Source organism: Ctenopharyngodon idella, chromosome 22 (assembly GCF_019924925.1).
Source record: "Ctenopharyngodon idella isolate HZGC_01 chromosome 22, HZGC01, whole genome shotgun sequence".
NCBI lineage: Eukaryota > Metazoa > Chordata > Actinopteri > Cypriniformes > Xenocyprididae > Ctenopharyngodon > Ctenopharyngodon idella.
Window position 1 is genome coordinate 816,584 of NC_067241.1, and position 144,179 is coordinate 960,762.

Here is a 144,179-nt window from a genome sequence, read left to right on the forward strand (position 1 = left end):
GTAATAATTTCCCAAAATTTCATTTGTGTATTTACGAAGTCTGTAAACAAGACTTTAACACAGGCACACGCTGAACACGGACACAAAGAGGAGAACAGACGCGCCAGCAGAGAAAATACTGCACCATGCACAAGCTCACTGTTCACGAAATATAGGAAGAATAATATAAATATTACAGTGGGATTGATATGAATGTATCTCTGAAGGGAACTGTCTTCAGAAAAGTTTTGATGGCTTTTCCTCTTATCTCCGTATAAAGTAGTAGTATTAGCCTACATTTATCGAAAAGCGCTGCTTTGTGTATAGCAGTAACCATGGAAACGCTGTATCACTGCTGTTCCATTTTCATTCAGTCCGTCTGCTGATTTTGTTTTGTTATGTAGCATAATTTCACAAAGCTAAAGTCAGACCAGACCTAGTTTTTGCTGTTAATCTTGAAATTATTCAGTAATTTAAATTAAAAACAACTGCTCATGCTCATGTGCATAACATCTTTGTTGGGATTATGATAAAAATGCAGTGTGTTTGCCTCTAATATCAAAGAGCTATACATATTTTTTTTTGTTTGTTTAATACGGTGACCGGGAGGGGACATGTTCAGTTCACTTCGTTTTGTCGTGGCCACGACATATAAACTTGTGGGAACGTGATAATATGTCAAGATATTAATTCGTGGGAACGTAATAATAAGTCTTGGCCACGAGATCGTTTTGTCGAGGTAACGACATCTATTTCTCTTGGCTACGAGTTAAATGAGTAAACAACCTGCGCTACCATAGCAACCTGGAATTATCAGATATGGATTTTAATTAAGAATGATAAAATAAGGGCGGAATTAAGAAATTATTATATTAATATATTTGATTGCTGTCTATAGTCAACATCGCGCGCAATGTAATAAGCTATAAATAGCCTATTTCGGGCGATGTTGCCACTATAGCATTAAAATGAAGTTCATTATCAATTTGATAACAAACTTCATTTAATGATAAAAGAATGTAAAAACATTAAATAATAAAGGCCTAGAAGAAAACATTTATCCATTATGTCGTAATAACGAGATAAGTTTTAATTTTTTTTTCCTCTCCACCATTTTTTTTTTTTTTTTCACCATGCGGTTAAGGGCTTCCGTAGAAAACATGTACTGTAGATCTTGATACATTTGAGCAATTTATAATTAATTAAAACCACTGATGTTTCTGCTAATATTTAAGTAAAGGGTTTTCACGTATGCTCTTTGTCTTAGAGACATGCACATACTTCAAAGGTTATATGTGGCCACTTCTGAAAAGCACATTTCAATCCAAAGTGGTTGTTGAAATACGAGGAATCTGCATATAATATGTTGTACACAGAGAGTGCATTTCTGTAGCTACAGTATGTACACCATGCATGGTGCTAGCAACACCAAGATATTGGGTTTTAGTCCCAGGGAATGCATGAACTGATATATGCATTTAATGCAACATAAGTGACTTTGGATAAATGTGTAAATGTTAATCACATTCAATTAAGTGACAACACTGTTAAAAAATAAAATCCACCATTTAAACTTAAAAACTTAAGTTCAGTTGCTGCTTTAAATTTAAAGTATAATCAAATAAAAACGTTAAAATTGTTTAAATTACTTTGAATCAGACCATAAGTTGCCATGACTTACTGATCATATCTTTTTTTTTTTTTTTTTTTTTTTTTTACAGTGATCCATAATCCATGTCACTGTAATTGCATATAAAACTTTTTCTATTTCAGAATCTGTTATTCTTTACTAAGGAGCATGCCCTAGCCCCCTCATTAGCTCAAGAGGTTTTCATTAACATACAAGCTTAAACTTAATTGTCTTTCTGATTATTGTAATAATATTTTGTTTAGTCTAAATAGGTCCTTCATTAAGCAAATTGTGTTTGCTTATATGAAGGTATCAGCAGTGATTTGGCTGTGTATGATGATCAGTGGAGCCATCCAGCTACACACTGAAGGATTATGATCAAAATCCACCTTTTGTAGAGAGTCAAACTTTAAGATGGTCTGGACATATGCTGGGAGGTTTGAGGAAATATTCTGTGCAGTGCTAGTATATCTAAAAACATACCTTGTTCTACACAAATTTTATTATGTTTTCTGCTTGCTAAATTAATATATTTGAATAGGGCTGTCAATGTTAATTTAATACATTTCATCATGTCCTCTGACCCATACAGTATGACAGGCAATGCATCATCAAACCACATTTACCTATTTTCAATGATATAGAAATAAAACAACCAATTTATTGACTTAAAGCGACTACAGTAATGCTGTATTCATCCATCACAGCAGAAAGCAGCGCATTATCCTCATGACTGGAGGAAACTTTGAAAAAAATTGATTTAATTCATAAATAAATTACTGTGTTTGTTATTCAAGTCGTCTTGAATATTGGCAGGCACATGTCTGTCAGTGTTCTGTCAAGCTTGTTTACTGGCATTTCAAGTGTTCAACATAAGCAATGTATAAAAAGTTTGTGTTTCTCAGCCTAAGAACTGATAAGAGACTGATAAATTCTTCAGTCTCTCCCACAACAATTTAAATAGTCATTTGTAACTCAGAGATAAAATCTATTTTAATAACCATCATTTAGTATAATGGCATCAACTGCATTTTGCCATGTAGATAATCAAATCATGGTGAGGAAGGCTCTGAAAATGAGGCCAGTGGTTAAAATTCACTCATCAGACTCAGGGTTCCATAATTTACCCTTAAAACAGAATCAAAAAAGGAAAAAGTATTTCTAACCCTTCATTTTAACTCTTTAGTGTTGTGTAATGTAGAAATAATAAGCACGATAAGCCACAATGGGTGGGTGTTTAGTAGGCGGTAGGGTAAACTGGTGTGGTTTACTCTCTGATTGCTGGTGGAGGACTTACCACATGAAAGCAGGCTTCTCCCTCAGGGGAAGGAATTTCTGCCTACTTAGCAATGAAAAAAGACAAAGAAGAGAAAAAGACCCCTCAACCCCTCCACCTGTGTGGCCCCACGCATTTACCCACTTGAGAAGATGATTCTTTCGGTGCCCATATCAGTTATGACAATTTTAGCTTTATTAGGGTAATCTTTTTAAGTAGTCTCTTTTTAGGTATAGTCTTTTTATTAAGTTCTGACTAGTTCTGCGGCATAATGCTAATCCAGTATGGCTCATCAAAGTGGCTGCTTTGAAGAAATTTACAGGCAAGTGTGTAAAAAAAAAAAAAAAAAAAAAAAAAATGAGGGCCCTTGCTGGTGAGTATGTTCAGCTCTTTTGGCGATATTCAGTGCCTTCAGCTGGATGACATCTCTGGTTATGGGCAGCCCCTCATTTCTTATTTCAGCTATGTACTGACAAACTTGACTGTCAATTTCTTCAAAGCGGCCGCTTTTAGGACCGTGGTAAGCTTTTTTATTTATTTATTTATTTATTTGTTTTTAAACTATTACCATTGTAATGATAGCGGTTGGTTTTATTGAGTAGTGGCAACCCTGTCTAGTATATGTTTGCACATGTGCAGAGAGTGAACAGGTATGGGCCTAGTGGAGTTGGCCTAGTGTGTGTGGTGGCAGCACGCCGCTATGAAAATAAATTGTAAACTTTATTCTTCAGTTGATCTGCAGTGTTGTGTTTATTGACACCCCGACCAAAATATGGTGTCAGAAGTGGCTTCAAAAGTGAAAGATTGTGGAATACGTGCACACGTGTAACGAGAAAACACAGAGCAGGATGGAAGGATTAGAGCCGCCTTCGAAGCTTCAACTGACCGGTAATGTTGCTGAAAACTGGAGACGATTTAAGCAAAGATTTCTTCTGTATTTGTCTGCAATTGATGGAGATCGTAAGGCAGAAAAAATGAAAGCATCATTATTTCTTCATGTGGGTGGCGATGAAGCTTTGGAAGTATATAATAATTTCACTTTTGAAGAAGGAGAGAGTTTGAAGTTGCAGCCGATAATGACAAGTTTGAAGCCTTTTGTATACCGAAGAGAAATGTTACTTATGAAAGGCATCGATTTTTCATGTGCATGCAGAAAAGTGGAGAAACAATTGACCAGTATGTGACGGAGCTCAGACATCATAAAACGTGCGAGTTTGGAGAGTTAACAGATTCCCTGATAAAAGACAGAATTGTGTGTGGAATACCTGACAATGGATTGAGGGAACGATTGCTTAGAGAACAAGATTTGGACTTAGAGAAGGCTCTTTCTCTTTGTAGAGCGGCAGAGACTGTAAAGATACAACCGCAATCAGAACAAAGCAGAACGGTAATTGATAAGTAGCAAAAAACATGTGATCGTTGTGGGATGCAACATCCACCGAGAAAATGTCCAGCTTATGGTAAAAGTTGCAACAATTGTGGTAAAAATAATCATTATGCACGTTGTTGTAAAGGTAAATGAACATCAAGTCAAGTAAATGCAGTTACTGAGTGTGAAGTTGAAAAATTCTATGTGGATGCAGTAGCAGAAGGTGGAGGAAGTAAACAGAAAGAGTGGACTGTACAACTTCAAATAAACAATAGTACAGTAGCATTTAAGCTTGACACTGGAGCTCAAGTTAATATAATTTCTGAAACTGAATTCAACAAACTAAAGCCTAGACCAAAGTTGCATGCTGCTAAATTAAAAGTAACTGGATACTCTGGAGCGAATATACTAGTGAAAGGAAAATGTGCTGCAAAAATACGATATAAGGATAAAGAACACAGTCTGTCATTTGTAGTGGTGCCAAAGGATTTTCAAGCTATTTTAGGCTTGTCTGCTTGTGAGAAGCTGCATCTGGTGAAAAGCATGCTGGTCGTAGAAGAGTCAAAAGAGTCTGAACCTGAGTATGACTCAATCCTAAGAGAGTATGAGGATGTGTTTAAAGGTTTAGGCTGTCTGTCAGGTGAGCATGCCATCCAAGTTGATGAAACCGTGCCTCCAGTTATACATCCATGCCGAAAGGTACCGTTTGCACTTCAAAGACAATTTAAAAAAGGAGCTGGATAGAATGGAGAGTTTAGGAGTGATTCAAAAAATTGATAAGCCCACAGAATGGGTTAGTTCATTGGTGATTGTCAACAAGAAGAATGGAAAACTTCGAGTTTGTCTCGATCCTAGAGATTTGAACAGAGCAATTAAGAGAGAACATTTTAAGCTTCCTACACGTGAAGAGATTATGGCACAGTTTGCAAATGCCAAATATTTTAGCAAGCTAGATGCATCATCAGGATTTTGGCAGTTAAAATTGGATGCTGCCAGCTCAAACCTTTGCACGTTTAATACACCATATGAAAGATATTGTTTCTTAAGGCTTCCTTTTGGAATTGCTTCAGCTCCTGAGGTTTATCATAAAACAGTGCATATGATATATGGACACATGGAAGGTATTGATACATCGATGGATAATATAATTGTCTGGGGAGCTTCGAAAGAAGAATATGATGCAAGGTTAAGAAGGTGTAGTGTCTGGACAGGATCAGATTAGCCAACCAACTTTAGAATTTTGAGAATGCTTTTAGCTTCTTGAACTTTTCATGTAAATCACGAATCGGCCCCGGCAGGTCTGGGTTGGATTGCTCCATTGGCATCTTTGTTGCCTCATAGAAGCTAAGCAGAAGACATTCTCACCAGCTCCAGGGACTTCAAAAGAGTCACCTAAATCACCCCATGTTGGGCTAATGGCCATGTGGCCCACAGACACTGGCCAAAACCCCAATACACATCACACCAATACACATAAAAAAAAAAAAAAAAATTGCAATAATCGCAGGGAGACGTCACTTCCTGTTTGTTGCTGCCACGCTGTTCGAGTTAGAGCTCCGTCGAGTTGATTCCTAATTGCTTGTTTTTTTCTCTTAAAATCAAATTTATAACCTATCATTCTCTCTTTTACGGCGGGGGAACACATCCCCGACATTATTTTATATAAAAAACACTCGGATTGCCTTGATATCGCTAGTTTTATCCGACTTCCCGAACATTCGCTACTAGCTTTAGCCCTTTAGCAATAGCGGCGTGGTCACACTAGCGTTTGTACTCTTCTCACTCACAATATTATTGTTCATCTATACTAATGGCGAGTGTATCGAATGTGTCTCTATCTTTGAGTGCAGGTGAGGACACGTTCGAGCTGCATGCGGTGCAGTTGGAGCTGGAGGCCGTGGAACGACAGATTCGGACCCTTCTGGAGAAGCAGGCCGAGCTACGGGAGCGGCGAACAGCGCTGGAAACATCCCGTGCTGACGCTCACCAATCCTCGGTAAGTTTGCAGCGCGATATTAACATTCCTGCTTCCTCTACGCCGTGTGCTTCTCTGCACAGGGCCCGAGCACCCAGAACGCTTTCATCCCAGCCCTCGTTCACTCCGGCGCCGTCACACCAGGGACCTTGGGTTCTTCAGCAACGGAAGGCGCGAGCCAGGCCTCGGACCAGGACCTCTCCCCCTCTGCCGCCCCCGGTCTTCGAGGTCTCGACGAGGAACCGCTTCTCCCCTCTTCGCGAGGCAGAACGCGACGCCGTGGTCATCGGAGACTCTATCGTCCGTCACGTCCACGCTACCACAACCAAAGGTAAGGTGCGCAGTCACTGTTTTCCTGGTGCTCGTGTTCTCGATGTCTCTGCGCAGGTTCCCGCGATCCTGAATGGCGCTGAGAGCATCGGAGCTGTTGTTCTGCACGTGGGGGTGAATGACACCAGGCTGCGGCAGACGGAGGTGCTGAAGCAGGACTTCAGGAGCCTGATCGAGACTGTACGAGCCACATCGCCCGCGACGAGGATCATCGTGTCCGGACCGCTTCCGACGTACCGACGTGGACATGAAAGGTTCAGTAGATTATTTGCTTTAAATGAATGGTTAATGTCTTGGTGTACTGAACAGAAGCTGCTCTTTATAAATAATTGGAATCTTTTCTGGGAGCGACCTAGGCTCTTCCGTGCTGATGGCCTGCACCCCAGCAGAATCGGAGCTGATCTTCTGTCGGAGAACATCTCCAAGACGCTTCGCACCGTATGACTAGTAAGTCAAACCTCAAATCACAGTCTGTGTTCTACCCACTTAATTAATAGAAATGTGAGTGTAGTACAGTCTATAGAAACTGTGTCTATTCCCCGAATAGTGAGGTTTAACAATGAAAATAAAGGATCTAGAAAAAATCTGATCGTGATCAAACCAGAAATTCGCAAAATTACTGAACAAAAACAATTTCTAAAGCTAGGGCTACTAAACATTAGATCGCTGACACCTAAGGCGGTTATTATAAATGAAATGATCACAGATAATAGTCTTGATGTAATTTGCCTTACTGAAACATGGCTTAAACCAAATGATTATTTCGGTCTTAATTAGTCTTGTCCACCTGGCTACTGTTATAAAAATAAATGCCGTCCGGTTGGCCGTGGCGGTGGTGTTGCAACAATCTATAGAGAGATTCTTAACGTTACCCAGAAAACAAACTACAGGTTTAATTCATTTGAAATTCTCGTGCTAACCGTTACACTCTCAGATATAAGTAAAAAGTCGCTACTATCTCTTGCTTTGGCTACCGTTTATAGACCTCCAGGGCCTTATGTTGATTTCCTAAAAGAGTTTGCAGACTTTCTCTCAGACCTATTGGTCAACGTTGATAAAGCGCTGATTGTTGGAGATTTTAACATTCATGTAGACAATACAAATGATGCGTTAGGGGCTGCGTTTACAGATTTACTAAACTCGTTTGGGGTCAAACAAAACGTCACTGGACCCACTCACCGTCTTAATCATACACTAGATTTAATTATATCACATGGAATCAATCCTACTGATATAGAAATTCTACCACAAAGTGATGATATCACTGATCATTACCTTGTAACATGCGTACTGCATACTGCAGATATTTGTCAAATTGCACCACGATATCGACTAGGTAGAACAATTCTTCCGACAACTAAAGATAAATTCACAAATAAACTGCCTGATCTGTCTCAGTTGCTCATTGTACCCAAACACACAAATGATCTCGAGAAAATTACTAGCAGTATGTGCACCACTTTCACTAGTACATTAGATACTGTTGCACCGATGAGATTAAAAAAGGTTAGAGAGAAAAATACTGTACCATGGTACAACAGTATTACTCACGCTATCAAAAGAGAAACTCGTAATCTAGAACGCAAATGGAGACAAACTCGTTTAGAGGTCTTCAGAATCGCGTGGAAAGACAGCTCGTCCCGTTATAGAAAGACTCTAAAAGCAGCCAGGGCCGAGCATCTCCGCAAACTCATAGAAAATAACCAAAACAATCCAAGGTTCTTGTTTAGTACAGTGGCTAGATTAACAAATAAACAGACATCACCAGAACAAAACATTTCATTACAGTTTAGTAGCGATGACTTTATGAATTTCTTTACTGAAAAAAATCGAAAGCATCAGAAATACAATTGTAAATGTACAACCCTTGACAGAGTTTTATGATTCAGCCTCAATTATCGTCCCTCAAGAACAGTTGCAGTGCTTTACAACTATGGGACAGGAAGAGCTAAATAAACTTATCACAGCGTCTAAACCAACAACATGTTTATTAGATCCAATACCCACTAAACTACTGAAAGAATTGTTACCTGTAGCAGAAGAGCCTCTTCTCAATATTATTAACTCGTCTTTATCTCTAGGTCATGTTCCAAGACCGTTCAAGTTAGCAGTTATTAAGCCTCTCATTAAGAAACCACAATTAGATCCAAATGTATTGGCAAATTACAGACCCATTTCAAATCTTTCATTTATATCTAAAGTACTAGAAAAAGTGGTGTCGGTCCAATTGTGCTCCTTCTTGCAAAAAAATGCTATCTATGAAAAATTTCAGTCAGGATTCAGGCCTCATCATAGCACAGAAACTGCGCTCGTTAAAATTACAAATGACTTACTTCTAGCTTCTGACCAAGGCTGTATCTCAATACTAGTGTTACTTGATCTCAGTGCTGCGTTCGACACTATAGATCATAAAATACTCCTAGATCGACTACAGAATTACACTGGTATCCAGGGACATTACGGTGGTTTAGGTCGTATCTATCAGACCGTCACAATTTTGTTTATTTAAACGGGGAAAAATCTAAGATAACGATAGTAAATTATGGAGTGCCTCAAGGATCTGTGTTAGGCCCTCTGCTATTTTCAATATACATGCTGCCTCTTGGTAATATTATAAGAAGACATGGAATTAGTTTCCACTACTATGCCGATGATACTCAGTTATATATTTCAACACAACCAGATGAAAACTCTAAATTATCCAATCTGACAGAGTGTGTTAAAGAAGTAAAACATTGGATGACTAGTAATTTTCTTCTATTAAATTCAGATAAGACTGAAGTATTACTTATTGGGCCAAAAACCTGTACACAGAATCTCTCAGACTTCAAATTTGCATTTAGAAGGATGTACTGTTACTCCATCCTCGACAGTTAAAGACCTGGGTGTTATATTAGACAGCAACTTGTCCTTTGAAAATCATATTTCATATGTTACAAAAAAACAGCCTTCTTCCACCTCAGAAACATTGCTAAGATACGGAATAGGTTATCTGTTTCTGATGCAGAAAAGTTAGTTCATGCTTTCATGATGTCTAGACTAGATTACTGTAATGCATTACTAGCTGGTTGCCCTGCTTCCTCAATAAACAAGCTACAATTAGTACAAAATGCAGCTGCTAGAGTTCTTACCAGGTCAAGAAAATATGATCATATAACACCAATTTTATCATCTCTACACTGGTTACCTATTAAGTTCCGTATTGATTATAAAGTACTGCTAATGACCTATAAGGCTCTAAATGGTTTAGCTCCTGTGTACTTAACCGATCTTCTATCGCCCTACAATCCTTCACGCTCTTTAAGATCACAAAACTCTGGACTTCTGGTTGTACCTAGGATAGCTAAGTCCTCTAAAGGAGGGAGAGCGTTTTCACATTTGGCTCCTAAACTCTGGAATAGCCTTCCTGATAATGTTCGGGGCTCAGACTCGCTCACCCAGTTTAAATCTAGATTAAAGACACATCTCTTTAGCCAAGCATTCACATAATCCATCTCATATCAGATCAATTGCACATGACTATCTTTGCTTAATGTTATGAACAGCAGCTATGCTAATTATTCTCCATTTGCTTTTCCGTTTTACCTCGGGATGCCCGTCCCGAGGTGACTAGAGAGTACATCAGTTTCAGTTTGGATCCAGCCTCTTATGAAGACCTCAGATGACTAAAACTTTGGAAGAGACGGCGCCAACTGCTGCGAGGACTTCAGAAGATGCAACGTCTGGATCAACACGCACATTCGCAAATTTCTATATATCCTAATTATTGTTAATATGTAATTAATTTTTCCAGGAGCTCTTTGCTTCTACCTTCAATTAAATTGCTAACAGTGATTGTATATTAATTGCCTAAATTATTACATTATTAGCTAACTGCATTCTCCAAATTGTAATGTTGACATGCATTCTCTGTAAAGCTGCTTTGAAACGATATGTATTGTGAAAAGCGCTATACAAATAAATGTGAATTGAATTGAATTGAATTGATCATCACACAAACACACACACACACACACGCATGGAGACTGTATTTACATTTAGCCTCAAAATATGGCTATGCCAAAGTGTACCCCTTTTTGTATTCAGTGTGTATGCATGTATCCATATTATATAAGCTTAGTTACGACTGTAGTTGTGTTAGTTTTACTCCAAATGTTTATATTCAAGTATAAGACTATAAGTATATCTCTCTCTTATTGTCTTTTATTTTTAATAGTTGTAATGATGGGTCGACAGAACGTGGATCCATTTGCAGCTAATTTATTTAAAAGGACTTACAGAGCAGACAGGGCAAAGGCAGAGGCATAAACAGGAACAGGCAATGGTCGAGGCAGGCGGCAGACAAACAGAATCAGGGTACAGGCAAGGATCAGGGCAGGCAGCAAACAATCACAGTCCAGGAAACAGGCAAAGATCAGGGTAGGCAGCAAAGGGTCGCAGGGAATAAACAATCCAATCGGTAACAGGTAAACAGTCCACAGAAAAACGCTCAGAAATGATCACCACGGCAAATCAAGACTTCGCGATGTGTGTGTGTGTGTGTCTTAAATAGTGTGAGTGTGAAGCGGTGCAGGTGTGTGTGCAATCAGTCCCAGGAATGAGGGCCCATGGGAAACGTAGTCCGAATGAGAACTGATCAGTATTCCAGTGATGGCTCCCTCCGGCGGGTCGGAGGAAGAGCCGAGGGAGCCACATTCGTGACAATAGTACTTTGAAGAAAATGTACTCAGACACTCCATATACTATGCAAATTAGGCTGTAAATGGAGACAAAGAAAAAAGTTTGCCCGCTAAAAATGCACACTCGCCATTGGCTGGTGCATCCAAGGAGGTGTTTTGGCTTGTTTGTCCTTAAAAGACAACAACGCCTCTCAAGTCTCTCATCGTCTCACAATCGTCTATCGATTGTCTCTTGCCATCTCACGCACGTCTCTCCCAGATGTCTCCCGGCGACCGCGCTCACATCACGTGCTCCTCTCTCTGAGACGACCATCCTTTGGCAAAACTTACACCCAGGTTACCTCAGTTCAAACGGTGAGTCTACACCTCTCTATCTGAAACTCAGCACTCAAACTCATGCACGTACCCATCTATTTTAGATGCGCTAAGTATACCTGATCTAACAAGATGATTTGATTCTTTGCTGGCTCCCAAGGTACTATCTGTAAGTTTTGCCATTCTTTTGTTTTCTCTCTTTTCCTGTTTTTACTTTCGTTTCTGTATATATGTATTCTTTGTTTATATCGAGTCGTATATGCATTTGTAGTTTCATATATTAAATCCATTAAATATTCACGCTTGATTTGTCTCTGTTGATGCTCCAGAAAGAAAACCAAGTCCCTTTAACGTTTCTGATTTCATTGCTATATGCTTCGTACAATTGGTGCTAGGATATAAGATTATTCCTCTAGGCCAGAAGAGCAATTTCCTCTTTAGAGCTGATGAAAGATCAGACTGATACATTTTGGTGGACAGAATATATTGGTCTTTCTAAATTAATTCTAAAACTAGAACTAATTCTAGACCATATATGCATAATTGGTTATAATCCGTTATAAGTAATTATCCATATACATAATTCCCTTTTTGGTCGATTTATATTATAATTGATCATAACGCGTTATGATTTAATTATATATATTTCATCCATAATTTGAGCTAATTCGTTAAATCGTTACAGTTTATTTGGTGGAGAATGCGGGCAATGTTTTAAACTTGGTTTTTGTTTGTGAGCAACTCAGTTTCAATATATGTGTAAGTATTAATGTTATGCGCGCTCCATTCAGTGAGACGAGTCGCAAAAAGTGCACGTCCCTGAGAACTAAAAGCAGAAGCCGATCAGTTCAGTACGTTAACTAACTGCTATTTGTGTCTAACATTTTAGCCAATTGTTAACCATTTAAAATAAACTGCAGTTCATTAATATTAAACTTGTTCCTGCAAAGGATGATAATCTTTTTGCAGCACATTTTAATATTAATAATTACCACCTGATAGAAAGAAAGGAATCTTCTGTCAGTGTGATAAAAGATAGGTTCGAGCGAAGTTCCTCTTACCTCTCTCTCTGAAGGCCTCGGTATAATTTGTATCGCTAGATTTGAGATATTGTGTATGTCTGATTTCCAAATAGCGATCGCATTCCCTAAACAGTTAAACAGTGGCTTAGCTAACCACTGCGCACCTAATGCAAATCTAATCAGGAAAAACACTGTTTATATCAATGATGTGTAGAATTGGGAGTTGTTTTTATTAACACCTTGATCCAGTGTTAATTTGTAACGCAGCGAAGAAATCCTGCAAAGTTACATATTCGTGTGCACTAAACTGGCACAAAAAGGATCCAAAATTTTGTACGCATGATAAGTTGCAGTTAAATCAGCCATAAAAGAGAGTCAATCTCCACAAACACGCTAAAGATTTAAAATCACAAGTTTTAGAGTAGGTTGATGCAGTACCTCTGGCTAAACACCAAAGAGCAGTCTGTTTAGGTGTGTAACACACCTCCCTACGTCATTGTTGTGTGGGCTCATTAACGCCACCTTGTGGGCATTCTGCGTTAGGTCTGTTTTATCTTCCTCCTTCCTTGTTTGCATTATTTCAATTTCTCCGTTGGCTATTTTAATTTTGTTTGCTGTTATAATTATTTTCATCTCTTTTATTTTATTGTTTGCTATTATTTGGAATTTGGTATACTAAAATTTAATTAAACAGAGTTTTAATTTAAATTTAAATTAAGTTCCCTTTCCAACACGGGGAATTCACTTATGGTAAGCACGCCATCTTGTGGCCATTCCCAGATAAGTCAATTTTCTCCATCCCTCTCCTGTTATTTCATCTTGAAATATTTCACCTTGAATTTCTTTCCTTATTTTATACACTTATTTAAATTTAATTAAACAGAGTTTAATTTGGATTTAAATCAAGTTCTCTGAAATTTTGCTTTATCGCTTATTTCCACTTTGTTTTTCTCTCTTTTATTCCAATTCCCTTATTTTATACACTTATTTATATTTTAATTAAACAGTTTTAATTTGAATTTAAATCAAGTGCCTCTGAACTGTTTTTTTTTTTTTTTTCTTTGCTTTATTGCTTATTTCTATTCTGCTTTAGCTAGTTTGTTAGGGCCCAAGCCACTAAGGCGCAGGGCCCTATTGATCCCCTAAGGATTATTATTAGGGCCCAAGCCCTGTAAAGGGCAAAGTCCCTATTGTTTTCTTTAGGATTATTAGGGCCAAAGCCCTGTAAAGGGCGAAGGCCCTATTGTTTTCTTTAGGATTATTATTGGGGCCCAGCCGAAGGCAAAGGCCCTATTGTTTTTTTTAGGATCATTATTTTTTTTCGACTATTCGGGCATTTTTGGGGCCCTTAACATGCTTAAAAACTTTTGAATCTTTGCACACACATCGGAATCGTCGGCCATCAGGACCGGGCAGAAGCTGGTACCCGGGCATGCCAGGGGAGCTCGACAGCGCCCCCTTGAACGGTGTCTAAAATCTTGGTCCATATATCAAACACGCTTGCACGTATTTGTATGAAACTCGCTACACATATAGACCTCATCGGGCTGAATAACTTTCGTGCTCTAAGTTATATGCCAGCTCAACAGGAAGTCAGTTATTATGGGTTGTTTGAAAAACGCATGCTCTGGAATTTGATACACTCCTCCTAGGCGATTAATCCGATCACCACCAAACTCGGTCAGCATGAAGTCAAGACATTGATGATGAAAAATTGCCAGAGGATATTTGATATCTCAAATGGTTTGGCCGTGGCGAGGCAACGAATTTATGGCAAGAAAAGGGAGACAGGAAATTTGTTATAACTTTATCATCCATTGATTGATTTTTATAAAACTTAAGCTGTGTGTTCATTGTACGAGGCTGATCACATGGATGTGACTATTGTGAGTCAAAGTTATAGCGCCACCAACTGGCAGCTGGAAGTATGTCGCTTTCAAAATGCTTTTAGATCACCCTCTAATTTTTATCCGATTTGCTTCAAACTTCACCAGAATAATGTCAAGACATGGTGAATATAGACCTTTGAAAAGAATTGTGATATCTCAAACACTGTTGCCATGGCAACGCATCAAACTTTAATTTTCATTTTGGAAGCTTTTGAGACTCTTAACATGCTTCAAATTGCATGAAACTCAAAACACACATCAGAGACGTCAACCAGTAGACATGGGCAAAACCGTAGAAACGGGCGGGGAGCATGGCCTCTATAGCGCCACCTTTTGACAAAAGTGGGGGGTTAGTTTTACCTATAGTCACCAAACTCAGTACACATATTGGTCTCATTATGCCAGACAACTTTGTAATTTACAGTCATTAGCTCCGACCAAAAGGAAGTCAGATATTTTGGATTGAATGTGGATTTTTTTGAATAAACAAGCTCTGAATGTTAAACTATTACTTCTAGGGGGTTTATTCGATTCAGACCAAACATTTTTTTACTATGGTGCTAAGACATTAACCCTCTGGGGTCTGAGGATTTTTGGGGCCCTGGAGACGTTTTGACATGTCCTGATATTTGTGCTTTTTTCAGTTGTTCATAAACATATTAATGACAAAAGTGTCATTACACTGTATTCAGCATGAACTAGGCTACAATAATATGTGAGGAACATGTATGTACATGTTTGTGTTTTTGAAGGAATAACGTTTATGCGTGGTTATTGAAAAAACAAAAAATTTAAGTCACTGAAATAAGGACAAAAAAATATATTAAATCTGTGTTCACAAGACTTCTGGGTATTGGAGGTTGTAGACTAGAGTTTTTGCTTCAAAATGATGTAAAAATTATCCTGCCTACTCGTTCATATAAAAAAATAGAGAGATTTACATTTTCTAAGACTTTTTTTGTCAAGAGAAACAGTATGCGTGGAGGCGTGAATCTTCATGAATAATGCCGTGATTCACACCTGAGAAGACAAAAGATTCGCATAATGAGCTGCATAATGAGCTCTTTCAGTCAGGTAGGCTGTGAAAAAACCCTCTGTGATCATGCTGATAAGAGGATTAATGTCCCCCCTAAAAAAAAAAAAAAAACATGATTTTTGTGATCTCATGCATGCACGTATTATTGCACATCATGTGAAGAAAATTTTGTATAGGCCTATGTTAAATTACAGTACCAGTCAAAAGATTGGACACATTTTTTTAAAAGAAGTCCTAAGTCTTTAACCAAATAATGGTTTTCTATTTTAATATACTTTAAAATATAATGTATTTCTGTGATGCAAAGCGTCTGAACATTCCTACCTCTATGGCATTTCATATAGGCTAATATATTTGTTATATTATATAGCCTAAATGATAATGTGCAGTTGACAATCTATACATCATTAAAAAGATCTAAGACTCAAGCTTCACATTTTGACTCTTAAAATCTTATTTTGTCCGTAATTTCTTAATATGCTTAAAAGCATGCACATTTGGAGAAATATTGATGGATTCTCATATGGTTATGTCAATTTTCTATACAGAGGAGTAATATTTATTCAATAGTTATTGTCGTCACTGTGAGCGCTGGATACTGTGTTTTCAATTCACCTTTAGTCCACAGATATCTCAGTAAAAGAAGAGGCATATCATGTGACATTCCAGGAACTAACAGAGGCTTCCAGAGATCGTTATAACATGCAGATAAACACTTTTCAAGATAATAAATACATGAGTGCGACGATGTATACATGTATTGCCTCAGAATTTGCGTCTGAATAGCGCTCGCTCCATGGGCATGGCCGCATTAGTGGATAATGAGCTGAATCACGGGCGTCTGACGTGTCTTTTTTCATTCAGATTACATAAACAGAGAATTTTTGACTTACACGATTTAAAACGTGACATTTCAACGTTTTCTTTAGACATAAGTCTCATAGTCTAATTTTTTTGTGATTAGTATTTACTAAGTTACAGTTCATTTTCTGAGAACTATCAGATTGGACTTCGTTCAGAGGGAGACGACAGATCACGCATCATGTTAGTTTTCTTTATTTTACAAAAAGCACAACATTTTGTTTTTACTGTGAGTGTACAAAAATAAAAGAAGATATTTCACAGATTAAAATGGTGTATAACTCTTAACTGTATGTGCAACATTGACAAAGTATTTTGAGTCTGTTTCATACTGATAAGAAAAAAGCACGGTGGTATTGCCGGCGCGACCAGCCGACCCCTGAGTGTTAAAGATGTTAAATTGCAAATGGATATTGGATATCTCGAACGGTATTACCATGGTGAGAGATGAAAGTAATGTCAAAAAAGGGAAACGGAATGACTCATATTTTCTATAAAAAAAACACTATACACAATTAATTTATATATAGAATAATACAAATGTTTGAAATAAACACATTTTATTCATTTTTTCAATTCAAAAAGCATGTGTAAGTTAAAAATAGGCAGATTAATTATATCTGATTGAAAAATAGATAAATGTCATACTTAGAGTAACAACTAGAGGACAGCATTTACCTATTTTTAAACAGAGCTGGATAAATCCAGCAATAGAGCAATAGTTTAGATTGATAGAGCAATGATTTCTTTTCTTTTTTTTTATACTGTATGTGCAGGTATATTTAAGCATTTATCAAAGACTACTTTCTGCCACAATTTAGATGTCTTTTTTTTTTTTTGTTTAAAATGATCTTAGTCTGTCTCTGTCTCTCTCTGTCTCCCTCCCCTCCCCCTTGCTCCCTCAGGTTCACTTGGGTGTGTGTGTGTGTGTGTCAGTTTCTCTCTTGATCAGTTCTTTAACCCTTTTCTTGCAGACTCACTGTGCTTCAGAGTTTAGTGCCAACCCTAATCAAACACACCTGAAGCAGCTAATCAAGCCAGTGTATTCGTAGGCCACTGACAACATAGTATTATTGTCACGGAGACGAGCTCCGTGGTTCCCTCCTCTGGCCACCGGAGGGAGCCGTCTCCTGAGTACTGACACACACTCGCATACACACTACATTTCCCACAACCCCGTACCTTGGACTGATCACCACGTCAGCTGATCCTCATTACCCGGACTATAAAGCTCTCCCACTTACCATAGTTCATTGCGAAGACTTGTTTTGCTTTTGTGAACATTTCTGAGCGTTGTTACCCTGTCTGATTACCTGTAGCTGATCCTGTTTGTTACCCGTCCAAGACTCTCTGCTGCCTGCCTTTGACCCCTGCCTTGTGTTCTGTTCTGTGAGTGATATCTGCCTGTCCCGTATCCCTGCCTGTTTCCCGACCTCGATTCTGCCTGTCCCTTTGGTACCTGTCTGCTCCTGTTTGACCCTGCCTGTACGACCACGCTCTTATTCAATAAAGCATGCAAATGGATCCCAGCCTGTGTGACGATTCGTTACAATTATATTATAAGTTTGATAATTAGGTTAATTAAAATATAAAAACACACAGCAAATGATAACTTCACACTCATTTGAAATTGAACTATGACACTATATCACTATTTGGACAGGACTACTTTTAGAAATTACACTTGAGTTACAATTCTTATTACCTGTCAACTGTGATTTCATGTATTCATTCAGACAAGACTACCTTTTTTTTTTTTTTTTTTTTACAAAGGAGAGTGTGTGTTTTGTAGATATGGGCATTACAGAAGGTCATGTGCTGTGTTTGCGAGTATTACAAATGACGCGTTAGTTATTTATATAATTCTATTTTCTTCAAAACCCATATTTACATACATTTCACATGATTTTATAAAAGAGGCTGTTTATAACAAACTTGTATAAGTCAGCAGAAAAATCTAGACACATACCTTACTTTTACCCAAGACAGATATTCAAGTCATCTTTGCAAGTTCCGTGATTTGGCTCTATTTATTAATTTTATATTATTATTATTTTTTTTTTTACATCAAAAACCATACTGAAATCAAATTAAATTTTACCCAATTTGCTTCAAACTTTATAACAATAATGTCAAAACATGGCAGATGTAGACCTGTGAATGTATTTGTGATATCTTAAATATTGTTGCCATGGCAACATGTCAAACTTTAATAATATTCTTTAGTGTTTTTGAGGCTCTTACCATGCTTCAAATTGCATGAAACTCGACACACACATCAATTTTGTCGACCAGTAGACATGGACAAAGCCTGTGGTGGTGGGGCTCAGTAGCGCCATCTTTTGACAAAAGTGGGGTGGTTATTTTTACCTACAGTCACCAAGCTTGGTATACATATTGTTCTCATTAAGCTGGACAACTTTCTAATTTACAGTCATTAGCTCCGACCAACAGGAAGTCAGATATTTTGGTTTGAATGTGGATTTTTCACACTCTCTCTCTCTCTGTCCTACCCCCCTCCCCCCTCAGTCTCACTCTTTCTCTTTCTCTCTCTCTCTCTCTCTCTCTCTGTGTGTGTGTGTGTGTGTGTGTGTGTGTGTTTGTGTGTGTGTGTGTGTGTGTGTGTGTGATCATATGGGCACCAACTGCTGCAGTAAATGTGGTGTATTCAAATGGATTTGAAATAGTCCTTTTATGTTTAACTGTTTTAAATGCCTATTGCCCACCGTGCACAGTTGCCATGAAGCCATCGGGGTGGCGGTGCCACCGGGCCTAGGCCCGCCATCGCTGCTTGCAGCTGTATTTATTATTCTTTTCCGAAAAGAAGCGCATTCTTGAGGGCCTAAACATGCTCGAAAATTCACGAAACTTTGCACACGCATCAGGACTGGCGAAAATTGACATCTGATATAGGTTTCAGAATTGGGTGGGGCAAATTGGCTCGATAGCGCCACCTATAAAACTTCAACGGTGTGCGCCTCCGGCTACGTTTGACGTACGTGTACGAAATTCGGTACATATATGTAAAGTCCCATTACCTATAAAAAAGTCTCTTGGAGCGAAGTCCTAAACGCAACAGGAAGTCAGCCATTTTGAATTTCCTCTGCGATTTTTGTGCAGTTTTTGGCATTTTCAGACCTCGTACTTTAACAAACTCCTCCTACACTTTTAATCCGATCATCTTCAAATTTGGATTGTGTAATCATAAGGCTTGTGCGACACTAAATTGCAAAGATCTTGAGTTTTCTTCAAAGGGCGTGTCCCTGGCGGCCTGACAAAGTTCGATGTTTCGCCATGAAACAGGAAGTTGTTGTAACTAAGGCAAACAATGTCCAATCTGCCCCAAACTTCACACGCTTGATAAAACTCTTGTCCTGAACACATGTCCTTGCCCATATTCAGTTATAGTCATAGCGTCACCTGCTGGCAACAGGAAGTGATATCTTTGACACTGTTATGGACTCCTAACAGCATATCAAAATGTGCCAGCAAGTGCTAAACAACCTAGCAACATGCTTGAAAAATGTTAGCAAAACACTTAGTTAAGTGCTGAAGCATGCTATTAATTCAATAAATAAGGAAGTTGCTGTAACTCAGGCATGCAATGTCCAATCTACCCCAAACTTTACATGTTTGACAAGAGTCCTGCCCTGAACACATCTACATGACGATATTCAGTTATAGTAATAGCGCCACCTGCTGGCAACAGGAAGTGACGTTTTTAACAATGTGATGCACTATTACCAAAATACTAAAATATGAAATTGAGCACCAGTCATGCTAGAAACATTCTAAGTCATGCTAGCAACACCTAGCTGTGTGCTAAAGCATGCTATTATCATCATGAAACAGGAAGTTGTTGTAACTCAAGCATACAATGTCCGATCTGCCCCAAACTTCACATGTTTGATAAGAGTCCTCGCCTCAAGACATCTACATGCTAATATTCAATTAGTCATAGCACCACCTGCTGGCAACAAGAAATGGCATGCTTTACACTGTAATTCACTCCCAGAAACACTTTTCAATATGCCACGAAGTATCCAACATTTCAGAAACATGTTAAATCATGCTACACTTGGCTAAGTGTTAATGTATGCCATTAACGCCATGAAACAGGAATAGCGGCTTACCAACAGTAAGCCGCTATGTCCCGATCATCCAGCCCTGCCACCCACTGGGATCATCTCGAGACTTTACCAACAGCGGCTTACCAACAGTAAGCCGCTATGTCCCGATCATCCAGCCCTGCCACCCACTGGGATCATCTCGAGACCTGGTTGTGCACCATGACCCACACGTTCTTGCCCTACGCCACTGGTGACCTCCAGCACCCGAGAATAAAGCAGCTGGATGACGACTTGGACAGGTTGATGGCCCACGAGCCGACTCGGAGCTACAACAACAAAGAATGGGCCAAGATCATCGGTGGCCTCGCCCACAACCTTATCGCCCAGACAAGGCTTAGCGAACAGAGCAACATCAACCTGGAGCAAGAAGCAGCAGCGCTCAAGCTCCAGGCCGAGGAGGCCCGGAGGAACCAGGCCCACACTCAACATTGCCTTGATCAGCTACTCCTCGAGACCCAGGACCAGCGCGGGACAGTGAATGAATCCAAACCCGAGCTACAGGAGGAGGTAAAGAGACTCCAAAAAGCCCTTGCAGAGCTCCATCTGGAGACGGAGCGTAGAGAGCAGTTGGGAAAAGAATCCAGAGAGGAACTTACTGGAAAACTCCAACAAGGTGACGCTCTCCTAGCAAGAGCAGAGATCAAACTGAAAGAAAGGGATGCTAAAGCCAGGGCCTGTGAAAATCATCTTAAACAGGCCCGAAATGAAATCCTTGCTCTAAAACAACAGAGAGACTATTTAAAAGATGAGCTTGACACTGTTCACAGAGAACTAAAACATTCTTATAAACTGCAAAGTGACTTGGGAGGGGAAACACACATCACACAGTTTCCCCTGGCCAGTGGGCCCAGGTCCCCCAGTCAAGAATCCCTAGATCAAAAGGGGGGTGAGAGCCCACTGCCCAAGACATCCACCATCCAAGAACCTTCATCAGCAGCAAAGGGGGGTGGGAGCCTCTCCAGAAAGCCCGTGCCACTAGTCACGGCATGGCTCCCAAAGAGCTAGACAAGCTAGCGAGGAATATTCCCACTTACCCCAAATACCCCAAACCCTGCAGGATGAAATCTGCATCCTACGGTGAGTCATCATCTAGGAGTCTTGGCCTGCCCAAGTATGTCTACTCAACAGCTGTGAGACTTAGTCCACAGAGCTTATGCTAAGCAAAAGGCTGCATCTGAAAAAAACTGTTAAAAATCCAACCATTTACCCGGTCTCTGATCACTGTCCAGAACTGGCCCTAGAGGGCACACACCACAGTGACAGACCATTTAACAGAGATTTAAGACCATTCCCAGCCAGTAGAGGGCAGCCTCACTATGAGGGTGCATGCCCCGAGCACCAGACCGGGCGCTCTGAAAGATTCTGGGACAAGCCACGACCATCCAACAGCCCAAAGGGTGATGCCACGTTGGATGCCAGCCGAGGGCCCAGAAATGGCCAACCCTCACACCCAGAGAAAACCAACCCACCTCCTCACACTGTCAACCAAGATTCCAAGGTACCAGAAAGTGCTGTTTTGGTTGTCTGCCTCCCTAATGAACCACATGAGACTGGCCCCAACTGCCTATCGGTCAGCACACAAGCCCCAGTACCAAGACTCCTGGGGAATCTAATCGAAAAGGGGGTCGCCCAAAAACTCTACCTTGCCATCACTGTGGAAAATGACGTGAGAATTGAAGCCCTGGTGGACACCGGAGCAGATCTCACTCTGATGTCATCTGACCTCTTTGAAAGACTCAGAGCTGAAGCTAAGAGATAAAACCAAACTTTTGAATCACAAAGATGTGAGCTAAATGTGCAGTTGTACAGCCAAAATGAGGTCCAACTTGAACAAATAGCTCCCATTCACCTAACGATCGGTCCGGTGAGCTTGGTACACCTCGTGTACATATCACAAATGGACACGTTTCCCCTTCTCATGGGCAAAGACTTGCTAGACTCCTCTGAGCCCTTATTGGACTCCAGACAGCTGAAAATTTGGGCTCAAGTGCGAGACCTATGCCTCTCCAGTCACCCAGATCACCTGGCCCAGACTGTCAGGTCACAGAGGTCACGGGAAATCTCGCAGCTAGCCACGGGAACACTGTCTCAGCACCAGAGCAAAGTTCAAGTTCGCTACTCTGCACTCTTCAACTCACCAGAGACTCTGACTCCTCCTGCCCCAAGGTCATGGCAGACTTGCAGCTGAATGATGTAACAACAACAGCCATTATTTTCGTACTGTGGGCAGACAACTCAGCCATCAAGCACGCACTGTTCAAAGCTCTCATTGAAGGCATACCGGACCTCCCATTTGCCAACAAGCGCACACGTTTCCCATCAGACTCTCGTCTGTCAACCATGACGACTGTCAAGGGCATCTGCGCTTTTAACTTGAAATGGAACGACTGGTGTCTAACCCATTACTTCCTGGTCCTTCCCGACCCACTGCATGTCTGCATTGGAGCAGACCACATGATTCGCCTCAAGGCTCATGTGGACATTATAAATGAGGTGGTGTGGGACCCCGTGACTTTACAGTCCTCCTATCAGGCCAGACCATTCCAGAGGTCTGCACCCTGGTCAACGAACAGGAAGCTGTAGTAACAGCTTACACAAAAGGGGTCGCTGTTCGATTCAGCATGCGGTGTGGTCAAACCCTAAACCACACGCTGGGCTTCTTACAAACTTGAATGCGTGGAACTTGGACTCACTCTGGAAGCCAGACCCCTCACTGAAGTGTCATCCAGTGTAGTCTACATCTTGTTCAACAACTGCACGACCACAGATATCAGAGTTCCAAAGGCGTACCGCCTAGGATGGCTACTGAGTCATGACTTCCATGACTTTGAACTCACGTTACCAATCATTGGTTCAATCCCATCTGCAATGATCCCAGAAGGGAGCTCAGACAACACAGTGTTCACAGCACCCTTCAAGATCATCTCCATAACTTCCGTCATGCCGGTAGCCACAGAACAGGTGTGCAGAACGGAGCTGATGGAGGACCAACACCTGGCAGTGTACACAGTCTCTAACCAGCCTGCCTGCGAGACTGATGAAAGTGCTGCACCTCTGACTGCCAATGCGACAAATGACACAACAATGGAGGAGCCATTTCCAGGATTTGAGACTCAAGTCCAACAAATTCTGAACGATACAGACCGTCAAAAACTCAGACAGGTCCTGTACAAATTCAGAGCATCAGTTGCAAAAGACTCTTTAGACTGTGGCCTCACTAACCTCCACACGGTGTGTACCACAACACACCCAAATGCTCCTTCCACTTTCGTCAGGCAGTACAAGATCCCCATCGCCTCGCACGAACTAGTGCTGGAGAAAGGCGTCATCCGTCCATGCAATGACACCAACACTCAAACCCACCTCACCTACTCTCTGGGTAGTGCCATCCTACTACACGTCGACCCAGAGCAGAGTGAGGTGACCTTCCTCCTAAATCTACCCATCATTGAATTAGATAATGTCTACAGAATCAAAGACATTGTCAGTGTCGGGTTTTGGCAAGGTAATACCTATATCAAGATATACACACCAGATGTGGTGGCCTACCACAACAGCAACCCACAGCTGTAACTGGCTCCCAATTTGCGCATGTGTATTTTGACCAAAGACATTCACTACCTCTGCCCTAGCAAGCCTCTGACACTCCATATACTATGCAAATTAGGTTGTAAATGGAGACAAAGAAAAAAGATTTGCCTGCTAAAAATGTACACTCGCCATTGGCTGGCACATCCAAGGAGGCGTTTTGGCTTGTTTGTCCTTAAAAGACAACAACACGCCTGTTCTTTTGTCTCTCAAGTCTCTCAAGTCTCTCATCGTCTCTCAATCGTCTATCGATTGTCTCTCGCCATCTCACGCACGTCTTTCCCAGACGTCTTCTGGCGACCGCGCTCACATCACGCGCTCCTCTCCTCTCTGAGACGACCATCCTTCGGCGAAACTTACACCCAGGTTACCTCAATTCAAACTTCCCACGAAGACATGGAAAAAACCAACGAACTTCAGCCATGGGCACTGAATCTCTTGTTGTGAACAACAGTAAAGATGGCATTCCAGGGACCAATTTACGACAGGGCCCCTCTCTAACTGCTGGTGTGTAAAAAGATGTGCCACACTGTGATTGGATATTTGGTGAATGAACATTAACAAATGCTCAGCAACATCAGATAAGATGTTAGGACAACTGCCAGACACCTCTTCAAGAGCAGGAAGGGGGACCTTCTGCACCCACCAAAACCAAGGAGAGGACTCCTCATTGGACGACACATTGACTCCAACCACCAAACTCATTTCTAAGGTTTAGGCAAAGACTGCCATAAAAATTCCTTCAGGACCTCCTGGATGGAGCAGCAGTGACTGAAATAAAGAGAGGCCACAGAGATCTATCTAAATCCATTCATACCTATGTTTGGAGGCTTTAACTTGATTTAAACTGCATCACATCCACTGTTAATGGTTACTGACTGTTAAAACAACAGGTCATGGGACAGACCTGTTAACAGATAAACAAATGCATGGACGATGACTTAACCATTTCATATCGTGTTTGGTGTCTATCTGTTCCCTACAATCCCTTTAATAATTTGAAAGAGGTTTGGTATAGAAATAATGCATGGGTAAAATGTTAAAGACACTATTTTAACACTGTACTTTATACTATGCAAATGAGTTCCACATTAGGGTGGGCAACACTGGGGCTGCTTCAGATAACAGTGGCCAATCACACTCCAGGATCGACAAGGCACCACATTTCAATCTCCTCCTCATCGGAAAGGGATAAATATGTCCCCCGGGTAGACACACCCTTGTTCTGCGTTTCCAGCTCGACGGGGAAGGAGACATTAACAGACACTCCACGTCCTGAGTTTCTGACCTGACGAGGAAAGAGACTACATGACAGTTAAGGTTAAGCTTTTGCGAGCAAAACCTTTTACATTGCTTCCAGCTGCACTCTAGCTGCAAAAAGAACCCCAGCAGTGAGGGACTTCATCTGACCCTTACGGCTCCAATAGCAGCGCAGCCCAGTCCGCAAAAGAACCTCTGCATCGGCAGACATTGCCTGTACCACACAGCTCCTCAGCGACACAGCCAGCCTGCAAAGGAATCTGTGAAGATTCATCTGACCCCGTATTACAAAAGGGGGGAGGGGTCATCTGATACACTCATAACCACACCTTAAGTGACACGTGATCAAAAATCACTACGTCACCGGTGAATGAAGTAAAAATCACTACACTCTACACCTCTCTATCACTCAAACTCATGCAAGTACCAATCTATTTGAGATGTGCTAAGTATACCTGACCTAACAAGGTGATTTGATTCTTTGCTGGCTCCCAAGGTACTATCTGTAAGTTTTGTCATTCTTTTGTTTTCTCTCTTTTCCTGTTTTTACTTTCGTTTCTGTATATATATATATATTCTTTGTCTATATTTAGTCGTCTATGCATTTGTAGTTTAATATATTAAATCCATTAAATATTCACGCTTGATTTGTCTCTGTTGATGCTCCAGAAAGAAAACCATGTCCCTTTAACGTTTCTGTTTTCATTGCTATATTCTTCGTACAATTGGTGCTAGGATAGAAGATTATTCCTCTAGGTCAGAAGAGTAATTTCCTCTTTAGAGTTGATGAAAGATCGGTCTGATAAATTTTGGTGGACAGAATAGATCAGTCTTTCTAAATTACTTCTAAAACTAGAACTAATTCTAGACCATATATGCATAAATTAGTTACAATCCGTTATAAGTAATTATCCATATACATAATTCCCTTTTTGGTCGATTTATATTATAATTGATCATAACGTGTAATATTTCATCCATAATTTGAGCTAATTCGTTGCTTCCAGGCATGCAAATTTGAGGTTGAATAGAGAAAAGTGACTGAATTAATGTTTTTGGGTGACATCATCAGTAGTGCTGAAGTGCGACTATATCCCATGAAGATATATGCTATTGAACATATGCCAAGACCACAATGTGTAAAAGACGTACAAAGATTCATGGGTATGTTGAACTATATGAGTAAATTCATACCTAATCTGTCTGAGAAGATAGCTCCATTGAGATGGTTAACTGAGAAAAAGAACGAATGGAATTGGAATCATGAACAGGAGTCTGCTTGGCAACATTTGAAAGTGATATTAACTAAAGAGCCAATCCTGAAATTTTATGACCACAAACGTTCCATTAAAATTTCGGCTAATGCTTCACAAACAGGATTGGGAGCAGTCCTACTTCAGGATTATGATGGAACCTGGCAACCAGTTGCATATGCCTCAGGCTCGATGACTGATGCAGAGTGCAGGTATGCTCAAATTGAAAAAGAATTGCTTAGCATTACTTTTGTGAGAGATTTCATCAATTTGTGGCAGGACAATTTGTTGATGTTGAAACTGACCATAAACCATTGATTGCATTGTTAAAAAAATCTCTTAATGACTGTCCATTGAGAATTCAAAGAATGATGATCAGATTGCAACGTTATGCACTAACTGTGTTCTTTACACCAGGTAAATTAATGTTTATGGCAGACGCCTTGTCCAGAGCAGTAGACAGATACCAGTTCAATAATCCAAGAGAGCCACTAAAGTCGCATCCAGTACCTGAAAGACCATAGCAAAAAGTAGGTGTAGACATTTTTACATGTCATGGGAAAAATTACCTCCTGGTTACTGATTATTATCCATTTTATCCCGAAGTGTGTATGTTAAGCACAACTACTGCAGAAAATGTTATTTCATGCCTGAAATCTGTTTTTGCTCGACATGGAGTACCAACAGAAGTTTTTACAGATAATGGCCCTCAATTTGTTAATGCTTGTTTCCAGAGTTTTTCAAAAGACTGGGATTTCCAACATACGATGTCGAGTCCATATTTTCCTCAATCTAATGGACTTGTGGAAAAATCAGTTGGAGTTGTGAAAAGGTTGATGCAAAAGGCAAGAGATGATGGAAGTAGTTTTTATATGGGACTGTTTGCTTATTGTGGCATACCTCTTGAGTGTGGACATTCCCCGGCATATCTTTTGATGGGACGACGTCTTTGTTCTAATTTACCTATATCTGAGGATCTTCTCTTCACAGAGGGCAGCAAGAAAGTTAAAAAATTCAAAGAACAACAAAAGGCTAAACAAAAGATCTATTATGATAAAGGAACTCATCATTTGCCTGAACTTTGTGCTGGTGAGGAGGTTAGATTTAATGATAAAACTGATACCTGGAATCAGAAAGGCATTGTACTTGAACAAATTCAACCAAGGTCCTATATCATTGAAACAACAGGTGGTGTTGTGTTAAGGAGGAATCGTCAGCATCTATTTTCATCAGCTGAATTAGAACAACCAGAGAAAACTGAAAAGACTTCATTGAGAAAATCTGTTCGTGTACGAAAGTGCCCTAAAAGACTTATTGAATACATGCTGAAATCTGAAATCTGAAATGTTGAAAGACTGTTGCAAAAGACTGAGATTTACAGATAATTGCAATCATGTGTGTATTTTGCTTATAATTTTTAATGTTGATATTTAATGGAATGTTGAGTGTAATGCAAAGTAGTGTGAAAGTAGTGTGAAAAAAAAAGGAAGATGCAATGATAGCGGTTGGTTTTATTGAGTAGTGGCAACCCTGTCTAATATATGTTTGCGCTTGTGCAGAGAGTGATGAGGTGTGGGCCTAACAGAGTTGGCCTAGTGTGCGTGGTGGGAGCACACCGCTATGAAAATAAATGGTCAACTTTATTCTTCAGTTGATCTGCAGTGTTGTTTATTGACACCCCGACCAAAACAAGCATTTTTAAGACTGTTAACACTCTGACACACCGTATTTCTTGGCTGCTTAATACAAATTGATTGATGGCTCCTCTGCGTTTATTGAGCTAAAAGTTTGCATCATAACCTTACCTCAGTTGTTGGTTCACTTGCCAGACTTTTGAACCGCTCTGTTCTAGATATTCATTCGCCATCATGACATCCCATGGCACTGTAAACTACCGGTAGTTTACAGGTGCGGGTTGCTTCAGTCCTGGGGGGGCACACTTGTATTACAGGTATTTGGTGCTCCTATTGTTGCGGGTGTATTATTGACTTGTAAAACTCTAGACCTTCAATGTAAGACAACAAAATTTTTTCAGATATATTTCCATGAAAAAACACTGTCTTATATTCGGAACAATACGGTAATAGCCCTAGTGACGGAGTCAACTCTAGCACAGGAATCAACTCTCGTTGTCGACTCTGTTGCTGTGTCTGAAATCGCTCACTCATGCGTCAAAGAGCTGGAGCTGTCGCAGAAACAATGTCACAATCACATAGTTTTATCCTACTTGTAGCTTACTTTACAATAAATTAATAGCCAGTTACATTGTAATTGTATACATACTTCCTTGCCATCTTTGTATGGAATTTTTTGTGCCAATTAAAATGAATGTCATGTTTTAAGAAACTAATGAAAATATAAATTGAAAATGAATGAAATGTCTTTGAAACTGAGAAAAAAAAAATCGTAGGCAAAATGTTTGACTTTGTTTTTAATATACTGCATGTTTTGCTAACTGTTTTAAAGCAAAACACTGCATGTTTTGCTTTAAAACTCGCTTACGATCCCTGAGTTTTCTGGCACAAATCTCTCACAGGGGTGGGGCTAGAAGTGGTGTGTTCTCATTAGCTGCTGAGTTTTTGTCAGTGTTGTGTTTACATGTATAGTGTCATGATCACCGTCTGTTCTTTGACTTTAATTCCCATAATCCTCCCTACCAGTCACACATTCCACACCAATCACCAATTGCCACACACACCTGTAGATCATCACCTGGACTATAAAAGACTCACACACACACACCACCTCATGGCGAAGTCTTGTTTCACATTGTGTACAATTCTGAGCGTTCATATCCTGTCTGCCTGTCTATTGTTACCGTTCCTGCCTGTTACCCGTTATCGACCCATTGCTGCCTGTCCTGACCCTTGCCTTGTCTGCTGTTCTGTGTATGATATCTGCCTGTCCTGATCCTTGCCTGTATCCTGACCACGATTCTGCCTGTCCCCTGCTATTCCTGTTTGCTCCCGTTTGACCCTGCCTGTACGACCACGCTCACCTTTAATAAAAGCTTGCAATTGGATCCCTGCCTGAGTCCAGCTTCGTTACATATAGCGTACTATTATTAATTTCGGCTTAATTTCATTTTAGTGATATAAAGATAGGAGTTTTGTTTTTGAATTTTATCTGTATTTATCTGCTGCTACTACTTTGTCGACATAAGCTTTTAGGAGCGCGAGAGAAAATGAAAGTCTTGAGGTTTAATTGTACATTAACGTACAATATAGTACTGAAAATATTGCATAATGTTCAATGTTTTCTGAGAATATTTGTTTAGTCCTGATGATTCTTCTCTATTGTTGGGTCTGATTAGGTTGTGCTGTTACAATTTAAAGAGAATACTAGTATCATTTACATGTATGTGATATATGCACCTGTCAAGATAGTCTCACTCCAGCCAGGTAATCAAGGTTGGCAACCCTGGCCATCACACTTATTCAACTGTGAGTTTTATAAAACAAGTTGTCGAATAAATGTAACTAAAAATATAAATCAATTCAAATAAATTTACATTCTTTATTTTTACTACAGCATATTAATACATATGAAAGTGAATGCTGTTATGTTGTGACATGAAAGACCAAAATCCACAAAACAATAACTGCATAGTATTAATGTAATGCACAGTATTCGCATGATATACATTACTATACAAAATGCACAAGTACATACAGAACACATGTAAAATTCATATATATTTTAAATGAAACAATGATCCTTTGAACAGTTCCTGTTACAGTATAAAGTTACAAAACAGTGACTGTGTGGGTATATTATGTGGTAATGGAGTGCAATATCAGTCACAGGGAAAATTACAGGGATAATCCACCCAAAAACATTTAAATTCTCTCATCATTTACTCACCTGCATGCTGTCCCAGATGTATATGACTTTCTTTCTTTAAACACAAACAAAGATTTTTAAGAAAATAATCCATCTCTCTGAGTCCAGTCAAGTGGATTGTAACCCATGCACGTATGACAGTGGGTCGTAAGTGATTGTTAATTGTTATTAGTTAAAACAGTTTAAATTATTAGTATTTTTCTTATCTATTGTTTCCCTTCAGAAGACATTGATTCATCCACTGGGGTTGCATGGATTAACATTCCAGTCACTGTGTGGTTTTTAAAGTGTCTTTAGGACTCTAAGGGATTACAAAGGTGATGTGTCTGAACAAAATAAGATTCTTGTCTGATGGGGACAGTGGATCTCTGGTACTATCACTCCATCCATGGTCTGCATCAGAATTTTGTTTATGGGAAAGTTGCTCCACTCCCTGGAAAATGAAAACCTGTCTTAAAATCTAACAATACAAACTTCTTTGAACTCCCACATAACAAATTGCAGACTTAAAACATTTAATTCAAATAAATTTTGTATATATATATATATATATATATATAATGCACAATACTCAACTCAAACAGTCCTATTATTCTTGTAAAATGAATTTAACAGACTGCTGATCTCAACAAATCCGCTAACACTTTACAATAAGATTCATTAGTTAACTACATGAACTAATAATGAACTGCTTTTCTACAGCATTTATTAATCTTTGTTAATGTTTACTAATACATAATTAAAATAAAGTTGTATTTGTTAACATTAGTTAATGCACTATGAAGTAACTTACAAACTATGAACAAAACAGCTGTATTTTTATTAACTAAGGTTAACAAAGATGAACAAATACAGTAACAGATGTATGTGTTGCTCATGGTTAGTTCATGTTAATTAATACAATAACTAATGCTAACAAATGAACCTTTTTGTAAAGTGTTACCACAAATTTAACACAAATAAGATGCTTGAGCACGCATGTCCAGATCCAGACAGGTGAAACAGAATATTTTTGTAAGTTGGATTCATAAAGTCTTCACTTGTTTCTGAAAGAACGATTCAGTGATATATACATTTTTAACAGTAATTTGTTGCCATCTAGTGTCGTAAAATTGCAATTGATACAGTCGTTATTTGAAGCACCCAGTTACTTTCAAAAGGTGATTTATTCTATTTTGATCGCTAACACATCAGCATTTATATCTGAATGATACACTTTTGTATACGTTTGTGATAACTGGAGTAGCCTAATGATACTTTTGAAAAGAGTTTGAGTTTGAAAAGATTGTTTGTGAAGCCGTTTATATCTATATATAATTACAGTCATAATTTTTTGCATGCATTAGGTTTTGCATTTGGACATATAATTATTATTTTTTAAGACTACTTCTTTTCCCTTTAAATATGATCTGATCGAAGACTGTAACTGTATGTACATAACCAGGATCTGTAATGATTGGGCTAAATGAAGACAACCCTGCTGTATAATGTTGTGGGCTCTAAATGAGCTATAAAATACCTCTCCACCTGAAAAAGCAAGTACTTATATAGATTTTTTTTAACTTAAAAAATACTGACTTACCGTGAATATCCAGTATCTTGATAACGACGATGATTGATGATGATGATTGTCATTTGTCTGTGCTATTCCTAAGAAATTATCTCAACATAGTGTAGCAGCAGATAAATACAGATAAAACACCTATCTTTATATCACTAAAATGAAATAGGAGGCCACTTACAGACAATCACAATAATAATACGCTATACATGTAAACACAACACTGATATTTCATTTCCAGATCAAGAAGCTGCCAATCAAAAACTCCGCAGCCAACGAGAACACACCGCTTCTAGCCCGACCCCTGTGAGAGATTTGTAGAAATGCATTTGTAAGTACAGATCAGCGAAAGAAAGAGGAGAACAGTTAGCAAAACATGCAGTGTATTAAAAACAAAGTCAAACATTTTGCCTGTGATTTTTTTTTTTTTTTTTTTTCAGTTTCTGTCCTGTTCAAGCAGTTTTTTGTGGCATTACAAAATGTGAAAATGTGTTTATTGCCCTCACCCAACCGTTTAGATAAATAAGATGAATTAATTAAAGAATAGAGTACATTACCTTTCTTTTCTGTTTAACTCTAAAATAATATTCGGCCAAGGCTTTTTCTCGTGACTTTTCCCTCTTTAAAATTAGGCATTATTGGCAACAATTATAGGAAACGATGGTGACGCATTATTTCAAGGTAATGTAATCTCTAAATTGGATTAATTTTGCCAGTCACGCTAGAAGTGTGTTGTTTTAATAAAGGTAGTTTTAGGCTTTGTGTCAGAAAAAAGAATAGACTCTGACTCTGGACATGGATGATGTTAGAATTTATTTGATACCTGCACACAGAGCAGTAAAAGGAAAGGTGGCAAGTTCGATCACATTACAGATCCACCCACAGCAGTTCTCCATAGCTCTGCTGGTCTTAATATAACAGTAAACATTACTTATCCAAATTATGTTGTAATGAATCTGAAACGTAAGAATTTATAATTTGTAAATTACACAGACTTTAAAATAATTTACTGTTGTCTTTTCCTTCTTTAACTACCAAGAAACCTTTGTGATAGTATAAAACATTTTTAATCAACTAATGCCAAGTTTACACTACAGGATTTTAAGCCTGATTTAAGCCTGATAAGAGACCACAAACATGAGGACAAAAAAAAAAATCCTAGATTTAACCGTTTTGCTCCTATAGTGTGTGGTGTGCCGTGATGTGACAAAGACAGCACACCATACACGAACAGATTTTCAACTAGAGTCCCGACTGTGAACAAGGGAAATCTCGTTAAATCTCTCGAGAACTTCAGAGTAAACATGACGGACGATAGGCAGGAAGAAATTGTGTTGATAGTGTTTGGAATGATTTTGGTATGTTTAACTGGACTCGTTGTATAAACACTCGTGCTGTTGCCACAAATCAACAAACTGATCCTCCATCTCTGCTGTACAAATCCATTTAACGTTGTGCTGCGCCATGACTGGGTTTGTTATGCTTCTGTCTTCTGTCAGCTCGCTTTCTGATTGGATATTGTTTCGTTTCACATGATAATCTGAAGAGCATGCGCACGTTTGTCCTCGGGGTTCCTCCCACACATCAGGATTTCTGATTGTATATATTTAACGTGTTGAATATTTACGATTCACAATCGGAGCGCCTCCAACGTGGTTCCGCAGATTCAGACACTCTTACCATACCTCACACCACAGGAAAATCTGATAAAATAATCTGTAGAACCATCAGGATAATCGGGACATTACCTAGGATTTTTGTAAGGGGAGAAATCGGCCCAAAATCAGTCCGATTATCTTGGTGTGTACCCAGCATTAACGAGCTCCGACAGGTCAGGCTGTGATTGGTGGAAAATCAGCGGGTGATCGGTGCTCGCCAATCTTTATGTGTGAACTACTCAACGACGCATCAAAGAGGCTCGCTGACATGTCCCCAACACCTCACTGATGCCAGACAAATATCTAGCATGCTAAATATCTGGAGCTGTCGGCCGACTCGATATCCTGTGGTGTCACGTGTCGCGACGCAACAGCCAATGAAATATACACTTATGTCTATGGAAGCAACAATAACAATCCATTCAAATAGTTTATAATTTGCCGACGTTTATTCATATCAGATACACATTGTGTAAGTAACTATAAAGCTCACTGTATTCTTCTCCCAGTTCACCAGCAACATGTATTTCGGTACAAATGGATGAATTCACATGCTGTAGCCTATAAATCCGACTGATTCTGAACTAAAGCGCAAACAAACAAGGCGGCGCCCATCTCGCATTATAGATTAAGATCAAAATCATGATGTAGGTTTTTAAATGACAAAACACTCACATGCAAATATATGAGAATCAGAATATCAGATAGTTGATGACATGGTGAAAAAAGCGATACATCTGTCATACAGTGTGGCCGCGGTGTGTCACATGACAATCATGACGCGTCATCATGGAAACAATAGAGAAAACATTCTAATGGTGGCCTTAACTCTGGGAGGTCAGCCAGAATATTTTAAACTTGTGTGTGAAAGAGTTTATTTAATTTTAATTTAATTTAATTAAAAATTTAATCTAATTTCTTCCCAATGTCCATTTTTAAATAAAGTCGTTGGGTGACAGAGTTGTTGTCAGCTCATGCAGTGTGTAACCCCTTGTTGCAGATCATTTACGTAGTGTCACATAGTGTGAACACCACAACGACTTAAAGACTCCACAGCAAGTCATGTAGTCTGAACAGCACAGCGATCTGCTGATGTTTAAAGTCCTGTAGTTTAAACTTGGCATTAGAATGACATGAATAAATATAGCAAGTATAAAATAATAGACTGAATATGAGATACATAGATTACACCATCCATTTTATGGGACTCTATATGTATGTGAACTTAACGGAAATATCAATTGATTTTTAATAAAACCATGAATTAAGTGTTACATGTAACATAATGCATGTACAGTGCTCAGCGTAAATGAGTACACCCCCTTTGAAAAGTAACATTTTAAACAATATCTCAATGAACACAAAAACAATTTCCAAAACGTTGACAAGACTGAGTTTAAGATAACATCTGTTTAACTTATAACATGAAAGTAAGGTTAATAAAATAACTTAGATTACACATTTTTCAGTTTTACTCAAATTAAGGTGATGCAAAAATGAGTACACCCCACAACAAAAACTGCATTTGACACTATTGATCACAATATTCTTTTAAATAGACTCGAAAATTATGTTGGCATTAGTGGAATTGCACTGTCATGGTTCAAATCATACTTATCTGACCGTTATCAGTTTGTAGTAGTAAACGAAGAGATGTCATATCGATCACAAATTCAATATGGAGTATCGCAAGGCTCAGTACTAGGACCGTTGCTTTTCACTCTGTACATGCTACCCTTGGGAGATATCATAAGGAAGCATGGCGTTATTGTTTTTCTAAGGATTATTATTATTATTATTATTAGGTCCCAAGCCACTGGTGGTGCAGGGCCTTCTTGATCCCCTAAGGATTATTAGGGCCTGAGCACCGATGGTGTGAGGACCCTATTGGAATTGCTCCGTTTATTAGTATTAATAATATTATAATATTATTATTATTAGGGCCAAAGCCCAAAGGGCTGAAGGTCCTAATGTTTTCTTTAGGATTATTATTTTAATGGCTCTAACACTGATACCTTTAAAGGTTGTGTTTTTCTGCGCCACTTGGGACATTTTACACCAACACAAAGAACTAGTGGATTTTATATGTCAAAGAGAGGAGGATTCATTTTTGCATCAAGTTTGACTTGCTTATGTCAACTTTGGATAACCACTAATTGAACATTGATTTCCTAAAGTGTTGACTTTTGCATGGACATCACGATTTTAGCCATTACCAAACATCGTTGGCTTCATCATCATTTACCATTCTTATTTTTGGTTCATACCACCCAAACATTGAAACTTTGTTGAATATTTCTTTTTTTTTCTTTTTTTTAATTTCTTTTCATATTTGGTGTTTTGTTGTGTTTTGTGCAATGTAAATGTTTGTGGTGATGGATAGTGGTGTTGAATATAATATACGTGCAATTCATCGCCAGTTTTGGGTTTTGTTGCTTCAAATGCTTTGTTTGATGAACCAAAGAAGGTCAACATTCATCTAATGGTACCTAGTTTAAAGCTTTCTGTCCTCACTCTATGTAACTTAAACTCAAAAATAAGGGTAGCGGTTATATTATTATTAGGGCCCGAGCACCGATGGTGTGAGGACCCTATTTGCTCCGTTTATTATTATTATTATTATTATTATTATTCTCCAAAGTAAATCGCATTTTTGAAGGCCTGAACATGTTCGAAAACTCATGAAACTTTTCACACGCATCAGAAGTGGTGAAAATTTACGTCTGTTATGGGTTTCAGAATTGGGTGGGGCAAAATGGCTCAGTAGCGGCACCTAATGAAGTGCCCCTCGCGCTACATTTCACGTAGATTTTGAAATTCGGTACACACGTTTAACAGCCCAATACCTACAAAAAAGTCTCTTGGAGCAAAATCCGAAACTGAACAGGAAGTTAGATATTTTGAATTAACTTACCATTTTTTGCCATTTCCAGACGTTGTACTTTAACGAACTCCTCCTAGAGCTTTAATCAGATCAATGTCATATTTGGTCAGTCTAATCTAAAGGCCTTTGCGACGTTAAATTGCAAAGATCTAGATTTTTCACTGAAGGGCGTGTCCGTGGTGGCCTGACAAAGTTCGATGTTTCACCATGAAACAGGAAGTTTTTGTAACTCGGGTATACAATGTCGTATCTGCACCAAACTTCACATGTTTTATTAGAGTAGTGACCTGAAGACATCTTCATGACAATATACAGTTACAGTCATAGCGCCACCTGTGGGCAACAGGAAATGACATGTTTTACACTGTGATTAACTCCTCATAGAGATTTAACCAGATCAACATCATATGTTGTCAGTCTAATCCTAAGACCTTAGTGATGATAAATATCACAGATATTGAGTTTTCGTTGGAGGGTGTATCCGTGGCAGCCTGACAAAGTCTGATGTTTCGCCATGAAAGAGGAAGCTGTTGTAACTCAGGCATACTATGTCTGATGCGTCTCAAACTTTACATGTGTGATAAGAGTCCTGGCCTAAAGACATCTATATGACAATATTCAGTTAGTCATAGCGCCACCTGCTGGCAACAGGAAATGGCATGCTTCACACTGTAATTCAATCACAGGAACTCATTTCAATATGCCACGAAGTACCAAACACGTTAAATCATGCAACACTTAGCTAAGTGCTAATGTATGCGATTAACGCCACGAAACAGGAAGTTGTTGTAACTCAGGCATACAATGTCTGATCTGCTCCAAACTTCACGTTTGATAATAGTCCTGGCCTGTTGACATCTACATTGCAATATTCAGTTATGGTCAAAGCACCACCTGTTGGCAGTAGGAAGTGTGGCACTTTTAAATGATCTTACCATAATTCTCCTGTATTTACTCGCTTGCATGCATGTCGCCCACTTTTCACTGTTTTCCTAAGGCCAATGGGTGGCGGTGAGCCCAGGTGCGAGGGCCCTTTCATCGCTGCTTGGTGCTTGGGCCCTAATTAAAGCTGCAAAGTGCGAGGACCCTGTTGGATTTCCTCCGTTTACCGTCCCATTACCTACAAAAAAAGTCTCTTGGAGCTAAGTCCTAAACGCAACAGGAAGTCAGCTATTTTGAATTTCCTGTGTGGGTTTTTTTTTTTTTTTTTTTTTTTTCCATCATTCGGGGCTTTTTGGGGGCCTTAACATGCTCAAAAACTCTTAAAAATTGGCACACACATTGGAATCTACGGCCATTAGGACACCGCAGAGGCTGGTACCCGGGCGTGGAAGGGGGGCTCGACAGCACCCCCTCGAAGAAAGTCCGAGAACTTGGTCCATATATCAAACATGCTTGCACGTATTAGTATGAAACTCGGTACACGTATAGACCTCATCGGGCCTAACAACTTTCTTGCTCTAAGTTATACGCCACCCCAACAGGAAGTCGGCTATTATGGGTTGTTTGAAAAACGTATGCTCTGGAATTTGATATACTCCTCCTAGGCGATTAATCCAATCAACACCAAACTCAGTCAGCATGAAGACAAGACATTGAGGATGTAAAATTGCCAGTGGATTTCTGATATCTCTAATGGTTTGGTCGTGGCGAGGCAACGAATTTATGGCGAGAAAAGGTTTACAGAAAGTGTGTTATAAATTAAGCATACATTGATTGATTTTTATGAAACTTCAGCTGTGTGTTCGTTGTAGGAGTCTGATCACATGGATGTGACTATTGTAAGTCAAAGTTATAGCGCCACCAACTGGCAGCAGGAAGTGTCACTTTCAAAATGCTTTGAGATCACCCTCCTTTTTTTTTTTTTTTTTTTTTTACCTGATTTGCTTCAAACTTTATCACAATAATGTCAAAACATGGCAGATGTAGACCTGTGAATGTATTTGTGATATCTTAAATATTGTTGCCATGGCAACATGTCAAACTTTAATAATATTCTTGAGTGTTTTTGAGGCTCTTAACATGCTTCAAATTGCATGAAACTTGACACACCCATCAATATTGCAGACCTGTAGACATGGACAAAGCCTTAAAAATGGCTGTGGTGGAGGGGCTCAGTAGCGCCACCTTTTGACAAAAGTGGGGGGGTTATTTTTACCTACAGTCACCAAACTCGGTACACATATTGTTCTCATTAAGCCAGACAACTTTCTAATTTACAGTCATTAGGTCTGATCAACAGGAATGTGGAATGTGGATTTTTCACACTCCCTCTCTCTCTCTGTCCTACCCCCCCTCAGTCTCTCTCTCTCTCTCTCCGACCCCCCCTCAGTCTCTCTCTCTCTCTCTCTCTCTCTCTCTGTCTCTCTCTGTCTCTGTGTGTGTGTGATCATATGGGCACCAACTGCTGCAGCAAATCTGTGTCCATTAGGACGCTGCAGAGGCTGGTACCCGGGCGTGGCAGGGGGGCTCGACAGCGCCCCCTTGAATGGAGTATGAAATCTTGGTCCATACATCAAACACGCTTACATGCATTAGTATGAAACTCGGTACACATATAGATCTCATCGGGCCAAACAACTTTCGTGCTCTAAGTTATACGCCGGCTCAACAGGAAGTCGGCTATTACGGGTTGTTTGAAAAACGCATGCTTTGGAATTTGATATACTCCTCCTAGGCGATTAATCCGATCACCCCCAAACTCGGTCAGCATGAAGTCAAGACATTGATGATGCTAAATTGCCAGTGGATTGTTGATATCTCAAACGGTTTGGCTGTGGCGAGGCAGCTAATTTATGGCGAGAAAAGGGAAACAGGAAGTGTTATAACTTCTGCATACATTAATTGATTTTGATGAAACTTTTGGCAGTGTGTTCATTGTACAAGGCCGATCACGTGGATGTGACTACTGTGAGTCAAAGTTATAGCGCCACCAACTGGCAGCAGGAAGTGTATCACTTTCAACATGCTTTGAGATTACCCTCTTATTTTTACCCGATTTGCTTTAAACTTCATCAGAATAATGTCAAAACATGGCAGATGTAAACCTTTCAAAAGAATCGTGATATCTCAAACACTGTTGCCATGGCAATGCATCAAACTTTAATATTCATTTTGGATCCTTTTCAGACTCTTAGAATGCTTCAAATTCTATTAAACTCTACACACACATCAAGATTGTTATCTAGTAGACATGGGCAAAGCCTTAGAAATGGGCGGGGAGGAGGGGCTCTATAGCACCACCTTTTAGTGCAGTAAATGTAGAGTGAATTTGACATAGTCCTTTGATGTTTAACCATTTTAAATGCCTATTGCCCGCTGTACACAGTTGCCCTCAAGCCACCGGGGTGGCGGTGCCACCGGGCTTGGGCCTGCCATTGCTGCTTGCAGCTATATTTAGGGCCACAGCCAAAAGGCTGAAGGCCCTATTGTTTTCTTTAGGATTATTAGGGCCCAAGCCACTAATGGCGCAGGGCCCTCTTGATCCCCTATGGATTATTATTAGGGCCAAAGCTCAAAGGGCTGAAGGCCCTATTGTTTTCTTTAGGATTATTAGGGCCCAAGCACCAATGGTGTGAGGACCCTATTGGAATTGCTCCGTTTATTATTCTTCTTTTTCTTCTTCTCCCAAATGAATCGCTTTTTTGAGGGCCTAAACATGCTCGAAAACTCATGAAACTTTACACACACATCAGAAGTGGTGAAAGACGTAAATTGTTATGGATTTCAGAATTAGGCGTGGCAAAATGGCTCGATAGCCCCACTTACAAAATTTCAACTATGTACCCCTCACGCTGCGTTTCACGTACAGTTGTGAAATTTGGTACACACATGTAACATCCCAATACCTACAAAAAAGTCTCCCGGTACGAAATCTGAAAACCAACAGGAAGTGAGATATTTAAAATTTTCTCTGCAAAATTTGTGCAGTTTTTGCCATTTCCACACGTTGTACTTTTCACAAACTCCTCCTAGAGCTTTAATTAGATCAATATAATATTTGGTCAGTCTAATCTAAAGGCCTTTGCGACATTAAATTGCGAAGATCTAGAGTGTTCCCTGAAGGGCGTGTCTGTGGGGGCCTGACAAAGTTCGATGTTTCGACATGAAACAGGAAGTTGTTGTAACTCGGGCAAACAATGTCCAATCTGCCCAAAACTTCACATGTTTCATTAGAGTCCTGGCCCGAAGACATCTACATGACAATATTCAGTTACAGTCATAGCGCCACCTGCGGGCAACAGGAAATGACATGTTTTACACTGTGATTAACTCCTCATAGAGATTTAACCAGATCAACATCATATGTTATCAGTCTAATCTTAAGACCTTAGCGATGATAAATATCAAAGATCTTGAATTTTCGCTGAAGGGTGTGTCCGTGGCGGCCTGACAAAATCTGATGTTTCGCCATGAAAGAGGAAGCTGTTGTAACTCAGGCATACTATGTCCGATGTGCCCCAAACTTCACATGTGTGATAAGAGTACTGACCTAAAGACATCTATATGACAATATTCAGTTAGTCATAGCACCACCTGCTGGCAACAGGAAATGGCATGTTTTAAACTGGAATTCACTACCAGAAACACATTTCAGTATGCCACAAAGTACCAAACATGCTAGAAACACGTTAAATCATGCAACACTTGGCTAAGTGCTAATGTATGCGATTAACGCCACGAAACAGGAAGTTGTTGTATCTCAGGCATACAATGTCCGATCTGCTCCAAACTTCACACGTTTGATAATATTTCTGGCCTGAACACATTTATATCACAATATTCGGTTACCACCTGTCAAAGCGCCCCCTGTTGGCAGCAGGAAGTCTGGCACTTGAAAATGACTTTGCCATAATTCTGCTGTACAGGTGCTGGTCATATAATTAGAATATCATCAAAAAGTATCATCAGCAGTCTTCCCCATGATTGTATAGCCTACAGAACTAGACTGAGAGACCATTTAAAGGCCTTTGCAGGTGTTTTGAGTTAATTAGCTGATTAGAGTGTGGCACCAGGTGTCTTCAATATTGAACCCTTTCACAATATTCTAATTTTCTGAGATACTAAATTTGGGATTTTCCTTAGTTGTCAGTTAAAATAAAACATCAAAATAAAAAGAAATAAACATTTGAAATATATCAGTCTGTGTGTAATGAATGAATATAATATACAAGTTTCACTTTTTGAATGGAATTAGTGAAATAAATCAACTTTTTGATGATATTCTAATTATATGACCAGCACCTGTATTTACTCGCTTACATGTATTTCACCCACTGTTCACTGTTTTCCTAAGGCCAACAGGTGGCGGCGAGCCCGGGTGCGAGGGCCCTTTCATCGCTGCTTGCAGCTTTAATTATTATTATTTTTTTTATTTATATTTTTCCTCCGACTATTCGGGCACTTTTGGGGCCCTTACCATGCTCGAAAACTCATGAAACTTTGCACATACATCGGAACCCGCGGCCATCAGGGCCGGGCAGCAGCTGGTACCCGGGCATGGAAGGGGTGCTCGACAGCGGCCCATTGAATGGGCTTCGAAAACTTGGCTATATTAAACACACTTGCATGCATTAGTATGAAACTCATTACACATATAGACCTCATTGGGCCTAACGACTTTTGTGCTCTAAGTTATACGCCAGCTCAACAGGAAGTCAGTTATTATGGGTTGTTTGAAAAACGCATGCTCTGGAATTTGATATACTCCTCCTAGGCGATTAATCCGATCACCCCCAAACTCGGTCAGCATGAAGTCAAGACATTGATTATGAAAAATTGCCAACGGATTTTTGATATCTCGAACAGTTTGGCCGTGGCGAGGCAACAAATTTATGGCGAGAAAAGGTTCACAGGAAGTGTGTTATAACTTATGCATACATTCATTGATTTTTATGAAACTTCAGCTGTGTGTTCGTTGTCCAATCACATGGATGTGACTATTGTGAGTCAAAGTTATAGTGCCACCAACTGGCAGCAGGAAGTGTATCACTTTTAAAATGCTTTGAGATCACCCTCTTATTTTTACCTGATTTGCTTCAAACTTCATCACAATAATGTCAAAACAGGGCAAATGTAGACCTGTAAATGTATTTGTGATATCTTAAATATTGTTGCCATGGCAACACATCAAACTTAAATTATATTCTTAGGCATTTTTGAGCCTCTTAACATGCTTCAAGTTGCATGAAACTCGACACACACATCAATATTGTCATCCAGTAGACATGAACAAAGCCTTAGAAATGGGCAGGGAGCAGGGGCTCTACAGCGCCACCTTTTGACAAAAGTGGGGGGGTTAGTTTAACCTACAGTCACCAAATTCGGTACACTTATTGTTCTCATTAAGCTGGACAACTTTCTAATTTACAGTCATTAGCTCTGACCAACAGGAAGTAAGATATTCTGGTTTGAATGTGGATTTTTCACACACTCTCTCTCTCTCTCTCTCTGTGTGTGTGGGTCTCTGTCTGTGTGTGTGTGTGTGATCATAGGGGCACCAATTGCTGCAGTAAATGTGGTGTATTCAAATGACTTTGAAATAGTCTTTTTTATGTTTAACCCTTTTAAATGCCTATTGCCCACCATGCATAGTTGCCCTGAAGCCACCGGGGTGGCGGTGCCACCGGGCTTGGGCCCGCCATCGCTGCTTGCAGCTATATTTTCTTTTATTCTTCCCTCTTTCTGAAAATATCTTGTGACAGCCGTTGATTGAGCAACAAACCTGTTGGTAGACAACGCAATGGACAGTGGAAATATGCACTCATCCCAGATGATGTCCCGCTGGCAGAGGCCTTACCAGGGTCTCTAATGTGAAGCCCATCCAGGTCCAGCAGCTCCACCAGGGTCTAACCCTGCTCAGCCAAATGAAAGTATTCTGTTTTTTATACCGTTAACTGAAAATGTTATGTTGTTTTTCTGATGTTAAACCTATGTTCTGTTGTTAATAGCTGTAAAAAAAAAAAAAAAAAAAAAAAAAAAAAAAAATTATACATTATATTAATGTAAAAACATTTAATTTACATGATGAAAAAAATATTGTATAGGCAAGAATGTTTCATGTAAAAATTTATAATTTGCATAAAAAAATAAACAATGTACAGATCAATTACTTCTCTTTTATTTACATATGTGAACATACATAACAATGTACAGAAATGACTTTGGCACATTTATAAATAAATTACATTACAAACAAATACATAATGTATACAACTCATGCATTTCATTTTTAACTTGCATCACAAAAATAAACTGTACAGAAATTAGGTTGTTTCATTGACAAAGTGACATTTAAAAAAAAAAAAAAAAAAAAATTATATAGACAAATTTTAATGTACCCATTTCATGCAAAAATGCACAAAAATGCACTGTTTTCTTGAGAGAAGAGAAAACGTCTCAGGTTACTTATGTAACCATGGTTCCCTGAGAACAGGGAACGAGACTCTGCATTTACCGCTTTGGGGAACGTCACACGTGACCCGGTGTCTGAAAGCCAACTATCCACCAACTCCAATCTCTATTGGCCGGCGACAGCCTATGACGTAATATGGCGCGACCCGAAAGTATATAAGGAGCGCCTAGAGAATCAGTCAGTATCTTATCGTCTTGAAGGACTGTACAGCAGGAAGCCCGAGGCATGGCATGGCAACACAGAGTCTTGTTCCCTGTTCTCAGGGAACCATGGTTACATACGTAACCTGAGACATTCCCTTTCGAAAGGGAACTCAACTCTGCGTTTACCACTTTGGGGAACGATATACCCATGCCGCCATGCTCGAGGAGAGTGCATGCCAAAGATGGCTAGACAAACGTCCGGCAGTTCGAAAGAAATGCCATAAGCAACTCACCCTCGGGTCACGCAAGGCTGTCAGTGACAGCATTCCCTACAGCCACCAGCCCAAGCTGAGCCTAAAAGAGGCCTTCCGCAGAAAGCCTTCCAAGGCTGCTCAGAGCTTCTGGGACCAACATTTCCATGGAAAAGTGGTCCCTTAAAGGGAATGTGGCCAGGAAACCGAAAGGAACCCCAGCCAGTCACTAGAGGGGAACGAAGTCACCCCCAATGCCACCAGGGAGGCCGACCTGGTCTGACGAAGGACAAACTTAGTCTTGGCCAACTGAATACAGAATCTCAAAAACGCATTCTTCAGAGAAGAGAGCAGGTAAGAGCGACTGCGAACGAGCAGTAAGCAACTCATACTCTACGCGTGGGTCTGAGTCGCTTACTGCTCGTTCGCAGTCGCTCTTACCTTAGGGAGCTAAGCACAATTACACAGACAACCCAAAGGGAAGTACGAAGCTCACCTAACAGATAGACCATACTGTAGGCACATAGTCATGGAGCCCAGAAAGGGGCCTTCAACATAACTAAAGTTCTAGATAAAGAACTACATGTCACACCAGAAAACTCAAATCACATGGTGGTATTCCAAGGGTGGCCTATAAGGCCACTCACCTGAAACCTAACATGCACAAGACCGACCATGTGATTAAGTAACTGTGAGTGCCCACAAAACAGTCCATCCAACACAATCCAAGGAGCAGTGTACTCTGTAAAAGAACCTTTTACTATTTAAAGCAAGAGGAGTACAACATACGCCATCACGTGCTAAAGAAGGCCCCGTGGGGCCTATAACCTCAGCAGACACGTGGCATCAGCTTGTGGCAGTGTTATCAAGCTCCAGGCGGGACAAATAACCGAACTGCAAAGGAGGTTAATAACTCACCCGGAGCCCTGGCCAACCAGCGGCATATATTCCCTTTACTCTTTTTAGTAAAGAAGTGCAAATGGCACATTTTCAGCATGTTCCCAAAGGAGGCCCAGAAGGCCTACCTGTTACACACGGCGCAAGCTAGTGGCCACTAAAGTTCTAGCAGCAAAATAGAACCAAGTTATAAACAAGGTAACTACTTAGCTCAACTAGAGCTAAAGGAGACCATGCTTAAGGAAGCAAATGCATAAAAACCGAACAGCAGAGTGGTTTAGTACAAGAACTTACCCTGAGAGGCAAGCCACTCAGAAATGTACTCAGTAAAAGCACCTTTTACTCTCAGATTGAGAGGAGTACTTAGCCAAACTCCAACATGATACACAGGAGGCCTAAAAAGCCTATGACTTGTATGCACGTGGCGTCAGCTAGTGGCAATCATGACTTATCCATGGTGATGAGTCATATAGAAACCAACCCAACTCTGCCAACATGAAAACTGAAAAGGAGGCCTGACAAGGCCTACTACTTTTAGCAACATGTGGCGCCAGCCAGTGGTCATAAATGGGGACCAAGCTCAAAGGGAACCAGCTCTAGACCCAACAAAATAATTGTGGGTAACTAGCTACAACAACCTGAGCTAAGCCTACACATTCCAACAGGCAATGTACCAAAAATTACATGATACAATAAATGCTAACATGGTCTAAGGGAGGCCTACAAGGCCTACCACCTCAAACAACACGAGCATAAGCCTGAGGCAGTGCTAAGATACGTGAGCAAACTCGCGTTCATATACCAACAGCGACCGAGATACGAGCTGTACTTAGAAGGAGGCTAAGAATAAAGAGCCAACAATCTTTACAGTAGATGTAAAACAACTGCTGTGGTCATGATCGACTGGGAGCTAACAGAGATCATCTTTAATTCTAACCAGAAATAGGAGTCTCTACACTCAGGTGATGCACTCAGTGAAACACAAACCCTACCCGGGGAGTACAACAAACCACCACGTTCTTAAATAGAGGCTAATCACAGCCTGCTATCACAGAAACAGGTGCTATCCTGTGGCAGCACTAGAGTAAGCTCACATATATGTATGTATGTAGGGCCAAGGCTTAGAACCCAAAGCAAAAATAAATGCTTTGTAATACATGCCATCCAAACAGGATAAATGCTTTAACCAGACAGATCTGTAGATCTGTGCTGAACCCTTGAGAACGGAGGCTAAAAACTAGCACTGTAGGTCACACTTGAATATAATTCAAGGGGCTCACGGGAAGACATTATAAGGCATGACAAAGTTCTAGAAAGTGGGGCCTAGCAACACTGCATAACTTATCTCCTCAAAGATAAGGGCCTACCACCTGGGAAAAGCAACACCAGGAAGGCTAATAACAGCCTATAACCTTAGCTGTTAACCTCAGCCATAGCACCTACATAATAACGAAGGAGAAATGGGCATACGGCCTAACAACTCCCTCAGGAGTAGGCCAGAACTAGGAACTATACAACCTTACAAGGGATAGTAATAATAAAGGTGATGTAATAGACAAACACCTAACCTAGCTCTAGCCTAGCCGCTAGCTATGGCGTACTGGGCCAAGAAAAGCCTGGGCTTCACTTTAAATCCTCTCAGATATGAGGAGAAAATGAAGCACTACAAGCCAATAGTGCCAGGCGGCCGATTAAAGCTGACCTGCACACAAATAACTTTACAACTTTTAAGTGACGAATACTAACTCAAACCAAACTAACAGTATTATCTGAGAAGCTACTCTAACATAGGAGGCTACAAAATAGCGGCCATAATGCGGCCTTGCATGTGAAAACTAGCCAACCTAATGATTCAGTTATTTTGCCCAAAGAACCCCTTCTAACTTTACTGACTCAGGAAAGCTATACAGAAAAAAAAGGTCTACACTTTTTTTAAACATAGAAATATAGACCCAGCTTACCTTCCTGCGGCTCGTAGAATGAAGATTTCTCCTCATTTTCTTTCATGAAGAAGGATGAAATCAAAAAGTTCTTTTAAGCCTAAAAACACTTTTCACTATCAAGCCAGAGGGCGGCCTTAGAAAAATATTATCAAAGGCCCAGCTGTCAGCCTGACTGTTAAAGAAGCACCTGAGCATGTAAAATGAAACCAAAAACTCAGGAGGCGGAGGAAGAAGGGGCGAGGGCAAATGCAAAGTCGCCCCCGCAACAAGAGAATGATTACAGACGCTATTGGTGTATGTGATCGATCACCTCCTCCAAAGCCTGCTTCTTCCTCCTCGAGTCCAGCCGTCTCTGCGCCTTGCTCCGAAAGGAGGAGGCGCCTGAGCGGCCATACTGGATCTCTGGCCCTATCTTAGAGCCTCAGCTCGAAATGGACCAGCCCCCTGATTAACTACATGCTCAGACAAAACTATACAGGAAAACAAGGTCTCATTTTAAAACATAAAATATAGACCCATCTCATCTTCCTGCGGCTCAAAGACCGAAGATTCCTAAAACTCCTTTTCTCTACATGAAAAAGGATCTAGGGTTCTTTTAAGCCTAAAAGATCCTCTCACTGTCAAACCGAAAAAGTGGGCCGACAGAAAATAATTACTATGGGCCCAGCCATCAGTCTGACCATAAGAAGTATCTGAGCATGATATAAATTATATATACATGCATATAAATACATATATATAATATATATACACACACACACACACATATAATATATATATATATATATATATATATATAGGAGGAGAAAGAAGAAGAGGAGAGGGTAGATATAAATCGCCTTATATAGCTGGGGGATCGATTACAGATGCAACGGTGTTCACAATCGATCACCCATCTCACTCTCGCTTCTTCCTCCTCCTGTCTGTCTGGGCTCAGATACAAATCTGAACGGCTAGGGGGTTTTCCATGCCCTCCCGATCTCAAACGCAGAGATCAGGAAGGAATGGAAAGTTTATGGGAGCTGCAACATTCATGGACAGAAAGGAACCGCTTGTTGAGCTGTCCACGTGCGGCCCCTTTCTTAACGCGCTCTCATGGCAGCTGCCGCCTGCCGAAAAGCACGTCCAAAAAACACCAGCAGCTCCGCATGCAGCAGCCAGAGGAGCGCTCGCTGCCGGATGTGATGACGTCAAACACGGACGTCATCGTCATCCAACAACTCATCCTCGTCAGCCCCGGGGAAGCCGAGAGAGAATACAACCCTCTCAAACTTCCCAACGAGCCCACCTGCGAGCCCTATGATTGCAGCCGCCGTTTTGCCTCAGCACAAACGGGGCCAGAATCACCAGGCACAGATGCGAACACCTCTTCCCTCGAGAAGAGTGCCGAATGAGAACGGAGCGTCCCGATAGGGAGACGCTCACAGTAAACAACAGACAAACACACAGACAAGCGTCCTCAAGCACTGTCTATACACGCTCCTCTCCAGACAGAAAACGCCCAGAAATGTGTATATCAAGTGTCAAAAACCTGAAACACGGATGAACACAGTCTCTTTAACGTTTGTAAGGCATATTAAAGAATCCCTTACCGGAGTCGACATAGTTGCGATCAGACAGAACAGACCCGAAAGACGAAAAGATACTGACTGATTCTCTAAGCGCTCCTTATATACTTCCGGGTCACGCCATATTACATCATAGGCTGTCGCCGACCAACAGAGATTGGAGTTGTTGGATAGTTGGCTTTCAGACACCGGGTCACGTGTGACGTTCCCCAAAGCAGTAAACGCAGAGTTGAGTTCCATTTCGAAAGGCAACAGTCTGTCCATTTTCTTCCTGCTCCCCTGTCCACCAGCTCATGCCTTAGGGGAAAAAAAAAAAAAAAAAAACATTACTGGTGCATCTTGAGACAAAACAATGACTCTGACATATTTTAAGATATGCCAGTGCAATTTTTTTTTTTTTTTTTTTTTAGTTAAAGGTCCCATGACATGCTGCTTTTTGGATGCTTTTATATAGGCCTAAGTGGTCCCTAGTACTGTATCTGAAGTCTCTTTCCCGAAATTCAGCCTTGGTGCAGAATTTCAGCCACTACGAGCCAGTCCCACAATGAACTTTCCTTAGGACGTGCCATTTCTGTGTCTGTAGCTTTAAATGCTAATGAGGAGGAGAGAGGCGGGGCAAGGTGGAGGGTGGGTGTGTGGCCTTAACCAGCTTGCGGCCACGGTACCATGCGCTAATGTTGACAGTGGATGTATTGCAATGGCTCGTAGACACGCAGTCCTTCAAGCTTTTCAGTTTGACCCATAATCTGATCCGGATGGAGAAGCACCGGATGAAGAAGTTGCAACTCAGCGGCTACAGCAGGACGTCTCTGAATGGTTAGTTTAAAATATTGTGTCTGGATATGGTACTTTAGTTGGTTTGTTTATGTATGCTGTTATAGTTATTATCATGTAGCTAATGCTAGCCTACGTTGTTGGTTTTTCGTGTTGCTCTGATTTGCTATCGTGTATATATATATATATATATATATATATATATATATATATATATATATATATATACACCTCTGCCATTATTATATATCTACCTTTTTGGATAGGTGCTGTTGTGGAAAATATGCTACCATGCTCAGATGAAGGAACTAAAAAAATACTAAAGTGTTCATTTGTACATCCAAACACTGAGCAACTGCCATGCTTTGCTCATTTGCAAGCCATGATGTCTCTCGAGGAAAAAAAATATTGCGCTCGCCTCGCACGGTAGTAGCTCATTTTCTCATGGGCAGGCAAAGCAGAGAAAGGGGAGGTAATCTTTCCCTGTATGACGACATATAGGGAAGATTCCAGATTGGGCCATCTGAGCTTTCATTTTCTCAAAGGCGAAGCAGGATACCCAGGGCTCGGTTTACACCTATCGCCTTTTCTAGCCACTGGGGGACTATAGGCAGGCTAGGGGAACTCATATTAATGTTAAAAAACCTCATAAAGTGACATTTTCATTCCATGGGACCTTTAAACCACTTCAACATACCTTTTAGTCTAGGACTAGCTGAAGCCTTGTCTGTGAAACCGGGGGATTACTTACATTTATATGTGAATTCGTCGGCTGCCACATAACTCCTGTCCAGAGATTGTATATTATGGGGAGATGAGAGGGTCTGTATCTCTTACCATTGGTAATGCTGTAAATGAGTCCCACCTGTCACAACATTCCCTAGTCTTCCTTCTCTTAAAAAAATAAATTTTTATCAAGCTTTTATCTACATATAGTTCCCAATGAAAGTATTGTTTAGTGAAAAACATGCTGAAGATTAGTGAACAGGCTGTCAATTAATTAAATGATTAGCTGTTTCCCCACAAAAGCTGTTTAATCAGCATAGTGAAGCCTCTCATCCATTGACATCCATTCAAAAAACGGCCTCTGGTCTCCTTCCCTGTGTACTGCCAGAGGCGGAGCGTTAGCATTAGCCGTTACGTTTTTTTGGCTAAAGGTTGCAGGCTTGCCCACTGGAAGGCAAGCTTGCAACCTTTAGCCAAAAAAGCGTAACGACTAATGCTAACTGGCGGTACGGGCGATACGCATTGGCGGTACGCAGGGAGGAGTTTTAAAATTTGTCGATATAATTTTTTTTTTTTTTTTTAATGTCACTTTGTCAATGAAACAACAACCTAATTTCTGTACAGTATTTTTATGATGTAAGTTAAAAATGAAATGCATAAGTTTTATTTTATTTATTTATTTATTTATTTGTAATGTAATTTATTTGTAAATGAGCTGGAGTAATTTCTGTACATTTATTTATTTTTTTGTTATGCATGCTCACGTGTAAATAAGAGAAGTAATTGTTCTGTACATTTTTTTTGTTTGCAACTTATACATTTTTCATGAAACATTCTTGCCTATACAATATTTTTTTTTTCAATCGTTCTATACATTAAAGTACTTTTTTTACAGCTATTTACAACAGAACGTAGGTTTAACATCAGAAAAACAACATAACATTTTCAATTAATAGTATATAAAACAGAACACTTCAGCGTCCCATCGCAAGATGGACGCCACTTCAGCGTCCCGTCGCAAGATGTGGTCCAGAGGACTCCTGCGTCCCGAGTCCAGAGGCAACTCTCTCCTGCGTCCCGAGTCCTATGACAGCTCCAGCTCCTAGCCCAGAGGACCTTTTCCTGCCTATCATGGCGTTAGCCATTATGTGTGTCTGGGCAACACACACCTCGACACTAGTCCCCAAGTCAGCTCCAGAGCCCGCTCCAGTCCCCGAGTCAGCTCCAGAGCCTGCTCCAGTCCCTGAGCCTGCTCCAGCCCACAAGCTCGCTCCAGGCTCCGTTCCAGCCCACAAGCCTTTTCAAGAGTCTCTTGTAGCCAAAACACCCAGAGTCTCGCTCAAGTATTTTTTGGGGGGGGCTATCCGTCCCCGAACTTGGTGGCCGAGCCTGGGGTCTGGGCCAAGGCCAAGGAACCCAAGAAGCCTGCCCCGCCAGGGAGTCCCGAGTGGCCACCACCGCCAGGGCGTCTCAAGTGGCCACCAGCACCATGGCGTCCCAAGGAGCCTGACCCGCCATGGTGTCTGTGTGCCTGACAGGTATAACATTTTTAGTGTTTCTATTATATAGTGTTCATATTTTTTCACCAATATGTAATATCTAAATCAAACTGTAATATCCATGATGTCCAAAACGTCAGTTTTTCATAAATACAGTATTTGTCTCTGAGATGGAGTGAATAAAATCCTAAAGTACTGTATTTTAAATTTAGACTTAAATACAGAATAAATGTATAAACGTGAAAATATATTTTCAGTTAACGTTACATTTAACATAAGAAAAAAACAAGGTTAACTAATAGTTGCTAACGATATAAAAGTGACATTACACAGTTTAACCATACATATTTTACCTGTTTATATGGTTAATAAATGCTTTATTAACACATATTCCTACTGTAATTCATGATTATTTCAGGTAGTTATAAAACATTTAGTAGTTGTCAGTTAACTATTTTTGTGAGCTAATCTGAAGTGACGAATATTTATGCCTCGTAAAGCTTTTATAAAGGAGATTTAAAGGATACAGAACATAGAAATTTAAAGGGGAAAAAAATCAACTTTACAATGGGTAACTTGATATAAAATTAAAAGTAAACCTCTGCAATTTCACAGAAAATAAAAATACCTGTACTCCTCCAGAAAACATAACTGTACAGTAAAATGAAACTAAGCCTTTGCAATCTGCAAATTTCTGTAAAGTGTAAACATTGCTGAATAAAAATTTACCAGTGCCAACACTGGATTACAGGAGTGCCAAAAATACAACAAATAATATAATTATATGTTTCACAGTGTCAAAACTACAAGTACTAACTTTAAAACATTAGAGAACAGCAGTGCAGAAGATAACTGAGCCTTTAAATCTCCTTTGTAAAGCTTTACAAAGCATAAACAGTCCTCACTTTAGATGAGCTCACAACCGACCACTTCTAAATGTTTTATAACTACCTGAATTAATCATGAATTACAGTAGGAATATGTGTTAATAAAGCACTTATTAACACACTGAGTAACTATTACTATATGTCTAAATAATAAGATGTATAAATGTATGTTTAAATAGTTTATTAATCATTTACTTACATTTTCTAATTATCTTATGAACCACTGACAACTCCTAAATAACTGTTTTGTAAATAATGTAATACTTAATTTAGAAATAATAAATTTATCATTAATAAAGTATGTAAATACAATGATTAAACACATTATAGATATGCTTATGAATCAAGAACAAAGCATTTATCGGTGCATCTATAAACTGCTTATTAATGTCTATTAATGCTTTATAAATGATGAATTGACTGTTTACTAATGCTTAACTAATGCTTCATAGTGTGCAGTTATTATAAAGTGTTACCAACATTATTACAAGCTTACCGTTGTGAACCAAGCTAAGGTAAGGACAGTTTTGAACACTGGCTGGTTATGTACATGCTCAGAAATTTGATTTTGGATAATTTTTAACCAAAAAAAGTTACGGACAGCAGCTTTAATGCCATCACCCTGGAGTTGCGTAAAAACAACCCCAGTTACTCTGAGATCAAGAACCGGATGAAGTGCACTCTTTTCCAAAGAGTACAGATAATGGAGAGGCCTGCAGCTGAAGTAATGGAGCAGTTTCCTTTTCTTGGGGTGCCACGTTACATTTTTTGCCAGGCAGATAAGTAAAATTAGTGTATTTTATATTTCTGTGAATTCCTATAGCTCATTTGGTAGAGCAATGCGTTAGCAATGCAAAAGGGTATCCCAGGGAACACTGATAAATATAGATTGAACGCAGTGCAAGTCCCTTTGGATAAAAGTGTCTGCCAAATACGAAATATTTTATAAAATATATACTGCTGTTAAAAATTGAGGTCACTCAAAAATGGCAATATTTTAATGAAATTTCACAACAAATAAATTGCAAATTGAATAGAAAATATGATCCAGATGTCTATACTGTATTTCTAATCAAGATCATGTTATTTTAATAATATGGGATTCAACGCCTGGAGCAATTTTGATTACCTTACCATGCCCACTATTTTTCTTTTTGAACATTCTGTCTCAGAAATACATCACTATATGGTAGTCATTTGCAGCCTCCAGTTCATGCTGACTTTAAGGAACTTGTTTGGATATATGGATGGATATATAAATGTGGGCCGTGCAGTATTGAAAAAAGGTTGAGAACCACTGTTTTAAAGGAACCCAAAGGTCCTACACCAACCATAGTGTTTAACGGCTCTCCTGATCCCTTCATGGGTTTATGTTGTCCATTATAATGGACAACATAAACATTATAAGAGAGGCAGACATTGACATCACAAAGGCTGTGGAATGCCTGTTTGCCATTAAGCACACAATGACTTATGAAAACATATGCTTAAACTTAGATCTCGCCATGACACAAGAACACCAATACCTGTACTAAAAATGTACAGTCAACTTGTATGTACAGTGTAAATTAGTGCTATTTAATAGATGTTTTAATTGTTCATGTATTGTTTTTATCTGCATTGTGATTTGTTTTTCCTCATTTCAGAGATACATGTTAAAGTTAAGTTTCTGAATATGTACATACAGTACATAAGCTTATGTATCTTTATTAAAAATGAAAAATGCTTAAGAATTAAAACTAAATGGTTGAATGTAATTAAACATTTTAAATGTAAAATTAAGTTTTGCTGTCTAATACAGAGTATACAGAGGTGCAATTTTAAAAATGACTAATTTTTTGTATAATAAATTGAATTTTTGTTTTTGTTTGAACCATTACATAGAACCATTTTGGGGTTCCATTATGAACCGGGTGATAGAACCATTTCTGATTCTAAATAGAACCATTTCTTTTAAGAGTGTAGCTTATGCATTCTTTACGCGCTGTCCAGTGCGTCGCGTAGCTTCGGCACACAGAGAATTGAGAATTGGTCAGCTACACAAGTATTCTAATAAGTGTGCCAAATAGGTTGGCTAGGGGTAGTTGTGAGAGCAGATGCCACGTAAATTGTTCTTTTAATACGATAAATTAGTATTTCACTGCACACAAATTTATGCGTAGCCTACACAGAAGAACGCTCTGTCTAGGCTCTACACTGGTACGGGTTGTGTCGAGTATTTAATAGTCTGGCTGTTTGATGAGAAAGATATTAAATGAAGTTGTAATAATTTGTAGTCTACAACTGTATCAGATGACTGATAGCTATTCTGTTTCGTGGATCTGATGACAGCACGGCTTGATCCTTGGTTGTCGAATCAGCAGAAAGGGACATTTTATTCCTGCCCATGTAGAGATCGAATATATTCAAGCTGTTTATCCATTTTTGTTTTATTATTTTTCCATTTGGCGGATTAGAACAAAGTGTGATGAAAAAAAAAAAATATATGAAAAACCAATGAGATTTGTTTATTTAGGTTCGTGAGAAGGGTCGAATATGTGATAAATTAACGGTTTCTTCATTTTTTTTTGTTTTGTTTTGTTTTGTTTAGAAGACAAAAACAAGAAAACAGATTATCCGAAGGTACACAGACCAAGTTGTAGCCTACCAATTATTTCCTATAATTATTGTTTTCAATTTCATAAATGAAAAACTGTCAATGTTTTTGTTTGCTTTAACAAACAGAAAATGAGATTTTGCCTTGATATCCTCCCTTTTTGTTTGTGGTAGTGGTTTATGGCACACGTAGGCAGCACTAAAACACCCCGTTCATCTGATGGTCAAACCGCCCCTTCTTCTGTACAATATTAATTCATAATTCAGTTGTATACTGTATAGTTTTTGACTGTCCCTGGAAACAATATTGATATACCGTACTGATAAACCTACAGTTCATTAATGCTAATCCTCATTTACTGTACAAAAATATTGGTTCAATACAGGATTTAGACATGTTCAAAGTATATTATACATAGCTGAGTAATAGCAAAGTATATTGTTATTGAATACAAATTGTGTAATTTTTAGAGCATACAGTATACTATTACCTGTAAAATAATGTTCATTCATAGTATATTGCTTGTGTGTTTTAAAGACACTCAAAATGAATTTGTAATGTACTTATAACACAAAGTAATGTGAACTGAAGAAAAAGTTGTATGAACATGCCATCTGACCTTATCTCTTGTATATTCTGTTAACAGATCCTGTTCTTCACGAGTTTCTGCAGTGAACTTGCACTGATGTGTAAGTGGCCATCAGACACGAGTGTTATAATGAGCAGCTTATCAGAAAATGGAACACAATGTGTAATTTGTATTTGTGTATGGGGTCAGTATTGTTACGTACACAGAAGGGGACAGCGACACAGGAATACAGGTATTAAAGTTTATTGAGCAACCAGAACGTGACAGAGTGCAGGTAAGTGAAGACAGGTTGATACGTTGATTGGTATAGGCAGATGAACTGATACTTGTCTGGGTTTTTGCAGGATGGGCAGACGGTTGGCAGACTTGAGGCTTGAGCAGACACAGATAAACTACACAGGAGACGAGGAGACAACGAGGAGGTCTAGGAAACACAGGAGACAGGTAAGTATCCTTCAGAGGAGTCCTTAAGGTAAGCAGTATGGTGAGAACCAAGTGCAAACAAGTACCAGACAGTGAGCTGAGTGAGATGCGTGGGGCCTTTTGTGCTGCTAGTGATGAGGGTGCTGATGAGCTGCCAGTGTTGTGAGTGATCAGTATTCTGGTGATGACGTGCGCTGTGTCCTGTGAGAGGTGTAGAGCCTGGCTTGTCTGTGACAAGTATGGCCGTTGGTCCAATAATAATAATAATAATAATAATTATTATTATTAAAGATTATTATTATTATATATTATTATTTTTAATCTTCATTGTTCTTTTAATGAAAAACATGGTAAGTTCATTTATTCAGTTTTGAAACCATGTTCAGTTTAAATAAACTGTTTGCATTTGTAATGAAATATGTTCTCATCATTAGTGATGTTTCATTTTATTATTTTAATGGCCTTGAAAACAAATTCAACATTTAACATTGTGAAAATGTCTCCTAAGTGATTCATTAAAATGTAGTTAAATGGTAGCACGATTACAATACTGTATTGTGTGAGATTATGTAATGTTCAAAGAATATTTATACAAAGGCATAGCTAAGTAATAACAAGTATATTGTTATTAATTCATAATTCTAAGTTCGTATGCTGTATATTTTTGACTATGTCCTTGAAACAATATTGACATACCGTACTGATAGGCCTACAGTTCCCTACTGCTAATCCTCATTCTCTTTTCAAAATATAAACTTTGAACGTTGTCAAAATCCTGTAGTGAACCAATACTATTTATACATATTTAAGTAATAACAAAGTATATTGTTAAAGAATACAAATTGTTTTTTTTTAGTATTTGAATTTTAGTATTTAGAAATAAACCAAAGGTACTGAGCATGCAGTATACTATTATCTATAAAAATATATTCATATTATTCATAATATATTCATATTATGAACCACCACCACCCCGCAGCATAGGGTGCTTCTCATTTTTATTTGTGCATCCTCGTTTCCTGTCCTCGTGTCTTAGCTCCACCCCCTTAGGATTCAAGGGATGGGTACACATGTGCATCCTTGCTCATGAACCTCAGGAAGCTTCCTCCCCTTTGGATTATCGCAAAAAAAAATAAATAAGTTCTGTGATTAACAAAAGTTTATGCTACTTATACGTTTTGTCCATCAAGATAATTTTTATAGATGAAGACAACTTTTATAAATTTTAAATCCTAAATGCAGTTGCCAGAAGTAAAAAGCTAAAGGTAGGCTATAAACGAACTACACCATGGCCCCACGACTTACACGTCACTACCACTAAGCTTCTAAAAAACATTTTACCAAAAAGTTTGAGTTAGAATAGTTTATGAGCACAATTATAAGCATAATGAGGCTGTAAAAGTGAACTGATGACGTTTAATATCCCCGACAGCCTCTGTAGTCCCATTAGTAAGAAACCGCCTTTTCAAGCATGTAACAGCTTAAAAAAAATGGCAGAGTGGGGTAATAATGGTGTATTTAAAAAAAAAAAAAAAAATGGCAGGTGATAGTTCTGTGGCAGCTGACTTATAAATGTAAGTATTGTGTTTTAATTTACTCAAATAGTTAGCGAAACCAGTGTTAAAAGCCTGGGGCCTTTCTTTCCTTAAAAATGTGAACTTAACCCTCCGTTACCACAGCGTAGCTTCATTGTGGGTCATTGTGGCTTGGAGGTAAGGCAACGACCCATATGTAATATTTCCACTAGGCTCTCTTGTGTATTATAACAACTAGCCCTCATCCTATACATAGCCCACCACTATAAGACAACCAGTTGATAAGGAAACCAGATAGCATGGTGACATTGATACAATGTTGAGTTTTGATCCAAACCATTATTTTAGTGAGATTGACATTTCAATGTTTAATGTATGTTGGATCAGCATTGAAATTTGAGGAAAGTCAACGGTACACATGGGTGGAGACAGTGGCATTATCAGCAAGATGGTAGAAAACTGTACATTTCTTGTCTATTACCACCCACTGCTACTTATACCAACGATGGAAATAAGCACAGTTATAATAGCAAAATATGTGGGGAGAGCGTTGCTATAGTGTGACGATATTATATTGCAATAGTAGCACTTCAAAGTTACTTCCAAGTAAAAACAGGGGCAGAGAGTGCCCAAGAAAAGAGGCCGAGAATAAAATAGCGACAGCTCAGAAAAAGAAGATAGAGTAACTTCCTTGACCATGTGACTGAAACCCAAATGTGAGACATTCAAACTGATCAATGAGAAGATTAAAACTTCCCCCACTGTACTAAAGGTGTGACAATTCGTAGACCCCCGATGTACATACATCTTGGCCTACAGGCCTTCATCACTATCAACACCTTTGTGCCTTCCAAATGGCCCTTGTAACAAGAGAGAGGGGGTTGAAACAGCAAAACAAATGTCTTTGTTCATTTAAAAATATCTTTGGATATTTATCAAACTTATAAAATAACTTGGCACTGTTGGCCTCATCCATGGAGTCCAAAGGTGGCACAGTCCATGAAGACAAGCTTTCTGTTGTGTGTAGATGTCATCTTCAGACTACTTGCCCAGACTTGTTGCAATAGCAGTTGGTCAGTCTTCAGTCTTTGTTCTCATTTCAGCCCTGCTTGAGAAGGCTCCATCAAATGGTGTTGCACCGTTCATAGATATGCAAATCGTCCATTGAATACTACACACCTTTGCAAGAACAGTCACTGAATATGGAAGAATCTTATGGAAGAATATCTTTCGAGGCAGGACACAGCATTTGAACTTTGGCAGCAGGGATTTAAAAAAGCATATAGCACAACAAACAGCAAAAGGGCCCAAGAAAAGAGGCCGAGAATAAAATAAAACAGGCAGAGAATAAAATAGCGACAGCCCAGAAAAAGAAGAGAGAGTAAAAAGAGAAAGAGCAGTAGTTACAATCTTCTTTTATTTTGGTTCTGCATGTGCACTTCTCAGTCAGTGTTAATTTCGGTAATGAAAACTATGACGAAAAATGTTCGTTGACGACCTTTTTTTCCATGACTAAGACTAGACGATGAGAGACGACACGATGTCATTTAATGATAACTGTGACTAAATCAACACATGCAATATCGTTGACGAAAGAAGACGAGACTGAAATGTGGCTAAAAGACTAAAAACTTAATCACTTAAACCAAAATCACTCTTTTGAAATCACTTTTTGTTTTTGTTGAATAAAGGAGACAAAACATTACAGACTGTTTTACCAGCGTTCATGCTCACTGGTTGCCAGATTTCCAGAATTTAAACCCTCATTCAGAGCTTTTCTGTTAAAAGAACACATTTTACTTAATCTTTGCAATCTGGCAACCATGCACACACACACTCTCTCTAAACTGAGGAAGAAGCGTGGATGATCTGAAAAAGCGAGCTAGCTGTGTCTCATTTCATTTTATTCGAAGGCTGCAACCTCAAGAGGATGAATCCTGTGAAGGATGTGGTATATGGAGTGTCCTTAACCTGAACTAAAGAATATACACTAACAAAAAGCGACAGTCAATAGAACGTTCCATTGCAACACAGCCCTGAGTTTTCCGCCATTTTGGGTGAAAGCGGACTCGGCAGTCCACTAGTTTCTATGGCAATATCAGCTGCTTTGTTTAAAAAAAAAGTACATTAAAGCTGAAATCCAACCTGAATGATGGACAACACATAATTAAATACTATCACTAGTGATCATCAAATCCTTTTAACAGTTTATTTTACAGACTTGTGTTTACGTCTTCCACTTTTTTCACAAAACCTTTTTGCTCTCTAGAAACCCAGTTAGTTTGGGTTAAAATTCTTTAAAAGATCTAGTATTAGCATTAGGCTTTTAACACTGAATTAATACCAACATATGAAATTAAATTAAGGACATGCATCAGAAAAATTGGGAATGTTGGACAATAAATATATGAATATAACAGCTTGATTTTGCAGCATTGTCTAATGTCTGTTAAAGCAAAAGTGTCCAAAAGTGGAATTATGCGATAACGGACACAGCAATGCATCATGTATTATAAGATCGTTATGTCTGTAGCATGATCCATTAAAACGTACAACATATATTGGCCATATTTAAATTCAGACCTAGTGGAGTGATACTATTATTACTATTACTCCACTAGGTAAATATATTGTTCGCTGCAAACATGATGGTCTTAAATTTATTAATTATTAATTTACTATTAATAAATGTATAAAGTTGCATAAAATGGAAATACTCAGTAAAGTAACTACATTACCTCAGATGGATGAATGGTTGGATTCCACAACTGGTAAAATAAAACATATATAAGACAATACAACATTACTGTAGGTGCCATACAATTTACTGATGACTTAATTTGAAAATGTTCTTTTGCGCTTCTGATTTGGCAGTGAAATTCGCTGATTTCGGGTGCGTAAAATGTGAAGGATTCTAACGGTCCAGTTAGTATTTTCACCCCATAATGGCGGCAGCGCTACCGGAGCGCCATCTAGTGGCTGTTGCCCAAAAAGTATCAGAGTGTCGCCTCTTGGGTTCTATACTCTTTGCCTGAATTAAACGAGACGTCCTTCGTAGGACACACAGGCAGGAAAGGAAACAGGAAGTATATTGTTGCTATGCCCACACGTTCATGGCAGCCTCATTGCGCTCTCAGCAAATGAATGAAAATTATTAATAAATTTGTAAAGTAATTTGAAAAGAAAATGTATTTACTTGTTTTATTTTGGTAATGCTTGAGGAGCTGTCTTATGTACAACAGGATATCTGTTTCTGTCACAGAGCCGAACTCTGTGATTCCCTCCTCTGGCCATCAGAGGGCGCCATCACCAGAATACTGACACTCACACATTCACTTACACTCACTACATTTCCCATAAGCCCTGTACCTTGGCGCTAATTGTCACCTCCAGCTACAACGCATTATCTGGACTATTTAAGACGCTCTCAACCTCTCTATCTTTGCGAGGTCTTGTATTGCTATGGTGTGCATTTCTGAGCATTTACTATTCTGATTGTCTGCCTGTTATCGACCCAGTTTATTCCCCATTTACGACTCTCTGCTGCCTGCCCTTGGACTGTTTATTGTTTACTGGACTTGTGATTGATATCTGCCTGCCCGATCTTCTGCCTGTATTACGACTACAATTCTGCCTGTTCCCTGCTATACTTGTCTGCCTCTGTTTGACCCCTGCCTGTTTGACCACGTATTCTGTAAATAAAAGCCTGCTTATGGATCCCACTTCATGTGACGACTCGTTACAGAAGACCTCGCCAACCCAAGATCCAGCGGCTTTTTCTCATCTGTGTGCTACGATGTCAGCTCAGGCCAGCCAACTCGCCGCCCATCAGCACCAGCTGAACCATCTCACCCCTCTCACGGAGGAGCTGGTGAAAGCCTTACAGAATCTCCACACCACCGTTCCCGCGGCGCCACCACCACCTGCTGCGGCCGCCATAACACACGCGGCAGAGACGCCGTCTCAGGGGAACCCCCGCCTATCGCTTCCCGAGAAATTCGACGGTGATCCAGCTAAATGTAAGGGATTTATATTGCAATGCTCTCTCTTTATCAATCAGCAACCCGCTTTATACACCACTGAGGCAGGGAAGATCACTTTTGTCTGCTCACTGTTTACTGGTAAAGCTTTGGAATGGATTACGGCGGTATGGAGAGAGGATGGATCTGCCTTTCCTTCATTTGAAGCATTCATGCGGAGTTTCCGAGAGGTTTTCGATCACCCCAGCGAGGGTAAAGGGGCAGGTGACCATCTTCTGGAACTTACCCAGGGGAGGAAGACGGCGGTGGAATATGCACTCTCTTTTTGCATGCTCGCTGCACAGAGCAACTGGGTGAGTGATACTTTAAAAGTACTGTTTTGCAGAGGCTTGTCTCATGAATTACAGGCGGAACTCGCTTGCCGTGATGAAGGCAGGGACCTGGATCAGTTTATCAAGTTGGCAATTCAGATTGATAACCTCATTCGATCCAGAAAATCCAGTCATCACCGCAGCGGTCAATCTTCACCACCCATGGCCGTAGATAACCCCGAGCCCATGCAGGTGAACTCCTACCATCTCTCTGATGAGGAGAGGAATCGAAGAATTATACAACGTCTCTGTTTATACTGTGGTCACCCCGGTCATATGAGAAATACCTGTCCTGCCCGTTCCAGTCCAGAGAAGCCGAGGCCGGTGAGTGCTATTAACCAGAAACCAGATCCAGACATGTGTGTTACAGTATCCATTACTCTCACAGTTAATAATCAACAAATTACGACCACTGCATTACTGGACTCAGTATTACTACAAGTATACCCATGCGACTTATAACTAGTCTTGTGGTCCAGGGTCACATATAGATGTAAAATTTTCTTCATTCTATTTATTTTTATTTATTTATTTTCATTTAACTTTTTGATTCACAATGCTCTGTTGGGGCAACTTAATGGGCTGCACTGTGTTCCGCCACTTTAAAACAAATGAATTTGTTGTGTTTTCATATTCAAGAGATAAGCTAGATGCAGCTTTTTTGGGGTTTGCATCGAATGTTCTTCGACTTTTATACTTAGTAAATGTGTTTATGAATAGAGATTGATCTGTTGAAAGCAGTTATTTTGAGTTAGATGTTCTCCTCCTATTCAAATTTGACATTGAAGGGGTGCATACAACATATTTGCCCACCGGCAACTATAGTTGCTGCACATTCAAATACAATTTTTAAGAAAAAAAAAACAAAAACCTGGGGAAAATAAATGCAGAACATGTTCACATGGGACACTATTAACACAACTATATGCATGAAACCATTTAGAAAAATTTGGGCACAAAATTGGGTTAAAAATATTTATTAGGAATTTTATCATTAAAGTTCCAACAACATTTCTTGAAGTGCAAGTGACATGAATGTGAGCAAGAATATCATACTTTACACATACCCCATGTATTGCATCTATTACTCAATGCTTGTAGAGCACATTGGGATGAAGGCAGATGAGGATGGACGATTTAAAAAAAAAAAAAAAAAATGAAAAGCACTGTTACAGCCCTGCCCCTTTTTCCTTTGTCTTTTGTTGTGAGATTGCAGGGACAGAGGCTTCAGCTTGATGGGCGGGACTCCAGTGCTGATCATGGGACGCACCTGTGGCACTCTATTTAAGAGGCTCATGGATTTTGGCTTACTCTCTCTCACTTTTGTTTTGTATTCTTGTTTGAAGAGTGGGTTTTTGAGATTGTGTTCCCGTTTTTGTGTCCACAACTCCGCAAACCCCATTTACAAGTTATTTGATTTGTTGTTCTTTTTATTATTCTTTAATATTTTGACCCTAGACATTATTTGTTTAACTTTAAATAAACTTATATTTTCTTGATTGAAACCTATTTTGTGAAGTATCCTCTTTATGTTGTGACTTTGAGCCAGGTCGTAACAAGCACCCTCTTGATAAATGTGACATTGATTATACATTGAGTTGTAGTCGATTGGATTATCACCTGACCTGGGACTTGATGCTATCCTGTGCCTTATCTCCTGCCTAATCTGTATTAAATTTGAGGAATGTAACTGATCTCCATTCAGTCTAGCCTGTTCCCACTGAAACATAATCACAAACAAACAAACAAAACTACACCTTGTGTTTGAGAAAGTGACTAGCATGGCTATTTTGTGATATTTAAACAGAGTAAGGATTATATAAGGTAAATTTTTAATAACATATCTGTAAAAAAAAAAAAAAAAAAAAAAATCTTATGAATGCTATGTAGTTTCACAGAAAATGGTCATAGTTCAAGTGTGTCTATTCCTCTTCATGAGAAGTTCTCCAACACACCCGCCTAGAAGTTTTCATTGACTTTAATGACCTTGATTAGCTGCTTCAGGTGTGTTTAATTAGGGCTGGAGATAAACTTGGGTGGAAAGATTGGACACATTCCCATAGTGTTATTATTAAGTGTTGATAAATAGATTAAATATACATAATTTAACATTATTATAAATATTTTTAGAATATTCTGTTTATCAATTTATATATATATATAAAAAATTAATCATATTGTGTTTAGCATATTAACTTTCTTGCTCTTAAAGGGATAGTTCACCCAAAAATTAAAATTATCCCATGATTTACTCACCCTCAAGCCATCAAAACACGGATTTTCAGGCGAACACAATCAGTATATACACAATATATTTAAAAACATCTTTAGTCCTTAAAGGTTTATAATGGTTGTGAATGGGGGGCCACGTTTAAAAAAAAAAAAATGCATCCATCCATAATCAAAGTAATCCATACGGCTCCAGAGGGTTAAAAAAGGCTCATGCCCCAAATAAAAGAGACAGCGCTCTTGGTATAAACTACACATTTCTGTATGTATTGGATTTTCATAAGTTTACACTAACATATAATCAGAGTAAAGTTTGTGCATATGTGGCCTGCTGTCTGAGGGGAGGGCTCCGAGCTTGGAATTGGCCCAAACCCAGAGTACTCCCCCCATCCCAGGTTAGGACAGGACTAGTTAGAAGTGAGGAGATGGGGTGGTGGAGGAATGCTGGCAAACTGTCGTGGAACAGAGGCTGATGACAGGGTGAACGTGATTTGAAACACCCGTCTGGGAGTGTCCGACAGGAGTTCAATACTCACGGCATCAGATGGGTAAGCCTTGCCGGCAGTCGGATGGAGAAAGGCGTAGTTGCTTGAAGCAAAAGCGGATTTGGCCTAAGAGTTTCTGAATTGGAGGTAGGCAAAAAGAGAGTGGTATGGTTGGATTGGTGATGAGAGGTTGAAAGTTTGCTTGTTTAGATTGTTTCGCTGTGAAGTACTGATAAGTCTGAGATGGTGGGGTGGACTTTTGGGTTGAATTTGGAAGTGATAGTGATTTCAGAGCATCTAGGAAGACCAAAACAGCCAAAAATAATCATAGCCTCGAGTTTGTGCACTGTAAAAAAAAAAAAAAAAAAAAAAAAAAAAAAAAAAAAATACAGTAAAAAAACAGCAGCTGTGGTGGCCAGAACCGTAAAAAATACGGTAGCAATGTTTTAGATTTTACTGGACAGCACTTAGTTTACTGCCTATTTTAGTTCAAAACCAGTTTTACAGTTTACAGTTTTTCACTGTAAATTACACTGTAAATAAAATGTTTTATTTTTCACTTCCAAAAACTGTAAATTTTATGATATTTTACTGTAAAATTACATTAAATGTACCATTAGATCTATTACAGTTATTCACCGTATATAGTACAGAAACTTTCTGTAAACCAATTAAGTGTTTTTCACTGTTGCATTTTTAGTCTTTTACCATTAAAATCATGGTAATTTTTTTTTTTTACAGTGTGGGCGTTATTAATGGGGTGGTGGTCTGTGCGGAGGGTATAAATACAGTTTGCGAGAATGTCTAACGTTATGTGTTGTCTGATGTCGGAGCGGGCGGGTTGGGATCGTTGGATTCCTTTGATCGGGAGGGAGGTTTGTGAACAATTTATATCTGGGAAGGGAGTGTCGTAGATCAGTTTGTGAAAGAATTGGATGCCGCTCAGGTAACCTTTGATGGACCCGACTTGGAGGCCCTTAACAATGTTAATGTAGGAGAAAAATTAGATTATTGAGAGAAAGAAAGAAATCGGGAAGCTCTAAATAGTAATTTAGTACTGGAGTTGGGTATTGGTCCACCTCCAGAGCAGTGAAGAGTGTACAGGTGCTGGTCATATAATTAGAATATCATCAAAAAATTGATTTATTTCACTAATTCCATTCAAAAAGTGAAACTTGTATATTATATTCATTCATTACACACAGACTGATATATTTCAAATGTTTATTTCTTTTAATTTTGATGATTATAACTGACAACTAAGGAAAATCCCAAATTCAGCATCTCAGAAAATTAGAATATTACTTAAGACCAATACAAAGAAAGGATTTTTAGAAATCTTGGCCAACTGAAAAGTATGAACATGAAAAGTATGAGCATGTACAGCACTCAATACTTAGTTGGGGCTCCTTTTGCCTGAATTACTGCAGCAATGTGGCGTGGCAGTCTGTGGCACTGCCCCGGTGTTATAAGAGCCCAGGTTGCTCTGATAGTGGCCTTCAGCTCTTCTGCATTGTTGGGTCTGGCATATCACATCTTCCTCTTCACAATACCCCATAGATTTTCTATGGGGTTAAGGTCAGGCGAGTTTGCTGGCCAATTAAGAACAGGGATACCATGGTCCTTAAACCAGGTACTGGTAGCTTTGGCACTGTGTGCAGGTGCCAAGTCCTGTTGGAAAATGAAATCTGCATCTCCATAAAGTTGGTCAGCAGCAGGAAGCATGAAGTGCTCTAAAATTTCTGCGTTGACCTCGGACCTCAGAAAACACAGTGGACCAACACCAGCAGATGACATGGCACCCCAAACCATCACTGACTGTGGAAACTTTACACTGGACCTCAAGCAACGTGGATTGTGTGCCTCTCCTCTCTTCCTCCAGACTCTGGGACCCTGATTTCCAAAGGAAATGCAAAATTTACTTTCATCAGATAACATAACTTTGGACCACTCAGCAGCAGTCCAGTCCTTTTTGTCTTTAGCCCAGGTGAGACGCTTCTGACGCTGTCTGTTGTTCAAGACTGGCTTGACACAAGGAATGCGACAGCTGAAACCCATGTCTTGCATATGTCTGTGCGTAGTGGTTCTTGAAGCACTGACTCCAGCTGCAGTCCACTCTTTGTGAATCTCCCCCACATTTTTGAATGGGTTTTGTTTCACAATCCTCTCCAGGGTGTGATTATCCCTATTGCTTGTACACTTTTTTCTACCACATCTTTTCCTTCCCTTCGCCTCTCTATTAATGTGCTTGGACACAGAGCTCTGTGAACAGCCAGTCTCTTTTGCAATGACCTTTTGTGTCTTGCCCTCCTTGTGCAAGGTGTCAATGGTCGTCTTTTGGACAACTGTCAAGTCAGCAGTCTTCCCCATGATTGTGTAGCCTACAGAACTAGACTGAGAGACCATTTAAAGGCCTTTGCAGGTGTTTTGAGTTAATTAGCTGATTAGAGTGTGGCACCAGGTGTCTTCAATATTGAACCTTTTCACAATATTCTAATTTTCTGAGATACTGAATTTGGGATTTTCCTTAGTTGTCAGTTATAATCATCAAAATTAAAAGAAATAAACATTTGAAATATATCAGTCTGTGTGTAATGATTGAATATAATATACAAGTTTCACTTTTTGAATGGAATTAGTGAAATAAATCAACTTTTTGATGACATTCTAATTATATGACCAGCACCTGTATAATTTTTGGCTGCACAGCAGCTCTTAAAAAAAATGGTGTCATTGTCCAGCTTAAGTAAATTCAGTATTGATTAATTCCGTTATAAGAATCAATAGTTATTCATTTAGTTAATTTATCTATATCAGCACTGGAGTAAACAGTGATGTCATCATCCAGCTCAGTTCGCATACAATGGTGTCAATGCAGGCAGATCAAAACACTGTTGAATATCAAATGTCAAGTGTCCCCAACTGAACCAGCCAAAGGCGACGGCGGCAAGGAACCCAAACTCCAACAGGTAACATCAGGTGGCAAACAGGTGTTAAAATGGAGAAAGAAACCAGGCTCAGTCGGGGGGCCAGTTCTCCTCTGGCCAACAGTGAACAGTGCATGATTATGATTTAGGCAGCTTTCATAAGTCTGGGATTGCAACAGTCAAAGTATTTATTCTAGTTCCATCTAGTTGAGGATCGTATTCATCACGCTGGTATGGGACGGTTTGTTGAGGATCTGTGCCACTGGCTGTCGTCTCGGTGAGGCCTTTACAGGGGATGATCTAGTTGACACAATCTCTGCTGACACTTCAGAGCTGCGTTGTTGTCGTGTCTAGGCGCACATCCTCGATCTCACCTGGATACGGCCCGGATACGGCTGTCTACAGTAAACCTCAGGATAAACAGAGAGACTAATATTAGCGTTAGATGCCATTCTTCTTCTGATGTAAAGAGTACATCTGGTATTATAGGAAGTGTTCCCGGTTCCAGCTGACCTAATTTATGCAGCCTAACAATCCTTTAATGGATTTGAAAATATCAAGTGATAATGTGTTATGTGTATGCCAAGGTAAAGAGATGCATTTTTAGTCTAGATTTAAACTGAGTGTGTCTGCTTCCTGAACAATGCTAGGAAGATTGTTCCAGAGTTTAGGTGCCAAATAGGAGAAGGATCTACCACATGCGGTTGATTTTGATATTCTAGGTATTATCAACTGGCCTGAATTCTGAGATCACAATAGACGTGACGGACTATAACGCGTTAAGAGCTCGCTCAGGTACTGGGAAGCTAGACCATTTAGTGCTTTGTAAGTAATTAGCAAGATTTTAAAATCTATATGATGTTTAACAGGGAGCCAATGCAGTGTTGACAGAACCGGGCTAATATGGTCATACTTCCTAGTTCTAGTAAGAACTCTAGCTGCTGCATTTTGTACGAGCTGTAGTTTGTTTATCAAGCGAGCAGGGCAACCACTCAGTAGAGCATTACAGTAATCTAGCCTTGAGGTCATGAACGCATGAACTAACTGTTCTGCATTTGTCATTGAGAGCATATGTCGTAGTTTAGATATATTTTTAAGATGGAAGAATGCCGTTTTACAAATGCTAGAAATGTGGCTTTCAAATGAGAGATTGGTATCAAAGAGCACACCCAGGTTCCTAACTGACGACAAAGACTTAACAGAGCAGTCATCAAGTGTTAGACAGTATTCTAGGTTATTACGTGCAGAGGTTTTTGGTCCAGTAATTAGAATCTCTGTTTTTTCTGAATGTAGTAGTAGAAAGTTACTGGTCATCCAATTTTTTATATCAGCTATGCATCCATTAATTTTGTGAATTGGTAAGTTTCGTCAGGGTGCGAAGAAATGTAGAGCTGAGTATCATCAGTGTAACAGTGAAAACTAATGCCATGCTTCCTAATGATATCTCCCAAGGGTAGCATGTACAGAGTGAACAGCAACAGTCCTAGTACTGAGCCTTGTGGTACTCCATACTGAACTTGTGATCGATATGACATCTCTTCGTTTACTACTACAAACTGATAACGGTCAGATAAGTATGATTTGAACCATGCCAATGCAATTCTACTAATGCCAACATAATTTTCGAGTCTGTTTAAAAGAATATTGTGATCGATAGTGTCAAATGCAGCACTAAGATCCAGTAACACTAATAGAGAGATACAACCACGATCTGATGATAAGTCAGTACAACAACAACCATCAACAAGATCTAAAACAAAACCTTCACAATCTACATTGCCTAGCATGTCATCATTGGATAACCAGAATATTGGAAATGCTCATGGATCAAGTTTTCAAAATAATTTGAGCCACACAAGCATGTTTCAGCTCATTGATAAGCAAAACAAAATAGCTTCTTTATTGTTTTACTTCCACCCAGAGAAATTCCTTACTTTGATGGCGATCCATTGCTCATTCATGAGTCCATGCGTTCATTTGAGGAGGTGGTGGAAAAGAAAGCAGACAACTCAGGGGACTGTCTTCATTTCCTGGAGCAATATACATGAGGACAGCTGAAAGAACTTGTTAGAAGTTGCCAGCACATGACCCCTTCACAAGGTTACCTAAGGGCTAAGGCTTTGCTTAAGGAGAACTTTGGCAATGAGGTAAAAATAGCTTCATCATATAAGGAAAAGGCTCTTTCACGGAAAGCTATAAAATCTGAAGACACTAAGGCCCTACAAGAGTATAGTCTTTTCCTAAGGAGTTGTTGTAACACTATGCAAGACAATAACTGAGCTGAACCTCATCACTAATATGCAAGTTATCCTCTCAAAGCTTCCTTATAAACTCAAAGACAAATGGAGAGTCGTTGCATATGAGTTAAAGGAGCAACGCCACAATCAGACCACCTTTCCTGATATTGTGGACTTTATTGAGAGACAAGTAAAATTCTTTCTGATAATGTGTTTGGTAAAATTCAGGATGCATCACCTGCTGGACGTTAGAAGATGAACACTAGAATAAGTCTAGAAGTAGTTTTGCTACCACTATCACTGCTATGCCTGAAATAAAAGAACACAGTAAGATTACAACCAACAGACTTTATCTCTTCTGTGGAGGTGAACACACACTGGATGTTTGTAATAAACTTACCAGAAAAAGTCATAGAGAAAAGAGAAACTTCTTGAAGACGAGAGGAATTTGCTTTGGCTGCTGGCACACAGGACACATCAGCAGAGACTGCAAAAAGAGAAGCATCTGTAACATATGTAGTCTCAAACACCCAAGTCTTCTTCGCATTTATTCTTATGAGAAGGAATACACTTCAGACAAGAAGAAAGCTGAATTCAAGCCAGCAGTAGGCAGTGCTATGGTCTCTCTTCAAGAGAGACCCGTAAAAGGGTTACGCAGAAAGGGTGCCTGTGGCTGAACTGGAGATATGTGATGGACATCTGTGGTTTATACCCCATCATGGTGTACATCACCCCCAAAAAACACAAGATCAGGGTTGTTTGATTTTGGAGCTTCTTATCAGGGTACATAACTGAATAGTAAACTTCTGCAAGGTCCAGATTTAACCAGTTCACTAGTGAGCATGCATGTATAGACTGGAATTAGACTGGAATCTCTTTCCCTGATGACTGACATCAAATCCATGTTCCATCTAGTCCGAGTTCACGCAGAAAATTGTGATCTCTTGAGATTTTTGTGGTGGCCAGAAGGTAACGTAAACGGCAATCTACACTGTAAAACCTGAGTTCAGAGTACTCAATTTTTGTAGACACTGATTACCTCAAAATTAAGTAAATAATCTAAAATTTTTTTTAAGTAAACAATAATTATAAATACCAATTTTCATACTATTTTTTTTTTTTTTGTTTAAGTGCACTGTACTTAAAACTATTGTTTACCATTAATGTTAATGTTTTTCATTTCTTAATTAGTTTGCTGCAGTCGTACTTTAAATACAAATATTAACTCAAAAAAATACACCTACACTGTAAAAAGTAATACGCTTTATCTACTCAATAAAATTGTGGTAACAGATTACAAGCAATATCATTAATTAAATTCAACATATAAGAATTGAGTTAGAATTAACCAAATTAATTCCTTAAAAATCAACCATTTAAATTATGTAAAATTAGTAAACACCATTACAAAAACTACAAACTGACATAAAAAGCAAAGAGTCAAACTGCCCAACTAAATGAAGCACTGATCACCATAATGGTGACCAAACATTTTCAATAAAATCAACATCTAAACCTCTGTTAATTCTTATGTTTCTCTTTCCTTCAGTGATTCTTCTTGTTATCATCAGGTGTCTTCAATGTTGGCAATAATAAATAAAGAGTTGTTAATTCATCTTTGATGTCTGTCTGTTATTCAGATATTTTTGTTTAAATTTTACTCAATTTAAACGGTTCACATTTAAGGAATTAATTTGATTAATTCTAACTCAGTTCTATTTGTTGAATTTAATTAATGATATTGCTTGTAATCTGTTGCCAAAATTTTATGGAATAGATATAGCATATTACTTTTTACAGTGTGTGCATAACTCAGGCTAATGATTAATTCATCATGCTGAAGTTCACCATTAAAAAAAACACATACACACAACTTTGGCTATACAATTGAGGATTTTTTATTCAACCTTTTTTTTTTTTAAACCTTGTGACTGTGTATTTCTGAACATGTCAAACACACTGGAAGATCATCTTCCATCTCAACTGCAGTGCTTGCAGCACTCATAGTGGTTTTGTTGTCCATGATGACAAAATCAACAGAAGTGATGTTTGTGTCAGTTGATGTCAATGATGTCTAGCTTGGCCAACTCTTCTTGGAATAAGCATAGAGGGTAGAATTGTAAATTTAAAGGATTAGTTCACTTATGGATGAAAATTTCCTGATAATTTACTCAACCCCATGTCATCCAAGATCTTCGTCTTTCTTTCTTCAGTCAAAAAGAAATTAAGGTTTTTGAGGAAAACATTTCAGGATTTTTCTCCATATAGTGGACTTCAGTGCAGCTTCAAAGGGCTCTACACAATCCCAGACGATGAATAAGGGTCTTATCTAGTGAAACAATGTATACTTATAACCACTTGTCTTACACTGCTCTTCGTTCTGCCATGCATGATATAATCACGTTGGAAAGGTCACGCGTGACACAGGTGGAAGTACCGATCCAGTGTCTACAAAGCGAACGTGCAAAGATTAAGCCAAACACCCTTTACAAAAAAAAAAAAAGGTAAAACAACAATATCGGACGATTTTGAGTTTTTTTTTGTCCTACCGCGGTACTTCCGCCTACGTCACGTGTGACCTTTCTAACGTAATGCATGGCGGATCGCAGAGCTAGTGCAAGATGAGCATTTGTGGTTAAAAAGTATATAAATGTTTTTTTTGTGTTTTTTAGAAAATGATCGTTTCCCTAGATAAGTCCCTTATTCCTCATCTGGGATCATGTAGAGCCCTTTGAAGCTGCACTGAAACTGACATTTGTACCTTCAACCCGTTGAACCCCGGTGAAGTCCACTATATGGAGAAAAATCCTGGAATGTTTTCCTCAAAAACCTTAATTTCTTTTCGACTGAAGAAAGAAAGACATGAACATCTTGGATAACATGGGGGTGAGTAAATTATCAGGAAATTTTAATTTTGAAGTGAACTAATCCTTTAACTTATGAGATTAAAACTAGACATTTATATTTACTGCTAATAGCAGTTCTATTAATGCACTGAATACTTACATTTCAAGTCTTGAAGAACTGTGGTTCGTCCTCACATGTACACTGGGGAGAGCACGAAGAGCTTGTTTCCTGTTGACATGTAAACTAGGGCTGTACTATCGAATATTTTAGTAATCGAGTATTCAACCAAAAATTTCATCGATTAATCGAGAAATCGGATAAAATGTATTTTGCTTAATTAAATAGCAATATTAAATATACAAGAGAAAATAAGATGAGTCTCTTAAAATGAACAACTAATTGGTTTCCTTTTTTAGAAAAACGAACTTTTATTTTTTAAATGCATAGTATGCAATGCATACAACAATATTTTCTATCAAAAATAAACATTTAGATATTACCCATTGTTTCTCTGTCTGTACTTGTACTCTGAACAATGACAAAGTTGACCGAGTTGACTGAATTAAGTACATTTAAGTGCAATACATTCTGGGTTTTAAATGAACCCTTCTGAGATGCAAAAACAAAAACAAAAATAAATTACTTTCAAATTACTTTTTTAAAGTATCAAAACTAAGGCATACATTAAAATAAAAATAAATAATAATAGTAATAATAATACAAAAATACTGCCTTTAAGTCGTGAAACTTAACTTTCAGAACTAAAAGTTTCAAAATCTACAGCTCAGGCATAACATAAGCCTTTACTGTCTTTTTGGAATGCTTAGTAAGAGGCAAAAACACATGGACAGGAACTTGGAACTAGAGTCCATGCATGGTATCACACTGAGTGCTTTAAGCCAATATATTCATCAGAATATAAATGTCTCTCTCTCAACGTGTGTGTGTGTGCTTTAAAAGTCTTTAAAGGAGCATGTGATTGCAATGAAGAAAGGTAAGCATATCAACATGCTCAGAACTGAGGCTTGCCCTGCGCTTTGAAGCAATGTTTCCTGCTGCTGAAAACAGACGCTCTGATGGCGTGGATGTGGCCGGAATACACAGCACGGCCTTTGCCAGCTTTGCCAGCATTGGATAGCGCGCTGCATTCATTTTCCACCATGACAGTGGATTCTCCTTCTTGGACAGGGGATGTTCTCCAAAATACATCAAGATCTATGGAATAGTGTGACAATGAAAGAATTAACAATGAAAGAATTAAAAATGTGTTTTGTTTTTGTTATTTATCTTTTGCAAAAGTCCTTTTTTTCTGTATTAAACTGCCTACCTCTCTCTGCACAGCTTGGTTTAACTGCTGCTCCTCATGTTCTTCTTCATCACTGTTGCTGGAGTCTGATCCCAGTATGTCGAGGAACAATGTGACCTTGGCATGCGATTTTGGGGAGTCGTGTGCTGTGCAGGATGTTCCATTTTCACTTTCAGTGGGCTGCCTTGCTTGCTTTTTGGCAGCAACAGCAAGTGCCATATTTTGTACTGTGCTCTGGACCTTGAATACTTGGTCAGCAGGCAAGAACTTCAGTTTTCGAAACCTGGGGTCCAGAGCAGCAGCAAGCAGTGTGATGTTTGGAGATTCAGGTGTAAACTCCGTCAGTCCTTGCCATCTTGCTGTGATCTGTTCTGTTGCATGAACCTGGAATAACCTCATTGGTGCAGTCTCAAGATCTGGACTCTGTATGCTGTTCTTAAGTTTGTGCACTCGCTGTGGAAGTGCAGAGAGTGTAATATATTGCCGTCCGCTCAGAAACACTGTAGCTGCTTCAAAGGGCTCAAGGACTTGGCTCAGCCCTTCAATCAGGTTCCACTGTTCAGGCTTGAGATCTAGGTAGTGTTTCCCTCTCTGAGTCACTGCTGGGTCAGAGAGTGTAGCAGTCATCGGCCATCATTGTTCTAGCAGCCTGGATCTGATAGGTGCTGTTCCATCGTGTACATACATCTTGCACCAGCATGTTTGTCTCGGTGCCCATTTGCTTCTGCTTCTACTTTAACTTGGTGCATGCCATATCACTCTTCTTAAAATGTTCGACAAGGCATCTCGCAGCAGCCACACACTTGGAGATAGCTTGGTGGATCTTTAGAGAGCTTTGTACAACCAAGTTGAGGGTGTGCCCTGTACATCGCACTGATGCCCATCCATGCTTTTCTTGCAAAATCTTTGCTGCTGCTACGACATTAGCACCATTGTCATGAACAATAGCCTTGATGTTTTCATGTGGAATGTCGAATTTGGCAGTTAAATCCTCAATCCACTCTGCAATATTTGCAGCTGTGTGTCTCTCTTCAAGAGGCATCGCTGTCAGGCAGTGGGACAACATTTCCCAGTCCTCCCCAAGATAGTGACACGTCACCCCCAGATAAGCCTCTGTCGCAACACTCGTCCAAATATCAGTTGTGAGTGCAATGCTGTCAGTCTCCTGCAGGGCTTTCTTCAACTTGCCTTTGATGCATTCATACTTTTTCTCCATCTTTTTTGTGAAGAAGGGTCTTGAAGGAAGCTCATACTTTGAATTGAATGTGGAAATCATCGCTTTAAAGCCATCCTCCACCATGGACAGTGGGCGCATGTCTGTGACGATCATGTTTAAAATGCTGTCTGAAAACTCAGCTGCATGCTCAGTGGAACATGAAATAGCTGTCCGCACATATCTGTCCATACAAAGCTGTGATGATTTACTGAAAAGGAGGTGAAAAAAATAATTATTGATGATATTTATTACTAAGACAAAATATCAATATCATACACTAAGTTCATGGCTGTGCATTTATAAATCCTATTCATTGCAATCAAACTAAAATTAGCACACCTGCTGTATTGGAGCACATTAGGCTTAGGGACATGATTACAACAATGTATTCATTGTTCAGTATTCAAACGGAAGTATCAACTGAGTATTCACTTAAGCCATGGTATAAAGAAATTATCTAGTATGTTTCATCGTAAAAGCAATTCACAACTTTTTTGCACAGTAAATTAACTCCTTTCGTAAGTAGCCGTGGTATAGGCTGTTAAATAATCCGGTGATGCAACGGCCCCTCCGCATCTGCAGTGTGGTATATTTTCACATAATTGTACTGGCCAATTCTACTGACATAATTAACGTCCATTATTTAACAGCCTTCATCTCGACTAGCAATAACGTGTATTTAACGCTACATTGAATTTACCTTGTTTCGAGTGATGGTCCTCCGGTCTCTAAGTAGAGTGGATGTTTTCTGTTGAGATGCTGCAGCATGGACGATGTGCTGTTGTAGTATGCTAGCTCGATCTTGCAATGGACACATGCCACGGTGTTTTCTTTACTTTTCAATTTGAAATGATACCAAACCTTGGACATTTTCTGTCGTTTTCTCCTGTTTGTTTCTTCTCTTTGCTCATTGCCATTGTTATCGTGCCCTTCCATTTTGCAGCCCGCACGCGCCCGCGCCCTCAAATCAAAAGACAAAAGACTCCTTGCATCTCCTTTCGCTTTGACGTAAGCGCGTTGTCACACTAAAAAAAAAAAAAAAAAAATCATTGCGCAAGAACGTGATGTGAGCTTTAAAATGAATTAAAAGAGGCTTCGAGGCAGAGGAATTTGCCTCGATAAATTTTTGTAATCGAGTTACTCAAGTTACTCGAGGAATCGTTTCAGCCCTAATGTAAACACGAAAATTAACATGTTAAACAAGCAAGCCAACTTTATTTTATATACACTGAAGACAGTGATGGAGGAAGTTAGTGTGGACAAATCTGAACTCACCGGAAGATCATAAACATTCAATGTCACACATCATCTCTGAAATCTTGCTGGTGTGTATCGCTTTCTTTGATACAGTGAAACACAGCATAAACCTAGAAAATCACAAACACACACAAGTAAGTATATAACCAACAATGGATTTGGAAAAGAGAAAGATTAGTCTGTGTCCTGTTATCTAAGGAGACATCACACAACTTCACATTTCAAATCAACAGAAGTTACCTTAAGTGTTGAGGCTCACTCTTTAGTATTCAGCATCCAGTTCAGCCTGCAATTAAAGAATGTTTGTAACTTTACCTCAGGTTTGTAGATTTGTTTTGTAAACTTAATATCCAATATATTGCTAAATTCATGTCTGTGTATTAGCCTTAACCTAATCTTGGATGAAGTTAGTGTTAGCATAGTGTTAGTTTTTGCATGTAGAAATAATACATTGTAGCGAAATTGTACAGGTATTTAATTAATTTATGGGTGAAATATATGAATATAATAAATCATAAAGCTTTATGATTAGTTATAATACATATACTGACCCAAGAGGGAATTATACATATATTGTGAATTAATTACAACGAATTATAATCAATTACATATATGATTAGTTCTGGTTTGATAATAATTTAGAGAAACTATTAGAACAAATCGCAAGAACAATCGAGCATGAATATAATGTATTTAATATATGAAACTACGGATACAGAGACTATACTACTAAACATACACAAATAATACACATATATAGAAAGCGAAAGTAAAGTCAAGAAAACAGAGGTGATCAAAGGAATGGCAACTTACGAACAGTTAAAACCTTTGAGAGCCAGCAAGGAAACTCGCTTCGGAAAGAATGGTTCTATACTTGCATAGGTTCAGGTGCTGTGGTCGTTTCGTGTTTCTGCAGGAGTTTCGGTGCGTGCGGCTGAAGCGATTGGTCCTTTTCCGAGAAGGTGTTCTTCGGCGGGGTTTTCAAACAAGGGTTTAACTTAAGAGTAAGATAACCGGAAAATAAAGGAAAAGAGTCCGTCTCCTAGGCGATGAAGAGTGAAGACTTCGGGCGACGGATGAAGAGGGTTTCACAAAGAAACTTGTTGCCAAAAAGATGGTCGTCACGAAGAGGGGGGCGCGTGATGGAAGCGCGGTCGCTGAGACGTCCGGGAGAGACGTGCGTGAAATGGCAAGGGCCAATCGAGAGACAATCAAGAGACGCGTGTCATTATGTTTTAAGGACAACAGACCAGAACGCCTCCTTGGGTACATCAGCCAATGATGAGGGTGTGATTTTGGCGGGCAAACTTTTTCTTTGTCTCCATTTATGACCTAATTTGCATGGTTTATGAAGTGTCAGATCTGAGTACATTTTCTTCAAAGTACCATTAAAAATAGAAGAATGCATTTTACAGTCATGTGACATACATTTTCGATTAGAGCATAACGAAAGCTTTAAAATGAGACCAAACTTGTCAGATGGCAAAGACATAAAAGGGGAGATACAGTTTATACTTGAGTTTTATCGTTTAGAATAAAACTAATACAACTACAGTCATAGCTAAGCTTATATACTAGGGATAAATACATGCACCTTTAAATACAGCGATGGGTACACTTTGGCACAGTCATATTTGGAGGATAAATGTACATTCACAATCTCCATGCGTGTTTGTGAGTGTCTGTCATAGTGTGTGTGTATTGGGGTTGTGGCCGGTGTCTGTGACCACATAACCCTTTAGCCCCAACAGGGTGACTCTTTGAAGTCCCTGGAGCTGGTGAGAATATGTTCTGTTTTTCTTTACTGGGGTAACAAAGGTGCCAATGGGGCAATTGGTCCCGGACTTGCTGGAGCCGATTCGTGATTTACACGCACAGTTCAGGAGGCTAAAAGCATTCTGAAGATTCTAAAGTTGACGGGCAGATCCGATTTTGAACAGACGCTACAACATAGACCAAATAAAATCACATTTAGCAGGGCTGCTTTTCCCCATAAGCATTGCAAGTCTAAGTTGATCGTAGAAGCATTTGCATTTGATGGAATGGTCTCAAAGATCAACTTGGCTCACGGTGCTTTTGGGAAACGCATCCCTAAACAGTGCACTTAACGAGCAACATTCAAAACGTAGGACTGCAACTAAAATAGCATTCAAAAGCACTGGGGAAATGCTGCATTTTACTGAGCTGCGGAAAAAAACAGCGATTAAAACATTTCTTCATCATGATATTCTTACAACATTCAAAAAACAAATAAGAAATGTCCACAGATGTTTTGATATACTTACAAGATGTTCCATTAAGTTTGCTTCGGTCGCTTGCGAGTGTCCGCCATGTTGAATGGATTCTTCTCAATTAAGCAACGACGTGACGTAGATGATGTCACTTTACATTGTTCAGTAAACTTAAAAAAATTATTTAAATAGGGGCGTTTACTGAAAAATTTTAGCCACACAGAAATAAAACTAATTTCCTCGTTAATAAAATGTAATTGTTTTAAGTTGCATTAACTATGTAACAGACTTTAATTGCAGTGTTCTCAATCTTTATAAGTTAGAAAACAACATCGAGTGTCTTGGAGTCAAATAGATCTTTTTGATCCATTTGACTCCAAGACACTCAATGTTGTTTTCAATAATTTCTATGTGGATGACTGCCTTGTTTCCGTACCTTCTGAATCCAACGCTGTACAGCTGTACAAGGATCTCAACTAGTATGTGTGCCAAAGGAGGATTTAATTTAACAAAATGGATGATTAACAGCCGTGCTGTATTGGGTGCTATTCCTGAAAAGGACAGAGAGAAGAAGGTAAAGGATCTAGACTTGGATCATGATACTTTGCCACTTGAAAGAGCATTGGGAGTGCAATGGTGCGCATGGATCAGATGCCTTTCATTTTAAAGTGGTAGTCAAGGATAGACCTCTTACCAGGAGAGGAATTCTCTCAGTGGTAAGCTCCATCTATGATCCTCTGGGGTTCTTGTCACCTGTGATTCTGTCTGTCAAGAGGATACTGCAAGATCTGTGCAGAGAGGGAATAGGATGAGACAATGCTATTCTTTCAGTGTATGTTCAGTGTTGGATGAACTGACTGACTGATTTGCATCGCTTGGAGAGTTTTGAGGTCAGAAGATGTTTGAAGCCTGATGGATTCTGAGAAGTAAAATCTGCTCAAATGCATAATTTTTCAGATGCAAGCGAGCAAGGATATGGTGTGGTATCCTGTCTGCTGCTTCATAATGACCAAAAACTGGCACATTCTACTCTTCTGGTAAGCAAGCTAAGAGTTACACCATTAAGACCCATTACGAGCCCTCACTTGGAACTTACAGCTGCTACGCTTGCTAGTCGTATCGACAAGATATGGATGAAAGAACTTAAGATGCCTTTTGAGGATTCTATTTTTTGGACGGACAGCACTTCAGTACTCAAATACCTTCGAGAAAAGACCTCAAGATTTAAGTGCTTTGTGGCTAATAGAGTGTCTGAAATTCTGAAGGCTTCTGATGTATCACAGTAGAGGTACGTGAATTTCTTAAGCAATCTAGCAGATTGGTGACCTCTGATATAAGCTACACTAATGTAACCAAGAAAATAGATGAGGGACTAGCAGCTAACCACAGTGAAAATTACATCATCAGAGGGGTCTTGAGAGTCATTAAGCCAGGAAACGTCAAGGACATGTTAGTGAACAAGGAGGGACTGACAATCCCAGAGTTAAAGAGTTTCCTTCAGTCACATCTGATTGAGAGAAGTAGCTCTGAGCTCTTCCAGGAGTTAATGTGCGGTAAACAGAATGACAACGAGACTCCCCAACAATTCCTGTATAGATTGATTGGGCTGAAACAGAAACTCATTTTCCTGTCTAAACAAGCTGTCACAGACCTAGAGTATGATGAGCAAATGATTCAAAATGTGTTTCTGAGAACGATTTATTAGGGCATGGGCACCAAGTACAACCAGTTTCGCACCGAATTGAAACCTCTGCTTACGAACCGGCTGGTGACACTCTTGCGCCAAGTAACTCAGATAGCCAATGACAAGAGTGAAAGACAACGTCGCTGGGACAAGCCTCACGCGAGAGAGTGTCAAATGCCCTCAGCGCCCAGTGTGAGTCCAGCCAAGGTAAGGACTCAGATTGCAATAGACATAACGACCAAACTGAGACAATCATTTAAGTGCACAAATTGAAGCTCTTACAAAGACTTGAATCACTTGCAAAGGCGAGAATGACAGAAGGTCAGTGCAAAGTCCCTGATTACCAGCTGCAGCGAAAGCAACATAGACGAATGTGTCCCAAATGTAGTAGCAAAGATGTTACCTCTTGCAGTCACAGCTTTGCATGCGGTGAGGAAGGACATCGTGTAGTGGGCTGTCTAAGAAGGGAAAAGGTGTCGGGAAACGACCAGCGGCCACTGACGAGGGGCGAACAGTGACCGAGCAACCCCAGCCCCAGCCTAAGGAGAAAGAAGCTTGGATGGGTAGAACAGCTGATTTGCTGAATCAAAGACAACATCCCCATGACCGAGTAGCCCAGCTCATTGGAAAGAAAGCTATCCTCAAGTGCCACATTCATGGTTTCGCAGTAACCGCTCTTCTGGACACAGGAGCACAAGTTAGTATAATTGACTACAACTGGAAGTGTAAATACCAGATCAAGCTTTGCGACCACTGTCAGAGATAGTCAATGGGGGTGACTTCAATGTCTCAGCTGTTAATGGAGAACCACTGCCATTTGAGGGATGGGTAGAATTGACAGTGAACCTGGCCGGGAATGATGATCCAAGTTTGGCTATTCAAGTGCCTTTCCTTGTGGGGAAGATATCTTTAGAGTGGCCACTGCTGGGGTTTAATGTTGTCGAGGAGCTAATGAGGGGGAAGAAGGACACTGTGCGTGGTCTATGTGCATTTGCAGAACTCCTAAAGATGGCCCTGGAATTTCAAGGCGAACAAGTCAACGCGATAGTGAGCTTCATTCAGGAACAACCCCATTTGAACACAGAGGCTGTTGTCACAGTTGGTCCAAGAGATGTTGTCATACCACCAGACCAAGTGACTCATGTAAAGTGAGATCGAGTTCTGGTCTGAACTTGAGTGAACGAGGTGGGCCTGGAAAGTTAAGGTCATACTGGGAGAGAGCGGTGTACGTTGTCAAAGAAAGAGTAGGAGATGGACCAGTCTATCAAGTGTACCCTGAGTCCAGCGGGGGTCAAAATCTGGCAGCGATACGTACCTTGCATCGGAACCTGCTTCACCTGGTTAATGACCTACCGTGGTTAATGACCTATGTGTCGAGACCTACTCATTGTCGTAATCATACTTTAGATCTAATATTGTCACATGGAATCGATATTGATGCTGTTGAAATTCTGCAGCAGAGTGACGACATCTCAGATCATTATCTAGTCTCGTGTATACTACATTTAGTCAAGGCGGCTAAACTGCCTCCATGCCATAAATATGGTAGAACCATCACTTCTACCACTAAAGATCGCTTTATAAATAATCTTCCTGATCAGTTTCATCGCCTTAGCATACCAGAAAGCTTAGAAGACCTCGATGTTGTAACAGAAACTATTGCCTCTGTCTTTTCCAGCACATTAGACTCAGTTGCTCCTTTGCGCTTAAAAAAGATTAATCCAATGCCATGGTACAATGAGCACACTTGGGCCCTAAAGTTAGCAGCCAGAAAAATGGAGCGCAGCTGGAAGAAAACAAAACTAGAAGTATTTCGCATTTCGTGGAGAGAGAGAATGATTGAGTACAGAAAGGCCTTAAAATCTGCTAGATCTGCTTATTTTTCAAAACTTTTAGAAGAAAATAAACACAACCCTAGGTATTTATTTGATACAGTGGCTAAATTAACAAGAAATAAAGCTTCAACTTCTGATGTTTCCAAAGAGCACAGCAGTAATGACTTTATGAACTTCTTTACTTGCAAGATTGATAATATTAGAGAAAAAATTATAACCATGCAACCGTCTATTACAGTATCGCGTCAGATTTTTGAGGAAAAATTCAGTTCATTTACTGCTTTAGGAGAGGAAGAATTGTCTAAACTTGTTAAATCATCAAAATCAACAACATGTATGTTAGACCCTATACCGACTAAGCTATTGAAAGACATGCTTCCAGAGGTTATAGATCCTCTTCTTAATATCGTCAATTCATCTTTATCACTAGGATACGTACCGAAAACTTTTAAGCTGGCTATTATTAAACCTCTTATTAAAAAACCACAACTTGATCCTAGAGAATTAGTCAATTACAGGCCGATCTCAAATCTCACTTTTCTGTCAAAAATACTAGAAAAGGTAGTATCATCACAACTATGTTCCTTTTTAGAAAGAAATAGTATCTGTGAGGATTTCCAGTCAGGATTTAGACCGTACCATAGTACTGAGACTGCTCTCATTAGAGTTACTAATGATTTGCTCTTATCATCAGATCATGGTTGTATCTCTCTATTAGTGTTACTGGATCTTAGTGCTGCATTTGACACTGTTGATCACAATATTCTTTTAAATAGACTCGAAAATTATGTTGGCATTATTGGAATTGCATTGTCATGGTTCAAATCATACTTATCTGACCGTTATCAGTCTGTAGTAGTAAACGAAGAGATGCCATATCGATCACAAGTTCAATATGGAGTACCGCAAGGCTCAGTACTAGGACCGTTGCTGTTCACTCTGTACATGCTACCCTTGGGAGATATCATTAGGAAGCATGGCGTTAGTTTTCACTGTTACGCTGATGATACTCATCTCTATATTTCTTCGCGCAGAAAAAACAGAGATTCTAATTTTTGGACCAAAAACTTCTTCACGTAATAACCTAGAATACTGTCTAACACTTGATGGCTGCTCTGTTAAGTCTTCGTCGTCTCTTAGGAACCTGGGTGTGCTCTTTGATACCAATCTTTCATTTGAAGGCCATGTTTCTAGTATCTGTAAAACCGCATTCTTCCATCTTAAAAATATATCTAAACTACGACATATGCTCTCAATGAAAAATGCAGAACAGTTAGTTCATGCGTTCATGACCTCAAGGCTAGATTACTGTAACGCTCTACTGGGTGGTTGTTCTGCTCGCCTGATAAATAAACTACAGCTCATACAAAATGCAGCAGCTAGAGTTCTTACTAGAACTAGGAAGCATGACCATATTAGCCCAGTTCTGTCAACACTGCATTGGCTTCCTGTTAAACATCGTATAGATTTTAAAATCTTGCTAATTACTTACAAAGCACTAAATGGTTTAGCTCCCCAGTACCTGAGCGAGCTCCTAATTCATTATAGTCCTTCACGTCTATTGCGATCTCAGAATTCAGGCCAGCTGATAATACCTAGAATATCAAAATCAACCGCAGGTGGTAGATCCTTCTCCTATTTGGCACCTAAACTCTGGAACAATCTTCCTAGCATTGTTCGGGAAGCAGACACACTCTGTCAGTTTAAATCTAGACTAAAAACGCATTTCTTTAAGCTGGCATACACATAACACATCACCAATTTATATTTTCAAATCTGTTAAAGGATTATTAGGCTGCATAAATTAGGTCAGCCGGAACCGGGAACACTTCCTATAACACCTGATGTACTCGTTACATCAGAAGAAGAACGGCATCTACGCTAATATTAGTCTTTCTGGTTATCCCGAGGTTCACCGTAGTCAACCGGATCCAGGCCGTATCCAGGTGAGACCAAGGACCTGCACCTTGACACGACCACAACGCAGCCCTGAAGTATCAGCAGAGATTGAGTCAACTAGATCATCTACTCTGAGGGCCTCATCGACACGACAGCCACGACACAGTTCCTCAACAGCCGTGATGAATACGATCCTCAATTGGATGGAACTGGAATCAATACTTTGAATGTTGCGATCCTGTCGGACTTATGATAGCTACCTGAATCGTAACAAAGCACTGTTGGCCAGAGGAGAACTGGCCCCCCGACTAAGCCTGGTCTCTCTCAAGGTTTTTTTTCTCCATTTAAACACCTATTTGCCACTTGTCTGCCACCTGATGTCACCTGATGGAGTTTGGGTTCCTTGCCGCTGTCGCCTTTGGCTTGCTTAGTTGGGGACACTTGACATTTGACTTGACATTTGATATTCAACAGTGCTTTGATCTGCCTGCATTGACACTATTCTTTTAAGAGCTGCTGTGCAGCCAAATAATGTACCAGTTATCAATGTAAAGCTGCTTTGACACAATCTACATTGTAAAAAGCGCTATATAAATAAAGGTGACTTGACTTGACCTACCTGTAGAACCGCCACCTCCGGGAGCTGATGACCCATGTAGACCTAAGGGAAGGAAACAAAGATTGTCAAAATCAGCTCGACAGCCTGAAGAAGCAAATTCAAGTGATTTGTGTTCGGATGACAGTAATGCTCCAAGATCGTACTACTGGTTGCGCTCCTCTGAAAAGCAGAGATCTGTGCAAAGAAGGACTATGCCTGACACTTACGAAAGAGATCAGAGATAGAGAAATGGACCTGGAAGGATGGACCTGGAAGGAATGAAAAGATAACTCTAGGAGTAGAGGAAGAATACTTACCTGAGCCAGTGGCGACTCGTTCATCAACTGACTTACCTGCTGCACTGGAATCTGAGGTGTGATGGAGGATGAGCAGGGAGAGATGGTACCTATGGAGGGAGAAAGACTACCTACACGGGTCTTTACTTACCCCTCATTGGGTCAGCCCAATTACATTTCCTTACCAGATAGGTTCCTATCCTACTTTATCACCTTATACTGTCTTTTGTGGACACTAGAGAATTAGTACCTACAAGAAAACAGAATTAAGACACATACACAGACATGAAAGTGAACAATGAACACACTTATACATTACACATTGACACAGAAATCTTAAAATTGGTTGCAATGTGAGGAGAATGTTTGTGTTATTGTGAAAACTGTTTATAAGAGTTAAAGGGACAGTGTTGTTTGGAGCCGTTTCTTTTGTCGGGGGGAGGGTGACACCCTGTATGTGTAGTCACAGGAATAATTTGTTTTTTGTTGCCATCTATTTGATTTTGTTGTTTATAATATTGTTTCAATCGTTGTTATTATGCCTAATGGTGATGCGTAGTACTATCAGTGGACAGTAGGGGGAGACGCTGTGCTGACTGTGTGGTTAAAGGGGAGTCGCAGAGAAGAGGCCATTACGAGAGCAACTCCATGATTGAAAGCAGCACAACTGTGTCTCTCTTTGTTTATTTTAAACAGAAAACTTACTGCAGCACCGCCAGTCGGACGGCGGGCGTGCTACATGTGCAGAAGGTTCAATGGAATTGCAGGACATCAGCAGATGGCTGATTTGCCTCAAGATCGAGTTTCACCAGACAAACCACCCTTTTACTCATGTTGGAGTAGATTGTTTCAGCCCTTTTGAATCCTAAAGCGCTACAGAGTCATTTTTACCTGCTTGGCCATTAGAGCCGTTGAGATTGAAATGATCGCATCACTGGACACTGACTCAATTATTCATGCACTAAGACGTTTTATTGCTCGACGAGGACAAGCGGCCGACATTGTTGTGAGTTGTGTGTACAGAACTCCTGGATCAAATATTGAAATATTTAATGATTGGATGGAAAAAATATTCACAAAAACATCTCAAAAGATTGTTCATATGTGGAGACTTTAACATTGACATACTAAATCCAAAAAAGCATAAACTGACAGAAGATTTTATTAATATAATGTATAGCATGGGCTAGTATCCAACAATCATCAGACCCAGTAGAATCACATCTCATAGTGCCACATTAATTGACAATATATTCACAAATATTATGGATAACAATATAGATAGTGGGTTATTATACAATGACATTAGTGATCATTTACCTGTTTTTATTATCACTGTAAGTATAGGAAATCTAATAATATTAGTTATATCACATCCTAATCACATACAAAAGAGTAAGAATGGCAGGAAACATAAATGTTTTCAAGAATGAATTACTGAAACAAAATTGGAATGTAGTACATGAAGAGGATGATGTTGATAAAGCATATAATGGATTTCTAAATATTTTTACATCACTGTATGATAAAAACTGTCCTGTAAAACAATATGGTAGCAAACAAAAGCAAACAAATAGTCCATGGATCACAAAAGGTTTATTAAATGCCTGTAAGAAGAAAAATACACTTTATAGACAATTTATTAAATATCGTACCCCAGAAGCAGAAAATAAATATAAAAAGTGTAAGAATAAAAATAATTAATATTATGAGGAAGTGTAAGAAGAATATTATAATAAAATATTAGATAATAATAAAAATAATATGAAAGATTTATGGAACATTCTAAATGGTATAATTAGAAAAGGAACTAAAAATAAAAATATAAGTTATCCAGAATATTTTATTGATAAAGATAAGATAATAAACAACAAAGAAGATGTGGTTAATGGTTTCAATAATTTTTTTTGTAAATGTGGGACCAAATCTGGCAAAAATAATAAATGATTCAGAAACTACAGAAGGGGTGGATGTGGATCTTTGGGATAGAAACCCCAGCTCTATTTTTGGAGGAGGAGGAGGCGGGCATCCAGAGGGCGGAGGCTGAGCCGGTGGGACCGAGGATGTAGGTGGAGCTGGAGGGAAGGAGAAGCCAGACGGGACCATAGGTGCAGGCAGGTGGACGACTGACCAAGGCGAAAACGGAAAGACGAGGGAGCCCGGAGAAGCCGTATGGCCGATGGTGTCCGGTGGAGCCGAGGGAGGGAGGAGCCAGGGTGACACCGAAGCGTTGACGGGCCGAGGTGGAGCAGGGGGCGTAGAGGCTGGAAGAGGAGGCAGCGGATCCTCTGGAACAGATGGAGTGGAGGACCTGAAGATGCTTGATATCCCCACCTGGCATGTGGGAGATGTCGAGCGGCTGAAGGGCAGAAGTGATGGTGGGACTGAGGAACTGGCTGAGAAACTGGGTGACGGAGGATGCAGGAGAGGGAGGCTGGGTGGGCAGATAGGGAATACAGGAGATTTAGAGAACGCTGGAGAATGGTCCTCAGGAAGCTCAGGGAATACAGGAGATTCATTAAAAACAGGGAAATCAGAGGAATGGGAAATCACCTCTCCGAAAAAAATCAATTAAATCAGCCATAAAAATGTCTTTTAAATGTCCTCAGAATATTTACCAGTGTCAGTCATTTCAACCATCGTGGTGGTGTTGTGGGCGGAGCTTTCCTCCCAGCCCTCGAGCTCCACAAGCACTCCCTCGACGTCACATGATGTAACCGGCTCGCGCACCTGGTCAGACCCTTGCTGCGAGGTTGGCTCTGGGGCGATGGTACCGTCCGATCCTTTCCTCGGTCCTGGCTCATCCATCGCGGCAGGCTGGCCTCCTCGGTCTGCGGTGGGCACGTGAAACATCTCCGTTGCGACGTTAGGTGGTGGCTGACTGGCTTCTGGCAGTGGAGTGGGACTGGTGGCGAAGTCATCCTCCGCAGGGCCGACGGTGAAGGGTGAGTCGTTACTCACCAGCACCCACTCCACGAGTGCGGCGAATTCCTTCCAAGGACCGCTCCCTGGGAGGCGTGCTCGGGACCACTCGCTTAGGCAGTAGAGGTAGAACACACAGAACGAGCGGTCAGGATAGTGTGTGTGGCACGCCAACTCCAAAAACTCCATGGTGTGAGCTTCCAGGGAGCGGTCCCTCTGATCCAGGCAAAGAATGGCAACGGCAGGGTCCATAATGAAGGGAAAAAAAGGGGAAAAAAACTAAAGAAAAGAAAATCGCCGCAAAAACTGTATCGGTCCGTTCTTCTGTTACGGGTGTGTAGATCAAAGGCACAATGACGACAGAAAAGGGTAAGGAGTAGAGTTTAATCACAGAAACACAGGATACACAACTTACATAAACGAGAACGGACCAGGAGTGGAGGAAAACACAGGGTATATAAACATGACTAGAACAAAGGGAACTTAACAAGGTAATTAACTAGACACAAGTGAAAGCAATGACTGATGAAACAGAATGGGGAAAACTGGGTCAAACTAAAGGAACATAACCATGAACATGTAACACATAGTGCCATACTTAAATTATTGTGTGGAAATCTGGGGAGATACCTACAAAACCAACCTACAGTCGTTATGCAAATTACAAAAGAGAACAATCAGAATCATAAATAATGTTGGATATCTGGAACATACAAATTCATTATTCTTGAAATCATATACACTTAAGGTTATTGATCTGGTTAAATTTAAGATGGCACAAGTTATGTTTAAAGCAAGAAATAATTTACTTCCGGAAAATTTACAAAAAATGTTTATGGAGAGGCAGGGTGGGTATAACTTGAGAGATGAATTAAACTTTAAAAAGCTCAACATAAGAACAACTCTAAAAAGTATTTGCATCACTATATGTGGGGTGAGGTTGTGGAATAATTTGAAGCAGGTGTTAAAATATTGTACAAACTTTAAACAATTTAAAATGTTGTATAAAAACGAGTTACTAAAAGGATATGAGGATGAACAAAAGTGAGTGTGAGGGTGGGTTAAAAGATTTATTGTATTAAGACTAAAGGGTGATGGGTCGTTTGGTATAAAAGGTCAAATTTGGTTTGAGTTGAAAAAAAGGTTTATTTGTTATTGTGCTATGAATATATAGTATATATAGAAAAATATTTAATATATATTGGAATTTTTGATAGCTGTATAAGGGGTGGGTAAATAACAAGCTTTTGCTTCATCCCGCTCCTTTTCGGACACGTAATTAATTGATGATTATTCTCAGATATTGTTTTTTCTTCTGTATGTGGTAACACAATTATTGTATTTTCATATTTTATTAGGGCCCGAGCACTGATGGTGTGAGGACCCTATTGGAATTGCTCCATTTATTATTAGGGGCCAAGCACCGAAGGTGTGAAGGCACCTATTGTAATCGTTATTAGGGGCCAAGCACCGAAGGTGCGTAGGTACCTCTTGTAATCGTTAGTTAAGGGTTCAAGCACGAAGTGCTGAAACCCTATTGTAATTGTTAGGATTTTTATTATTATTATTTTTCCACCATAAAACTGATCGTGCGGACCAAACCGTAAGGCCTAGAGGCTTGAAACCTGGTATGGTAGGTCTCAATTTGGGGAGAGCCTGACAAGGTATGACCCCGATTGGCCTATAGGGGACGCTATAGCGATCAACAACGCGAAACTGCTCATAACTCCTAGACCGTTTGTCGTAGACTCAAGTGTCTTATATCATTGGAATCCTTGGCTCAAGACGATTTCCGCCATTAACATTTTTCCACCATTTTGAATTTTCTGAAAAATATTCTTTTTCGAGCTCCTCATAGGCCATTTGTCCGATTCACTCGAAACTTCATATACATCATCTAGAGACCTTCCTGGCAAAAAGTTATTAAAATAATATCGATCTGTGATTCACTCTCGTGACGAGACACCAAAACGTTTGAAGTTGGCAGGGCCACTTTCACTTAAATGGTTATAACTCTTGAACGAAATGAGATACTTTCACCAAACTTGTCAGACTCATGTAGTTCATTCTGTGGTCATACAAAAAAAATTGCAGAGTATTACCACTTGGTGGCACTATAATATGAAAAAAACATAAAAACTGCTATAACTACGCAACTGTTAGTCCAATTGACTTGAACATTGGCATGCACTGTCTTTGTCTGAGTTGCCTTGATGATGTATGATGACATTCGTGTATCTCGAAAAACGTGGCTGCCATCGGCCTATAAATTTTGAGCACCTCTTAGACCAGGTTAACGGAGGCCGATTGGGACAAAACTCAGTGGGCCTGTCTGACTCGTGGCCCTAGAGGTCTGTGCGAAGTTTGAAAGAAAACGGCCACTAGGTGGCGCAATTGTGTTTTTGAACCTATATATCACGCAACGTATCACACATTCACACAATGTTCATATATGTTGAATCTCCTCATTCTGAACAACTTTGCCTCAAGAACCACTGCTGTCAATCAAATTGTTCGTTAAACATTTGTGATTATTTGAAAAATCTACTTTTTCGAACTCCTCATAGGCCATTTGTGCAATCTGTTCAAAACTTGACATGCATCATCTAGAAACACTCATGGCAAAAAGTTATTAAAAGAATTTCGATTGGTGATTCAGGTTCGCAACTGAACGGCAAAATGTTTGAAGTAGCAGTTGCCTTTTACTAAAATGGTTACATCTCTTGATTGCAACAAGATATTTTCACCAAACATGGTACATGTGTGTACAAGCTCAGTCCGAGGTCAAAGAATTTTTTTTTTTTTGCCACTACATCTACACCAATACATCTACACAACAGTTACTCTGATTGACTTGAAAATTGGCATTCGCTGTCCTTGCCAATTTGCCATGATGTAAAAGCGATTGTCCACTTGGTGGCGCTATAACAGGAAAAAAACATGAAAATGGCTAATAACTACGCAATAGTTAATCCGATTGACTTGAAAATTGGCAGTGTCTTGGCCAAAGGTGCCATGAATGTCTATGAGGACCTTCGCGTCTCTCAAAAAACATGGCTGCCATTGGCCTAAGAAGTTTGAAAACCTGTTTGACCAGGTTAACGGAGGCTGATCAAAACGAAACTTGGTGGACCTATTTGACTCTTGACTCTAGCAGTCTGTGTGAAGTATGAAAGAAATCAGCCACCAGGTGGCGCTACGTATCATCCAAAAGCCTATAAATCTTAAATGCTTTTGTGTCGGCCTAGAACCTAACACCATAACTGGCATAAAGGTCTTAAAAGCTTGAACCCCGATAAATGCTGCTTGCAGCTTTAATTTTCTTATTATTATTCTTCCGCTCTGGAAGTCTATGGCAGCCCATAGAACCGTATGCTAAAAAGTTGTGAAATTTGGCACACTGATAGATGCCAGTCTCAACTGTGTCCATAGCAAATTTGGAGTCCCAAACTCAATCCCTCTAGCGCCACCACCCGTCCAAATTTTCACTCAAGTTTATGCTAATAACTTTCTAACCATAAGGGCTAGAGACAAAATTCTTTTTTTTCCTCTGATTCCTTGGGTCAAGCCGATTCGATTGCACCCTATGAAGTCATTTTCCGTCATGAAAATTTTCCCGCCATTTTGAATTTTCCAAAAAACCTACTTTTTCGAACTCCTCCTAGGGCGTTACGCCGATTTTCACAAAAATTGAACCAGATCATCTTCAGACCATGCTTGCAAAAAGTTGATAAAAGCTTTTCAATAGATCCATCCGTTCTCGAAAACTGTACAAATGAATTCGACGAAAAGCTCGCCAAATCAGACTTGAGGCTATATCTCCAAAACGCTTTATTGTATTCAGACCAAACTGGGTACATGTCATCATAAGCATAACCTGAGGCAACATGCAGCGTTTCGGTGCAATGCCACCTACTGGTCCAGAGATACGGAAAATGGCTATTTTTGCTTATAACTTCTGATGGGTTTGTCCATAAATGTGGCAAACGGGGCATCATGCTGAGTTGAATAATATCCTATATTCCCATATTGGCCATTTTGAATTTTGTGCTAAAATGCTGTATTTTATGAACGCATTAGCGTATCGTTACGAAACTCGGTATGGGTCATCAGCACAATGCCCTGAACGAGCCTGAGAAGTTTCGCACCAGCGCCACCTAGTGGTAAAATCATATATTCAAATGCTTATATCTTTGGGTGTGGTTGACCCATTTTCACAAGAGTCATCTCCTTATACTCCTGAATCCCTACTGAGTCCAACGATACCAAACATGTTAGGTTACGACTAATGTTTTTTTCGCCATGTTGAATTTTGCGAAAAACCTACTTTTTCAAACTTGACGTAGCTGCTTTGTTTGATTTTCATGAAAATCAAATCAGATTATCTTCAGTTCTGATAAACTCAACCATTCTCAAATAACACACAAATTAATTTAACGTAGAGCACCCAAAATGGACTCAAGGCTGTATGTCTGCAACAGTTTATCGTATTCAGTTGCTGCCGCGCTGTTTGAGTTAGAGCTCCGTTGAGTTGATTCCTAATTGTTTGTTTTTTTTTCTCTTAAAATCAAATTTATAACCTATCATTCTCTCTTTTATGGCAGGGGAACACATCCCCGACATTATTTTATATAAAAAACACTCGGATTGCCTTGATATCGCTAGTTTTATCCGACTTCCCGAACATTCGCTACTAGCTTTAGCCCGTTAGCAAAAGCGGCGTGGTCACACTAGCGTTTGTACTCTTCTCACTCACAATATTATTGTTCATCTATACTAATGGCGAGTGTATCGGATGTGTCTCTACCTTTGAGTGCAGGTGAGGACACGTTCAAGCTGCATGCGGTGCAGTTGGAGCTGGAGGCTGTGGAACGACAGATTCGGACCCTTCTGGAGAAGCAGGCCGAGCTACGGGAGCAGCGAACAGCACTGGAAACATCCCATGCTGACAATCACCAATCCTCGGTAAGTTTGCAGCGCGATATTAACACTCCTGCTTCCTCTACGCCGTGTGTTTCTCTGCACAGGGCCCGAGCACCCAGAACGCGTTCATCCCAGCCCTCGTTCACTCTGGCGCCGTCACACCAGGGACCTTGGGTTCTTCAGCAATGGAAGGCGCGAGCCAGGCCTCGGACCAGGACCTCTCCCCCTCCGCCGCCCCCGGTCTTCGAGGTCTCGACGAGGAACCGCTTCTCCCCTCTTTGCGAGGCAGAATGCGACGCTGTGGTCATCGGAGACTCCATCGTCTGCCACATCCACGCTACCACAACCAAAGTTAAGGTGCGCAGTCACTGTTTTCCTGGTGCTCGTGTTCTCGATGTCGCTACACAGGTTCCCGCGATCCTGAATGGCGCTGAGAGCATCGGAGCTGTTGTTCTGCACGCGGGGGTGAACGACACCAGGCTGCGGCAGACGGAGGTGCTGAAGCAGGACTTCAGGAGCCTGATCGAGACGGTACGAGCCACATCGCCCGTGACGAGGATCACCGTGTCCGGACCGCTTCCGACGTACCGACGTGGACATGAAAGGTTCAGTAGATTATTTGCTTTAAATGAAAGGCTAATGTCTTGGTGTACTGAACAGAAGCTGCTCTTTATAAATAATTGGAATTTTTTTTTTGGGAGCGACCTAGGCTCTTCCTTGCTGATGGCTTGCACCCCAGCAGAATCGGAGCTGATCTTCTGTCAGAGAACATCTCAAAGACGCTTCGCACCGTATGACTAGTAAGTCAAACCTCAAATCACAGTCTGTTCTGCCCACTTAATTGATAGAAATGTGAGTGTAGTACAGTCTATAAAAACTGTGTCTATTCCCCGAATAGTGAGGTTTAACAATAAAAATAAAGGATCTAGAAAAAATCTGATCGTGATCAAACCAGAAATTCGCAAAATTGCTGAACAAAAACAATTTCTAAAACTAGGGCTACTAAACATTAGATCGCTGACACCTAAGGCGGTTATTATAAATGAAATGATCACAGATAATAGTCTTGATGTAATTTGCCTTACTTAAACATGGCTTAAACCAAATGATTATTTCGGTCTTAATGAGTCTTGTCCACCTGGCTACTGTTATAAAAATAAATGCCGTCCGGTTGGCCGTGGCGGTGGTGTTGCAACAATCTATAGAGATATTCTTAACGTTACTCAGAAAACAAACTACAAGTTTAATTCATTTGAAATTCTCGTGCTAAATGTTACACTCTCAGATATAAGTAAAAAGTCGCTACTATCTCTTGCTTTGGCTACCGTTTATAGACCTCCAGGGCCTTATGTTGATTTCCTAAAAGAGTTTGCAGACTTTCTCTCAGACCTATTGGTCAACGTTGATAAAGCGCTGATTGTTGGAGATTTTAACATTCATGTAGACAATACAAATGATGCGTTAGGGGCTGCGTTTACAGATTTACTAAACTCGTTTGGGGTCAAACAAAATGTCACTGGACCCACTCACCGTCTTAATCATACACTAGATTTAATTATATCACATGGAATCAATCCTACCGATATAGAAATTCTACCGCAAAGTGATGATGTCACTGATCACTACCTTGTAACATGCGTACTGCATACTGCTGATATTTGCCAAATTGCGCCGTGATATCGACTAGGTAGAACAATTCTTCCGACAACTATAGATAAATTCATAAATAACCTGCCTGATCTGTCTCAGCTGCTCATTGTACCTAAACACACAAATGATCTCGAGAAAATGACTAGCAGTATGTGCACCACTTTCACTAGTACATTAGATACTGTTGCACCGATGAGATTAAAAAAGGTTAGAGAGAAAAATACTGTACCATGATACAACAGTATTACTCACGCTATCAAAAGAGAAACTCGTAATCTAGAACGCAAATGGAGACAAACTCGTTTAGAAGTCTTCAGAATCGCGTGGAAAGACAGCTCGTCCCGTTATAGAAAGAATCTAAAAGCAGCCAGGGCCGAGCATCTCCACAAACTCATAGAAAATAACCAAAACAATCCAAGGTTCCTGTTTAGTACAGTGGCTAGATTAACAAATAAACAGACAACACCAGAACAAAATATTTCATTACAGTTTAGTAGCGATGACTTTATTAATTTCTTCACTGAAAAAATCGAAAGCATCAGAAATACAATTGTAAATGTACAACCTTTGACAGAGTTTTATGATTCAGCCTCAATTATCACCCCTCAAGAACAGTTTCAGTGCTTTACAACTATAGGACAGGAAGAGCTAAATAAACTTATCACTGCGTCTAAACCAACAACATGTTTATTAGATCCAATACCCACTAAACTACTGAAAGAATTGTTATCTGTAGCAGAAGAGCCTCTTCTCAATATTATTAACTCGTCTTTATCTCTAGGTCATGTCCCAAGACCGTTCAAGCTAGCAGTTATTAAGCCTCTCATTAAGAAACCACAATTAGATCCAAATGTATTGGCAAATTACAGACCCATTTCAGATCTTCCATTTATATCTAAAATACTAGAAAAAGTGGTGTCGGTCCAATTGTGCTCCTTCTTGCAAAAAAACGCTATCTATGAAAAATTTCAGTCAGGATTCAGGTCTCATCATGGCACAGAAACTGCGCTCGTTAAAATTACAAATGACTTACTTCTAGCTTCTGACCAAGGCTGTATCTCAATACTAGTCACAGCTATGTTCCTTTTTAGAAAGAAATGGTATCTGTGAGGATTTCCAGTCAGGATTTAGACCGTACCATAGTACTGAGACTGCTCTCATTAGAGTTACTAATGATTTGCTCTTATCATCAGATCGTGGTTGTATCTCTCTATTAGTGTTACTGGATCTTAGTGCAGCATTTGACACTATTGATCACAATATTCTTTTAAATAGACTCGAAAATTATGTTGGCATTAGTGGAATTGCATTGTCATGGTTCAAATCATACTTATCTGACTGTTATCAGTTTGTAGTAGTAAACGAAGACATGTCATATCAATCACAAGTTCAATATGGAGTACCACAAGGCTCAGTACTAGGACCGTTACTGTTCACTCTGTACATGCTACCCTTGGGAGATATCATTAGGAAGCATGGCGTTAGTTTTCACTGTTACGCTGATGATACTCAGCTCTATATTTCTTCGCGCCCTGACGAAACTTACCAATTCACAAAATTAATGGAATGCATAGCTGATATAAAAAAATTGGATGACCAGTAATTTCCTACTACTAAATTCAGAAAAAACAGAGATTCTAATTTTTGGACCAAAAACTTCTTCACGTAATAACCTAGAATATTGTCTAACACTTGATGGCTGCTCTGTTAAGTCTTCGTCGTCAGTTAGGAACCTGGGTGTGCTCTTTGATACCAATCTTTCATTTGAAGGCCATGTTACTAGCATCTGTAAAACCGCATTCTTCCATCTTAAAAATATATCTAAACTACGACATATGCTCTCAATGAAAAATGCAGAACAGTTAGTTCATGCGTTCATGACCTCAAGGCTAGATTACTGTAACGCTCTACTGGGTGGTTGTTCTGCTCGCCTGATAAATAAACTACAGCTCGTACAAAATGCCGCAGCTAGAGTTCTTACTAGAACCAGGAAGTATGACCATATTAGCCCAGTTCTGTCAATACTGCATTGGCTTCCTGTTAAACATCGTATAGATTTTAAAATCTTGCTAATTACTTACAAAGCACTAAATGGTTTAGCTCCCCAGTACCTGAGCGAGCTCCTAATTCATTATAGTCCTTCACGTCTATTGCGATCTCAGAATTCAGGCCAGCTGATAATACCTAGAATATCAAAATCAACTGCAGGTGGTAGATCCTTTTCCTATTTGGCACCTAAACTCTGGAACAATCTTCCTAGCATTGTTCGGGAAGCAGACACACTCTTCCTATAACACCTGATGTACTTGTTACATCAGAAGAAGAATGGCATCTACGCTAATATTAGTCTTTCTGTTTATCCCGAGGTTCACCGTAGTCAACCGGATCCGGGCCGTATCCAGGTGAGACCAAGGACCTGCACCTTGACACGACCACAACGCAGCCCTGAAGTATCTCCAGAGGAGAACTGGCACCCCGACTAAGCCTGGTTTCTCCCAAGGTTTTTTTCTCCATTTTAACACCAATTTGCCACTTGTCTGCCACCTGATGTCACCTGATGGATTTTGGGTTCCTTGCCGCTGTCGCCTCTGGCTTGCTTAGTTGGGGACACTTGACTTGACATTTGATATTCAACAGTGCTTTGATCTGCCTGCATTGACACTATTCTTTAAGAGCTGCTGTGCAGCCAAACAATGTACCAGTTATCAATGTAAAGCTGCTTTGATACAATCTAAATTGTAAAAAGCGCTATATAAATAAAGGTGACTTGACTTGACTACTAGTGCTACTTGATCCCATTGCTGCGTTCGACACTATAGATCATAAAATACTCCTAGATCGACTACAAAATTACACTGGTATTCAGGGACAGGCATTACAGTGGTTTAGGTCGTATCTATCAGACCATCACAATTTTGTTTATTTAAACGGGGAAAAATCTAAGATAACGATAGTAAATTATGGAGTGCCGCAAGGATCTGTGTTAGGCCCTCTGCTATTTTCAGTATACATGCTGCCACTTGGTAATATTATAAGAAGACATGGAATTAGTTTCCACTGCTATGCTGATGATACTCAGTTATATATTTCAACACAACCAGATGAAATCTCTAAATTATCCAAACTGACAGAGTGTGTTAAAGAAGTAAAACATTGGATGACTAGTAATTTTCTTCTGTTAAATTCAGATAAGACTGAAGTATTACTTATTGGGCCAAAAACCTGTACACAGAATCTCTCAGACTACAATCTGCATTTAGAAGGATGTACTGTTACTCCATCCTCGACAGTTAAAGACCTGGGTGTTATATTAGACAGCAACTTGTCCTTTGAAAATCATATCTCATATGTTACAAAAACAGCCTTCTTCCACCTCAGAAACATTGCTAAGATACGGAAGCTGTTGTAACTCAGGCATACAGTGTCCAATCCGCCCCAAACTTCATATGTGTGATAAGAGTCCTGGCCTAAAGACATCTATATGCCAACATTCAGTTAGTCATAGCGCCACCTGCTGGCAACAGGAAATGACATGCTGTAAACTGTAATTCACTCCCAGAAACACATTTCATTATGCCACGAAGTACCAAACATACTAGAAACACGTTAAATCATGCAACACTTGGCTAAGAGCTATTTTTTGCGATTAACGCCACAAAAAAGGAAGTTGTTGTAACTCAGGCATACAATGTCCAATCTGCTCCAAACTTCACATGTTTGATAATAGTCCTGGCCTGAAGCCAATATTCAGTTACAGACAAAGCGCCACCTGTTGGCAGCAGGAAATGTGGCACTTTGAAATGACTTTGTTGTAATTCTTCTGTATTTACTCACTTACATGCACATCGGCCACTGTTCACTGTTTTTCTAAGGCCAACGGGTGGCGGTGAGCCCGGGTGCGAGGGCCCTTTCATCGCTGCTTGCAGCTTTAATTTTATTTTTTTATTTGTTGTTGTTCGAAATAAAAAGAAAAAAGGAAAGAAAAAAAGAAATACGTTCATATAACGGAACCAATTTCTGAGCGTGAATTGCAGGAGGCGATACAAAATTGGAATCACAATCAGATCATCAGTGTTCTTCTTCAAAAGAAGATAAAATGGACTTTCAATCCTCCTACCGGATCGCACCATGGATGGATCTAGGAAAGGCTCAGCAGATCAATAAAGAAAATCCTGAATTCCATTCTTCAAGGGAAAAGTCTGGATGAAGAGGGTCTTCATACAATCCGTTCTTAACAATCAACCCATAACTAGATCTTCTATGGATCCCAACAACTTGGAAACTTTAACACCGAATCATTGTCTCCTTCTTAAAACAAAGCTTATAAATTCAATATTTTGCCAGCCTATTTTGGAAAAGATGGAATGGTGAATATCTACATCTACTACAAGTACGCCAAAAGTGGATGGTAAAGACACACAACCTTCAGGTGGGAGATGTTGTACTGGTAGTGGATGATAATGCACCTAGAAGTTCCTGGATCATGGGCAAGATTGTTCACACGATAAAGGACAAAAAAGGATTCACACAGCAAGTTAAAATCAAGACTATGAATGCTACTTATGTAATAATCAGGGGCTGGTATGTAAGTGCAGAAAATGTTTGTCTTTTATTTTGTATTTGGTAACACTTTAGAATACTGATTCTTCATTAATGAATAACTACACAGGAACAAATGAGTAATGCATTATTAACACTCTAGTAACTACTATTAACTAACAAGAAACTCTGATTAATAAATTAGTAAGTAATAGTGCTAAGTTGAATGTGGTAGTTCAAAATTATCTAATCAGTAACTACTGTTTTTTCATACCTCCCAGAGAACTTCTAAGAACTACTATATACAGGTTCATAATTAACATGAATGATGCATAATGTGTAATTATTTCTAAAGTAAAGGTCATGGTAACCCACTAGTATTAGTAATACTAGTATGACTGAAGTATTACCAAATCCTTCAGAAGGAATTACTAATTAATTCTAGAGAGTAACTACTGAATTCATTGTAAACTTTTGAGGTTTTTGTACAGTTTTGTACAGTAATTCCTACTGATGTATTTGGTAATACTTCAGTCATTACTAGTGGGATACGATGATCTTCACTTTAGAATTAATTATACATTATGCATTATTCACATTAATTATGAACCTGTATGTAGTAGTCAACTGAGCACTATTACTCAGTAATTCATTAATCAGAGTTTCTTGTTAGTTAATAGTAGTTACTAGAGTGTTAATAATGCATTACTCATTTGTTACTGTGTAGTTATTCATTAATGAAGGATCAGTATTCTAAAGTGTTACCTTGTATTTTGAGTATGCATTTCTGGGTATTTTGGTCACACAGGTATAGGTGGTTATTTACCTGATAGTGTTTATGTTTTTGAATATAGTGGTTAAAGAGGGGGTGAGTAGCCCACTTTCTGTTGACCGTGTTTTACCATTTGTAACGTTTCTACAGTTTCAAGTGTTTTCTTACATATGGACTATATTTCATCATGACAATAAATGTTCATGGATTTTAAAAGCATGGGAACGTGTCACAGATTTTTTCCTGCTGCTTAGCCTCTCAGCAGCTATAGGTTGCCGCTATATTTAATATAATTCCTAAATATAAACAACATATAGTCAATAGTAATATGAACGTAATGTTGTATTTGTTGCGAGTAGAGGTCGACCGATATGGGTTTTTCTCTGGCCAATGACGATATTTAGAAATCAGGGCAGCCCTTGGCCGATATATGATGCCGATTTTTTTGGCCGATATGTTTGGCCGATTTTCTTTGTTTCCCCCTTCATCTCATAAAATCTAACAGTTAAGTTATACAGAAAATTGCTTAAATTAAACATTTATTGAACAACACAAGCCTTTCCAATCAGTGCACTAAAAATAATTTATACGATAAATATTATATACAAAAAACAGGTAATCAAAAATCTACATTGTCAAATTAACTTAGTAGTAGCCTAATTCATAGTAATAATAATACATGGCTCAACTTTTTAAGCACCTTCTCAAAACTATTCTGAAGCATGCTTCTATACTGTTAGTCAAATAGCCATAATCTAAGTGATAACAAAAATAAGTTTATTTTACATTTTACACAGCCTGCTGCTCATAACTGCATAGAGTGCACTGGCCACGAGCGATGACGTCGCGGAGGCTATGTGTCGGACCCACAGACACATTTAATGAGGAATGTTAATATGTTTTAGCCAGTAGTTTCATCTGAATTGCACATGTTTCTACTTTCACATGCAAATGACTTGTTGCACTTATGATAAACATGGTTGGCATCAATTCTAGTAGGCTACAACGTAATTACTTTTTCAAATTGGTCTGTTTTCCCCTGCCATCGTTAGTTGAAGCTGTGTGTCAACAAGGCACGGCTGCAGAGTGTGAGTTGCTCCGTCTCACACGCAGCCTCAGAGGGAGAGAAATTCTCCAGTAACGTACAGAAACAGAATTGATAACGTCAGAGTTTATCTATACAACGTAGGCTTGTATAATAATTTAGCCGCTGGGCTCGTTACCAGGTTTTGGTACCCGCGCCTACCTGTAGCCTAAACTACAGCTGGTTAAAGGCTCGCACACCCCGTCCGTGTGCAGGACGATCCGCGTGTACAACAGGGCATGTGTGAGTGACTTGAGAGCTTCAAAACAGCAGTCCACTAAATCCATTTTTCCGTGCTCACGGACAAAGGAGTATACTTTGAAAGGCTCGCGTGCTCAACTGTGCGCGAGATGCAGCGGAACGCGGAAAATGAAGTATAACTGGTCCTTTGTGATGGTGGAATGGCAATCGCGCCTGCCTATTAATCGGCCTAATTTGCAGCACAATTGGCCGATGCCGATTAATTTAAAAAAGACAAAAATCGGCCCGATATATCGGCCGGCTGATCAATCGATCGACCTCTAGTTGCGAGACACTGAGCCGGGAAGCGGTCACGTGACAAAAGAACGAAGGACTTGGATCCGAAGACTCGAGAGATGAATTAATAATTTCTGTTTCTGCACTCAGCCTATAGGACTGTGACGGGATGATCGAACGACTCGAACCCAAAGACTCGAGAGGTGAACTAATCATTTCTGTTTCCGGTATGCAACTGCATATGGGGGTGTCACCATAGACATAATGTCTATGGCTGTCACGGCCCAGATCAGACACTGACGACGGAACTAATGACTCGAACCTGAAGACACGAGAGGTGAACTAATCTTTCTGGGGAACAGACGTGATGAATGTGAGGTGACAAAAGAAAAAAACGACTCTGATTGGGAGATGAGGTGAACTAACAGACTGCATAACCTGAAGCAATTAATTAATCATTTCGTACTCATAATTTGATCTTCATGGCTGCATTAGCCATTAGTTTATTTTTTTATTCCAAATGTGATTAAACGTTTGCATAAGTAGTATGTGTTGGGGTATTTAACATGTAACACTTCAATTATATTCTACTGAAATGAACGAAATGACTTGAAAAAAGATGTTTATTTTGCTGAACTTCCCGCTACTAGAGAGTAGGAGGTGGCAGGAGAGAAAAGTAAGGTTGGGAGGCTGAGGGGAAGCTGGCAGGCATAGCGTTGAACAGCACAAAGACTGGAGGAGCTGCGGTAAAGGGCTGAGTGGAAAGGGAGTGCCAGTGAGGCTTTGCAGCGGTGAAGTCTGGGGCATGGCCCAGGCTTGCAAAAGGCCTGCTGCTGCAGCCCAGTGCTCATAGAAGGGCTGGCCTTGTGCAGGAGGATGGTGATGTTGAGAGATGCAAGCTTGGGGCCTTGTGGGCTTTGCTTGCTCTCTTAGCTGCTTCGGAGGCAGAGGTGGAAATAGGAGAGAGGATAGTTCTAGGGAGACGTAAATGTCGTACAGCTAGGATTTGTTTAACCTACCAGAGAACTGCATGTCTGCATTAAACAGAGCTTGTCTCATGCCTACTACTGTAATTTTTCGATGGGAGGTATCATTGGCAGGGCCGAAAGATAGGAAGACGTCAGGGAGGAAGTTGGATGTCTCACCGGTGGCAGCGAGGGTAGCCTTCAGTGTCTTGGCGTGTGTGAGGCAGTTTGAACAGGCCGGCAACCACCACTGAGGGAGGTGGACATTGTATTATGACGTGCAGAGATGTGAAGAGCCTTGTTATGGGATTGAGAGGAGGAGGAAGTGGAGTGAGGTTTTTCAGTGGCGGAATCTGGGGCATGACCCAGGCTTGCTGAAGGCCTACTGCTCCGGCCCTGCACTCGAAAAGGGCCAGCCAAAGCCAGGGCAGAACTGCAACACACAGTGGTGTTTTAGGAATGAATCTGCTGCTTTGAACAAATCGTGTGTAACCTTAACCAGAGTGTTTTAGATTTGCCCAGATGTCGGGGATAAAAGGAGGAAATAATACTCATAGTCGATAGAGTTGGTAATCCCATACGTCTTATACGTAGCTTCAAAGGATCCTCGCACTCTCTGCATACATGAAAGGGAGAAAAATACAACGCACACTCTGGCAGAATTACAAATAAAAATGATAAAAGAATCAGGATGCTTTCTGGAACAGAGTATATTAGAACAGTCCGCTATATCACCAGCGCAAAAGCTACACAGACACACCCACCTAAACAACGCATGACATCATGGGAGGCGTCTTAAAGGTACATAACAAATTAGGTGGCTGTTACACACTCCTCATATATGAACAGTTGTAAAGAGTGTCAGATCACATAGGGGCATGTACTGACATGGCACCAACTGGCATACATGACAGTACAGTTGAACCAAAATACATATTTTGTAGTGACACATTTCAATTAAAAGAAAACCGCACATAACCCATTACAGACGCAAAATGGGATACCTTTTCTGGTTTCTACAACTTACTTTTTCTGTAACATCAAAACATGTAACATGTCAACAGACTGTGTATTAACAGAAAATGTATAATTGCAAACTCTGCAGTGTCGAATAGAGAACAATGAGCTTTCACTGGCGTGCATACTACATCATTTAAGGTCAAGTCTGTCAGAGTGGTATGTATTTGTCCACCTGTTAGTCGACCACCCAGAGGTAATTCTTGGCACCAGCCTAGGTTTCAACTTATAGCAACGCCTGTCAAGGTCACAGTCACTGACAGAATAATGATCGGTCTGAGAGGTTACGTCGACCCCCTGGTCAGGTAAACAATCAACATTGTCCATCACTGACTGTCTGCAGTACTCCCCGGATTCAGGCTCAGCAAACTCTGTGACAGAAAAGTTTTCATCCTTGTCACCAGGCACTTCAAGCAACTCTCTAAAGTCACATGCTGCGGGCCATTACATGAATCCCAGGTACGGAATGGTTGCGGGTTCACAACATGAAAGATACCTGCTATAGTTCACATCTGACAGTTTCTGTGTGACACGATACGGTGCTTTATACAAAGGTGCCAGCTTGGCTGTGAAGCTAGCCAGGGCATCAGATCGGGGATGTGTCCTTACTCTCTAACCAGGTCATTTACACAGTAAGAGACAGAACGACGTTTACGATCATAGTAATTTTCTGTTTTGGCGTGGCTACTATCCAGGACAGCCCTTGCATGATCGTGTGCATCCTGAATTGTTGACGTCAGGCTTTCAGGGTAAGGAATACCTGGCTCACCAAGGCCATCAGAGTTTGTAATGAGATTAAGAGGCGTATCCATTTCCCATCCATATAACAACATGGAAGGGCTTTGGCCCGTACTCTCATGTGGGGCAGTTCTCAGGGCAAAACAAATTTGTGGAAGATAGCGGTCCCAAGCGGTGTGTTTATTGCCGATGTAGGCAGGAATAGCAGTTCAAGGTGCAATTCACCCTCTCTCTTGCATTCGTTTGGGGGTGGTACGCAGTCGTGAGTCTGTGTTCAGAGCCTAATGCAGAGAGTACATTTTTGAAAAGTTCACTAACAAATGGGGACCCTCTGTCCGAAATCAGGTATGTAGGGGCAACATGTCATGCAAAGGCCTCACTGAGCAGCTTGCTTGCCGCTACCTGTGCAGTTGCTTCTCTCATGGCGCTGACTTCCACCCACTTCGAAAAATAGTCTACAAAAACAAGGATATAAGCATTTCCACAAGACGTGCGAGGTAAAGGCCCTACAATGTCAACTCCAGTGTACTCCCAGGGTCTTTGGGGGCAAATCGGTATCATAAACCCAGCAGGTTTCCTTTGACTAGGTTTAGTAAACTGACAAACAACGAAAGAGATTACATACTTTTTGGCCTCCAACAACATTTTTGGCCAGAAAAATCTGTGTTTTAGTCTTGCCACAGTTTTTGTTTTCCCCAAATGTCCAGCGGTTGGGTGATCATGGTAATATTCCAGCAAAGATCATCTGATGGCAGTAGGAGCATAAAGCTTAAGCTGCTTCAGAGGATGAAGGCTACAAGGCACTTTGCTGTCTTTGAAGTACAGAAGATCATCATGCATTGTACACTGTGACAGCTCTCCTGTGTCACTCTCCTCTTGCCCCTCAAGCATGCGTATAAGTTCCCCTGTAACCAGATCATTGAGTTGCAGCTGTCTTATGTGCTCACGATCTGAAAAGATCACAGGAGGCAAGGCACGCAGGTCAAGGCCCCCTATAACAGCGTACTTAGGCAGAATGTCCATGGGTGTGTCACAAGAAGGCATGGGGTTTGCGAGACAGGGCATCAGGAACTTTATTATTCACCCCTGGCTTATGGACAATGTTAAAATCAAAATCCTGTAAGCGGGGGGGACCACCTAGCCAACCTGCCTGTGAGATTTGGACGGGACATTAACCATTTTAGACTGCTGTGGTCTGAGACAATGGTCACGTGAAGACTCTCAACATACGGTCTGAAGTGTTCTAGGGCCTAGATGACGGCCAAACACTCCTTTCCTGAAGTAGAATAAGGCTTTTCGGATTTGAGCGTATAACAACACACACACAAATGTATCTAATATGATAAAACAGCCCTGCGTTACCCCACATACGCATGACTGGAAGAAGCAGAAGCGGCCGTCTGGGGCATAATAAAAGCTCCACTGCTCTAGAGCCATGTGTTGCTCTAGTCTTTCATTAACAATCGCTCAAGCGGCCTCGTTCCACTACAACAGTTTTCAGTCACAATCTGCTTAATACTACAGTAATGTTAATAAATCTTTAATACATTAGATCCCAATTATTTAAGATAATAAAACAGAAGAAAATTTATGTTTTGTTTGCTCAGGAAACCATAGTGATGTATTAAATACTTCTGATTGGGTAAGAGAATTTGATGGTTTATCATCATTTGACCTCAACCAGTGGTGGAGTTGCCATTTTATTCCCTGTTCTTATAAGGTAGAGGAGATGATAATAAAAGGTAGTCTTTTAAAAGTTATAGCTCATTTTTAAAATCATTCTTTTGTTTTCATTTGTGTGTGTATGTCCCAACCAATGCATTAGAAAGAATGATTTTTCTACACACACTGAGCAATGTTTTATGTAATTGCAGTCCTGAGGATTTATTATTTTCAGGTGGGGATTTCAATTGCACTGAGCACACAATAGAAATCATGTTAAGCCGCATATGCCTTCCCGAAAGAGGCTCTTTCAGTTATTGAAATCACAAGGTGGTTGATGTTTAAAGAAAATTTCATGGTAATCAGAGGCAATATACATGGACTTATGCTTATGATAATATAATTTCTTTAGCAAGGTTGGATAGATTTTATGACTTCAAACACCAGCTTAGTTTTTTCATAAGCTGTTCAATTGTTCCAGTAAGCCTTTCTGATCATAGCTTACATCATACAGTGCGTTGTGTCTTTGAGCTCCATTAAGCCAAAAAGGCTTACATTTTAATAATTTATTATGTAAAAAAATAATTTTAAAGATATTTTTAAAGAATTCTAGAATAATTTTAAAACTACAAAATCTTCTTTAAAGTCTTTACAGCAGTGGTGGGACATTGCAAAAGTACAGGTTAAACAGTTGTGCCAACAATATATTTGCAACGTCACGAGAGACATAACCTGTTCAATGAAAACGATAGTAAAAGAATTAGTAGAAATTCAGGGGATTGCTGACAGTACAGGAAATTTTATCTATTTTGAAACTTTTAATAAAAAGAAAAACTTATTAGCTGAACTGCTAGACACAGTTACACAAAGAGCTCTGGTCAGATCATGCTTTCAAAGCATAGAATTGATGGATGCACCCTCAAAATTTTTCTTTAACTTAGAGAAGAAAATGGGCAGAGAAAGTTTATTCATGCCTTGTGCTCAGATGCTGGAGTCTTCTTGTCAGACCCTTCTGATATTCAAAGAAGAGAAATTAGTTTTTATGAAGAACTGTACAAAAGTGAATTCACTCATGAACAAACTGCTGGTAATGTCTTCCTTGATAATTTACCTCAGTTATCCAAAGAAGCTAATGCTGAACTCAGTAAAGCTTTAACTCTGGAGGAGTTGAAAAGAGCTCTTCAAAGTATGCAGTGTGGCAAAGCCCCTGGAGTTGATGGGCTACCAGTCAACTTTTACAAGTCTTTCTGGCCGGAGGTGAGTCTGGATCTACTGGAGGTGCTTGGGGAATGCTTAACCAATGGGAGGCTACCCATAAGTTGCCGTAGAGCGGTTCTCACTTTGTTGCCAAAAAAGGGAGACTGATTAACTGATAATTAACTGATTAATGATTATCCAATGGGTTCCAAAAGCTGTTTTGTACAGACTCATTTACAGAGCAGAACAGCAGCTTTTCGATTTCAATTTGCACAGAGACTTTTGACTGGACCAGTGGACTCAGTGGTCTCAAGCTGGAAATCCATAGCTTTTGCTATTTTGCATTATAGTGCAAAGCCTCAGTAATACAAGTTCCTTTCACTGGTTGTTGCAAGAACCTTTGATTCATGGTTTGGATATGTCATGTGAAGGTCTCTTCCTCGTACTTGAAGGAATTCTGATCAGTTCTGGAGTAACAACGCTTGGACATCTTTCACAGGAACAGGCTTTAAGAATATTCACTTAGTAGCTGAACATTTGGGCATTCGATCAACATGTGTAGTGGTTAAACTTCTTGAAAGGTGGAGGTCTGCTCTCACAACATAAGAATTCAAACTGCTGGCGGACTATACAGAGGGATTAATTATTCCAAACTGCAGATATCCATTTCCCAATCTGTTATCACCTAATTTAGAAGAGTGTAATGGTGTGTTTTTTTTTTTTTTTTTTTTTTTGTATTCTGAAAATGTGTCATTTTTGGGTTCAGATCCGGCTTCTGGAAAAGCCTTGTATAAAAGTTGTCAAATCTTTGAATAGAAGGTTTTTAGATAATAGGGTGGATACACCCTGGCACACCATCCTCCAGATAGGGGAGGGCACAAAACCAGAATGGAGAGTAACTAAAAAAGTAGGAGACTTGCAGTGGAGAATTTTACATGGTGCAGTTACAGTTAATGCTTTTATTTCAGTTTTAAACCCTGGTGTTAGTTATGACTGTCCATTTTGTTTGCAGAGAGAAACTGTGTTCCATGCATTTATGCAATGTGTTAGACTAAAGCCTTTGTTTACTGTTTTACATAAATTTATTTATTTGTTTTGGTGAAACTTTTTCTGTTGGAGTTTTTATTTGTGGTTTTAAATACACTGCTCAAAAAAATTAAGGAACATTTTTAAATCAGAGAATAGCATCAAGTCAGGTAAACATTGATCTGGTCAGTTAAGTAGCAGAGGGGAGGGGGTTGTTAATCAGTTTCAGTTGCTTTGGTGTTAATGAAATTAACAACAGGTGCACTAGATGGGCAACAATGAGACAACCCCTAAACAGAAGTGTTTTTACAGGTGGAGGCCATTGACATTATTTTCAAATCAAAAATCAAATCTTTACTCTCTGTTAAACAGTTTGAACAGATTATTCACTTGTTTGTTCTATCTCGTCTAGATTACAGTAATTCACTTTACTATGGTATAAGTCAGTCTTCTATAGTGCATTTACAGATGGTCCAAAATGCTGCTGCAAGATTGATTTCAGGCAGACGAAAGTTCGACCACATCTCGCCCATTCTTATTTCACTAAACTGGTTACCAGTTAAATTTAGAATTAGTTTTAAAATCTTAACTTTTGTTTACAAATCCTTGCGCAATCAAGCCCCACCATATCTCTCTGAGGCAATCTCTCTTTATAAACCAAATAGGTCTCTAAGATCCAGTAATCTTGGTCTCCTCACTGTTCCTAGATCTAGGTTCCATTGCAGAGGTGATCGAGCCTTTGCTGTTGCTGGTCCTAGTCTATGGAACAATTTACCAGCCTCTATTAGAGCTGCGCCTTCTCTGCCTGTATTTAAATGCTGGCTTAAAAATCATCTTATGTCAAGCTTTTATCTAGCTATGTAAATCATATTGTTATGTTGTGTTTCAATGTTTTGTTGTCTCTTATTCATTTTATTCTACCTGTATTGTACAGCACTTTGGATCAACTAGTAGTTGTGTGAAAGTGCTTTATAAATAAAGAAAGAAAGAAAGAAAGAAAGTGGGTCCTGGGTTTCTCCTGGTGCACGACAATGCCCGGCCTCATGTGGCGAGAGTATGCAGGCAGTACCTGGAGGATGAACGCCCTGGTCCAGATCTGGAGGAAATACCCCAGGACACCATCCGTCATCTCATTAGGAGTATGCCTCGACGTTGTCAGTACTTTTTGTGTGCATAAACAAAACAAAAATAGTGACTTTATTCAACAATTTCTTCTCTACCTTGTCAGTCTCCTACGCTATTGATGCAGTACAGCGCTTCTGTGTTTACGTCCGAATGCCGTCTGAGTATTGGCTGGCTCCTGTGTCAGCATCACACGCATGCGTCGTGGTGCTTACGTGAACAGCGTCAGCCAATATTAAGCCAGTGTTTGGACATAACGAAAGCCTACACTGCATTTACTGCGTCAACTGCATAGGACATTGACAGGGTAGAGAAGAAATTGTTGAATAAAGTCTTTATTTTTGTTGTGTTTTTGCGCACAAAACATATTCTTGTCGCTTTATAACATTAAGGTTGAACCACTGTAGTCACGTTGACTATTTTAACAATGTCTTTACTACTTTTCTGGACCTTGAATGATGATAATTACGTTGCTTTCTTTGGGGGATAAAAATATATATATATATCTTTTGTGAATTTTGTGTTCTGAAGATGACCGAAGATCTTACGGGTTTGGAACGACATAAGGGTGAGTACTTAATGACAGAAATTTCATTGTTTGATGAACTAACCCTTTAAGATAATTTTGCTTTTCTGTTTTGATTCTTGTTTAACAGTGTATTAATTGACTGGACAATATTTTAAATTTGTAATAAAGGTTTTTTGAAATTGAAAATTTTCTCTCTCACTTTGTCTTTCTGTGGTCTGCTGTTGTGAGCTGTTGTTCTCAGACTACTTTGCTTGCTTTCCGCTGTTGGTCACATCTGTGCTCCTATGTTATTGGTGTAACATCTGGTTTGGGCCCGGATACTAGTGGGTTCAGAAAAACATGGAGCTCATTTGCTGCTCGCATTTAATCAGTAAACACACACTGAAGAAGATTTTACTCTGGAGTATCAAAATGTGGTTACTTTCACATATTTTCGTTATATAAAATTTTTAAAGTGGTTGCTACAGTATATTATTTGAACAAGTTGTGCAATCAAGCAATCACTATATGTTTGCTTGTTTATGCAGACCCTTTATTACTAATTATTGCTATCTCAAGGTACCGAAGAGCACTTACTTGACTCCCAAAGTCCTGGTATTTTTAACAGAAAGGAAATGCAGAGGTAATAGAGCTGTCGTAATCTGACATTTAGGGAAAGACTCAGCAGTCCCTCTCTAACAGAACTGAGTTCTGAGATGGCCAGTGCCTTGATATACAAGATTAAGGCAGTTTAATGAACCCATGGGGCCTGTGGAGGCCTTCTAATGGCCCTTTTTTTTTTTTTTTTTTTTCATCCTATGACTTCCTCCAACTCTCCCTCTAGGGAGGGGGCTACACAGTGCTGCTGGAGTCCACTGATAAAAGCCTTGGCTTGGGTTCACAGACTACTAAGAATAAACTAGGCCTTCCAGTGACAAACTGTTGCTACCATCAGTGTGCAGCAGGTAATTATTGTTAACTAAAACCTAAACTATACAAAATATTTTTGTTAATTGTAATGAAGCTGAAATAAATTAAAATATAAATATTAGTTGAAAAACTTAATCCAAATGAAAATTAGAAATGTTGCCTTGGCAATAAACTGAAATAAGTTGAAGCAGTAAAATTATTAACTGGGAGTAAATAAAAACTAAGCTAAAGCTAAAACTGGAATAAAAATAAATTAAACTTAAATAGCAATATAAATACCATTAAATTAAAAAAAAAATTAAAAAAAGAATAAAATGACCAAAAACTATAACAAAAAACTAAAATAAAACTAAAATAAAACTGGTGTGCAGTACCTCACAAGGCATTAAAACATTGTTGCATGCTGAGAATAGAGCAGAAAATGTGACTGTAATTACTCATCAAATGTTGAACATGCCAAGAGTTTTAAACCTGCCAAATGGCAAAGGAGAGAGAATGAACATTTACAAAGCTTTTCATGTGCTAACTGCATAAGCTGGCTTGCACCGATGGGTAGACTGACTGAACACCATCAGTACAGAATGTAAACATTTTTATATGTACAGTATTTCACTGCACAGTAATGAAATATATGCATGAAATATATATATATATATATATATATAATCCGTGGTTGTGATTTGAAACTGTGATTGTACATGGGCAGTCTTTGCCAGTGCTGCTTGTTATAGTGGGTGTGGAGCATTCTCCCTTGCAATTCACGCACCTCTTGAGAATATTTAATTCAGAGTGTTTCAGGAAATGTGTCTCTAGGAGACTCCTGTGAACAAACAACCGAATCCATATATTTCTCTTGTTTAGAGAGTCTCAGCAGAAAGGCACGCTGGACCTTTTGGAGACCCAGAGATGACCAGGCACAGATTCTTTACAAGCTCCTCCAAGAATTCCTGTTCGCTTCCCACGACAAACTGACCAACGTCACATCTACGACAGCGAGCAGGAAGGGGGTGGAAAAAATAAGAGGAAGAAAGAGACAGATCTGACTGAGCGAGAGGGGAGTAGATAGTAGGGTGTGTGTAGTAAGCTCAGGGGACAACAGTGAGATCTGTGATTGGGGTGAAATGTGCTGCAGTCTAAGTAATCATTGCTCACTGCTTATATGAAGAAACGGTGCTGTAATAAAAGCAGTGCAGAAACTGAGACCATAAATGCCCAAATAAGGCTCAACTGTTCTGCTGGCAAAAAATAAGCATATAGTTTAAGAGCTTTTTCAAGCTATAAATGATTTTTTTTTTTTTTTTTTTTTTTTCTTCCAATCTTTATCATCTGGGGGGAAAAAAAGCTTTCAAGCTATGTATGCTTGATGCAAACACCTAGAAATGCCTAACAATACACTAAACAATCTATGTATCTATCTGTTTGTCAGTCTGTTTAATTCTAAAGACTTCATTTAAAGCTGCAGTCCGGAAATTTTGCCTCTTTGTCGCCATCTCTGTTGAAAGCTGCAGTTTCAGTTATATGCAGAATTATTATTGTTACGTGCGTTGTGCATCAGCACAACTCCGTGCGGATAAATCTAATGTTTGGTGTCAGTCACCACATCGGTGTGGATACTGTACTTTGGAAACACAGATTCTACATCTTGGAAGTATGACCAAAATAAGAATTTTCACCAGAAAATGTCATCTGAAGAAGTAAATAACATGTCTGCCACTTTTGTTCTGACCAACTGAGGAAAAAAAGCATTAGGCTTACAATAAATCCTGTTGCCAATGGTGATTATATCACGATCGCTTAGCTCGGATCATGCCAAACCGTGCAAATTATTGTAACTGTTAACAACATCAGCATTGCGTGATTATGTGTATTTAGTGTTTATTTGAGTTACCTGTAGATTTCAATTTCTGTAGCCACTCCGCAGTCCGACGTCTTTTGCTTTTGACTACGGGTTGAATCTCCAGTTGTCACTGATGACTGTCATTTGGATATTTCTGGATTACAATCCGCCATCAAAATGATAAGTTTAATTATTTCATCTGCTGTGAGAAAAGGCTATAATGATCCGCTACAAGCTGCATCCTACATGGTGTATAAGCCTACTAGCTGGGACTTGTTCCTTGTTTACAGACGTGACGTAATGACGCAAAGACGAACGGTTGCATGCTTGAATTTCCCCGCGGAAACCCACCAGTACTACTCTTAGTATAAAACATTATTACAAGCCTACCGTTGTGAATCAAGCTAAGGTAAGGAGATACTGGCTGGTTATGTACTTGCCTCAAAAATTGAATTTTGGAATAATTTTAACCAAAAATGTTCGGACTGTAGATTTAAGTGATATCACGTAGCAAGAGCACTGTTGTGTCTTCTCACAAGGCCACTGGTAATCAGAACTGCATAGATATAGAGGGCAACAACATGATTAAAAGTGTGATATTGCATTTATCCACCGTATTTTGCAACGCATAGTGAACTTATTTTCTGTGATGTGCAAAACTATTTACAGTTCTTTGCAGCATTTAGCCACTGCCTACAGCACACTGGATCCTTCACTGGAAACCAAAAACAAATCATTCCTGCTAAACGTTTACTCTTTAAATTCTTGTACCAGGGAACAATACAAGTCAACACCTTTATTACTAAAAGTTTTCTAAGAAGTATTACCTATAAAATAAGGAAGTATTTGTCTCTGGTCACGTGTATCCATAGCATACTGGGAGTGGCCTTGGATGGATGACCAGTGCATTATGATATTTTCCTACCTATTTTTTCTCTGTTTTCTCTAGTCAGGTAGCACCAAATTTCAATTTTTTTTGCCTTTCTACTGCATAGGGCAGTCAAGTTTATTGAAAGCCCATTCTGCTAGTGGTGAAGAAGGGGTGAGCGGGGGCACAAACTAAAATTTTGTTTAAAAGTTGCCATATCGACTATTATAATATATATATATATATATATATATATATATTTATTTATTATGGCATGCCATAGTTCAGGAAATTATTGTATTTATAATATGAAGCTTGAGTATATGGAATGAAAGTCTGAATATTATATGGATGGAACTTGAATATATGAAATGAAATTCTGAATTTATGGAATGAGAGTTTGAATATATGAATGAAAGTCTGAATTATGGATTGAAATTTGAATATATGGGATGAAAATCTAAATATATGGCAGGAAACTTGCATTAGTGCATCTCCTCGGGTGAATCATTGACATCACAGACATCACAGTTCAAACGTCAGTGGTTCAATATAATATATAAAGCGACGAGAATATTTTTTGGTGCGCCAAAAAAAACAAAATAACGACTTATATAGTGATGGCCGATTTCAAAACACTGCTTCAGGAAGCTTCGGAGCATTATGAAATCAGCGTGTCGAAACAGCGGTTCGGAGCGCCAAAGTCACGTGATTTCAGCAGTTTGGCGGTTTGACACGCGATCCAAATCATGTTTCGATACGCTGATTCATACGCTCCGAAGCTTCCTGAAGCGCACCAAAAAATTCTTGTCACTTTATAATATTAATATTGAACCACTGTACTCACATGAACTGATTTAAATATGTTTTTAGTACATTAATGGATCTTGAGAGAGGAAATGTCATTGCTGGCTATGGGAGGCCTTACTGAGCCATCGGATTTCAACAAAAATATCTTAATTTGTGTTCCGAAGATTAACGAAGTGGAACGGCATGAGGGTGAGTAATAAATGACATTATTTTCATTTGTGGGTGAACTAACCCTTTAATCCATCAGAAACATTGAGGTAATAAGGAAGAAGCAATTTACTTATTACTTTCCTATTTATCACTGTAAAGCTTTGAAACATCTATATTGTATAGGGCTTTTTTAAATTTGTGCTATATAAATAAAGGTGACTTGACTAGATTTTTCTTTTTCCATCTCTGATTTTCATTTCAAGACAGACATGATACATTCACTCCTAGACTGCTTTTACCTGTTAGGAGTGATTGAATTTTTCTTATGTGAACTTTTGGCTTTATTTTTTATGTAGATCATATCATATCATTCATACATTCAGTCCAACTCTCCAACACTGTAGCCTATCAAGACTTGTTTAATTAAATGAAAGTCTTCCATCCTGCAGCCAATATATTATGCATTTCTCTCTTTCTCTTTCTCTTCCATTCATTTCAGAGATAAATCCTCTGATGTCACTGCACTGCTAAAATGAATGTTCAAACCTGATTTGTTGCATTTACAGATTCAACTAATTATTTAAAACAGTTCTGTCATGACAACTATCGGGAGATAGGTATGGTAATAGAGAATGGCATGGTAATGGATATGGCAATGTTAATGTATTAGGTCTTGGCAGAATAGATCTGCTATGCTGCTGCTGCTGCAGAGCAAGACACAGTACTGAGACTTGCTATGGCCAAAACATTCACAGCATTGCTGTGAGCATGTAAGACATGCTGCTGCTGCTGGCACATGTAACATACATGAATTAACCCCCCAACAAAGCAGGAAACAAAAGAAAAGGGCAGAGCCCTCTTCAATACAAACATCTAATGTGATCATTTACAGGTTGTACAGCCAATCCCAATAAAGCTGTTGGGCAACAGCTGAAAGAAGACTATTGCTATACATTTGTAAAGCACCTTTTAAACCTACACAGTTGCACAGGGTAAAGGGAGAAATAGACAATATAAGTAATATACATGTGATGTTGAGATGGCTGGTTGTTTTAATTTTTCAATTCCTCAGAAAGTGGTGCATGATTCTTGGATGGGGAGGATTAACCACCAGGGGGGAGGGGGCGGTGTACATGGAAAAATGAGTAAGGCCCACTCCCCCTGTGGAAATAGGCCCACCACTGGAAAACAAATCCTAGAGGAAACAATCATTGGCAACAAAAACAGTTAGATTATTCTTAAGTGGACATAAACTTATGAGAATAAGATGCATGTGTAAAAGTATATTGGATCTGTGCAGCTCTTAAAAGTGACAGTAGCCTAATATTCCTGTTAATCAAACAAAAGACAGAAAAAAAAATGTTCAGTGCTCTTGACTGAATAACTTTAATAAGGGTTAATCTATTTATACAGTGAAGACTACGCAGTAATATTTTACAGTAGATAACTATTCCTGTACCTGAAAATCTAGTTTAGACCTACATGAAAATCTGAAAAGAACTGTTTATTTCATTTGTATATGGTTGTTCTATTATATTTATTTGTGCTATTGCTCGTAATTTGATTATTTGTTCTTATTTTATTACTGACTGTCTTTAACCATATTTAACATTTATTTGAGTTAGGCTAGTAGTTTTTGGTGTTATAACCTTATTTCAGCCAGGACCACCAGTCAAAAATACCATAGACAAACTTTTTAGTCAACTTCTATTGGCTTATTTTGCTAAAGTTTCATTTGGCGGTATGGCTCTGTTCTAAATTCCCTGTCCTTTTCATGAGCTCCATGAAAAGCTAAGACAGGGAACAGCAGCAGCTTCTGGGGACAACCTCCCATTTTTTTTAAACTGGGAAAGCAGCGCAAATCCCCCAATTGAGGACAGAGCATGCATAAATGAGAACAGAATGACAATGATTAAGTTAAACACAAGTTTAAGGAGGTGGATTGCAAAGCAGGCAGACTGAAGCTGTGTTTAAGTAATGCGCCCTGTTTCAGAGTTGCCAATTGAGTGCCTAGCAATCATATCAGCTGATATAGGTGGGTTTAGAATTTGACCAATCAGCTGATGTCAGCTGTTGCACCCTATTATTTACACCTCCACGCATACTGTCTTTCTAAACAAAAAGTGTCTTGCAAAATTTAAATCAATGTATTGTTTTATGCGAATGAGTAGGCAGTCCGTTCTGAGTGCTTTGCTGGCTGCAATGCGGAAGAATGTCGGGATTATCGCTGTCGCTATTCCTGAAAGACTCATTCATCAGCTGTGTTTGGGCTGTGCGTAAGCTGAATATTAGACATTCTTATGAGTTTCCAATTCAACACTGCCGAAAACGACAAACCTGATTGAAGGTTGCTGTGTTTCTGAGAATTTCGCTGGCTGAACTCTGAAAGAGTGTCGGGATTATCATTGTTACTATTCCTGAAAGACGCTTGACGGGAGCGTGCACATTGCAGCACTCTGAGTGAGTTTCCTCTTTTCTTGTGCGGACTGTGAAACACAAAGCCAAGATACTGTGCGTCTGACTCCAGGTAGGACTGAAACAGTTCACTCTTCCTGGAGCCATGTGGAGAACCGTTTATGATGGATGGATGTGGATGGAAGCACTTTCTTCAGCTCACACTTGTTGGTCACGTTCACTGCCATTATAAAGCTCGGATGTGTCAGGATATTTATTAATATTTCTCCGATTGTGTTCATCAGAAAGAAGAAAGTCAAATACACCTTGGATAGCTTGAGGGTGAGTAAAGCTTGGGCTAATTTTCATTTGAAAGTGAACTAATCCTTTAATTCATGAACTGTTAGAAGTGCTTAATGCATTGAGTCATTGCTTTTATGTTGTGTGAGTTGGACTAATCACTTTATTATTTACGCTGTGGACTTTAAAACACGAAATGTTTCAAATGTTTGAAAATTGATGAATATTTTGTTAATATACTCACAAATATTGTTTGATGAGAATTTTCTTTGACACGTTTATTTGATTGTTGGCCAATGTGGTGATTATGTACATATTTATTATGATTTCTGAATTCCCTGATATAGTGTTTTGATATCAGAATCAGAATCAGAAAGAGCTTTATTGCCAGGTATGTTTACACATACTAGGAATTTGTTGTAGTGACAGAAGCTCCACAGTGCAACAGAGTGACAGCGACAAGACAAGTCACAGATAATAAAAAGAATAAAAGAATAATATACAAATATACAAGATAGACAAAGTGCAAAAAAAGCAAAAAACAATATATAATATAGACAATTTGTATGTACAGTTATGATGTGTGCAAATTTGAAATATAAATAAGTGTGTTTTAAGTAAATAATGTATAATAGTGTGTGTGTTCCGTGTTTGTCAAGTGTTCATGAGATGGATCGCCTGAGGGAAGAAACTGTTCCTGTGTCTGGTCATTCTGGTGCTCAGGGCTCTGTAGCGTCGACCAGACGGCAACAGTTCAAAGAGGGAGTGTGCTGGATGTGAGGGGTCCAGAGTGATTTTGCCAGCCCTTTTGCGCACTCTGGATCAGTACAGTTCTTGGAGAGTGGGGAGGGTTGTACCAATGATTCGCTCAGCAGACCGGACTATCTGACGTAGTCTTCTGAGGTCAGATTTGGTAGCTGAGCTGAACCAGACAGATATAGAAGTGCAGAGGATGGATTCAGTGATGGCAGAATAAAACTGTTTCAGCAGCTCCTGTGGCAGGTTGAACTTCCTCAGCTGGCGAAGGAAGTACAACCTCTGCTGGGCCTTTTTCACAATGGACTCAATGTGGTTGTCCCACTTCAGGTCCTGGGAGATGGTGGTGCCCAGGAACCTGAATGACTCCACTGCTGTCACAGTGCTGTTCATGATGATGAGGTGGGGGAGAGCAGGGGGGTTTCTCCTGAAGTCCACGATCATCTCCACTGTCTTGAGCGTGTTGAGCTCCAGGTTATTGTGACTGCACCAGACAGCCAGCTGTTCAACCTCCAGTCTGTAAGCAGACACGTCACCGTCCTGGATGAGGCCGATCAGTGTGGTGTCATCCACAAACTTCAGGAGCTTGACAGAGGGGTCTTTATAGGTGCAGTCATTGGTGTAGAGGGAGAAGAGCAGTGGGGAGAGAACACAGCCCTGAGGGGCGCCGGTGCTGATGGTGCGGGTGCTGGATGAGAATTTTCCCAGCCTCACTAGCTGCTGCCTGTCTGTCAGGAAGCTGGTGATCCACTGACAGACAGTGGTGGGCACAGAGAGCTGAGTTAATTTGGGCTGGAGGAGTGATGTTATGATGGTGTTAAAAGCAGAGCTGAAGTCCACAAACAGGATCCTCACATAAGTCCCTGGTCTGTCCAGATGCAGTAACAGAACATAATGCAGTCCCTATATTGACTGCATCATTCACAGACCTGTTTGCTTGGTAAGCAAACTGCAGGGGGTCCAGTAAGGGTCCTGATGTCCTTCAGATGCCAAAACCAGTCTTTCAAATGATTTCATGGCCACAGACGTTAGAGCCACAGGTCTGTAGTCATTAAGTCCATAATTTTGGATTTCTTTGGGATGGGGATGATGGTGGATGGGATGACTTTATACAGCTCCAGTGATCTGTTGAAGATCTGTGTGAAGATGGGGGCCAGCTGGTCAGCGCAGGTTTTCAGACAGGCTGGTGAAACGCTGTCTGGGGCTGGTGCCTTTCTTCTCTTGTTCTTTCTGAAGACCTGGCGCATGTCATCTTCACTGAAATGAACTGCAGGTGTGAGGGAGACGGGGGTTACAGGAGGTGTGAATGATGTTTTTTCAAACCTGCAATAAAACTCGTTCAGATCGTCTGCCAGTTGTTGATTCTTCACAGAGCTGGGGGATGGTGTCTTGTAATTGGTGATGACTGTCAGACCTTTCCACATCTGATGCCGTATGTCATTAGAAGAGATACTGATTCCGAAGGGCTTATCTGTATAATTCCTACTTTGCCAACTCTGATCTCCTTTTTCCAATGTGTATTTTGGTCGTTTTGTACAAGACTCTGCGAGCATCTTCTTGGGCATGACGGAGCATGGCTGAAGTATATATTGCAGTTGAAACCACGGTTTGACGTTGTTGATAAGGATTAATTGAGTCTTTGTATGTATGCACAAATCCTCACAGAAACTGATATATGATGTAACAGTCTCTGTGAGCTCATCCAGATCAGTGGCAGCAGCTTACAAAAACACTTCAATCAAGTCCATATCGAATACTTTTTGCTTTGTTTCGGTGGTCCCATCTCTTTACACTGTCTTTGCTACAGGTTTAGCTGATTTACTGTTTCTGTCTGTAGGTCGGTATGAGATGTAACTAATACAGATGTTCAGAGAGCCCAAAGCTGCCGAAGGGACAGAGTGATATTGCATCCTTTATTGCTGTGTAACAGTGATCCAGTGTATTATTGTCTCAGGTGGGACAAGTAACATGCTGTCTGTATTTTGGGATGTTCACGTGAGAGAATCGCTTTATTAAAGTCCCCGAGAATGATTAAAACAGAGTCTGGGTGTTTGTTGCTCACTCTCTGTGATCATACAGCGAGTATCTGTAATGCCGAGCTCACATGCGCTTGCGGAGGAATGTAGACACTCACCAGAATGAACGAGCAAAACTCCCGCGGCGAATAGAATGGTTTGCAGTTAATGAAGTGTTTCAAGATCGGGACAAGCACATCTTCTTTAACACAGTTACATCTGAACACCACCTTTCGTTGATGTAAAAGGCACGTACCCGCCGCCGCGCGATTTCCCCGTGATTCTGCGTTGCGACCTAACAAAATCAGTACAAACACTGGAGAGCTAAGGACTGTGGCTGCTTGTGCGGGGAACAAATCTAACATATGTACGATGGGAATAAGTTTTGTTCTAGTGTTGTGAAACTAAGTGCTTTAAAAAATTCCAGCAAGCCACACTCTTTATTTAAGAGGTAAATAAAACATTTATTTTGGTTGTAATAATGATGTGTTAACTGTGTACAGTTCTGTAATGTGTGATAGGTTCATTTTATGACCACCCCCATCACACGGTTTTTCATTTTATTTTGGCCGATCTCTGTCCGGACTTGCGCACAAACTGTATTGCAATAATTTCCCGAAATGTAATTTGTGTGGAAATATTACGAAGTCTATACATGGAATGTTAACACAGGCCAGAGATAGAAAACACTGAATACGGACACAAAGAGGAGAACAGAGACGTGCCAGCAGAGAAAAATATCAGGCACAGCAATCTCACTGTTCATGATGCCCGCAATATTGGAAGAAAAATATAAATATTGAATTGGGGGTGGGGGTTTATATAGATGTCTGTATAAAGTGAACTGACTGTCTTCAGAAAAGTTTCGATGGCATTATCTTTTCCTCTTACCTCCATATAATGCCTGTTTAAAAGTTTAGTCTCTCTTTAGGGTTTGAGAATAGAGTGCCTGCACTCTACGGCTCAGGTCCCGCAGCCAGCATAGCAGCAGATGGATTCAATCACAGAGTGTTACAACTGGTGGCTGTAAGCAAGCGCGCACGACGAGGAGGATAGAAGTATAACAATCTTTAATAAATCCACAGGAAAGGTAATCCACATACAGGTTCAACAGGGAGACAACCACACCATACAAGAACGATACCGGACAATACTAGACAGGAAACACAGGGCTTATATACACAGGAACACAAGGGGGTGATTGGACACAGCTGAATGTGATGATTGGAGTGCTCAGTAACCATGGTGATTAACTAGTGGCGGGAAATGGAACAACACAAGTCCAAAACAAGTCCAAAACAGAGTGCACATGTAACATATCGCCCTCTCCCGGAAAGGCGCGTCCTCGCGCCGTGGAGAGGGGAAGATGCAGATGGGATGCTGAAGATGGTGTAGGAGGCGGCTCAGGAGGCGGACGGCTAACCGGGAGGAGGCGGAGTGCAGGATTCCAGGGTGGTGCAGGTGATGGAGAAATCCAGGGAGGTGCAGATGGTGGTGAAATCCAGTGAGTAGCCTTGAGCAGGGGAGTCGAGGTGATGCTCCAGGCCACAGCCAGGACGGCGACCCACGGCGGCGTTGCTGAGGGAGGAGCCGAGGTGGTGAAAACTCTCCAAACAACCTTGGGAGTGCGTGGAAGCAGCGCAGCTGATGGGAGTGGAGCCTTGGGCGAAGACAGAGAGCCGAGAGGAGCGGAGTGATGCCGATGGGTCTTGGAGTCCGCGACGGAGTGGCAGCGACGGCCCCTCGGGCGGAAGCAGGGTACCGAGGGCTGAGGTGGAGCTGGAACGACTGAGGGCCGAGGCGTAGTCTGAGGGAAGGCGGAGTCAATCGGAGCCGTAGGGGTGGAGGGTCGGAGAGCCTCGAACGACCCCGTAGAGTCCGTGGCGATGTAATTGCGATGTCTGACCCAGGCGGAGTCGAGGGTCCGAGGGAGTCCAGTGGAGCCGAACGCTCGATGGTCTCTGCTGTAGACGAGGGTGGAAGGAGCAGCGGCAGAGGAGTCAGGACGATGAGCCGAGGTGTTACAATGGGATCTGAGGCCGGAGGCGGAGCCGCAGGATCTTCATCGCCTGAAGCTGGCTCACAGCAGGCCCCAGATGTAGCCACGCCACTGAGAGGAGGCTGGTGTAGAGCTGAGGGAGTGATGGGAGACAGCAAGGGCTGGGTAGAAGGCATGGTAGAGGGCTGGAGAAAGGGCTGGTGAACAGAGGGACTGGAAAATAAAAAATCTTGAATAGGGGTTTGGAGAGGAGGTGGGAGAGGGGAGGCTGGGCGGGACCAGTTCATCCAAAATAGAACAGACAGTCTCAGAAGGAATTAAAGGAGGTAGGGAATCTTCTCCAAACTCAAAACAACAGTCATTAGTGCATGCCTGGAACTCACTTTCAGTGGCGGGAGTGTGGGCGGGGCTCCATTCCAAACCCTCGTCTTCCCTCACTGCCTCCCTCGGCGATGGATGTTGCAGCGAACTCACACACCTGGTCAGGACACGCTGTGCTCCGGCTCCGCGGCGATGTTATGCTCAGTTGTTCCACTCATCGCTGGCTCTTGCATCGCAGTGGAGGCGGGCTTTCTGTCTTCGGTGGCGTCGCGCTGACTTTCCACGCCGTCTGGAGGTTCCTGGCTGGGCACTGGAGTGGGACTGGCGTCGTTGTCGCAGAATCCCACGGTCATAGACGATCCACATGACGCCAGCACCCACTCCACGTATTCAGGGAAGCTCCCTCGAGGCCCTTCCCCGGACAGCTGCGCTTTGGTGGCGGTGTTGAGGCCGGCAAACAGAAAGTTGCAAAGGCTGCTGTCCGGGAAATGTGTAGCTGGTGCTAGGGACAAAAAATCGTCCACATGTGCCTCAAGGGAGCGGTCCTTCTGCTCAAGGCAGATTAACAGAAATGCGGGTGTGTACATTGTGACGGGAACGAAAAGTGAAACACGATAAACACTGACACGGAAAACAAAAAACACGCCGCAATCTGTTTAACTGTTTCGGTCCGGTATTCTGTTACAACTGGTAAGCAAGCGCGCACGACGAGGAGGATAGAAGTATAACAATCTTTAATAAATCCACAGGAAAGGTAATCCACATACAGGTTCAACAAGGAGACAACCACACTATACAAGAACGATACCGGACAATACTAGACAGGAAACACAGGGCTTATATACACAGGAACACAAGGGGGTGATTGGACACAGCTGAATGTGATGATTGGAGTGCTCAGTAACCATGGTGATTAACTAGTGGCGGGAAATGGAACAACACAAGTCCAAAACAAGTCCAAAACAGAGTGCACATGTAACACAGAGGTGGGTGAAGCAAAGGGAGAGTCTTATGAGATTCTTTCCCTATTTGATCTGCTATTACTAATGTGCGAGGCCTAATTCTATGGGATTAGATGCAGAGAGTATGAAGGCATGTGTTTTTAGTAGGGCTGTGAAGCGATCAAAATATTTTATCTAATTAATTACAAATTAATCACACATCGAATTTGGCTGACAAATTACTCCCAAGAGATAAAGTCATTGTTGTGTAAAGCATCAAATAGACATTACAAAAAGTTGCTTCAGCAAGAAATATTTTATTTGATTCAACATAGAATTTATTACACATACACTATACCTCATACTCTGAACTATACCTTTAATGTTAATTATTATTATTAGTATGGAAATATGAAATTATTTCTTTAATGAAATGATACTATAAATAAGAAACTAAAACTGCCACTAGGTGGCGGTAAATGTCTTAGGGTACGTTTACACGACAACGATGTACTAAAAACAGGAAAAGTTTTTTCTTTGTACAGATGACAACATTATCAAAACTATCCCTGTTCACACGGATCTGCAAAAATGACTAAAAGCGCTGTATTACACATGCCAAACAAGTAGTTGGCGATGTCACTTTGTAAAGAAAGACTACATTCGCGTTTGTGCATGCGCACACACATTCTTTTACAGGGCTCTTGCACCAAACGCGCATGCCTATACACCTTAATTTTACAGTTTACTGCATTTTGATATTCTTCTCGTTATCCACTCTTCTCGCTATATTGGCTAATAAATCGGAAGTCTAGCACATTCACAGAAAACTTTGAAAAATAAGGTTCATAGACTAAACACATAATACACATGTGCATGACATCACCGTTTTCACAGATTTGCGTTTTTTGCAGTTTACACGGAGATGACAATGGTAGCGTTTTCAAAAACTTGCACTTTGAAAACTGTTTTCAAAAGTTTGTGTTTTCAGGCCACCAAAACACTGTTGTCATGTAAATGAATGGTCAAAATGCATAAAAAGTTTTCTGTTTTTAGTTGAAAACTGTCGTGTAAACAGCCCCTTACTGATTAAATCACTGAGTCATTCAGTCATTCATTCATTCATTCATTCATTCAATTTGTTCAAACAGCTGATTCATTCAGTGACCGGTCGGTATCGGTCTGTGCAGCACGGCTTCCAATAAGCCTAATGTTTCACCCGATACGTTCAAAAGTCAGATTCAGAAATGAAACACCGCTGTGTAAACAGTTCTGCTTTGTATTCCTTTGCAAAATTGAGCAAAACATATTAAAAAAAATATTGTCTAAAATAACACAATATTCACTTATTTATAAAATCAATATCACATTTGCACTCGTGCAGCACTCGTTGCTTGTGTGATATAGCTGAACTATATCATATGATGTAATCTTGTAATCATATCTTGAATTTTACTGACATTCTAACTACATTCTATAGGCTTCATCACGCAGTAAGTTGTTGCCCTCCATCATTTTTGTCATCAATCAACCGTATGAAATATCAGATGACCTACGTATGTCTGGGGCGGGGCAAGTGTGTTAAATGCATTAATAATTTTAACGCATTATTTTTCACCATAATTAATTAATCGAATTAATGCTTTAAATGGACAGCCCTAATTTTTAGATCTGCCTCCTCTGCTGGCCCGCAAAATAGCAAGGCTCTGTGGTGGCGATCTCTGGAACCCGACGGGAAGCGGTTTTTGCCCTAGTTGTGAACCCTTCCTAGTTGTAGGCACCTTTGTGAGTGTTGGAGACTAGAGAGCTCTTTTTTTTTTTTTTTTTTCCTCGGGTTTGACTAAAGAGCACTTAGCTGGCTCCCCTTGATAGCAATGTTTTCATGGTTTAGTGTAAGTGGAACCCTTAATAGTAGGATTCCCAACTCCTATGAGAGAGCTCGGTTTGTTGCTGAAGTTTCAGTTTAGAGCATTTATAATGGAGCGGCTAGCAATTTTGCCTAGCACCGTTATACTTTTTTGGTCGGTTCACCTTGGGCAAACCCCTCCTGTTGCACAAAACCTCTGAGTGCTGGAGCCTAGAGACCAAATCATATTACAGGTTTTACAATGATTGTAGCTAGCCTTAGCTGGTAGCTCCCATTGGTCATTTAGGATGAGCATGGAGTAGAACCTTCTTGGTTATGGTCAAGGTCTTTTGCTCCCTGTAATGAGCTTGTTCTGACTTCAGCAGTTGAAGGCAGTGGACTGGGTTGTAGGCTCTTTTTGATCCTCCCCTGTTAACTGTCTTCAAGGTAGGCATCGCTAGGTCTCCTCTCGCTTTAGAGAGTTGTCTTGCTGAGGCCTCTGCCCCCAGAGCTCCACCTGGATATCAGTATTGAGTTGTCAGGCTCCTTTTCAGCCTCCTTCTTAAGCAGTCCTTGGCATAGAATGTAGCTAGGTCTCCTCTCGCTTTAGAGAGTTGTCTTGCTGAGGCCTCCATTCTTAGAGCTCAGTGGCTACAATGGGTTGTATGGATCTCTGTGAGCCTCCCTGGTGGAACCAAACTTAGGGAAGTGTTGTTAGGTTTTCTGTGAATTTAGAAAGTCATCATTCTGAGAACTCCACATTAGGTAACTGGTGCAAGTTCTATGGAGGGTTGTTATGCCGAAGCTTTGACTCTGAGAGGCTCCTGATGCTCCTGTCTGCCTTGCTGCTGAGTGGTTTTAGTGTTTGTAGCTCCTTATAGCTTTGTTTTGAGCTTTATTTACTATCATTCCTTGTTGTTTATATTGTTAAATATAACTTACTCATCATCATATATCTGATATTGTCTAATGTTGTCTGGTATTGTCCCAAGGTTTTTTTTCTCCGTTCTGTTGGAGTTTGGGTTCCTTGCCACTGTCACCTCTGGCTTGCTTAGCCGGGATACCAAATATTAAACAATATTACTGATCTGCCTGCACTGACACCACTGTATGCAAACTGAACTGAGCTGGACAATGACATCACTGTTTTCTCCAAAGCTGCTGTATATGAACTAAATTAATAACTAATGATTTTTACAATGGAAATAAATCAATACTGAACTAACTTAAGCTAGACAATGACACTATTTTCTTTTAGAGCTGTTATACAGTCAAAATTATTTCCTGCTGTCACTGTAAAGCTGCTTTGAAACAATCTGGATTGTAAAAAGCGCTATATAAATAAAGGTGACTTGACTTACATCACATAAATCTGACATAGCTAGATTTTAATCTAAATCGTTATCGCTAGCACAATGCGTTAGCATTTCGCTAACCTGTTAACTTGTCATCTGTGCTTACCATCTTTTTTTCTCTCACGCGCTCCTTTTTCTACGAGTCCATCAAACAACTGTGGTAAGCTGGAATCAGTCAACAAACACAGTGAGTCATGTCATTTTCTCCTGTTGTGCCTCCTTGGTAAGCAGTCCTTAGCATTGTAGTGATTTTGGATTAGCCTCAAACGAGGACACCACAAATGTAGTTATTTATGGTCTTAAATATTAATATTAATATTTTGTAATAATATTAAGGTAACACTTAAAGGGTTTTAAAAGTTGTTTGTTAATATGTAATAAGTACGTTAAAAAAAGGATTATAAATCATTGATAAGCAGTTATAACTGCATGAATAAAAAGGGCGACTATAACGCAATACCTGCCAAATAGTGAGCCATTTTTAACCCACATGTTATAAATGCTTAATAAATGTATTTATTCACACTTATTTAACTCAAAACCAGATTCTTGATTTATTTCATGATGCAGAAAAAAATGACTATCATAATTAGACTGAAGGGTGTTGTATTTGTGGTTTTCTTATGAATATCTCATGACTGCCACTTTTCTTACTATGTTGCTCACCAGAAGTCTTACCCATGATACTCTGCAAAAAGGTCATGATGCCTATCCACAGCAGTGTATAAAAACTGATTTCTTGTGTATCAAGATGAAATTCAAACTTTATTTTGAAAATAAAACATAAGAGCACATCCATAACTTGATGAGATATTAATAATGAAAAATTTAATTCCAGTATTAGTTACCTGCGAACCTTAATGTAGGGTGGACACTTGTGAATCATTTATTCATGTGTTATAAACATTAATAACTTGTGAAAGTGAACCTTAATGTAAAGTGAACACATGTGAACCATTTATTCATGAGTTATAAAACATTAATAACCTGTGAAAGTGAACGTTAATGTAAAGTGAACACATGTGAATCATGTATTTATTAATTATTAATGTACACGCAGATAGAATTTTTTTCTGATTAAATATTTTATTTTTGATGCATGTAAACACAACTTGAAACTTGAAACAAAAAAAAGTTTAAAATTTTCTTTTACAGCACAAAATTTTGAGAGTGAAGGTGTGTTGTCCATCTTTTTTTACAGTCTATGGTGTGTACGTGCATGTTAAAATCCTATTTTGCTCAGTCTTTGTCTGTCCAGTAAGTAAATGGGGAAAGCTATGTTACAACCCTGCCCATCTGCCCTGATGAGTTCCTAGTCTTTAGTGTTATTAGTTATAAATCATACATCATCTGAATCAGCAGATTCTCCTTTATTCGTCTAATCTATTAACAAGTAGGCCTACATGATACTTAAAATACTTATACTTAGTATATTTTAGCAAAACATGAATGTATTTAGTATCAATGTATTTAAATTTATAAACATTTTCAACAGTTTACACCAGTGTATTTGAATTTAAAGAAAATATTCCAGCTAAATTGATAAATATTATTATAATTATTAAATTGTATTGAACATTAGTGTCTTTCATCATATTATTGTGACTGCCAATTTATGAAACCACTCAAAATGTTACACAGTTGTTACAAGGGAGTTTAGGCACTCTGTTGGTTATTCCTCTTCCCTGTGGTAATATCAGTGTAACGCATGGTCCAGGGTGGCTTACAGCTTTATTCTAAATCATTCTGATTGTCAGAGTGAATTGAGCCACAAGCCAAGTCAGCCTTGCTGTGGGATGTCTGTTTAATCACAATGACTATGGAAAACCAGCTAATAGTAACAAACAGTTAGAGTCACTTTACAGGGTTAGAGTGGGATTCTCTTAAAAGGCATTCAACCCAGAGAGAGAGTGATTACAAACATCAATGACTGTCCACTTGAGCTTATGTCCTCATTGGGCGCTGTCGTTCAGCCTAGGCAGGCAGTTGGATGGATGAGGGAGGTGGATTGTGTTTACATGGAGTTGCCTCCCTTTGGAGGGGAGAAAGACCACCAGGTCAGACCCCACATGAAGTCTCAATGTAGGCCATAAGCACTGCTGTGTATGGGACGGGTTTGATGGACAGAAACTCTGAAAGGGATTATTATTTAATGATATTCTGTCATCATTTACCCCCTTATGTCATTTAGATCTCATTATTTTCTTTCTGAATAAAAAATGTGTTGAATGTCTAAGTTCTGTTGTATTCAACTGTCATATCAATACATGATTTTAGTCGCATTTATTGCAGTGTGAGTTTACTCATCTGCTTAATATGAAATAACATTTTTGTTCGTGACTTGTGCTGCAAACTCGTTTAGAAGGATTACATAATGTTAAACAAGACTAAACTTTAAAACCTTAAAATGAATAACATTTCTGTAATTGTTTAGCCATTTTGTAATATTTAGTTTATTTGCTGAGACACAAGATGTGTTTTCTTTTACACAGCGACTGACAATGCAACCATAAGATACACCAAAACAACATAAATTCACAAACCACACCAATTTTATTTGTTTGCTGTTCTCCAAATCTTTAGAATCCATATGTTTGCAAGGAACAGATCCAAATTCAGCCCTTTATCTGGCGATCTTCATCTTTATTCTCAGCAGCGACTGTCACGGACAAAGCCCACGCTCGTTATGATTCCAATTTGAAAGTTGCGCCCTCGAGAAGCGTTATGACATTGTTTACAGGCTCTCACCTGCTTGACATGCTGTGTTTCAGTAGATTGCCATTTGAAATGAGTGTGCATCTTCATGGGAGAGAAGCCGGATTCATATTTTCATGGATTAATAACTTAAATTCTGCTCTATACCCCATTAAAAAATTATTACCGCCAGAGAGGACTGCGACTGCAACTCATCATCATTTGAACTACTTTTGGTACCACTGTAAAAACGTAATAATGCTATGTTTAAATGCTGCCAATACGTCCATATTTTATATTTCAGCACCTATCCAAACGTACAACAATGTACGTTTTGTGTCTTTGAAAGTTACTATTAATACGTATTAACAATGAGGCCAGTACGACACATTTTAGTCTTATTTTTTTCTACTCTTCTGCTCTGCCGCAGCCCTCAAATTCAATGGCGCCTTTAGATGTGTCGCACTAGGTTTGACATCACTCACGGCAAATGCCATATGGTTCTTGCCTGTCACGTGACTAATCAGAACACAACACGTTTGCAAATTTCAACCACAGATAAGTTTAGAGAGTTCCAGCAGAGAGAAAAAAAGATCTGTGAACAGCAAAAGCTATTGTTTGACTCAGAAGACATGAATCATAAGGACTACTATAAAGATATATTTATGGTGCATTTTTTTTTTTTTTTTTTTTTTTGTTAGAGCTTGCCTATAAATTATTAAATTTCCTTGTATGTACAGAAACACAGACAATTTACCATACACCTTATCTCTTTGTGTTTCATAAAAAATAAATTTATACAGGGTTGGAACAATATGCTATGGAGGTAGATTTGTAGCTAAATTCCAAATAAATGTAAAGATATTCACAAACAATAATCGTATGCACAAATGAATAGAATGAGATCCACAAATATATGTTAGGAGTTTCACAAAAATTAATAGAATTCACAAATAAATAAAATGAGATTTGCTAATAAAAAACATATTCACAAATATGTTTTTATGTCACAAGCACAACTCTGCCTGAATTTATTTGTGAATCACCACCTGTACATTTGTGAATTGCTTTCTGCGCATTTGTGAATCACCTCACACATTTGTGGATCTCTTCCTGCGCATTTGTGGATCACCTCCACCATTTGTGGATTCTGAAACAATTCTAGCGTCACGACTGCAGACAAATCCACAAATAGGTCAACTCCACCCACCGACTACTCAAGCCAATCAGATAATGGCCACGTTGCACTGACCAATCACAGCACACTTTCGCTACAACCAATCACGTTTTGCTTTACAATTGGGGGCGGTCTCGTCCTGCATTGGCTTAGAAAGGAAGTAGAGGGTTCTTAAACAATGGTACAGTAAAAAGAGGTTTAAAATTTATATTTCGTTAGACCATTAGACTGTGTGTCAAGCCAAGCCAAACTATTATATTTTATGCGCCATTTAAAAATGCCAGAGAAACAGTGCTCTCTGTAAAGCAAAACGTGATTGGTTGTAGCGAGAGTGTGCTGCGATTGGTCAGCGCAACGTGGCCGTTATCTGATTGGCTTGAGTAGTCGGTGAGTGGAGTCGACCTATTTGTGGATTTGTCTGCAGTCGTGACGCTAGAATTGTTTCAGAATCCACAAATGCATGAGGTGATTCACAAATGCGCAGGAAGAGATCCACAAATACGTGCAGCGATCCACAAATGCACAGAACGCAATTCACAAATGTACAGGTGGTGATTCACAAATAAATGCAGACAGAGTTGTGCTGGTGACATATAAACATATTTGTGAATATGTTTTTTATTAGCAAATCTCATTTTATTTATTTGTGAATTCAATTAATTTTTGTGAAACTTCTAACATATATTTGTGGATCTCATTCTATGCATTTGTGCATATGATTATTTTTGTGAATATCTTTACATTTATTTGTGGATCATAATCTATTTATTTGGAATTTTGCTACAATTCTACCCCCATAATATGCTGTTGACTAAATGGCAGCCTGTGTAGCATTATGAATGTTTGTTGGACATTAGGAAAGCTCTGTTTCTAAAAGCAAATCTTTTGAAAGATAATCAAATGCACAATACACACCTAATATATGTCCAGACAAGCAGGAATACAATATTTGGAAGTGCAGTCAAATGATGCCTTCACCTTTAGCCTTTAAACATTATAGCTCAGTTTCTAGAGTGAATATGTTTATTTACAAAGTCAAGCATGCAGGGTGGAAAACAAAACACTCAGACTTATTCCTTCCAATTCATTTATACTTTTTATTTCACATCTCTTTTCTTGTCATGTCAATGGCAGCTGACAAAATAGGCTGGATTGTTCTAGTGGGCAGTGGCTACACTCCAGACCAGAGTTCAAGAGCACAGGGTTGACCAATCAGACCTTCCCAGAATCCTTTGAAAACTGTGAGCGATTTAAACAACTGGGTTCTGGAAACATTTTCCAAAGACCTGGATTCTGTGCTGCAGTACCTGTTGGACATATAGACCATATAGCTCTCAATGAGTGGGAAAATGAGTGGGGAGTGAGTGGACATGTTCTCTCTGTTTGCCAACACATGACATCACAGCACTCAGAACCTTCATTAGCATCTAATAAATGAGGGTGTAACAAGGCAGACGTGTGTAAAATGGATTAGGGGAGGTGGAGGTTATTGGGCTTACCTCCATCAGCTCCATCATGAGAGACATGAGATGCAGGAGAAAGCTCTTGTAGCCCATTAGAAAAATTAGAGTGAAAAACTTCTAAAAACACAGCGCTGTGAAGCCAAATCTCCCTGATGTAAACAAAAGGTGGGTGGCAGCCCCCAGAGCACAGTCCTAACTGCCAGCGGCAGCAGTGATGAATTTGTGGAGTTATCTAATTTTCCACTGTTTTAATTAGAGGCCAGGTTCCATGAGGCCTGACAGCTGGCTTCTTTATACCAACTCCTGTGAGCCTGACAAAGAAAAATGTCTGTTGCCACTGCACCAAGCTCAGCGTCTGACCTGAGCCTGAGCAGGAACCGCTCACGTCCATAAACACAGCTTGCTTTTTTTCATCTCTCGCTCATTGTTTCACTTGTTTCAAAAAGATTGCACTCACAGCAATCTCAGAATATATAAATATTTCTGAAGGCACTTCAACAACACTTTTACATAAATTTAGGGCTGAAACTAAAGACACCGCTTTGCAAGAGACTGAAATTGTTTTATTATTTAATCTACCTTATTACCTATTTATTTGCTACACTGAATATAGAAAAAAAGATAGTACAAGGCACATCATGTTATACAAGTTAGAAAGAGCTAGATTTTATTTTGACAAACATATGGATAATGGATTTTTTTTAAAGCTAGTCACTGACACTGATACATTTCAGCAGCCTCCCTAAAAGTGGATGAGGTTCTATCCCTATTATGATATACTTTCTCAGCACTTTTTTGTTTAATTTTGGCATTTTCAATTTTAATATGAAACGACACTGGCAGCAACAAACCTGGATCTATTCCAACTCTCTAAATTTTACTTGAAACTTTATAATAAGGGCCATACTACCAAAGGGCCTTCATAGTCTGGCAGACTAGATGCATTCTTAATCATACTAAAGTTGGATTAACAAATTGCAGGTCTAAACAGCAGAGAAGTGTATTAACACACAGAGGGCAATGTTGGACTGGTTTGGTAGTCACTGTCAATCCTACATAGGTATGGAGTAGAACATTACTTCCATATTTAACATAATTAATATATTTATATATTAAAAACATTTTGTTTTACATTATATTGTACTGGTCGTTATAGACAAAAAATATATATATATATTATTATTAATATAATAATAATAATTATTATAATATAATAATACAATTATTATTAATTCAGCTGTTACATATGACAGTACCAAATTTTATTTTCTCTAAGAGGTCACCTGGTATTTAAGCCTGTTATATATATTCTTGAAGCGTAAGCATTTGATATTAAATATTGATATCAAATTATCTTTAGCTGATATACATTTACAATAATCTTTTCTTCTAGGAAAAACAGACCAAACATATTGTGTGATTCACTTATATATGCATTTGGCAGATACTTTAATCCAAAGTAACTGCAATGTATTCAAGGTAGACATTTTTCCTCTATGTGTGTTGCCTGGGAATTAAACCCTTGATCTTGGTTTTGTTAGTGCCAGGTCACTATATTGAAAATGAGAAAAGTAGGTTACAGTGTAACCACGGTTCTCTGAATGAGAGATTATCTCTCCACCCAGATACATACTGCATATGTTATGGGATTTATGACACCACAGGTGGCATGTGATGTGGACACTTTGGTAAGACACTCTAGCCTATTGAATATGCAGCATAGTCTATGTAAACCCGGAGAGTGCGCACATCTTCCTCTATTTGATGACACACTTCTCAGAGCGACCATCTGGTGGAGTGATAGTTTCTTATTCAGAGAACCATGGTTACACTGTAACCTACTGTTCTCTATCATATCGAGACTATCTCTCCACCCAGATACATATTGCATATGTATGGGATGGTCTGTAAGACACATCGCGAAGAGGACAAAGGCTCAATATAATAACTGTGTAGCCCTCCTTACAAGGGAGAGCCTGCTGGTTCACCAAATGAACTATATACAACTGTACAACTATATACAGCCCCTTCAAATAAATACAAAATTAAGAAAGAACCAATAAATCTGGTCCAGCCAGCCGCTGACTACCAGAATATGAAGGGGAACTCAGGTCAACTCGCCAGATGCAAAGAAGATCATAACAACATAAACTGTAATGGGAGCTATCTTAGCCCCCTAGCCTGGGATAAATATAAACTAAGAGGAGCAAAACAACGTAAGCCAAGCCAACACTGCGTCACCGAAAGAGCTACCTGTCGCATTCAACCATTCAACATTCAACCATTCAACATTCACCGACTTCTGCTAAAGATGCCCCCCTGAATAAGGCCCATGAAGTGGCCACACCCCTTTTGGAATGTGCCCGGACCTTATCAGGGATAGGTATGCCTGCCCCGCCATAAACCTGCTGGATTGTATCTACAATCCAGTGGGATAGCCTAGATTTATACAATGGCTGGCCTAGAAGCTGTGGCTTGAAACATACAAAGAGCTGATCTGTGCACCTGTGCTGCTCTGTGCGCCTCATGTGGATTTTAAGTGACCCCCCTGACACTGCCACTGACAAGGCCTCCTCTGAGCCCAACTCTGAGCCTGACCAACTCTCTGTGGGAGGGGCCTGCACTGAAACTTACATTTGAAGGGCCAGAATTTGTATTAATTTTAGCTGTCAGACCCTCAACCTGCTGGGCCAGAGCTGCCACTGTCGCAGCCAGGCCTTTCTTACAATGCTTAGGTAGGGGGAGAGGAGGAGGACTGCCCTGATGTTTGTCACAAAAGAAGCACCAACGAGCCTCCCTGGCATGAGCTGACAGAATGAAACAATTCATGCAGGAGGTGGGGTCCTCTTTAGCCTCAACCGCATGCCCACGACCAAGATGGGATGGGACTTTTCTGTTTTCAGGTGACGGCATCAGTTTTCATTCTTCAGTTAGTCACACAAAAGAATGAAGTTGGGGTCAAACAAGAAATCAGTTAAAGTCCCTGTAAAGTCAATTCTGAGAATTGTTTCTAAATGATGTTTTATTAACAAAATTCAGGAGGAGCGCTTTCAAATGATCCTTTTAATCATCACGTCATTCCAACCAGCTGTCAGCAATCAGAAATAAACATGTCTACCCAATCAGCATAAGTGGAGGACATTATAAATATGCAGTCGACTCACCCATGTTTCTCGACAGTTTTTCAGCATCCCTCCACCACCCCGTCTCCTCGCAAATCTCCTAACCAAATCTCACACTCGCCTTGTCTTCTTCCTAACCAAGTCTCACACTCGCCTGGTTATCTTCTTAAACCAGAATACGGGGGGGAGTACTCTGGGTTCGGGCCAAATGCTGAGCTCGGAGCCCTCTCCTCGGACAGCACGCCAAATACGCATACTATTTATTTATCTGACTTATTTGTAAGTGTGAACTCGTGAAACACATTATAAATGTTACAAATTTATTGCTGAAACACATTACAAAGACTGTGAACTCTGTAGTATTGAATTGTGAAGTTAGACCGTTAAAAAGTTTTTCAGCAATTCTGTGTTCAGGTTTTTTGGGCGGGACTAAAATGGTGGCTCGATGACGCACTGGAGCCCCCGAGCATGGCCCCACCCCTAACACTATTATAACCATCGATGACGCACTAGAGCCACCAAGCATGACTCAGATCAGATATTTCCTGTATGTGAAATGCAGATGTACAGGTGCTGGTCATATAATTAGAATATCGTGAAAAAGTTCATTTTTTTATTGTAAATTATTTTAAAAAATGAAACTTTCATATATTCTAGATTCCCTACATGTAAAGTAAAACATTTCAAAAGTTTTTTTTTTTTTTTTTTTAAATTTGTTGATTAGAGCGTACAGCTCATGAAAGTCCAAAATCCAGTATCTCAAAATATTAGAATATTTACATTTGAGTTTCATTAAATGACCATCCCTACAGTATAAATTCCGGGTATCTTTTGTTCTTTGAAACCACACTAATGGGGAAGACTGCTGACTTGGCAATGGTCCAGGAGACAATCATTGACACCCTCCACAAAGAGAGTAAGTCACAGAAGGTCATTACTGAATGGGGTGGCTGTTTACAGAGTGTATATCAAAGCATATTAAATGCAAAGTTGACTGGAAGGAAGAAATTGGGTAGGCAAAGGTGCACAAGCAACAGGGATGACCACAAGCTTGAGAATACTGTCAAGTAAAGCCAATTCAAACACTTGGGAGAACTTCACAATGAGTAGAATGAAGCCGGAGTCAGCGCATTAAGAGTCACCACACTCAGACATCTTCAGGAAAAGGACTACCAAGCCACTTCTGAACCAGAGACAACGTCAGAAGCATCTTACCTGGGCTAAGGAGAAAAAGAACTGGACAGTGAACAGTGGTCGAAAGTCCTCTTTTCAGATAAAAGTAAATTTTGCATTTCATGTTGAAATCATGGTCCCAGAGTATGAAGGAAGACTGGAGAGGCACAGAATCCAAGCTGCTTGAAGTCTAGTGTGAAGTTTCTGAAGTCAATAATGATTTGGGGGGGCCGTGACGTCTGCTGGTGTTGGTCCATTGTGTTTTATCAAGTGCAAAGTCAATGCAGCCATCTTCCAGGAGATTTTGGAGCACTTTATGCTTCCATCTGCTGACAAGCTTTATGGAGATGCTGATTTCCTTTTCCAGCAGGACTTTAGCACCTGCCCACAGTGCAAAAACCACTTCCAAGTGGTTTGCTGAGCATGATATTACTGTGCTTTATTGGCCAGCCAATATGCCTGACCTGAATCTATGGGATATTTTCAAGAGAAAGATGAGAAACAGTCGATCCAACAATATGCAGATGATCTGAAGGCTCAATAGTGCCTCAGCAGTGCCACAGGCTGATCACTTCCATGCCACACTTCACTGATGCAGTAATTTGTGCTAGGAGCAAGTCATTTGCTGTAATATGTCCTGCCGATCAAGTATTGAGTGCACAAAAGAACATACTTTAAAGAACTTGAACTTTTCTGTTTTGCAAATCCATTTTTTGATTGATCTTAGGAAATATTCTAATATTTTGAAATACTGGATTTTGGACTTTCATGAGCTGTACGCTCTAATCATCAAAATTTAAAAAAAAAAAAACTTTTGAAATGTTTTACTTTACATATAGGGAATCTAGAATATATGAAAGTTTCATTTTTAAAAATAATATATAATAAAAAAATGAACTTTTTGATGATATTCTAATTATATGACCAGCACCTGTATATGTATACCTACATTACGTTAGTAAAAGTGCAGATGTATGAAGTTATATTTGTATGTAACATGCAGAGTGCTTACAATCATGTCACCTTTATTTATATAGTGCTTTATACAATACAGATTGTTTCAAAGCAGCTTTACAATGATAACAGGATAATGATTCAATGATGCAAACAGAGTTCATTTCGGCTGTACAGCAGCTATAAAAGAAAATAGTGTCATTGTTCAGCTGAAGTTAGTTCAGTGTTGATATAGTTCTGTTATAAAGATCAACAGTTATTAATCATTAGTTATTAGTTTGTTTCATCAATAAAGCAGTTCTTCAGAAAACAGTGATGTCATTGTCAAACTCAGTTCAGTTGTCATCCAATTGTGTTGGTGTGGTCAAATAAATAATACTGTTGAATAATAAAATTCCCCACTAAGCAAGCGAGAGGTGACAGTGGCAAGGACCCCAAACTCCATTGGGTAACAGAATCGAGAAAAAAACCTTGGGAGAAACCAGGCTCAGTCGGGGGGCCAGTTCTCCTGTGGCTAACAAATGAACATGGTGTGATTATGATTCAGGATGCATCACAAGTCAGAATCAGATTGTGAAGCAGTAGCATTCAAATATTTAATCCAGTTCGTTTGGCTTGAAGATGAGCTTCATCACGCCAGTATGAAGTCATGGGTCTGTGCAGAGGACTTGTCTGGTCCTTGTGGTCTTTGCTGAGGATCTGTGCTGATGGCTGTCGTCTCGATGAGGTCTTCACAGGGAATTGTCTAATTGACAGGATCTCTGCTGACATTCAGGGCTGCATTGTGGTCCTGTCTAGGTGCAGGTCCACCATCTGATCTGAATACGGACTGGATAAGGCTGACTACAGTAACCTTTAGATAAACAGAGAGACTAATATTAGCATAGATGCTAATATTACGATGTAACAAGTACATTGGCTGTTATGGGAAGTGTTCCCAGTTTCGGTTGACCTAATTTATGCAGTCTAAAAATTCTTTAACGGATGTGAATTATAGAAATGTGATCATGTGTTATGTGTATGCCAGGTTAAAGAGATTTGTTTTTAGTCTAGATTTAAACTGAGTGTGTCTGCTTCCTGAACAAGTCTAGGAAGATTGTTCCAGAGTTTGGGTGCTAAATAGGAAAAGGATCTATCGTTTGCAGTTGATTTTGTTATCTAAGTATTATCAACTGGCCAGAATTTTGAGAACACAATAGATGTGTAGGACTATAATGCATTAAGAGCTCACTCAAGTACTGAGAAGTTAAACCATTTAGTGCCTTGTAAGTAATGTAGGAAACTTTTTCCTCGTCGAAGCAGAGACCAGGAGACGTTGGGATATCTTTCAAGCAGAAGTTACTCTTTATTGAGAAACGCGCTGTGCGTCGCTGTAGTCATCCAAGTCTAACTGAGGCAGTGTACTTGGTAGTTCATATACATTCAAGGGGGAGGGATACATAGAGTAGAGGTGGAGACAATCTAAACAAAGCATGCAAATGCAGTGCAGGAATCAGCCCATTCCCTACATTTCCCAGCCATGATCTAATCAACATAACAGTGTCATTCAAATGCATAGGTGCTAATCCAATCAGTCTGGCAGTATCGCCCATACCTTTACATTATCATAGAGATACACCATTGCACCATTGGTTCACATTAATAGCTTAGATAATGAGCGAGTCTGCCTAATACATACTTCCACATCCTCATTCTTTTGTCGTGTGGATGATGAAATTGCTGTCCCAATTTTTTTTCCCAAGTCTTTAGAATCTGAGGATAGATATTCAACACACCAATTAAATGTCATTGGTAAGAGTAAGTCTGTCATAACAGGTGTGGTTGACGTCAAATTGCAGAACCTTGAACCTGGAATGCAACATGGTGAGGCTGGAGGAGTAGTCACATCATGACATGTGCTTTTGTTAAAAATTCCATTAGTGAGAACACCCAATAGAGTGCAGGTATCACAGTCAGAAATAGGGTGTGCTACCCATGGAATTCCTGCTCCTACCGAAGGTGGATGTGGCATGCAAACGTTCTTTCCAGTAAACAAGGCGTTTCTTGACATATTCATCAGCTCTAAGAATATGTTGTTTCTGGAGTCTACACTTTGTGCGACGTCCATGATGATTACTAGTGTGGCAATCTTGATCATGTTGATGGATGACTGAAGTTCCTGTATGTGATTCTCTGCGTTGTGTATTTTTTTTTTTTTTCCCCTTGGCTCGGTAGTGAGTCTAGTTTTCTTTTAGAGGTTGTGGCTTCATACGCAGGTGAGGAGGTCGGTGCATATGGGTCTTGGGACAGCCCTCAAGTGGTATCTGCACAGAGTAGAAAGAAAAACAAAAGACAACAGAGCAGTATTTGTTGTAAAAGACTGCAAACGCTAGGGTTGTATCCTCTGTTCAATCTGAGTCTGCTATTGTTGTTCCTTCTTTCCCTATTTCTTAATTCCTGCGACACCTAAAGAACAGTGAGGTTAGGATGGACTAGTGGGTGGGGGAAGGCCTATGAGGGTAATCTTCACTGCAGGATTGGCCCCCGAAGCCTGTTGCATTCGGTTCTTTCCGGGCTCCTCACTGTCCGTGGGTCCTATCCCGTCCCCTGTAGGTGGGGGAACAACTTTACAATGTGACTCATGAGTCCAGGGTTTTCCTTCCCTGACACAACACTGCAGCTGCTGTAATCAACATCACTTGATGTGGTCCATGCCCCACTTAGGCTCTAATGGCTTGTTTCTGAATGACTTTATCATGACCCACTGACCTGGGATGATCGTGTGTCCACCTTCTAGTGGAGTCTGCCAACACGGACTCAACTCTTTCCTCTGGGCACTCTGTACTGCCTTTGTGAGGTTTTCACAGTAAGTTATCAGAGCATCTGAGGCAATGTGTACCTCAGCATTTCTAAGATCAATCACACCTGGCATCTGCATTGGGCGTCCTGTAATAATCTCATGAGGGCTCAGTCCTACTGATCTGTTAGGTGACGCTCTCATACTACACAGTACCGCTGGCAGTGCCTCGACCCATGGTACTCCTTCCTGATGCATTTTGCTTAGCCTGGTTTTGATTGTTTTGTTCGCTCTCTCAACCTGTCCTGATGCTTGTGGCCTGTAGGGGCAGTGAAGATTCCACTTAATTTTCAACATTTTAGACACTTCCTTGACTACCTGTCCTGTGAAGTGTGTACCTTGATCTGAGTCAATGTAATCTGGTAATCCCCATCTGGGAATGAAATCAGTGACAAGACATTTAGCAGTATGTGCAGCTGTAGCACGCCCTGTTGGATAAGCTTCTATCCATCTTGAGAACTTGTCTAATACTACCAAAACATCAGTTTTTCCCTTACAAGGAGGCAATGATATATAATCAACTTGCAGGTGACGAAATGGTCCTGGTGGAGCTGGGGTATGTGCTGCTGCTGTAGCTGTTGCTGGCACATCATTATTTTTCTGACATGTAACACATCTTTTGACTGTTTCGGTGGCTACATTTCTGAATTTTGGATTCCACCATTGATTTGAGAACCTGTGATTCATCGTTGCTGGACCACTGTGACCCAAATTATGTATTTGTTGAGCCAAATATGGCGTAGTGATTCGGGAGCGACATACTTCCCCTCTTTGGTCCAGCAGCCAGATGAATCCACTGTGGCTCCTTTGTCTAACCATATCCATGCTTCATATAGAGGAACGTCTTTGTACAGATCAATTATTGAGTCAGGAGGCAGAATTGTCTTCTGTGCTATACTACCTGAACACACTTGTACAGTTGTATAGGAACAAGCCTGTTTAGCAGCTACATCAGCAAGAGCATTACCTTTAGCTTCCGTATTAGTTGTGAGATGTGCTTTCACTTTGATCACCGCTAATTTTTTTGGAAGTTTCATGGCAAACATTAGATCTTTCACTAATCCAGCATGCTTAATGGGGGATCCAGCAGAAGTTAGGAACTGTCTACTTTGCCAAATGACACCGAAATCATGAGCTATCCCAAAAGAATACCTGGAATCAGTGTAGATATTTGCAACCGATCCTGAAGCTAGCGTGCATGCTCTAGTTAAGGCTACTAGTTCTGCAGCTTGAGCTGAAAAATGATCTGGAAGCCGACCTGAAGCTACCACTTCAGTGATGGAAGTAACTGCATAGCCTGCTCGTCTGTTACCATAATGACTTGAGCTGAACCATCAACAAACAACTCCAATTCTGCATTCTCTATAGGAGTTTCTTTTATTTCACTCGTAGCTGCATATGTGAGTGTAACACAATCGTGAGTCATTTCTCCTTCATCCTCTAACACAACTTCAGTCATTGCAGACATACATGAGGATGGGTTCGTGACTGGCGCACGCTGTAAAACAATGTTCGGGGCTGTGAGAGTTGTTAACCAGTTTCCCCAACGAGAGGAGGTGACAGAAGTGACTTTTGCTTGATTCATTAGTGCGGACACTGCATGAGGGCATCTTACATTTACCGTCTGTCCTAACACCATTCCTGATGAAGCCTGAAGAGCTAGATGAACTGCCTGCACTGCTCTAAGACATGGGCCCATCCCTTGAGCGACTATGTCAAGTTTACCAGAATAGTAATGAATGGGCGTAAACTGCCCCCATGATCTTGCATTAGACATGCAAGCCTAAGTGTTCATGGACATAAAGCACAAAGGGCCTATCAGATTGTGCAATTCCTAATGCTGGTGCTTGACATAGTGCTCTGTTCAAATCATTGAAAGCTTTGAGATGAATTTCTTCCATACAAACAGTATCGGAATCTTTAACCTGGCCTTTCAACAAGTCATAGAGAGGCTGAGCAATCGAGGCATAGTCTTCAATCCAAGGTCTACAGTAACCTGCTGTTCCTAAAAATGATCGGAGTGTTTTAATGTTAGTAGGCGGAGGTATGGCTTTGATGAAGCGGCTCGATCCTGTGTAATGGATCTATTTCCTGCACCAATTGTTTGACCCAGAAATGTGACTTGGTTTTTAGCAATTTGAGCTTTATGAAAGCTGCATTTGTGTCCTCTTTTCTGCAAATAGTCCAACAATGCTGCCAATTCAGTTTGATGTACCTCGTGATCTGTAGAAGCAATCAAAATATCATCGACATATTGAATCATAGTGGACTGTTTGACTGGACATTCTGGGTCACACAAATCACGTCTGACAGCCTGATGGTATATAGTTGGGGAATTCTGAAATCCCTGTGGTAACCGTGTCCACTGGTATTGCTCATAGTCAACTGTGAAAGCTAACCATGTCTGGCTGTCAGAGTGCAATGGTACAGAAAAGAATCCATTAGACATATCAATTACTGAAAAAACCTTACAATCTAATGGTAAACCATTACAAATTGTAATGGATCTGCTACTAGAGGGGTGATTTTATCAATATGTTTATTGGCTATCTGTAGTCTATGGTGAGTCTCCATGTCCCATTGGATTTCTTGATGGGCCATATGGGTGAGTTACAGGGACTGTTGTCTTAACTAGCACTCCTTGCTTTAGCAATTTTTCTACAATAGGTTTGATTCCCTGTATAGCTTCCTTATTGATTGGATATTGTTTGGTAACAGGAGGTGGAGTTCCTGTCAATTTGACTGGTTCTACACCTGTCAAAACCCACAATCATCCTTGTCTTTAGCCCAAATTGGATGATTCTGTAAGAAAGCATACTCAGGAGTGGTTGCATTATTAGTAGAAATTTGTGCTGAGGAAATTTTTATGCTAGCAGATTCTGAGGACAGGTCTAAAGTTAGATGTACTTGTCTCAGTAGATCCATGCCTAGAATTGCACCTGTATTTAATGGAGCACATAGCAATTTTGTAGTCAGAGTCTTCAGGCCTAACTGTACTCTATGGATGGAGTTTCATACAAAACAGAATCTTCACCTATTACACCAGTTAAACAAAGTTTAGTTTTCTTGTATGGGATGTTTAAACCTTCAGCCAATTTTGTAGGAATTACTGTAATTTCTGCACCTGTATCAAGCAAAAAGTCAATCTCTTTCTCTTGTATGCTACCTTTCACAAAAATTATTTTGTCATTGTGATGGATTACAGGGGAAAGGTAGCTACTCACAGCCCCAACAATTAGTTTTTTTCCTGTTCTTGTTTGCTTTTAGAAGAGCCTGAGCAAGCTGTCCTAAAGTTTCAGTGTACCTTGGCGGAACTACTTCAGGGTTGTAGGCGGGCTGAGAAGGAGCAGAGTTATGCCTAGTATTTCTTTTACTATCTTGCAACTTCTTCCTACACTCTTTCTCCCAGTGACCTGATTTTTCACAGTTAATTAACAAGATTTTAAAACGGATGCGATGTACAGTAGTGATGTCACGATACTGGAATTTCTAACTTCGATATGATACCTTGAAAAATATTGGTATTCAATACCATTTTCAATACCATGGGGAAGACTGCTATATAGATATTTTTATTATCTCACTTTTATTATCTCATTTGTGTCATATCTCTAACCATTAGGCAGTTGTGGCCTAATGGTTAGAGAGTCTGGCTTGTTACTCGAAGGTTGTTGGTTCAAGTCTCAGTACCGGTGGGGGGAGTGAATGAACAGTGTCATTATCCACTATCATTATCAGTGCTGTATCAGTAGCTGATGAGCTTGCGTGCTCAACCTTCAAAATACTTTGGTAGCATTTGCCTTAGCAGTGCAGCACACTTTCAGAAACCCTCCACCTTTCCCAGCTCCACCTGTATAGATCTGCTATGGGTAATTCATGTACGTTATATTGTACAGCAGCAGCATGTCTTACTTGCTCACAGCAGCGTGTCGTGTATGTATTGGCAGTATCAAATCCAGTTCTTGCTCTGCAGCAGCAGCAATAGCCTACAGCAGCATCAGCAGCAACAATCAAAGCAGCAGCAGCGTAGCAGATCTATTCTGCCAAGACCAAACATATCAACATTGTCATACCCATTACCATGCCAAACACTCCGATAATTGTCATGATAGAAATACTGTAAATACAACAGAATAAGGACACAAATGATTAAACATGGCTTTAAGTTTTTCAGGTGGGTCTAACAGTAGTAATCAGGTAAGAAATACTACAGAAATTAAATAATTAATCAAATGTAAAATAACACTGGTTAGTCTTCATTGTAAACAAATAAATACAGATTAATGTTTACAATTAAAGTTATAAAAGTTATTCAGTCAAAAGCAGTGAGTGATTTTCTCTTTGTTTTTTGTTTCTTGATTAACATGACAAACAGCAGCAGGTTTATGCACTGCAGAAAGCAGGCATGCTTATGCACAGATCCACTATACTGAAATACAACATGTGTTTTCTTTT

General features: G+C 39.8%; 1 protein-coding gene across 6 annotated transcripts; it reads left to right on the forward strand.

Moving 5' to 3' along the window:
• The first annotated feature begins 5,427 nt into the window (after positions 1-5,427).
• Positions 5,428-97,442, forward strand: LOC127505425 (uncharacterized). Of its 6 annotated transcripts, XM_051880965.1 has the most exons (3): positions 5,428-6,565; positions 93,384-93,826; positions 97,043-97,442. In XM_051880965.1, coding segments are annotated over exons 1-3 (945 nt in total). In that variant the 5' UTR covers positions 5,428-6,064; the 3' UTR covers positions 97,044-97,442. The 6 variants fall into 6 exon arrangements, with proteins under 6 accessions (XP_051736925.1, XP_051736930.1, XP_051736929.1 ...); XM_051880970.1 differs by lacking the exon at positions 93,384-93,826 and having other exon boundaries at positions 5,443-7,006; XM_051880969.1 differs by lacking the exons at positions 93,384-93,826; positions 97,043-97,442 and adding an exon at positions 10,173-10,262 and having other exon boundaries at positions 5,443-7,006.
• The last annotated feature ends 46,737 nt before the right edge of the window (positions 97,443-144,179 follow it).

Bases quoted from the DNA above. Each gene is read 5' to 3' on its own strand.
- LOC127505425 (XM_051880965.1), top strand. From the start codon at position 6,065: ATGGCGAGTGTATCGAATGTGTCTCTATCTTTGAGTGCAGGTGAGGAC. The intron at 6,566-93,383 runs GTGCGCAGTCAC...ACCAAAGTTAAG, and splicing joins CTACCACAACCAAAGGTAAG to GTGCGCAGTCACTGTTTTCC.